The sequence below is a fragment of the Haemaphysalis longicornis genome, unplaced genomic scaffold (genome assembly GCF_048455015.1).
Source record: "Haemaphysalis longicornis isolate Haplotype H1 unplaced genomic scaffold, Haemaphysalis longicornis Haplotype H1 scaffold_9, whole genome shotgun sequence".
Classification (NCBI taxonomy): Eukaryota; Metazoa; Arthropoda; class Arachnida; order Ixodida; family Ixodidae; genus Haemaphysalis; species Haemaphysalis longicornis.
In genome coordinates, this window is record NW_027526460.1 from 106107469 (window position 1) to 106251647 (window position 144179).

A 144179-nucleotide genomic window follows, 5' to 3' on the forward strand; every position below is an offset into this window, starting at 1 on the left:
GATGTCTTAAACTGAACACTCCTTTCTTCCGCTGTCTATGTGTTCCTTTCACGCACCACTTTGAAGCCCTTGGTCCCGTTTATCTCATGCCAGACACGTAGGGAGCGGTACATGTCGTCGCAACATTTTTTTGCGTTCGCTAACAGGCACAGAATACACAGGCGCTGCATAGGCATGAACACGCACACCGACCCGTCATCAACCTCTGCTGCAAAGTTTCGCACGCCTTGCCACGAGCAAACAACGCTATGACATGCAGGGATTATGCCGACCGAGACGTAATAAACGAGCCTGCTCAGTCCTCAGCGTGCCCATGAATACGTAACTACGGGCCCTCGTTAGAGCGGCCTCGGCAACAATGAGGGAATAGAGAAAAAAAAATGGCCACAAACAGTTTTTAGCGCAAGCAAGGGATTGGCTTCATATTCGCTATCGCTGTCTGTGAAGGAATTTTCGGAGAGAGAGTTATTAGTACAGGCAGAAGTAAAATAAATCCATCGAATAGATCAGGTTCTCAATTGTAGTCTCGGGTCTTCGCCCATCTCTTTGGGAGCTTTATAGAGACAGATACAATAACTTTTATCAAAACCATTAAATATTTAGAGGCCTTCAATGTGAGTAGTTCCGTAATTGTAGTAATAGGCACAAGTAGTAATTAAAGGGGCCCTGAAAGGCGTTTTGAGCACACTAAATTGACTAGCGCAATCGTTAGATTGGGTCGTCAACATCATCTGTGCCAAGTATTACTCTTTTACGCGCAGCGGAAAGCTCACACTGTTGTTGCAAAGTTGGTCGCTTTTTTCTCACCCTTTCCTTCGTGTTTTTGGACGCCGCCATCTTCACATGTCTACATCATCGATTCCCAGATGTTCGTCATGAGCTAGACATCCTGCTATTGGGCGGCTTTTTCACGCACTTTCGGCAAAGAGATGAGTCGTCTGCTCAGCGTCGGCTCGCCGGCTGATCTGCCAGCGGAGTGCCGGAGTGCTTGGACATTTTACGACAAACGAAACAAGTGTAAGCAAACGCTTAACCGTTTGTATTGAATGCGACAGGGCCATAACACGACATGAATATTCTCTTACTTGAGTACGTTCCATAAAGAAAGCGTTGAAGCCCCGTGGCACTTCTTTCTTGCAATCGCAGAGAACGCCCTGAGCCGAATGCCCGGGTTTGACGCATACATTTTATTCAACTTCCAAACAATCCAGAGATGCGTTTCGAACGAACACAACGTCACAACATGCGTTGCAAGTCCGAACCGCGATTGACAGACGATGGGTTGCCTCCTCCTGCCCCTCGTAAATTCGGCACTCACCTCGCGCGCGGTTTGCGGGGACGAACAGCAAGTCACTTAACTCCGGCGCGCAAGCCGAGATGGCTTTTAGCCACGCACACTGCACATACCCCATGCGAGGTTGAGTCGTACGCCGCTTGAGAAAGATAATCCAGACCATGGGAAGCACTATCCACCCGCAGAAGCACAACGTCGCATTTCATCGCGAAACAAAGGCGTCCACAACACACACACCATTGCCTCCTGTAATGCCAAACGCATCTCGCACTTCCAAATGGGAGTGAGTAGTATGCCTGCAGTGCCCATATGCCGCGAGGTGGAGCCCCAAGCTGAACCGGGATCACGCAACGGTAACTGACTTCTAGAGCGGTTTGTGCCTTGTTGCCAGGGCAACCGATGTTTGATATTGTCAAAGAAATGGTGCTCGCTCCAGCGCGAGCATGGAGGAAAGAAAAGGTTAGGAGAGGCCCTGACGTCACATTTGTGAAGCCGAGTCCCACCATGACTTGAGCCCACTGAGACCAGCACTCTATCCCATCATCCTTTGCTATTTCCGGTTTGATTTGGCTAACATGGCGTCGCCCTGCCCCCCCCCCCCGCTTCGCAGCGAAAACAGCCTCGTCGCTAATTCCTCGGCGCGATGTCATGTTCTAAGCTGTTGATTTCGCCTTCAATTTGCCCATTCTAACCCTCACCCAAAGTTTCAATCGAAAAACGGCCTTCGTTTTTTAGATATAAGGACGATTTTTCAGCTGTTAAGCCTGGCAAAGTAGCGTTTGTCGTCGTCATAGCAACAGGCTCGCGGGATGGCGAACGCAGACGACGGGAGCATTGTTGAGGTCGTACAGCACTGCGGTCTTTGCGCGCTGCGTCTCAGCAGCGATAAATTTCACTTCACTTCACAACGAAGAAACACAAAGTGAGCAAAGAACGAACCGTGGCTCTCGCCAACGCTGAGCGAAGGGGATTTTGCCGGCAGGTCGCCGGCAGCGGCAGCGGCTTGCTCCGCCGATCTCGACGCGACGTAAGCGCCGCTGCGGCCGGGGTACGAGTTAAGGCCGTCTCCGACGGCGGAGTTTTCAACCTGGCCTAATCTAAAAACGTTTGTCGTAGCGACTGCGCTGGTTTGCAAGCGTAGCGAGGCAGCCACATACCAAGCGCCTTAAAAATTTGTCCGTTTTATTCGCCCAGATTTGGCCGCTGCAGTTTTAAACAAGTAAGCAACATTGTCCATGGGCTCAAGAAAAATGACGTCACTTCCTCCACATTTTTTGCAATGCATTGGGATGCTACGGGGCCTCTCCTGAGTATTCTTTCCTCCATGAGCGCGAGGAAGCTCAGAGCCGTGGAGGAGCATGTTTTGCCAACGTTGCCGCTCTCCACCACGCGTCGCCCCAAGCTGAACTGGCGTTTTGTGCTCGGGTTCAGTATCGGTTCAAAATGTCTTTTTCACATGCCGCCGGCAGGAATTACCACCGCCACAAAATAAGACCCGGCACCAGCGGGGCCACATCTGATACGGCGCTTTTTGGATAAACAGTGCGCTGTGCATCCAAGGGAGCGAGCGCAGGTTCCTCCCCGTGCGGCTGCGAGTTCGCCGCCGATAAAAAGTCGCGTGCCGCCGATAGCAAAGTTCTGGAGCAACGTACACGGCGAAAGGGCAAGGCCAGGCCGCCGCACACATGGGGCCAGATTTTTCGTTCGCTTTTCCAGCCTTGAGCGGAGTGCGGAATTCATGGTGTCAACAAAGCTTGCCCGTAGCAGACGGCTGTGGGAGCAGCGCAATAACGGAAGTACGTCACCGCCGAGGAGCGCAGCATCATGGGAGGGAAGGCTCGCTCGCCGTCAACAGCGGAGAGTAAGTTGAAAGGAGGAGGAAACGCGGCGCGACGATAATGCGCGTTTTTTTATTTACGATTTCTCAGCTAATACTCATCGCTTCAACAAAATTCTTGCTGGAGGAGATTGCTAATACATTGCTTTATTTGGTTACATGTACATCCACGCATCGGCGGAAGGTATTTCAGGACCCCTTTAAGTGTCACAAATAGGATTCCTGCGTAACCTACGACTACCTGCTGTTTGTCAATGTGACCTACGTGGAACGGTAAGGAAGCAATAGGATGTAAAAATTCTCATATGAGGTCCGTTCTTACCAATGTACGTCACAGCATCGAATAAAGCCATGTTTTACGTGAAGAAATTAAGAATGAAAACGTAACCCAAATAGGTTTTATTTTTAACCGGGTCAGTGAAATCTTACTATAGTACGCTTCAAAGAATGGCTCATTTAATGAATATTTGTGCGTTGTGTTATTTCCCGCCCATAAATGCTTAGCAAAGCTGCCATTTACACCTGTGTACAAGAATAAATAGATCTCATGGTTTACATAGATTTAGATGCATAAACATCGTCATCGTAGTCAAGAACGGTGCATGAAGAATGGTGCATCAACAACGCCTGTTCATCAAAGCTTGCTTCTCAGCAACTCTTTCTGATAAACTTTTTTATTGCACTCTTTTTTGTCCTCGTTTGCAAACTATGACTGCGAGGTTGTTCCATTCTAGCGGTCATTCATACTGAATAATTTAGTGCGGAGGCGACCAGCAAACCCTGATTTTAGGGGTGAAGCTCCTCTTGCTCGGGCCCTGTCCCGGCCGTACGCGGCACATTGTACACGGTACATTGATGATGATTGTGGCAGGATCCCCCTAGGGATTGGCCAACCAAAGATTGGCCGAAGAGGTCATAACGTTCAACGCGTTCGTTGCTACCCAACAACGAGGAGAGGAATTAGAAGAGGTTGTCGTTCGTCGCCTGCGAGCTCAAGACTCTTGCTCGGGCCCTGTCCCGTCCCTCGTTGCTGCCATACATGGCGGAATGATGATGATTGTGGCAACATCCCCCTAGGGATTGGCCAAGCAAAGATTTGCCGACGAGGTCAAAACGTTCACCGCCTTCGTTGCTACCCAACAAGGAGGAGAGGAAGAAGAAAAGGTCGTCGTTCGTCGCCTGCGAGCTGAAGGCACGTACCGGGGGTACGCGACACAAGACGCTCTGCAGAAGGCGACGGCCAAAGTGGCTAAAATGTCACACACCGAATTCGCCAACTTACCCATGGAAATTCTCATCGTCACAAACAAGCCCTACATAATCACCACAAACATCAACGTCGTCGACTAGCTTGTCAACGGAGCGGTGGAAAGCCTGACGTGTCGAGTCTTCATAAGATGTGTGGGCGAATGTTTCACGGTTTTATAGATAAGCATTTTAGCTCCGCCCCTTACATCATCATTCACTTCGTGGAGATGGCGGGATTTTTTTTGAGCCTTTTAACTAAAGTTTTACGATGAACTGTGCAGAAGTAGACAAACAACGAAGCAGGGTTCAACGAGTTCTTGCACCGCTCTTTCGGTTTCGCATAGCCCTGTCATCTACATTTATAGGATAAATGATATCCGCAAACTCAGTAAACACTTTTCTGCCAAGAAAGAGTGACATTGCAAGACGTATGTGAAGAACAGCTTCTGGAGATCGTAGGTGGTGGTCCGGTGTTTGCTTTCCCCTCGCTATCCTCGTCCCCAACGCCGCCTTCTTTTTGGTGATGCAGCTGTAATGCGGCCAAAGGAACATTGTCCGCTATACGGCTAAAGCTTTTTCTCTGCCGAGAATATTAAAGGTTTACTGAGAAGACAAGCGCTGGTTTTCATTCAAGCCTCGTGTGCGAACAGCGTGTGCTTGTCAGTGTCTTTTTAATATGGCTTTGGCTTCTTTATTAAATGCGTTTCACGGTTTTGCGATCAGCAAGGCTGAACATTTCAAAGGTCCATATTGTAATGTGCAACATTTCAAACTTTACTAAATATTTGCAAACAAAGTTTAGCTAATGCGCGCGCAATATTTCTACGAGAGTAGTATTGTAAATATCATCACGTGCAATTTTTTTAGTCGATTCAGTTGCACTTCCCGTAATCTTCGCCAAAAATATTCCGGAATCTATCAACATCTTTTAGATTCAAGAAACGCACTCTATTACGCCTCAACCAAATCAGTATTTTTCCTGCGTCTTTCACATGCTAGACAAGCCACCTTTATCCACATCGGGACGGGCGACATTTGAAAAATTTATCATTACTGTTTCATGAATCGTATTCAGACCCTTCTCCTCACGTTTTTTGCTTCAACAACAAACTGGTTGAAATTAGTAGGTGACGTCTAAGTTATTCTTTCTACAGCAAACTGTTCTTTCACTTCCCACTAATTTATCCATCTGCGGTGATGGCCCATCCCCCTCATTTGTTGAAAGAACAAAAAATTGACGCATCTCCACAAAGTGAATCATGACGAGTGGGCGAAGCACTGGCGATCGTTCTTACCGAAAATCACCCGTGGCATTGCCCACTCGCGCATGCAAATGAGTGACAACGCGTTTGTACAGTATATACAATTCCAATCTAATCCAATCTGACACAAATAAATCTAACCCAATTCAATCCAATAAAATACAATACAATGCTTTTCGCGCATGCGGAACACTGTGTGCACGCACGCCAACGGACAAGCCACGGACCTGAGGTACTTCGCGCCTAAAAAGAAGAATACTTGGGGGACACGTAAAAACCAGGGTATTTCCCGTATGCCACCAGAAGCCAGCTGATGTCATCCGTAATGCTCTCGCGAAGCATAGCATGAGAGATAGAGATAGAGAGAGAGACAGAGATAGAGAGGGAGAGATAGAGAGAGAGAGAGAGAGTAAACATGTTTATTGCGAAAAGCAATGGGGAGAAGTCCTCAGTTCAATATCCCTCAACAGCCGTCAACACAAGCAGACGCTGGTCATTCAGGTCGCAGTTGGTCAGAGCTCTCGCCCAAAGCTCGTAGGAAGAAATGGAGGGATTTCGCGAATGTTGTTGGGCTCGGCCCAGCCCCTTACTATACGGAAGACCGTCCCGCAGGCTTCACAGAAGCGGCATAGCGGGGAGTGTATGGTGGGGTGCAATATATGGCATTTAGTGGGATGGGGAAAAGTATTCGTCTGGAGTGCACCGAGCTCCCGTTACTCCTCTGACGTTAAGTGTTTATGCGGTGCTGGGTAGGGGATACGTCCCAACTTATACTGCTGTGTTATCTCATGATGCGTGATCAGTGGGAATGGCCTCTCCTGTTCGCTTCCCGGGCCCGGCGAGAAACTCTCGGGCCAACAGTGGGCGGTTATCCTGCCCGTGACGGCAGAGTGGGTGGGTGCCTATATGACCTTGATGGATTGGTCTGGTGGACGCTGGCAGATAACTTGGTGTGTTGTGCGGTGAATTCGCCCACACAAGAAGTTACGGCACGCTTGCTGCGAATCTGTGGTGATTACTCTGGCTTTAGTTTGCGTTATGGCGAGAGTGATGGCAGCTTCTTCCGCTTGTAAGGGGTTGTATCCGAGTAAGGGTTAGGCTGCGGTCGGGTGATAAGAGTGGAAAATAAAATCATGGAGATTATTGGGAAGCCGCATTGTGCCTCTGGGACCCTGAGGACCAGGGACAGTTGGTGGACTGGGCACGCAGGACAGCAGCCGCCGCAAGAGACCTGGACTGAGGGTTCCACCCGCTTTAGAGTGCAAAATTCCTCGCACTCGAAATAAACGATTCACCACCGCCACCACCATTGACCATAAGCGGGTTTGATTTGCGGTAGAGGCAGAGAATAATAGCCAAAGCAGCGAGGATCTGGGTGGCACGTGACGTTGAAAGAGAGTTCAGGGCAGTATGAAATGGTAATAAAGTAGGTGTGAAGCAAGATGAGAAACAAGTTAACTGTTGCTATTTTCTGAACTGATGCGGAACCCCATCAAAATCTGTGTAAATCTAATCGGTCGCCTTCTTCAAACTTGCTGCGCCACAAAACAGAGGCGTATATACCCTTACTGGCCACGCGCTGCCCGTGATACGAACCGGTCTACACCAATAGGAATTTAGATCTATTTTTAGGACTTCCACATTCCTTCCGAGACTTGCTAGGCCGGCTGCGTTGTGCAGCGAAACGAGCTCAGAGTGCAAACCGTAGGACAAATTCCGTGCACGAAAGGGAAAACTCTCCAACAGCAAAAATGCTACTCATATTTAACTGCATCCTAGTTAAATCCTGCAGAACAAATGGCCGAAAGATTAGTCCCGATGCCGTGCTCTAAATTTGAAAGGGGGAAATTATCAGAAAACTTGTACTAGACAATCACGATCTGGTCCAGGGCACAAAAATTCGTCGCAACTCTTATTACGACGAGCGGCCATCTTCAGCCTAACACTTCTTGTTTTGCAGTTTTCTAAATTGACAAAAGCGTGGCAGCAGATTATTCTTCTCGAGAGCAACCAGCATTCAACGTCTGAATAGAAACGGTGCTGCGCCTCTTCAGGGTTCATTTTATTCACATGTGATTGTCACACTCTATTTAGAAAATTCATTGACAAAAAAATGGCAGCATTGTGTACAAGTCGCTTCAGCGTCCTTTCCAAATACTAGACACAGAATAAAGGAGACTAAAGGTAACTTGATGCATATTTGTTCCAAAGCGTTTAAAAAGCAAAATGCCCGTGTGTTCGAGATTTCCGCGCACGTAAAAGATCCCCAGGTGCTCAAAATTAATCCGGAGCGCTCCCCTGCGCCGCGCCTCATCGCCTGCGTTGCGTCCGCACGTTAAACCCTACACTACAGAGGGTTTAAGCCATGTTGAGCATTATTCTTTGCAAAAAAATTAAATTGTAGCAGAGTATTACCCTAAGCAGATTTTTTCCGAAAGAGTAAACGCCCTGTGCACTAGTATTCAACTGAAGGCGGGCAGGGTGCTGTTAAGCCGCTGAACCACAGAGCAAAAAACAGGCAAGGGAATACGAGTCAGCAATACTGACACCAACTTTTTTGAAATACCCATCAGCTACTGCGTTAAAAACTACTTGGTATGCGCATAAATTTGCTCGTCAGTGCCTGTAGGGGAGCTTTACATTTTACCACCGCATTACACGCCACTAGACTAAATGCGGCTGACGATTACAATACTCCATAATGCGATAATTTGGCGGAGCTGTTTAATTATTTCAACTTCGCAAATTATGTTTAGGCGAATAATTTCACACGGACATATATGTATGAACGGCGACGGTAAGCCTCTGTGTCGGTGGTGGGAACTCGACGTTCTTGTCAGCGACGGCGGATATCTGTTCTTTTAGCAGCACGCACCTCTGGATTCGGGCGTCAGGGCCGCTGAGCCTCTACTCGAGCAGCTGGTTTAGCTACAGCGGCTGTTGCAGTATTTGGTTCGTCTCTGGAAGTGATGACGTCATCGCTACTCTGGCGTCATATAGCAGCACATCGCCACCGCAGTGTCCCGCGCGGCCTCGGCATACCACCCTTCTGCTCACACTTTCGCCATAATTTCCTCCTCTGCTTTCCTGTTCCCTCTATCTTGTCTATCTTCGGTGTTCTCTTCGTTCGCTTGGTTACGGTGGGGATGACGGCGACGCGAAACCAGCGCTGCGCTGTAAGAAAACGGTCCAGTCGGGATTTTGCAAATGACAGCAGTTATTCTATTTAGTGTTCATTTGGCTACATAGTATTGTTAAAATGTGAAGTCAAGTCGCTCACATCGTGTCCGAGGGTTATGGAGAATCGTGCTTTAATGAAAAAAATTACTGGGACACTCAAGTCTGCTTAAGTGCTTCGAAGGTGAAACCCTCAACATATATACTTAATAATAACTTGTTTACTGCTGCAAAGTAATTGCAGCGATTTCTCCGTTCTCTTTTGGATGAAATTACTTCAACCAGCTTCTTTTTTCGCTACATTATGTATGCCGCCCTTCGCTTTCATTTTTCCATCTCACGCGGGAATAACATCGGCAAGAAGACCGGCACACGCTGTAGCTTCAGTAGGGTCGGGATTCTACATGGTTTACGGGCACCTATTCTACTCACGGCCCATCGCGTTCAGTTGTCGCGTGTCTCACACTATTCTACAACTTCGACGTTTGCAATTTCTTTGTTTTGGTAACTGTTGTGAGGCGGGAACATTGCCCCCCAGAGCTCCTCATTCCCGGCCAATCACCCAAGTGTGTGCGCGCCTCGAGGAGAGGAATAACAATAACGTCAGGAATATTTGTTCTACACTGTCAAGGTGTGGGGATGACATTGTGTTTGTTGGTTTGTACAGTCTGTGGCGACGTCGCCTATATAATAGGCAATGGGCGAGCCACCAAGATCACCAAATACATATATCCGAGAAACTCTGGCTTTTGTACTTGGTATGTATATTTAATTGACTAACCACCTGACTGGTTTCCTCTTTTGAACGCGTGTGTGCGTATGCCTGATTTTTGATGCACTTGCACTTTTTCGTACGTTTCCTGTTTTCTTCCCTTTGCTTGACTATGTAGTTTTCTCGTATTGTCATATTTTATAATTCATATTTGATCATTCCGGTTCTTCAACCGGGCATCTTTCCCACGTCAATCCGGCGACGTTGACCGCGTCCGGACTTTCGACAAATTTCCCGAAAAACACAAAGGCCAAAGGTCATATATTTTTAATTATTTCTGCAATTTGTATAAAACCTTCCACGACAAGGTAGTCATCTGTCATAGAGAAATAAAGGACAACGGGGCTGTCTAGTTTTCCTCTACTTCTTGACACAAACACAGTGTTTGCATCACAAACGTATTCGATGGGTCATGAGCCATTGAAAGCGCGTACAAGCGGTGACCTGAAGCACGAGACTCATCAAAAGGGCGCGCGATGGGCGCTTCACTTCAGGAAGGTGGTGAGACGTGCTGCGACTGCATGTGTCAGCGCAATTTCAGCAGCGGTTCGAGGAAAGCACCCCCCAGCAAAGTGCTCTCTTGTTCCCTGTTTTGGTTCTTTGCTGATGTCATTCTTCTTCTTTGCTGATGTCGTCTGTCCACTGCTCAGGCCATTAAAAGCCATTACCCCAAACTTCTTTCTGAATGATATATCCCCTAGTTGCCTGAACTTTTTTTGACCTGGCTAGCGTCAAGATCAATCAATCCGTTGTGCCCCTCGTATACCTGGTAAAAATTAAAGCTTGTATTTGTTAATTTTGTCTTATTTGATTTATTCTATATCGCTTAGATTTATTATATTCTTTTCAAACGTTTTTTTGTTCTAACCGACTTCTATAGAAGCAACACATACAAGGTTTGCGTATTCTAGCGCAAATCTTCTGGAGGCCACAAGAGGTACTTGCTGTGTAACAGCAGCAGATACTTTGGAATATTTTTATGTAAAAACCTTACATAGAAAGAGTGTTTAGTTTGCGCAACCTACACCGTCACCAAGATTTGAATTTTAATATTGACCTAAGAAAATTAACATTAATGTTTCCTTAGCGACAAACCTGTTGCAGCTTGGCCTCGTACTAAAACCATCTCAGGTGCAGCCCTTAGAGCCAACTTGCTTGCCCCTGACGGGGCAGGAACGTCAGTGCCTCGTTTAGCTAAACAAAACTGCCATCGTGAAAGTGAGTCAAAACTTCCTATCCCTGTTCTGTGAAAGAACCGTCAAGAGATCAACATGAAACGATTTCTAATATGTGATATGGAGAGGAGGCAACCAGTAGAACAACACCGAACTGAAACAACAAAGCATGAGTGATCAACTATGGAAATGTGTCGGGCAGAGCTGTGAGACACGTCAGTATGTGAAATTATAATATCAAGCCTACTTCAACATCAAGCCCCTGGTAGAATAACTTCCCACTAGACCACTGCAAGTTTTCCCACTGTGCAGTCATTTATGACGAGTAAGTGGATCTGAACAGAGGCATACTTGAACGTATTCTGGCTTCTGAGACTGAAATATAAACAAGGGCAGTGCGGACGCATCAAATATACGTGTTTGAATCCACTAGTGGCAAAACCAATCCTTCATATCTCTGTCTAGCGTCCAGATGCTGCCCAAGCAGATGCTGGCTTCGCCCTGTGTAGCCTCCAAGCAAGCTGCGGCGTTTTCCGCGTGCGGTAAGAGCACCGAGTCCAACAGAATGGGTGTGTCTGCAGAAATAAAACAAATACACAAAACTTAATAACAGCTCGGTGAGACATCTAAGCCATTATATGAACAAAACACCCCAAAACAGCGTGGCCAGGGCTACACTTCCACGGAACGCCGCAACCACGGCAGCATGCGAGAATAACGTCGTATGAGTAATGTGAAGTGCCATCTAGAGGCAGGTTAACGGCAACGACGTTACCAGGATGACGCCACTGTCTATCAAGCTGTAGCAAAAGCTCTGCTCGGTGCCATAGGATCTTGCGAATAACTGACCTAGCCACCTATTTTTTTCTGAGTGGTTGTGCAAAGAAAATGCAACCACAACATGAAGAACTCGCCAATCGGCACGAACCAAATAGTAAGTGTTAAAAGACGGTGTGCAGGTATTCTCAACATGTAAGTGTTGCCCCGGCCTTGCCCTTTTTTCTGGTACATTCTCGCGCGGCGTAACCATGCAGCGAAGCAGGGCAGGGCTCCAGCAGAACAGGCCTGATGATGGAAGAGAACATTAACGCTTCCCAACCCCACTCATCCCTGTCGTTTTAAGATAGTGAATGTAACGGGCTTTCAAAGCCAGTTTTAGGGGCGAAGCCCCTTTGGAACTCGGGCTGGCGGCGTCTTCTGTAATCGTCGTCTGATGTAGTCACGCTACTAAAACACCGAGACACTCGTTTGCCAATGCCTCACGCCAGAATTTAATGCGTACTAAAAAGTTGCGAATGGATAAAACCAGTTCAATTAAACTAACATGATTTAGGGATTTGCAGCACGCTCTCCGTCCGCTGCAGCAATCGTCAAGCACAAGCGGAAGCTGTTTGTAGACGGGTTATATTTATTTTACACTCAAGTATCCGGCGGCTGTCGACGCTAGGCCTGATCAAGTTGGATGGTCGGTCGAAGCACGAAAAGGCGTACTTACGTCGTACTAAGGCCTCGTTGATCACCGAGGACGAGCTCCCAGCGAGAGAAAGAGAAGTAACATTTATTTAAAGAGCTCCCGTTATGGGGCGGTGGCAGCCGCAGTGACCTGGAGACTTCGGGAGGTGACTAGCGCGTGGTCCGAAACCCCGGAGCTCCGCATGGCCAGCTCCCAGTCCTGGGGGCTGGAGAGGGGTAGGTAGGGATTCTTGGGACACTGGCAGAGGAAATGAAAGTGCGTGTCCAGTGCACTACAGTGCGGGCAGCGGGGTGAGGGAAACAGGTAGGGGTGGGAGTGGTGTAGGATCGTGGGTGAGGGAAGGTGGGCACTTGTGTGGGGTGAGGGAAACAGGTGGGGGTGGGAGTGCTGTAAGATCGTGGCCTGAAGGAAGGTGGGCGCTTGGGGGGGGGGGTGGAGAGAGGCGGGCGGGAGGGTCCGACGGTTTTGTCTGTGGTGCAGTGTAATATCGGTGTATATGTACAGGGGGGTTGGGATGTTATGGTTAGGAGCATACGAAGCACAAGCCGAGTTACGAGTTCTCGAGCATGGGAATGTACTGCCTCATTGCTTCCTAAGCCAGTGTGTGCCAGAATCCACAGCAGCTCCACAGGATCCAGGGGATGGTGTCGGAGGGTGATACGTAGAGAGGCGTGAGCATGGCGCTCGGGTCGAACCCTGCCAGTACCCCAAGCTGGGGAGATGGGGCATGCAAATTGCTTAAATCTGGTCTGGAGAGGGCGCCACCGCCTCACCAAGCGCAAGAATGCTCCTCCCGCTGGCGCTTCTCTAGCGCTCAGTCAGCGCGCGCTGTGTGGCAAGAGAGAGAGGCTTACAAGCTTTGAATGCACTTATACATTGCACACTTCGCACTTCCCAAGCTTTCACATTAGTGGAGGTGGGTCAAGTTTTTTCCTCGACCACTTTTCTCGCATGTAGAGTTGCTTCCGTGGAACTTATTTAGAACCCAGGGTAAATTTTCGGACGAACGCTGCACTAATGGCGGAGAAGAGGAGAAATATAACAGTAATTCTAGCCGCATAATAGGTAGTGCCCTCTAAATGCAGAACTTTTCTTTATATTTTTATCGACGTTTTACAACGCGGTGGCATTGCACGTTGACGACGTGGCCGGTATTATCACCGACAGGAGCACATAGAGCAGGTAAGCAAGCAGAAGCCATTCTTTTACCTTATACCACGTAAAATTTAGGTGAATAGTCATGCGTATAAAAGCTTTGGTCTAATTTCTGCTTTTTTGCCCAGCTCGCTTTAGTTTTTCCAGGTGACAATCGATATTTAAGCCAAGTATATCTAGGACATCTTGTCCAAGAAAAACACGTTCCAGCGTTAACGCAATTTGTAGGACAGAGGCAGAAATGTGAAATTAGTCGCACGTAAAGCTGTGCAGTCGTTGATAGGACAGGATATAATGAAGGAGAGCAAAATAAATACTGGTCGCGCATTTCATGTGCGGGACCACCTAGGTGAGCGTTAATAATTTTGCTGATTAATTGGATGAGTGGTTCATTACACAGCTTTCTTCTTGTCATCATGGATTCATGGCTGATTCGCAGTTCCACCTACTGAAACGGGCAAGCTGAGTTCTGCGGCTTTTGACGTCATTTATTTTCCAATTTACGGCGGCTTTTCAGGTATTTTTGGTGTCGCTATAGCTCTTGAAGTTTGTAATATTTCTTAATTTTTACATTTCTAAACCCCTACCTAGTTTCCACCACAAACACAACTACAGATATTGCATGAACACGGCTAAGCCACAGTTATTTGGAGCAGATTGAGGCTATATATTCCTTCCAAAAATTACTAAATGCTACCGCCTTCTTTTGCTGTTTTCATATTTTATAGATTTTTTGTCTTACATCAAAGCTGGGTGTTTCACAATCATCTAACTTCTGTTATAATCACTCCTGCTGGCTTTACACTTCCCCTCAAGCAGTCCTTCTTATTGTATTATATTTAGCTATTTTCAGCCCCCTCGTCTGACAAATATTTCTGCGCCGAAGACTGCTCTTAATACGGAGAACTGGTAAGCTTCCATGCAAATATTTTCTTTTTATTAAACGCGTCAATTGGAGTATAGGAAGCCTTAAACAACCATTCGCACCACTCTCACATCAGCTGTTTTCATTTGGGTAACTGCGGGGGAAGCAGTAACCGAAGTCTAGCGACGCCGTCGGTGTCTGGTTGTTTCATGAATTTAAAAGTTGTCTATAGGAAGACGTAAGACGTGACACTGTGATTTCCTTTTCTTGCCAGTTCTGCACACTGTAACTTCTCTCGTCTGTTACATACCACCCACTAACACCGCGCTGCCGCCAATCACAACCCTCTGTGCTTTCGTCATCTGAAATTCAGAGCAGGAACGTAAGCCTTTCCGAACGAATGCTTATACGCGAAAGCCGCACCACCGCTCGCTTGGTTCGTACCAACATAACGTGGGGAGGTAGGTAAGGCGAAATATTTCCCGTCAGCGTGAGCTCCTCTTCAGGTTCCTTTCTTTCTGTCTTCCTTTCTATGTTTTAGTTTCTCTTCCTCTGTCTTTGAGGCCTACGTGTGCCTGCTACGAAACACGCGCATAGAAGACCACGAAGATAACGACCACGACGGGTATTACGCTCTGTCGCCCGGAAGCCAACCTTCTACACCTCTCTCTAGCTTACTGGCTCGCTCGCTGGCTTAGATGCAAATGGTTTAAGTAACGAAGCGTATGACATAAGCTCGCGGCCACGCGGAGCTTTTGCCGGCTCGTCGCCATTTTATTACGTTTTTTTTTTGCAGCCAACGGCGGAGGAAAGGTGTACTGTGGATAAGCAAAAAACGCGGTCAAAGAGACGCGGACAGAGGGCTAGAGAGAGAGGGAGAAAAAAAGAGCTAGAGATAGAGATAGAGAGAAATAGAGAGAGAGAGAGGAGAGAGAGAAAGACAGAGAGGGACAGAGACAGACAGACAGACACTATGAGAGATGGGGAGAAGAGTGAAGTAAAATTGTCTTCAAGTCAAGCGCGAAATAAGTGTCAATGACCGTAGCTCTGCCTCAAATATCTTTGTGGGGGTCTTCGTCTAGCACTATCACCACGTTTTGGGACCCGATCGATCATCCGGGCTTCGATCATCCAATGTAGTTACGATTCAATTGACGCGAACATTATTTCTTTGGCCGATTCAGAGTAACCAGGCTTCAAACAGGGTTGAGAGAACAACAATAACGGTAAATCGCAACCAGCTATATTTCCTAATGTCTGCTTAGTTTTTTGCCTAGTCCGAAGCACTTTTGTAACCATCATTCTCATTACAAGTAGCACAAGCAACATTGTAATTATGTCCTGCTTTTCGATACTCTTCCGCACCAAAATTCATACTTTGTTTCCTAAATGCTGAGGCATTTCCCTAATGTGTTGAAGCGGCTTTTCTTCCTCCGTGAAGCCCAACGATGAAGTGGAATTAGCTTTTACCCCAAAGAAACCTATATCTGATGTGTCAGAGAATCTCAAAAGGAAGGTTTATTCGCAGCAGACGGAAGTTATGTACAGGAGGGTGAACCCTGCGACCGCCCTCTGGGGCAAACAGGAGTGTACCAAAACCACTATAACGAAGGCATTGTTTTTGCACATCCGTTTTTCCTTGTGTACATGCTCGCTACCTCCGTACGACCCGTCACTGAGATGCGGGGACAAAAGCCACAAAAGCTAACGAAAAGCCACGCCCGCAAAGCGCAAAAAATGGGCATGCTCGCGAGAACCACCCACCGACATGTCTAACCCGACCACTCTATATTATTACTATAAAAACTAGCTATGTATAGAAGGCTGTGTGTATGTATGTACAAGCTGTGCGCATGTATCAAAATCAAGCAATACATGGGTCGACCGCCGCAATCTAAGGGAAAAGTAGAGCCAACGTGTGATGTATGGCATTACTGATCTATGATATGGTCGTTGGGTTGACCGCCGTAAGCGGATGGTCCTGTCTTGTCAACATAGAAAGGCAGTAACCAAGTTAAATGACCAAGGAGCTCCAATATCGTTTACTTCTATTCTCCACGATGTTACTGAAAAAGCGTATTCAATAAATTAAAATACCAGCAACGGTTTTTTTGCGCGAGTGCGTATTTTTCAACAAAGCAACACCTACTTTACTACCTTTCGATCAAATATTCCAAGCCTGCGATACGTAAAGGTAGCGAAGAGATAGAGCCCAGCTTTCGCAACGGTTCACCTTAAGTAGGTATAACGCAGTAATGGTCCCACCTTTTTTTGTCACAGTCACAAACTTCTACACTCCCTCCTTTCGTGCGTCGAAGGCGCAACTGTTCTCCTTGTATAGGGCAAGCGTCCGCAGGCATACCATCCACTCCCCTCAAGCAGACGGCATACACCCCTGCGTCATTAGCTGTATAGCAGAGGCTAGCTGTAGGGCAGAGAAACTTTCAAACACAGGAAATTGCGCCGCGCTCGACGCCACTCAGTGTTTCACAGTATCTCACATGCCGTGTCTCTAAGGACAGGCAGTGGGTGGTACCTTTTCACGCGACCGAACATTTACCTTGGTTTTATTAAACCTGCGCGATGGCCTATGCGTACCGGAAAGGCGTTGTGAGCTTTAATTTACAACGAAGCCTTCTTTGGCTCTTCTACCTGTTTCCCGAGTGCCACTGCTGCTGCTTTTGCATCCTTGCTGGGTGCACCACTCCCGAAGACGCGCATGGAAGCTCCACCAGATCCCACTGGTCTTCCTTTACCGCGCTCAAGACTAAAAGAAACGATTTGCAAGGGATGGGGAGCACCCGAGGAAGCCCTAGTTCGTGCCTGTAGCATGTTTTTTGCGCTTGTAACAGGCGACGTCTTTGCCGGAGAGTTTCAGAAGTTCAGCGTTTTTTGAACGCGGTGAAATTGAATTGACTAGAGAAAACCTCAAGCTTCCAGAAACAGGTGGATGGACGTTCTAGAGAACATTATTTTACTGGGCGCGAAGACGTTGCTGATGGTGATGATGATAATCAGGGTAAAAGAGCGGTGTAAAAAGAACCACAGGGGAACAAATAGAAAGGATAGTCAGACCAAGATGGTGGAGTCTGATGCCATCACTACTATCGCACAGAATACTACAAAAAAGTAATAAATATTTCGTATTCACCGCCGTTCATTACGTGTGACGCTTTGACTGGTCTGGCGAAAAAAAAGCTGTGAGCCCGTTTCCAGTGATGGCCGCCGATGTCATTCTAGAGGACATCATGTATTATTAAAATTGCGGTCCCTTAGGTATTCTGCATTTCTGCTACGTGTATGCATGTTACGACATTCATCTGTATCTCTTTTCTCTGAATATTACAGAGTTTGTGAGTTATGAATACCCGCACTGCCCGAGGCTTCTTAAAATGAGCTTAAATATAGTTTCACAAAATTCGAATCCCAATGGGCTACACCCCCGTGTAAGGCCGACGGGTGGCGCAGGCGGGAAATTCATTGTTTTTGCGTTTTATGTTTGACATTTTGTAGAACCATGAACAACCAAATGTTTAGAACCAAGAGATTTTTTTTTGTATCGCGGTAAATAAAAAAGACAATTCCATGGCAAGCTATCACTAGGCTTGAAAACATTTAACGTAAGGTCATTATTTCCATAAATTAACCATTGAACTATCTCTAGAGATCACAGATGCGGAATACGGAATGTACGGCGGGTGAGATGCTCGTTGATATTTTGTTTCTAGAACGCACGATTTTGAAAGTAATTATGAAGCGTTCAAGCGTTCTTGGCGCAGCACGTACAAAAAGAAAGATCGACACACCCAATATGCGGTTTGCAGCTTGTGGTCGTCCGTAACTGCACAAACACTATATTAAGAATGCCATTTTCTGACAATACGTCGGTTCCTCATCTGTAACGTGCCTGTTCTGGTCTACATTTATATTCGTGAATTTGGGATTCGTGCAAGATGAACGCGCATTTAGTGAGTAGATCAAAATATTAGCATTTGTTTCTTTCCCGCTATGTACTTACAAAAAAAGTTCATTACGTCAAATATATTGCTATTCCTTCGCGGCCCATGATTTCAGGAGGAGCACAGAATGCGTTGTTCTAATTCTTTATATGTTCTGCTATACTAGTTTCGGGATTAACGCGATAAAATTGGTTGTACACCAGGTATATTATTTGGGCAATTTTTGGCTGGTTACTGCTCACTTGAGGCCAACAAGCTAACCTTCGCATAACTTTGAAGAACCAAGACAAATAAAACTTTGAGTTGCCAAATAACTAGTCTTCCTAATAAGGGCATTTTACGTTTTTACCAGCTACAAACCAAAGTAACAAATAAAACTCCCTAGCGCTGGGGTAACGATTTCAGTGCACTTCAATCAATTGAATGAAAAAGGGACGGTGAAAATGAAATTGATATCACTTAGCGAATTTTGAAGAAAAGTGAGCCTCTCGCTCCTTCCATTGTTCAACAGTTTTGGCGTGCATTCCCTGTCGGGCACTGTCCATATTGCCTCCACGTTTGTTCGCCCTGCAGCGGCTGCACACTGCAGTTCACAGTATATGTCAGTGTTTGACAGATGGCACGGAACGCGCAAACATATATGCTAGAAAGCCACCACCTTGATCTGGGCCTCACGTTATGTCAAGCAGCGCAGCTTCTGTGACCACACAAGAGAGGCCTAGTTCAGCCGCTCATCTGCGGTGCTGTACGCTCCGATGTAGCTAATGGCCAAGCACATGGAAAAGATAGCGAGTAGGAAAGGGCAAGAAAGTGCAATAGGAGACGCATTTTGGCGGTAGTCCCTTTGGCGATGTCGCCCCTTTCACATTTCGAGGGCACCTTTGCCCATGCGTTCCCTCCACTGCAATTTCGTTCCGAGCTTTTCTGTCGCCCCCTCTATTTGCGGAGAGAAAGGCTCTGCTGACGGAGCGACCGGGAAAGTTTTGTCGACATAACCTATCTTTGCTCACACACTTAAAGAAGTAACTTCATTGCAGGGGCTTCCACGCAGGCTTTGCAAGGGGGTTTTCTTGGCCGAAGATCATGATGACGACGAGGGGTTATTGTCAAAAATGGCAGCAGGCGTCAAAGATGGAAGTACCAAGGTGAAGTGAACAGCCACTTTAATTGGCCTTGCCCTATCAAGGCCATGACACATTCGCTATACCTACATAACTTCCGTTAGGTCAATATGACACCAGCGCATAAAAATATAGCACTTAGGCATATTTATGCCGCCTAATGTCTAGCACCACCCTTAATGCACGTATTCGTATAATATGAGGGCTAACCATGCGCTTATTCAATGCATAATCATCGCGATGGCAACGACACTGATAAATAAAGGTTGAATTCATTAACAAGCGATATAATTGGAGCACAGGTTGAAGAAGAAGTTTGGACAATAAAGTCTGACTCATAATTTTTCAACATCCTAAAAAAACACCCCCGCAACACAGCACGTTCCGTTAACGCTCCCGCGGCTACATCTCTCCGCTCCTACGTGCACAAAAATTCCGACTTTTTATCAGCGAGCTGTGTAAGATTTTAGTTCCGCCGTGAAGCATTGCCTGAAAACTATGATCGTCGGCGGATTGGTGAATAGGAAATGCTAGGCCAAGAAGTCTGGAGGAAAGTGGCGAGGAGGTCCACGAGCAGGTGTTCGGAGTGCGAACCTAAAAAAAAATGTTGTTAGGAAGGTCCATGGAATCGAACCCGCGACCTTTACGCCATCAAACTGGCAACCTAACCACTATGCCGCGCCGAAAGCCCGAGGGGCACCAGGTTTGCAGAGGCGGGGACCAATTACATGTGCCGCCAAATGGAAAGAAAACAAAAAGCTCGTGTTGGCCCGCAGTGCGCAACACATACAAGAAAAAGAGTCCAGATAGGAATATTGAAAAGTATTCAAACCAAATGGGTTAATTTCGAAGCGAAAGAAATATACCAAACAACGAATTTAGACGCCCCTATCGTGAAACGCCACTGCATATTGCCTTCTCAGGCCGCCTCATTACATGACTGTAAGGCAATTTCACACGTCAGCTTTCAGGCTGAGAAAACATAATAGAAGAATTAAAAAAAGCGATAACCTAAACCCCAGAATTGGCAACAAAATACAATACAAGAGGGCCAATGCCTGAAACACAAAAAACAAACATGGTGAAAAACACTTCCCGGGTCAGAATCTAGCCTGTGTGCCTTGCGTTATGACATTGGCTTCAATGAGATTGCGTTTCTTGGAGTGATCATTCGCGTGCTGTTATCTCCACCAGTTCACGTGCATTCGAGCCTGAAATGGGGAGCAAGGACGCCGAGTTCGCGCTACAGACGCCGAATTTCCGAACACGTGGGTACTGGCGCGTGCTGATGCGGTTTCCTTTGGGAGAAAGGTTAAAGCCTGCGCACAAACCCATCTGGGCCTGCCAGTCGCGGAGAACTTTCAGCGGCAATTTCTTAAACCCATGCGATGCAAAACAGCCTGGTCTCCGACGAAGGCAGAGGAGCCGCCAGCTCTACTATTTCTCCATCGTTGCAACAATAGTGCAAGCCGCCCCAATTTGTTTTATTGAGTGAGCCCCCGAATCTCACAAGGAAGAATTTTTTACTACAGAAAACGGCAGTGTGACTCAGGGCCGCTTTAGACCACGGATTTTGTGATTTCCCTTGTAGGAACAGTTTACGGGGTGCAGATGATCTTTATTTTTCCGGCTCTACAACAAGTAACCGAGCTACACGTCATCCCTGTACCATGCAGGTCCAGTGCTTCAACAGGGTTAAAAAAAGCGACGTGAGAAAAGAAACTGTGGCACAAAATGTATCGCGTGCCTTGGTGACAAGACCTCGGGATAATGAATCACCGCAAGCCCTGAATACGTGTTCTTCTAAGGCCCGTGTCTTATATCCGGGCTCGAGTATTTTCTTACGTAAGCAAACCTCGCATGCCCGCACCACAAACGCTAATTAATAATTAACGCTCGCGGCGCACTACAGCAAGGTGCTTCCGAGTCACGTTTCGCGCTTATGCAACTCAATGCAGGAAATAGGACTTCGTGCGGGGAAGAAACCTTTAGTACTAAAGAGCACGTTATACTTGGGGTTGTTTGTTTTCGGGTTTTACATTTTAAAACGGAAGTGTTTTATGACGGTAGACACCAAGATTTGACTGACGTCATATTCATCACAGAAATGACGCAAGTATACCTTTCCCGAAGCGATCCGCCAGCAGGACATCGCCTTCCAAGCACACCCACACCGACCCGGGAATAACGCTCAGCCGCAGATGTCGGTGCACATTTCACTTTCATGTTTTACCGATTCTTATGACAGAGGAATCAACCACAGTTTTTTGTTCTGTTCGAGCAATAATTTTCAACTCTGACATAACAATTATATGTTGAACTGCGCCAAGTTGCTGTTCTCGCTTTTTATTTTTGCTTTATGGCGTGATGGCAGCTGGTTATAGATACCTGGGTGATTTCAAAAGCGCTTCTGATATTTCTAGTTGAGGCATGTTTGAGCTATTATCTTTCGTCAATTATTACACATTTGCGCTAATATTTTGATTGAACAAACTTCGGGAAATACGCATATTTTACGCAGGTGCAACGCAACATACCAATTTAGTTTGGGTTCTTCAGCATGCTCTGTAGACAATTCTTACGAATTTAAAATAATTGATTTTGTTAGTAGCCACAGTTAAAAGTATTAAAGCGGGGTAAAGGCCCAAATACAACGCTTTTGTTTAGATAGTTGCTGCACGCATTTAGAGTGTTACAGCATGTCTTGTTGGACGCAAACAAATGTGACATGGTATTGATCGAACTAGCGCAATTAACGTAGACGTAGCTACATATGGATTCAAGTGCATAGACAAAAGGATTTATGAAGTAGCTCGTTAACAAAAAAAAATCTTTCGGAGGCCTTTCGTCACCTGAATCACAGGGCTTTGTTTACAATCATTGGCTTAAAACAGTCCTCATACACAGTACTAAGTATTCTTAAAAGCCCCAAACATAAATCTCAACATCTGCTATTATACTCTGTAAATATTTTATACCCCCCTTTTTTTACTGTGCGGTGTGAATGCCTTCTTTTTGTGTTCTTTTTCGTGTTCAAGTAAAAATTGCAGTGAGTGAATAGGTATTTAAAATGTATGCATACAAGGACGCAGTTGTAGCTGTCAAGGGGTGCCTACCTGTGATGTCGCATTTTTCTGTGTGAACAAGCCTTGCGTTGCAGTGGTCGAGCGTATATTGTAGACGACCGGCCGGATAACTTGATTACGAGTAAAATCCTTCATTCCATTTAGGCATTATATAAATAAGTAAATTTAGGTAAAGCCGTAGCTGCTGATATATTTTCTCGTTTCATCCCTCACGTGCTTTGAATATTGCACTATTCACAGAAGAAAATTTCCCATAAAACTTTTTCGCTTGCGATTATTAACGAGGGTTGCGGCAAAGCCACAGTTCCTTTGATCTTCAGTTATTTGGAAAGCGAGATCCGCAAAATTTATACCAGGGCTCTCACACATCATCGCGGCTCCGTGCGGGAGTTTAACACCAGTTTAGCATTAGCCTTTCGGTTATTGCGAGTTATCTCTAGAAGAAACAAATTACCATACTATCGTATTTAACCTTTTTTTATGCATATAAAGTTTGTTCCGCTTCAATAAAAAGACTGGTCGGCGTCTTTGTCTGACGTCGAATATTTCAATTATCATGTAACTTGTGAAGATGTATTTTAGCGCCGCCAGTCTGACATTTTTTTTTTATCTCCAGATACACCTTTAGGTGTAGTCAAAGAACTTTTTATTTATTCGTGAAATATATGAATTCAAAAAAAAAATATATTTCAGTTTCTAATACAACTTTACCTCGTTCACGCACAAAAAATAGATACTTACCACCATTCGCTACCTATAAGAATTTTCTTTCCCACATTTTTGATGATCTTGCTACTGATGGCAGCGTTTCCCGTGTTTTCACCAGCGAAGTTGACTATGGTGGTCATGCGTTCCGAGAGACTTCTTCAAGAAGCTTACGAGGATCATAAGGTCTAATAAACTTTTAGTTCAACGCATCACGACAATTGCTTTTGCGAAAAAGCAGAAACAATATGACGATAGTGCTTATATTAACTGGTGTCATGCAGTTAGAAGAGGTATTCCATACATGTTCTTCCGCATTCACTGATATGGCGAAGTTACCAATGTGATAAGATAGAAGGTGCATCTTGCGATTGTATCCCGCCCCACTTAAATTGCTATTACGTTCACAACTCGCCTCCACTTCCACGGTGCCATGCTTCCGCCGGAAAGAGCTAAAAACGATCGTTTTTTCAGGAGGCCTAGCCTCCTGGTACACTAATTATAGCCTGTCCTCACGCCACTACTCTTCCAAAACAGTCTCACGAGGGACATTTTCTGACAATGCATGTGAATGAGCCATGCTTGCCTATATTTTAGTGTCAGCCCGCACTAATTAGTTTGTTGAGTAGCATTCAGCGGACCTGCTGTTACGGAAAACAACGTGACCCTGGTTGTTGCCATGTTTTTTATAACATTGTCTGTGAATCAAGCTTGATGCGTTTGTTGTGTCACGGACACGTAAAGGTATTGTACAGAGAATTGATAGGTCCTTAACTGTAGGGAGGGCTGAATTATTGATACACCACTTTCCCGTCAACGGCACGATTCGTGCGTGCCTGGCAATGGTGGCGCAGCCTATCAGAGTGTACGATGGCTGCTATATTGACGGCACAGGCGCCCTATTTACAGACCATTACAAGGACGTGAAGACATCTTTTTTTGTCTGTTTCGCATGCTTTCTGCCTGTTATTCGAATAGCGTGTCTCAATTTCTGTTTCTTTTATTACAGCTACAGCGGTCCCCCGTTTCAACTTGTATGGCACTCGTGGTTAGTAGTAAAATGTGACTGGCAAGCCGAATAAATACGAAGTAATCTAAGAGAGGTTGTGATAGACGTTGGTTACTGTACGCCTTACAAACCAGTGAACAATCGAACAGATAGTGCACGGCTTCTCCACGCAATCTCCTTTTCGGTCGCGAAGAAATCTTAAGAGAAACAAAAGGGCCAGAAGAAGTGCACTTAACAAGGAAAGCGCAGTAATGCGGGCATTTGAACGGCTACTATGGGTCAACACTTTATCAATAGTGCAAGGAAAATATGTTGTTCTCAAACTTAAAATTAGACATGTGGTAGGAACACCTGTAGGCATCCCAGTGAGACGTCTACAAATGGAACCAAAACGACAAAGACAAAAAGAATCTGATATTATACTTGAGAAAACGTTACTTGTCAGCGTTGTCTGCACACAAGAAGCAAACACGCGTCTCACAATCCCCAAAGTATTTCTATCTTTGTTCGGCTTTTTAATTCGAGGTAACTGAATACTCATAACCGTTGTGGGCGTTTATTTGGGGAGGCAATATATTTATGACCCGTTTACCAATAATATGGTCAGCTTTCCTTTTCCTGCTTCATCTACTTCGCAATGAACTTTCTTTGATGCAGACAGGTTGTCTGATTTAAAACTCTTGTTCACAAACCAAAATAAAAGTGGTTCACTCGCAAGCGTAAGCATCTCTTGATCTATTTTGCGACACTACAATTGGCAGCTTAGCCCCTGAGCCATTTAAGAATGAATGTTGCCTATTTTTATTTTGGCGTATCAACTATTTATACAATTATCTATAATCAGCAGAGAAACCAGCATTGTTTGCTCGAAAGCCATAGGCACCGGTTATACTTATGCGTGAGCCGCCCAATGTAATAATACAGATGGAAGAGGTAACTGCATCTGTCCAATGGTGATTCGAACTGAGTTAGCAAGATAAAAAATGTATAAACATTTTATCAATATTTTTAGCACTTTGCGAACAATTAATCGCATTTTAAAGAGCAGAATTGATAGTAGCATTTTGTGAGAAATGTTTTCAGGAGATTTTGAATTGGGCTGCGACAAAAATAAAACATGCAGTACAAAATATCCCAGCCAGATACTAGACGAATGCTCACCACGTGATTTCGTAAATATACTCTGAAAAGTATTCGTTGCTTCGTCTACTTTTTTTTCAACTGGCACGTTTTCTTGAGTATACTGAAACTGCTTCGTAAAAAGCTATTTCTTGTATTGCTAAATGCTACAGTGTACACGTGGTAGGTGCAGGATGCAGAAGATCTTGGAGCTCAAAATGAACACAGCTCTAAAGGTAAAGTATCAGTGAGTGGGGCTGCTCTCAGCTACCTCATGTTTCCTACTTCGGAGATAGCCTAAGGGAGAGACATGGGGAGATTTGGCGGCTTCAGGGCCAAAGGGGAATTCCAGTTACTCCATAGACAGAAGAAATAAGGAATTTTAGAGGGAAAGAATGGAATCGAGCGGCGCGACACAGCAGCTGAAGGTCGATGGGCGAGGCCTTCGTCCTGCAATGCACCTAGTGGGCTGTTGATGATGACGATAGAATAAGCCTTGAAGCTTTGGTCATCCATTCGTTTTAGAATGTGCTTCATCCCGCACATAACATCGAGTGTCACATATCGTAGTTTAATGCTCGCACGCTCTAAAGAGTTGCTTGCGTTTGGTATGACTTGCAACATTTGTCCCTTTGCGGTGCGCGAGAACCCGGGAGTGTTGAAAAACGATCTAATGAGCCCCTACTAAAAGTGCCTATGTGGCGCGAGAATAAATCGGAGAGATATAAAAAAAAATGTACAGCTGCTTTTCGTAATTCGCAGCTGCCGCCTTACAGGGAACGACTAAATTGTTCTGAATGATGATCATTTCTACATCAAAGCAACAGCCCTTAAACGGGACAAATGTTGTTCAAATGTTCAGTATGTGCAAACAAGCCGGCACTACCACACGTTTTCTACATCGGCCCTTCGCAGATGGTCTGAAACCTGACGCACAGTCCTGTCAACCGAAAAGTTCTATATCATTTAGTTTTCCTGGAAACATTCAGTGTTTCTCAGCGCTAAAACCGCCTAAGCACAAATTAATAGTGTGAATGCGTTTAGATGAATAATGCTTCATTTTTCTAACATATGACACTCCTCTTATTCTTTCTTCGATGTTCAGAAATCTTTTATGGCAAATACTTTGTATCTTAGTCGTACCTTTAGGGCCCTTTTTGTTTACCACGTTACCAGTGTGGCCGCACCGGGTTCCTTGGAATCAATTTGCTTTTCTAAATTGTCCCCATTTTACCAGGTCTTCCTGCGGGCAAATGCTCTCTGGTCCAGAAAAAACTTCGATTAGGCGGACAGTTCAGTTTCCCGAATGAACGAATGACTAATCTTCTCAGCCGAGGTGGCCAGTAAGCACCACTGGATGGGCAACGATTTTCATGTTTATTTTACTTTCTAAAGCACCTTGTAATGACGCCTTATAATTTTGATCAATGCATAAAGGCACGAGAAACTTTTGCAGCGGTGAGGAAACCAACTGCGCTTAGTGGCACCAGTTATTCGTGGGTGTATCACACCTATTTTCGGAAGTGATATCCCGGATCTGGTAGTGTGAAACACTGGCCTAGAGATCTGAACTGTTCCACGTAATGATGCCTGGTTAAGTAAAGCAGGATAGCATGTTGGTATTTTGGAATGTTTGGCCAGCTGCAAAGATAGTTCTCAAATATTTTTTTTACAGATTTCGAAGCAATTGAACAGTTGCTCTATATGACATTACTGCAACTGGTACTCTCTTGAAACAGAATACCACAGTATTGGGCAACAAGTGTCACTTCCCTTGTTTTTGTTGTTCACCAGACTGGTCAATAAATCGGCTTCCTCATCTCTCGCGTCGCCGTGTGAGCGATGTCATCGAACCAGCAGTCTGACATTCTTCATGAGCGTAACCAATAGCAAAAGCTTGACGTTCCCTACCTGGGACTGAGCGCGTATTCATAAAAAAGTCATGTACGCTCAGCTCATCGATACGTTAAGACAATTCAAAGTTTTGATGTAACGACCGAAACTGCAGCATGGTCAGTTTAGAGGCAAGCCCCTAAGGGGCTGGGGCTGTTCGCGCTTCGCGGTCGTAGTTGTCGTCCTCGTCGTCGTCATAATCACTGTTCGTCTCATGTAGTCATGGTACTAAAACACCGGGAAACTCGTTTATGCCTCGTGCTAGAACGTAACGCATACAGAAAAAAACACTGACACACATGTTTACACCTCGTGCTGGAGCGCTTCGGATCGCGTACTAAAAAAACACCCAGATACTAGTTTACGCCTCTGGCTGGAGGCCTTCGCGCTTCACTTCTCTTAATCCTTGCTACTTTTTCGGCACACCACACTTGGAGTGAGCGCAGATTACATTTACACCCGCATTTACACCAGATCCCACGCACCGGCTTGTTTAAATGGCGCTAATCTTTGATTTTAAGCGGGCATACCTATGACATAATACAAGAGAAAAAGTACGCACAAAATAACATTAATACTACCGAGCCCGTGTTATACGAGCCAAAGGGCCATGAATATATTGTGTGGTCGCTATTTTAGGTTCCCCGAGAAAACGTTTTTTCAATGGTATGATTTGCCTAAAAGCGTCAATACATATGGGTCACGGGCAATTAAACAATGGTGTGAAGATGCTTTCATGGCACAGGACAATAAGGATGGTGAAGACATGTAAGATGGCAGGTATTTTACGAGGCTCCATCCTTGAGTAGCAGAGTCACGGTGCATCTGAGAGCACTCTTTGTGGTGCACTCACTGCTGAACAAAGACTGAGAGCCCCTTCGATAAAGCAGCAGTGGTAAATTTAAATCTACAAACATAATAAGTGGCGCGAATACACAACACACAGAAAGAAGACACGGACAGGCGCTACACTTCCAACAGTTTAATAGCAACGACCGCAACGTACATATGTACACACATCCTGACATGCGCATTAGAGATGCCCACACCGTCAACACAAGAATTTATCTAAAAACCGCCCCTCGGCTTTGAACAATACCACTGAAGTGTCACTGACGCAGTCACTTCCCTTCAATCTGATACGATGCGCCTCGAGCAATTCTCGGGCCTTCTGATATCTGCTCTTTCCCAGTATCTTTCTCTCAGACAATCGTGGCTCACACTTTGTGCAGGAATCACAATGCGCTGTTAAATGTGCGCCATCCTGTCCTTATTTCTGCTCCGAGTAAGCTCAGCCAACTTTGCTTTCGCATTCCTACTACTAGCAAAAAGAGAGACTGCGAAAAACGACATGAGTAGCTGTTCGTTGATTGTGCTGTAAAGGTGGCTTACGAAATCCCCCTCACCTGTGGAAAGTCCCATATCAGCCAAACTGGGAGATGTTTGAACGAATTCCTAAGGGAGCATGCGCAAAATTTAAAATGTAATAATGGCACACATTCGCGAGCAAAGGCCTCCTCGTCTTGGAGGAAGCGGAATCCTCCACGGATTCCACAAAATCAGGAAACCGGAAGACGTATTGAATATAGCCGCGATGTATTTTTGGGGTGATGTTGTGGGGGCCAAGCCCCTTTAATGGGGCGAGGAGGCCCTTTAATGGGGGCGAGGAGGCGATAGCGACGTCCTCCTCCTTGGTGGGGCGAGGGCGATCCTCGCGCGCCTCCCTCCTCTCCCTACGAGGTGACGGGGGATGCCAACACCACCTAAACTATGCGCGCAGGAGACTCCCGGGGAGACCGCCCTTGGGACGCGCAGCCATCGCACGGTACGTAAATGCCCTTCGGCCACTTCTGGCCGTTTCTTGCATTGGCCGTTGTTTCCCACTTCCGTGGGTCACGGCACCCACCGTGTCGATTAGCGCATACCTCGATTTGCGTCAGTGCGTTTATCTAGGATGCCCGGCGAGTCTCCGCGGGCATATTCTACTTCTTGGTGGGTTGCCCCCGCGTCCGCGATGTGACGGCTTGCGCCGTCTGAGGTCAGCGGACGAGCGCCGATGCCACCCGATCGAGTCCAGCGGCTTGAAATGTGTAGCGGCCACAGAGAGCCCCCTTCCCCTACGTCAGCGAGCGTTGCGGCCGGCCAACGCCGGCGGACGCTAACTGCTGCCCGACTACGGGCTGGGCACACGCTGACGGCTGTATGCCCCAGGGGCTAGGTGCGTAGTGCAGTGTAGCGTTTGTATCGTGGTTTCCCGCGTAATAAACCCCTGTACTATGAAATATCTCGCTTCCCGGTGAAGTGATTGAAAACGTACACTCGCGGCGAGAGTCGTGGCTCGCTCTCGAACCCATTGTGGGCAGAGTCTCTCGGCAGGGCAGTTCGGTGCTGAGCGAGAGCAGTGAGAATAACGACGGCGCGTTATTCTATTATGTTCTATTATATTCCTTCATACTAATAGGATAGGATATGCCCACAATGTAGAACCCCAAAACACAAGTTACACAACTGCAAATGTAACATTTAATTGGAACAATGTTCATGGCGCAAATACCACTCCAATAAATCTTCAACACCGAGATGGCCATAGATGGCATGTGTAATTTGTTCAGCAAATATCTTCAGCAGCCTAAGCACCGCTTATAATATTAGTTTTAGCTGAGCTTAACATTCGCGATTTTCAGTGCAAAAGCAGTACTTTCCTACAAACTTTGCTTTTAGCTTTCTGTATATAAGCCACTGCTTAGCTAGTGAACAAAAAATTCATCCATTACCGGTGCTTAAAGGGACACTGAAGTAAATTTTTCAAGCTCCCGTTTTTGCTTGCACTGCGTAGGCTGGCTCAAATTAGCACACTTTTCATCGTTTATCCGGTTGACAAATCGGTAATTATTTTACAAAGCGCGAAAGAAGAAAAACTACCATGCGCGGTTTGCGGCGGCCGCACCAACTAAGGATGTGACGTTGGGAGGAGGGGCGCCGTGATTGGACGATGCCCAAGGTTAGCAATCACACAAGTTTCGGTTTCGGCTTCGGTTCTGTAAAACATAACCAATGGCTTTGTTGGATGGGCATTCTCAATATCTCAGTAATCATCGTACCGCGCTTCTGCCATGTTGTCGGCTATAAAATGCACAAGATAAGCCTCCCAGGACGGCTTGTAGTCGTAGCATTCACTAGCCGAGACCTACGCAGTGCATGAACGCCCTCTGCGTACCCGCAGACGCCCAAATGTCATGCGCTTTTCCCCAATATTTGGAGCTTGCCTCCCTCATGCCTGTATCGTAAAAAGCGTGTTCGCACCAGGCCAAGGGTCTGTTCATTCTGGCCTGTGCCCACTGCCTGCAAGCAGTCGGTGCTTATGGCAACAGCACGCCAACGAGAACTCGCTAGCGCGCCAGTGCCAGCCTGCGCGCGTTTTGTGAACTAGTTCGTGTAGCCATGAACGTTGCGGCCCAAAAAAAGGTGAACTCAACATAGAAAACCACGGCGGAAAACAAAAAAGTTAACTTGCAAAAAAAAAAAACCACGTACCCACGGGGATTCGAACTTGTGACTCGCAAAACATTTGCGGTGAATTCCTAGCGCCCCAGACCGCTAGGCCACGGAGCGGGACGCGAATGCCTTGCTAATATAGGGTATATATTGTACAACCGGTTTACACTTTTATTTAGTTTTGGCATTTCAAGCCGCTTAGGTGACTATTTGTTGTACTGCGGTCGTGCAGTAAGCGTCGCCCGAGTTTCCACAGTAGCTCACGTCTAGCAATTGCATTTCGTAGACGGAAAAGCGTTCGCAGATGCGTAGTGCTGCTGACCGCTGTGCTTGTTCGCCCAGCGCAAAAAAGTGCTTCCCGCGCCCTAGTTTTACGCTGTACGGTAAAAATATCAGTTGATTTTATTTGCTTAGTACCTATATTGACTTCGCTGACTCTTCTCCCGCCTTCAAGAGGCCTTATATTTTCCTACTGGCGTACCAGTCAGCGAAGCGTCGCATGTGCAGCGCTTGTGTTAAGCGACCTTGACTTGGAGCTAGATACAGTGTACAAACAAACCAAGCAAAGAAAGGCACAATATTCCATTCACAAACGTGTCCTGGCTTCGTTTCAACTAAGCGAACGAATTGCGACCAAGCAATTTTTTTTTAACCTCCTTGATTGCGACGACCCGCCGGCGGCCGGCGGACGAAACGCTGGGCCGACTGACTCTGTCGGCCGGGGAGCCGTGCAGTAGCGCAGCCGTGGCGCAGCCAATTGCCAGCTCATCCCCTCCTGACGTCACACGAAAACGCCACAAAAAATGGGCGAGCGTAAAGAGAGGAGGACAGCGTTTTCGAATTAGTTTTTCTACTAAATAAAATCGCGTAAACGCGCCTAGAGTGGTCGAAACATGGCCTGGGGACTCCGGACTACAATTTGCGCTAGTAATCCCGCAATGTTTACATATCACTTCAGTGTCCCTTTAACATGCGCCGTCTACGCTCCGTCGCCTATAGATAGCGGCAGTCAGATCGGCAGTAAGTTGAAAATAAAAAAAAAAGCGTGGCGAAAAATATTGGGTCAGAACGGGTTGCTATAGGTGACACAATGCGCAAGAGGGCATGTTTGAAGAAACAAAACAAAGTGATTCCAGGTCTTCGTTCGATATGACCGAATAACTGATCCGTTCTTCCACGAGTAATCAGCAACAGTGAGCACGGCAAACAAGTTGCACACCCACATAAGTGCTAAACTGTTAACAGAGTTATGCTTTAAAAATAATTTTAATAATACCCCAATACAGTTTAGCAAATTGTGAATATTGCGCATGCTGAAGGAGAGTTAAAAACTACAGATATTGGCCCGTACTCTACTTCTGTATTGATAAAATACAAAATATTTTACAGCATACGAGCTAGAAACATCAGCAACAAGAAATATGTGCTCGAACTATAAACGTTAAGCGCGTATTCAATGCATAGCACACTGCCCTCCCTGAACATATACTGGCCGGGGTGTACTAGACAACTTTACACAACAAAAATGTATGCTGTTTTCACAATAAATTGCTTGGTTGGGACAGGCAATACGTCAGTCAGTGTTGCGCACCGAGATTACACTTCACTAAAAGCTCAGTCACAGAAAAGAATGAAAAAATTCCGCAAATTCTACCCTAAAAACCCCATGCAGGCAAGTCCAGAGATGATTTTTGAATACCCGTTTGTCTTTTTCGAAAAGCTTAATCATTCTTTAGGAAGCTTCGGTTGATGTGAAAGTGAAAACAGCAGCGTTTCGTCCAGACAAGTCAAAATGATGGAAAGCAGTCTTCGCTAAAGTTTGGGTTTGGGCTAGTTGGTTCATATTTAAACTGGGAAACAGCGCTTTAAACGAGGACAGCGAAGAAGACACAGACACTAGCGCTGACAGCGCTAGTGTCTGTGTCTTTTTCTTCGCTGTACAGCGCTAGTGTCTGTGTCTTCTTCTTCGCTGTCCTCGTTTAAAGCGCTGTTTCCCAGTTTAAATAGTCTTCGCTACTACTGCCTGCTTTTTTCTGATCAAATATGATTGAGCAAGTTTTCACCCTACATCGTTTCCATTAAACTCGACCCCTAAATTTAAACATCGAGATATATTTTCTGTCAATTAAAACACTGAACTAACAGAATCTTTTGTAATGTTTTGAGTTTGCTTCAACTTTATAGGCATATTTACGAGTCAGAGAGCCAGGTTGCAGAAGGAGTGCGCAAAGCTGACGTCCTAACCAACCGCTGCCCAGTGGTAGGCACAATCGCAACCCGCAAACTTCGAACCCTCCGCCAGCCCTCAATTCCTAACGGCTTCTAAGCTTTGTATATCGCGCGCACTGGAAAATTAAAACACAAGAAGCAATTGGCAAGAGGTCAATTAGCATTGGTTGTTACGTGCTGTATAGTGCATGCGTGAAAAAAATTCCAACGAGCGTGCCATGCATCATAAATTTCAGCCAAAGCCTGCGTGAGCCTTCAGTTTTTTATAGGCGCTGCCGCAGAAGCACGATCAGTAGTGATTTTGCGGATGTTTTCTCCTCCTCATGCTCGATATGGACTGAAAACGTATCCCCGAACCCAGCGGTACACTTCCATGAACGCATCTTATAAGAATACGTAGGGATGTTTGGCAACTGTTACTATTCCATTGTAAATCAGTGATTTTCGCGTTGGCATGGTAATGTTTACGACGGTATGCGCCGTGTTATGGATAGCAAATCCGTTTGTCATTGTGATGGCGAGCCAAACGCAAGCCGATATAAACCAATAACTATGCTTGGAGCAAGAATGTGCCCACGCCAGAAGCCATCAAAAACACTACAAATTAGAGCGATGTCACTGCTGTATGCGCTTTGTAATCAATGAAAAGTACACGGCGATTTGTCTTCGTTGAAGCCGCAAGACGAAACGTACTCTACGCTTCCGATGAAAAAAATTAAAAGTGCCAGTTGTACATCCCAAGTCACCACCAAAAGTTTCATTAATTGTTTTTTTCCGATCCCGCAAATGAAGTCACCGCACAAAGGTTATCAGGACACTGTGAAAGAGCCAATAGGGGACTAAAAATTTTGTTGGGAGAAGGCATGTCGGAAATCCACCAGAGAAGGTTTTTTTACAGAGACCAAACCAAACGAACAGCGAGCACAATGGTACGAGTGGGTTGCGGAGTGCTTCATCTCTTCCATCCGTTAATCGCATTTTCGTGCGTCAGGGCCTACAGATAAGGAATTACAGCTACAGACATGCCGTGTTAGCCGATTACATTTCACTGCGTTTGAGCTGGGCTTTTCAGAGTGCGTAAATGACCGATAGCTTTACTTACTTCCAAAGTTAATACAAAAAAAGTATAAATCACACCGAAGAACAGAACGAACACAGGGAAGAGGGGAAAATGGCCAGCCTAATGAAGAGTAACGCATCCTAACCGAGGACACGCTCAGTCGGAAGAGAAAGAAAGCGAACGCCTCCATACCTTCTCTCTTCTTGTGTTTTCACTGATATTTGGGTGAATTTCGATAAAATGGCGTAGTTTACTTGAACAGAGCACTGTATTTTTGCGATGCAGGTTCTCTCGCATTAGTTTAGTCTCGCTTTGATCACCCTGGATATACAGGGTGATCAAAGTTAAGTCGACAGGTTTCTTAAAAATTAGGCGCTTAGATGTACGTGAAGACCACCTCTACAGTGATACTATTTGTCCAGGGGACACAAGAGAAAATTTGGATTTTTGTGGTCCAATTGTAACCTGTTCTAAAAGAAGCACTGTAGCTCCCTTCGGGATAATTTTGACAGCTTAGGGTTGGACATACGAACCACAGACAAGGCCGTCGAAGCTTTATTATTTCTTACAGATCGTCCACCTAATTCCTATGGCCGAGATAACACCGGTATTACGGCTGTTGTAGTTGACACCGGTTGGCAACTACTATCACCAAGGAAGAAAAATAGGACGTAACTGCTACATAGGTATGCTCAAAGATGACGCCTTCAAGTACTCATTATATTACGACATCTTTAAACTAAAGGGGGCAGCCAGGATAGCTTCTTTCTTACTGCTGAATACTTTGATCGCCCATTGAAATTGTTGAATGCGGGGCAAGGGCGTTACAGGTTTTCAGGCATCACACGTGTTCTTTTGTTTTAAGCTTCCCCGGCTGGAGCCCGATTAAATTACTACGTCGTACGCTGTTGCCGCCCCTCCCAGGTGGCGAGGTCTGTGGATATTGCACAACGCATATTGGCCTAATAAAAAGCAGTACCCTCCATCAAAATGATCACGCGAACCAGAAAGATAATATTCATATCGTAGAATCCCGGGTGCTCAAGTAATTGGCTTAGCGAGAAGGACGGTGCGCATGGAATAGGGCACCGTGCTACGTTGCACAGCCGCCCAGATCTCTACTACCTAAGCTTACGATTGGCAGCAGTTGGGCAACCTTGTAGTCGATATAAGTGAAAAAAACTTTTGGAAGGGTGAACCTGGGGAAAAGCTGGGATCGTAACTCAGACATCAGGACCACGCGCATTCTTTGTGTCTTTTCCCAGCGTACTGTGAAATAGGCTTGTTTCGAGCAGTAACTTGCCAGTTTTTTTTATTTGTGGGAACACAGTGTTCTGCGTTTGTCAAAACAAGTGATGCTAAAGCGCTGTAAAAACCGTTACTGACTACAGCAAGTTGCAAGCATTTCAAACACTGTCAAACGCTCTAGCGGTGAGTTTTGCTAATGAACTTCTAAGGAGAGTCGCCCCTCACGCGTCTTTGCACGACGTCGTATTCCTCAACGATCATTAGATCATAAGGAGAGAGATTTAACGCCTGGTCCTTCAGTTTTTAAAGGCCACAAGCCAAACTGACTCTTGGTGATTTCCAGTGCAGAGTTAAAAATGTTTTAAATGCTCGTTCTGAGGTGTGCTGGTACAGCCTACTTGCGGCGATTTCTTAGAGTTTAATTTCCCGTCGACCATTAAAAAAGTGTCATCCAAGATATTCGGTTTTAACAGAAGAAACTTAATATAAAAATATACGTGAGTAGATCTGACTGAATACTTTAACTCAGTTTTCAGTTTCATTGTGTGACCTCGGTTACACGGTATAGAAGAACACTTCTTAAACAATTATCTACAACTTTTTACCCGCCAATTCTCCGGCGAAATCACCTACGAAATGATTACCTGAATGTTACCATTCCTCGGCTAAAAAACTGCCGGAAAATACTCAGACCATCCTCATTCTTTTGCATGCTTCCAGGAACCATACGAGAGTGTACTTTTTTTTTGGGGGGGGTGTAATTTGTTGCTAAAACATTAGATTGTGCACTTCACTGACGTCTGAATGCTGTACTGTAGAACTAACCCAAAATATTCGCTATTTTGTTAACATACGGCTTGATTCTAGGTCTACATCATGTAGGCACCAACTGGTTCTCCACAAATGAAAAATACCAGGCCGGGGGGCATCTTTCATTTGGGGGCAGAGTCCTATAACGGGTCATAGTAGTACATCATATAACAGGTGAGAGTAGTACAACACGGATTACATAAGAAAGCAAGTTACCGTTACCATTTTGGGGTACCAGTCAAAAGAAATTTCTTGCGGATCAGTTGCTTTTATAGTTTCGTTGCGTCGCATTCACTTTGGTTTTCTTTTTTTTTCATCTTTTAACGTTAGGAAAATCTCAACGCGGCGATTTTTGTTTCCGCGCACGTAAAGGAAGCGATCCGCGTATGGCGGAGCAGGGTCTTTTCAAAATAATAAAGCCTTAAAACTTCACCGCCAAAGCCGAAGCTCAGCTGACAGTGCAGTGTACGTCAAAATGCTAACAACAATACAAAAATGCGGAGAGGAACACGCAATGGAGGCATTACGCCCCACAGAACTTGCACCGTGGTTCTGTTTCCTTTTAAGAACGTAGATGGGTTAATAATCTATAGAGCCATTATCAGGGCCACGTGCCCGAAAGGAAAGAACCGCCTGATGTGGCCTACAGACGCCTTCATTATTTGTGGACCAAAGAAACCTGACGCTCAAGATCCGCAGCGGCACTGCAAACATTTCCACCATTTCGGAGAGCCGCCAATAGCCGCAAGAGAGGAACAGGGTAATGCAGCGAAAACCCCGAGGGAGAAGCAGTCGAGACAGCCAACTCTCACTGCAACTCTGTGGAGGCGGCCTAGAAGTGGCTGGGCGCATTCACAGCATTCCCGGAACAACAAGAGTAACAAAAAAAAACACCCCAGAGTTCCGCCTTGCTTGGTCCGCCAAGAGGCGTAAGTTTCGACGGAGAGCTTGCGCATTTTTAATACTTTTCTGATGCTAACCCACATACGAACCTTTCGCGCTTTTGAAGAAAGATGAAGCTTCAGGAAAGAAATGCAGAAAAACTGTTGCGGTAGGGAGGAATTGCGATACATCGATCTTGACAGCAGGTGCTACAAGATTTTCAGTGACGGGCGTAAGTCTACTCTTGTTCTGAAGCTTCCGCTCGAGCTCATCTTGCAAAAAAAAAACTTGCAAAATGACAGGCCCACCTGTAACAATGAGTAGGAGTTAAGAACCTAAATTAAACGGAAGTTTGCGTTTGAACCCACCGCACTGATAGACACATTTTCGACTTCAAAAAGAAACTAAATAGGTACGAGCGACATTGAAACATTCGGTAAGTTGTCGACCGCATCCGGTGGCTTCTGCACCAACGCCCTCAAATGGAGCAGAGGCTTGTCGATAACAAAAGAATCACGTACGCTGAACAAATGGACCTCCGTTGTAGAATGCCGCTGATGAAATAAGTAGCGCGCACAACTTCTTAGGCAATAAATGAAGAAGAGAATATGAGAAGCGTCCCTAACAAGATTTGAGCTGGGCGGCCCCTAATAAGGAGGGCGCTTAGGTCGACTTAAAAAGAGACCCACTTGAGATAGGACGATATCGGGAAGTGTCCCGTTAACAATGTTTATCTGGGCTCAGGGGGGAAGGGGTGCTTTCTGATTCGCTTTTTTGCGGCCCAGAGACAAACAGCAGGCTTGGTGGGGGGCGGTACCTTATAATGTTATTTGAAGATTTAAAAAAAAATAGGAGCGCATCCTAATCAAGCAAGTCAATAACTGGACCTTCGAAATACAAATGCAAACCCGAAGATAGGGCTAAGAACAGCAGCGTATATTGGAAGCTTACAAAAAAGAGCTAGGCGTATGTGTGCATATGGTTAAGTATCTTTAGTTATCTCAAAAGCACTGGAGGTGTTATCATGAAGTTCGCGTAGATGACGCATCCGGGACCAATTTTATTTGAAAGTAGTGTAAGCGTTTGCGCCGATGCTTTTGTGAATGGGCAAAATTATTGGTTACGAGTTTCTGCATGCGCCGCAAAATGTTTGTGAGGATTACTTGGAGCCTAAAAAGTCTACATTTGCGCTCTTTGAAGGTGTTTTTTTCCCACATCCAAGCTGTTGTACGCCATTTATAACATAAAAAAAAGCATTTACATTTTGATTGCATTTGCATTTCACTGTGTCTATAGTTAATCTGACTTGACGGAATCTATGCGATAACACACAAGTTGTTTAGTGTAGAAAACGTCGTGCACAAAACACTGCTAATAATTTAAAAAATAATTATTCTCTAGAATATGCCCCTTTGTTTCTAGGAATTTTTTCTCTTGAGCAGGTAAATTTGTTCGTGCTCATATAAAGACAATGGATCATTTTCACCATGGTTATTACGTTCACTGTTCTGACTCATTCTCGTGTCATCGCAGTGCTAATGGCTGTCACACGTGATTCTGGTGTGAAAGACAACGGTCTTAGCAGTGAAGCTTTTGTACGGGATAATAGTGTGTAAGGGTCAGAATAAAGGCTTCTGGGTCATGTATAAATTGTGATGAATTTGATTACCGGCTAGGCTTGCGAACTTACACACATACGGGTGTAAACACGGGTGCTATCCTCTCAGCGGTACCGGGTTATTCGAAACGTGTACTTGAACGTGGGTACTGTTGCGACCGGGCGGGGGCACCCGATCCGAGCTCCGTGGCCTCCGACATACGAGTGGTAGCGTGTATGATGCGAGCGGCCAGCCGCTGTTGCAGCCGTGAAGAAGTCCAGAAGCCGTAGGCTAACGTAACTGTTTACTTCATAGCGAGAGGTGAGCCGAAGCCAAAGAACAATGCCCCGACGGGCGAGGTTACAATACAGGACTCGAGCAGAGCGACAACATCGATTCGCTGCTCTAGCAGGAATGAGTTACAACGCTTGGGCAGCTCTATTTATACCCAAAAGCGATAACGGTCAAACGCAACAAGTGGGAACACGCACAACACTCTTTCCAGAGTTCGTAAGCCGTTCATAGCCTCGGGCACGTTGAGTCCGAGAGAGGGGAGAGAGGAGGACTCCGTTGCGATTGACGGGGCCTCTGTGTCCTTGAAGAGCGTGGAGACGAGCCACGCCGCCAGCCGCCGAAGTTTTGCTGGGCTGAGAGCGAAGCGTCTGACGCGGCTTTGTCGCAACCTGTTGCCGACATGATTGCGCCTGTTTTCGAAGGAGCACGCAGGGGCTTCGCCGCACAGCCGAGGAGTGATGCGGGACAGTACGGCGGCGCTGGCCGATTCGTAACAGTACCAACAGGTACCTACTTCTTGCACGCGTTCTATGGCTTACCCGTATTATAGTTTTTGTTGCAGATAGTGTTCCTTGTACTGACAACCAACACACCGCAGAATATGACACAAGTAAATTTGAAATCTGCTTTTGGTCACAAGGACATTTTGTATAAGGATGGAAACCAGACCAGGACAGACAAACAGCAGCTTCAAATGATTCACTTGTAAAAATTTGAGGTCTTTCCTAAAGCAGTGTTGCGGTTATCTACGCTCCCTACGTTATTTTGCGCATGTTTAGCGACTCTTTCTATCAGTTCGTTACTGAATTTATGTTATGCATTTTTTAACGATGTCCACAAACTCACGATTTTTAGGTTTTCACCAACAGCTGTGGCTAGCTTATTATTTTGGTTATTTTGTGGCTCACAACAAAATAACCCAAATATATTACCTTTTTGATAAAAATTCAGTTGTTAGTGAGCAATCGAGTTGTTTATTCTACTTCAAACTGTAAAGTTTGCGTTGTGCTTTTATTGCGAGTGTATACCAACTGCCCTACTATAAACCCATTTGCACGTTAACCCAAACAACCTTTCGGAACATCCCTGGTACCGAGAGATGGGGATGGAACTTGAAGATCGTTGCGAATGTCATAAGGATCAACTCCCAGAACCCCTCTGGATGAAACAATTTCGTCAATTAACAGAATAGAATGAAAACACCGACAAAAACACTTTACATTATTAAAAAAATCTTCAGGGCTTCCACACGGAAGCCTTGTTCTAAATGAAGTAGTCAGTAAATGGGGGCATATTTTTGTACGTTCAAAAGTGTGACGTAGACAGCGCTAGCTGAGTGGAGACAGATTCTTCTAGGTCTTGTTTGACGTACACTCCGCTATCCGCATCATAAATAGTTGCACAAAAAAGAGCGGCGTCAGTTTCTTCTTTACTGCAAGTGTATGTGCTGTGACCCACTTCATCTCATGGCCAGAAATTTCTACAATCTCTCCTGCGTCGGCACGATTTTGCATTAATCGTGCGTCGGTAGGATTAACCCTACAATTAAACAAATCAATCCATTCTCGCATTGCGAAATGGTACTCAAACCTCGTGTGCGCAGTATGGTCAGCCAGGTAGAGGTCACACGAAAGCGTTCACAACACAGCTCTCCAAAGCATAAATGGGGTGCCATCAGCTTATTGGTAAGCATTACGTTTACCCTTTTTTTGGGCAACGACAGCAGTGACCTCATGCTTCGCGCGTCTAAAGCACTCGTCTACAGCTTTAAAAGCAACTGTGCAGTTCATTGTTTAAAAAAACACAAACATATAAGCATTGCACAAGTTGGACAACCTTTGAAGTACGCGAGGTTTCTCATAAGAGAGAGCGAGAAAGCTATTTATTGTGAACTTCAGTGAACTCAGCTTGCTGCTCAGATGAAGATAACTGGGGCGTGAGGTTTGAGCTTGCGATGGTCGTTTGAGATTGTGGCCACAGCGGTTAGAATGAAAATGGAACATTAAAGCACACATGCCTGGAGGGGTTCGTCGACTTACCAGCATTCTTACCTGCCCTCACTTATGCGGTTACCTCTTATTACGTTATCAATTTTTAAACGCTTTATTTGTTTTTGCTGTGCGATTTTAGACTCTACATCTTCATCTGTCATACATAACCACTGTTTTGGCGCTCTTTCCCTAGTAGGCCTCGCGCATGAACGTCTCACCTTCATCATCAATTTTTAAACACTGACGCCGAGCCTTTACCCAAAATTATTATTAAACGAAGTGCTAATATATTGACGCGTCGATGGCTAACAAATCCTAGGCCACGCTCGAGTTAAGCTGGCGCTTCACTCAAATTTTTGCTGAAAAGCATGAGCCATTTCACATGCAAACTAAGATGCCTGCATTATATACGCCCGAACGGCGATTCCGTGAACGCAGAATGAACGTTCCTCACTTTGTTTTCTCAGGGCCTCGAAGCGTGACCCTCATGTAACAAGTATGCTTTGGGATCAAAGATGTACTCAGTGCAACGAACGTAGCCATACGGTCTCTTGTTGCAAACACAGTGAGAAAATTTCACTCGTCTGCGAGGCCTACAAAGAAACTCAGCGCAGGGCTGTACCGCAGTGTTCCGACAAGGAACGAATTAGCAATACAAAAAGTGATACAAAAAACAGGTTGACCGTAAGCAGACATCACTAACACTGCTTTAATGCTGCCAGCCGGCCTTTAAGAATAACAAACCCGCTGGAGCGCGCGGCTGTGGCCACACGGCGCAATAAAAACAGCATCGTCCCGAGGTTTTGTTTAATCGCGTGTAGCCTTTTTTTTTTCATGAGCTTGCGGAGAAGTGTAGGCTAGGCAGGCGCCTCCGCCTCGTATGTTGATGCTCTGTTTATTATCACTTAAACTGGGACGCTTTTTTCGTGCGTTGCTGCCCCCGTTGGGGAAGTTGCTTCATGTGCCTGAAATTTTCTTTATTTCCTTGATATCCTTTATTTCAACGTAGGATGCGCCGCAGGTTTTTCTCTACTGGACTGCGTATTCTTGAATCATTCTTTTGCAAGAATGGCTGAACTGAACATACAAGCAGGGTGGCAGCGTGAACAGTTTAGGCTCAGTTTTCACACCGCTGGAAGCAGTTAGCATAGCCGCCAGTGCTATGCGCCAGGCGCCCGTCGTCATTTGTAAGAGTGTTATGCGTCCGTGTGTTTGTATCGGCGCTCGACCTTCGGGTTCTTTTGGTGAATACCGATACGTTGCTCTCCAGTTCTCATACTTAAAGAGCCGCTCCTTTATAATAACATCATATACGTCTTACTTCAAGTGCGAGCGAGTGTTCGTTGATTAAGGAACGTAAATAGTGCGTTCCCATTTTGGATATACTAAGTCAAACACCGGCCATTAGAGACTTCAGCAAACTTACATACATGTTCCTATAAATTGACCCGATAAAGTGCTTTTCATGAGTACGGAAATATTTTCACTCATTCGGGTACTTTTGCCTCTTCATGTGCTGGTGAAATTGTCGCCCTCTACGAGACACCACACGAGATTGTGACGGATGAACTGGGAGGTTATAATTGAGACGGGGCATATTCTGTTCGAGCCATAGCTTTCTGGTTAGAGGCTCTGATAGATCTGTTGTTAGCCATCGATTAAAGAGAGAGAGAGAGCAATCTTTAATGAGTCTGAGACACTGACGTGTTGTGTAAACATTGCGGGATTACTAGCGCAAATTGTAGTCCGGAGTTCATAGGCAATGTTTCGACCATTTTGAGATGATGATGAAGATGATGAAGTGATTGTTGGGGGGGGGGGGGGGGAGGGGGGACAAAGGCCGGTAACTGTCTGGCGTTACGCCGACACCTCAACCGGCCGCATTTTGAGCGCGTTTACGCGAAATTATTTGGTAGAAAAATCAATTCGAAAATGCTGTCCTTGTCTCTGCATCCTCGCCAATTTTATGTGGTGTTTTAATGTGACGTCAGGCGGAGGTGACTTGGCTTGACCGGTCTATTGCACGGCTCGCCGACCTTCCGGGGGTGTCACCAGCGTTAAGTCCACTGGGCGCCGACGGTTCGTCGCAATTCGTTCGCTCAGTTGAAACGAAGCCACGACACCTTCGGGAATGGAAGAATGTGCCCTTCTTTAGTTTGTTAATTCGTACACTGTATCTATCTGCAAGTCAAGTTCGCTCCACACAAGCGCTGCACAAGCGCACATGCGACGCTTCTCTGACTGGAACGCTAGTTCGAAAATCTAAGGCCACTTGAAGGCGGGAGAAGAGTCAGCGAAGTCTATATAGGTACTGAGGAAATAAAACCAACTGAAACTTTTACCGTACAGCCTAAAACTAGGGAGCACGAAGCCCTTTTTTGCGCTGGGAGAACAAGCACAGCGGTCAGCAGCATGACCACATGTCTGCGAATGCTTTTCCGTTTAAGAAATGCAATTGCAAGACCTAGGCCATTGTGGAAATTTGGGGCACGCTTACTGCGCGAGCGCCATACAACAAAGCTGCTAGTTACCTAAGCTGCTTGAAATGTTAAAAGTAAATGAAAGTGTAAACTGGTTATACATTACATACCTAATATTTCCAACGCTGACAGCGCTGTAATCTTTTGTTCGCGGCAAAGCTTTTGTTTGTTATGGAAGTGCTGCATTGTTCGCGTTTGAATGCCCAGAAGATACATCGGGTGTTTGCTGTTTTTTGTGGGGGGGTCCACGCGGTAGAGGAGCAGTAGGACGAATTTGTTTCGGGGAATCCGTGACGGCGGTTTAGAACTGACTCACCTGTTGGTACGGCAACTCGTAAACCAATTCTTGTTTCTACGCGATGTACAGGACACTTTTCTACGCACTGTATTGCAAGTTCGGTTAATGCCTGCTTTGCCAGAATTTGTGGTTTCTTCAAGTTGCATACCAGGTGGTGTTCATGGATATTTTAAAGAAATTGTTTTGTCATTCCAATTTTTAGCAATGCGTTTTTCAATGCAATATCTGGCCAATGTAACTAGGAAGAAATTATATAAGGATGTATGTGACGCAGTCTTTGCAGTTCCACTGCACAGAGCTCTGTACAGCGATGGTCCAGGACAAGATGTGTTAAAACGAGTGAAGCGAATGGAAGTGTCACCTGGAGCAAATACTTTCTTTTTAAATTGCACACTGGCACACTTTCAGTCGCCACTTGGATGAATGAAAGCGGGCTCTCAGCACCACGGGGAGCCGATGGTCGTATTTGCAAATAACCCGAAACTGTGGAGCATATTTTTTTTTTCATTATTGGCCACAGTGTTCCTTTCGGATTTCCTCCAAGGGTCACTCCAGAAAGATTTTCCACTTAGCCGCGCGGTATACGTTTTTGTGCATTGATAGAGAGGAAGCTGTGCCATTTGACAGTGACATATGGTTGGGTCTGCACAGCATTTGGCACTCGCGCTTGCCATGGCTGCATTGTGATGTAGACGCGCGACCAACGAGGACTATTTTAGGGAAAGAGTACCGGCAGTTTGTTGAAGTTCAGAGAGCGAAGAACTCTCCACCACAGTGATTGTCTCAAATTGAACCCCTAGCTACGCTTGGAGAATTTTAGTTGACAACACCGGCCCCGGGGGGCCATAGTGGCATTAACTGTGATTTTTCCTTCGTCATTGTACCTGGTACCCGGTGTTGGTGTCCGTGATGAGCAATAAAACAAAGGCCCATTTCCGAGGAGTCTGGAGCACTGGGTATGTTATTTTGCAAGGTGACAATTAGAATCCCCGACGGTATATTGTTTTTTTTTGTAAGTTGACTTTTTCGTTTTCGGCCGATGTTTTCTATACCGAGTTTACCATTTTTGGGCCCTAACGTTCTCTGTTCCACGAAATACTTCACAGAACGCGTAACTGACGCACTAGCGAGTTCTCTTTGCCGTGCTGTTGCCATAAGCACCGACTTCTTGCGGGCAGTGGGTACAGGCCAGAAGCAACAGAACATTGGACTGGAGCGAACACACGTTTTACGATACAGGCAGTAGTGAGACAAGCTGGAAATATGAGGAAAAGCGCATGGAATTTGAGCGTCTGCGGTGACGCGGAGGGCGTTCATCCACTGCATAGGCCTCGCCTAGTGATTGCTACGATTCCAGGTCATATTGGGAGGCTTATCTTAGGCATTTTACAGACGACAACATGGCAAAAGCGTGGTACGATGATTACTGGGATATCTATATTGCCCGTCCAACGATGATTTCGGATGTCAAGCATGTTGTTTTACAGAACCGATACCGAAATTTGTTTGAATGCTAACCTTAGACATCGTCCAATCAAGGTGCATCTGCTCCCATCGTCACAGCCTTTAGTTGGTGCGGCCGCTGCCAACAGCGCATGGTAGTTTTTCTGCTTTCGCGCTTTATAAAATAATTACCGACTTATCAAGCGGATAAGCGATGAAAAGTGGGTTAATTTGAGCCAGTCTACGCAGTGTAATTAAAACCCGGAGTTTGACAAATTCACTTCAGTGTCCCTTTAACATCGACTAATACAGGTCGTTTTAGATTTCCCAAATGCAGGTCGGAAAAAAGGAATTTGCAAAAGTCTGAGGGTAGTGTCACTGAACTGTAGCTCCGCGTACCCGTTTGCGGTGAAGTAAGCAGGGGGTAGCTAACTACGTAACTAAACGTTACCTAAATGCGCATTTCTAACAGTAAGAACCCTTATCAACCAATGGTAACAACATACGACTAAAACTGAATTTATTTATTAATTTTAGAAGTATTTTCAATTGTAACGTTTTTTTACTTGCTCATGCAAAGGACAACGGGACCCGAAACAAAACTAAAAAAAGTATCGATGACACAACCATTCCAAAACTTCTACACATTACATGGTTGGTAGGCGTATTTTTTTCGACTAATTTGCCGCTGCTACCAGAGTAAACTGTCCCGGCGGCCTTAAGAACGGCGTACAGATCTGATTGAGGCCATCTCCGCCACCTTTCGTGTCAATTTTGGGGTAGACACAGACGGGCTAATGGGACCCTGCAACACTTTCGATAAGCGCTTTCACTCTTTCCTTCGCGTCTGGAACCACTGCGAAAGCTATAATTATTGCCAGCACGGAGTCACACTGCGTGATTTGCGCGTCGCACCAGATACGCTTTCCATTTCTGCTTTGTTTTTGCGGCTTTTTTTTAAGTTGCTATCCAAAAGCGTTCATTGCTGCAGCTGAAGGAAAACTGGCCAACAGCCGGTACATGGACTTTGTGACGTAATTCTAGCCGTTGAAGAACGCCAACGCCTGCAAAGAAAAAAAATCGTTTAAGCAAGTTCACAAGTTATGTAATGGTTATAGAGAGGTAGGTCTTGACTCAGGTACTTTGCGACCTTGTAATCTAAGTACTTGGTGTGTTGGGTGACTAAGTTCTGCAAGCATTTAGGATTTAGGAAAAAAAAATTTAAAAATTGTTGCAGCGCCTCTTTAAGAGACGCAAAACATGACGTGGAATATACATCACGCCCTACGAACTGAACCACAGAATAGTGACGTCGATGGAGGATTTCAGCATTGTAGTCGCCACAGTACTTAATATCGAGTTGGGTGACTTCTGGAGCACACGGGTTTGCAATCATATTTTCCGCGTGTGCAACCAGTGACTATCGTTTGACGAATGACAACTTTGCGCAATACCTCTGAAAGAAAAATATAGCAAGCTTTATCTTCTAAAAAGCTGAGATTAGCGAGTTTGACTACAGTGTTGGTCCTAAAAGAGCCGGACAAAGCCAGTGTTTGTGCCGCGTAAATAGTATTTAGCTTTTGTATATTCTGAAAGGAATAAATTAGATATAAACCTACCGAAATTGCACAAATGCGGCCAAATGACTTAAAGCGGTGATGTTGCGCACGCCACGAGGCTCATGCTAAATGAAAGCTTCCACACAGCATTTCACGACGAAAATAGTCCGCTACGTTAATTAAAGTTCTGGAAGCAAGGATCATCAACCTTTCAACACACGCTGCGTCTACATAACTCGCTATAAAAAAACAGTTTCGTTTAAATTAACACAGTTCAGATTAAGACATAAAAGTTCCGCAGTGATTTCGTAAGCTGTTTTTTTTGCGTGGAAGAAAGCAATTGCGATATCTCTATACACAGTTATCTTTACACGTTGTTATGTATCGTCCAACTTATTTCGTAACTAAGGAAAGTCAGTTTCAGACAGCACCTTATTTTTATTGGGCTTGTGGAGGCCGTTAAAGATTGCAGGGAAAACAGCACCCCAGTAACGGAATGCAGAGATGAAGGCTTTTGCACCGGCCACGCTTTCCGAACGGCGTGTCGCTATGCGCCTCGTCGTCCGACACGTGCCCCGGCCGAAGTTAATTAACTGCCAGGCTCAGCTCGGAGGAGCTGCCTCTCGACAGCACGCAGCGGCTCGTATCTTCGGCTTGCTGTAGAGAAAACATAGGCCAAGCGGCAAAGTGTGGGATTAAGGCGGCACTGACATGCCGACGTCCTGCGTGTGCGCTCAGCTGGTAGGAACAGCATCAGGGACAACTAAATTGCTCAAAGTACTGGCGCACTTGATGTACGGTCAGCCGCAACCATAGTGCATCGGCGCTACCGCTGGCTCGAACTTCAAAGGTTTTGCTCTGCTTTCCATAAGAGTTTACCTTTAAGCGTTTGCTCGCGTTTTGAGAGTTTTGCTCGGCTCTGCGCCATCGCGTTGTTCCCAGCGTGCACGCGGTTCCCTACGGCTACCCGTTCGTAAGCAGGTGCTTCTGCGCGCTAATTTCTTGGTTCTCTTATACCACCTAAAACGGTGCATCGCAAAAAGAATGGGCACGCATGTGCTCTTTTCGTTGCAAATGTTGCCGAAATACGATAGTCTTGCGTCGACATTTGCCAAGTAAATGCCTCCCTTCGCTTTCCCGCTCACCCCTAAAGCTGTTTCTCTCCCGTTGCACTCACCCCACAGTAAATACGCTGGAGGTTTGCTCAAGTTCATTTAAAATTACCGCGTTCCACTGCTATAGGCCAGCTGCCTCGTGCCAGCGCTTCTGTACGGTGGAGACGGGCGTGGATCGAGGAGCCCAACTTCAACGTTTATAATACTGCCGCCAGAAGCTATGGTGGCGCCAGTGACAGCAGGCGACAGAGTAAATGTTTTTTTTTTAAGCAAAGCTTTGCTACTTTCGCCCACCGATATCGCGGAGGATGCACAAGGTGACATTTTGACCGGAGACACACCCCCGGCAACCCACCTCTCGAAGCGCATCGCGTATTCGTGAGGCCCGCTGTCGGCGCTGCGCACACGGCCACGTTTTCAGTCGTTCTCGGTCACCGCCGCCGCTGCGGCCGAGGCAGCCCCGGCCCCCTCCTCCTCTTCTGCCTCCCATGCATGCGGCGCTGGGTCGTCTCGGGGAACGTGACTCGTCTCGCGCCCAGCGAAGAGGAACGGTGCGTTCGCCGTGAATGAACACCGCGGTCGCCGCGTTCGCCTGCCCTCCTTCTGTGAGCGTTGCACTGAACCAAACGGCTTTGAGACGTGTTCGAAAATACTGCTAAATCAAAGGTTAACCAAGCGAAACCAAGACTCAACCAGACTAAGCGAAGGTCTTGCCGTGCATACCCAAGGTTAGCGGAGCTAAGCCGCCGCCATTTTACTGCAGTGACTGTAGGATTTCATTTGCTATCACAAAAATCAAGCATTCATATATTTTTCTCTGAAGGAACATTGCAAATATCACTTACGTATAGATTTTCTGCCTCACATTTGCTTAATGTTGTGTTTTTCTTCAACAATGCTGACAAGTATGAACACTGCCGCTGCACCTAAACGTCTCGACGTGGCTGTGGGTATATAAATAGATTGTGTACCTTCTGGTTCACTTTGGCCGGATGACTGAATTGAGTTACAGACAGACAGACAGAGAGACAGACAGACAGGAAGACAGACAGACAGACAGACAGACAGACAGACAGACAGACAGACAGACAGACAGACAGACAGACAGACAGACAGACAGGCCAGAATTTTTACGTTTAAGTAGGCCAAGGAAGACCATTGCTATAAAAAAAATTCAACAATAGGGCACTCCGTACAGAACACTAACCAGCGAAGGTGTGGCATGAAGCCGGTGTTTTACGTATTACAATTGGCCTACCCATTTCGAAGTAACCTGCGCCCGGTGTTTGCCATTCCGACTTTCGCGCTGTTCCGCCTACGCCCTTCATCATTATCGCTTGAGCTGTGATTCACGCAGTATCTTGCTGCGCGCGTGCACCGGTGCGATAAATACAGCGAATTCCTCTCCTTACTTTCAACACCTCCAAAACGTGTTTTTATTTTTCGCGCATGCTTATCAGGCTACGCCGGATAAATTTTCTGCGTCCATGAGCCTGCTTGATTTCCCTTCCGAGTATGTATCTAACGCGTCGCTTTAAAGAATAGCGCACACGAAGACAAGAGCTCGTAATGATGCGATGGGAGCGGCTTTTGTTGCCGTCGAGCCTCCAATATGCGGCATCTGTGCGCACTAATAGGTATTTTAGGCCTAACGATTGACTAAGAAAAACCAACTCTGTTTTTAACGTTACCAAAATGTGTCGAGCGCTACAGCAGTCTATTATGCTTGATTTAGGAACCTTTGGAGTGTTTTAGTGTAGCCCCTTCGTGTTCTCTCGACTTTTGTGCTCTACATTGAACTAATGTATGCCTGTCTGCGTTCGCATGACGTGCACTGCACCCTAGCCTATATTGCTAATGCTATTTCTGTTGATTGTATTTCTGTAACACTATTAATATTTATAATAATGATAAGTAATATTCCTGTTAATAAGCCGTTTTTTCTTCTCTAGTTCTAACGAACTATTTCTCGCGCGCATCTCGAGCATGGGACCATAAACTGAAATAGCACGTGTCAAACAAACGGGACGCTTAAGGAATGGATCCAGAAGGGATATCTACGTGTACTCATCACTTCAGCGCTTGCAATACTTTTCATCATCTCTGCTGGCGCCCCCAACCTTAACTCCCAGGAGGCAGAATGATGCAGATTCTCTTTAACTCGTTTAGTCCTGGAATATTTATTTCAAGCGAAAAAGTTTTTTTCTGCGTGTTTTCTTTAACTTTAGCTTACTATTAGGTTACAAGCGTAAAATTGAGCGTGTAGTGCCACTAACGAGCGATTTGCAGCATGACAGCTGGTCAGATCTTTAGGTAATAAAAATTTTGAATTGAAGCAGAAAAAAGCTTTCCGTGCTTTTTCCCAATTTTTTTTAAACACTGATCCCACACAATAAATAAAGCTGGTAGGGCAAGCCTTTTTTTTTATTTACAGCCGTGTCGTGAAACTAGAACTTCGGTAATTAGTGTCACCCCGACGTCAGCTTGGTCTTCATGGCACCCCCTTCGTCTTTCTATCGTTCAAGTTTTTTTTAAAAAAGACGGACAATTATTATATCTATCGCGAAAGGCAGCCTTGAATAACTAATACCGAGATAATTAGCTGCTTCGTTTTGTCCTAGATGTGCTAGGGAAATTTCTCGGAATGTCGTCAATGAAGGACATGGGGCCGAAAGTGTTCAAGCTATTCAATGCACACATTCTTGCCCTGAGCTAGTAGAACATCTTCCTCTCCACGTGCCGCGAAAGTAAACCAAAGGCTCTACATTTTGTAACCCGGAAATGTCTGTGTGATTTATTCCTTCTGTTACTTTTCTTTGTTACTATTGCTTCTGTTGCTATTCCTTTTATTCCTTTTCTGCAGACGTGTGACCCCTACTCGGAATACGTCGTTATATTTACTAATTCAATATTTATTGATTGCCATGTATTTATTGATTGTCATATTGGCATGAATGTCCCCATTTTTTAACCTTGCTTTTATGATCCACGATGGGCTCCCATGCTGTCACTTCATCATAAAAGATCGCCAGAGCTATCCTTTCATTTTTCTTTACTCAGCTTTGATAATTGCCTTGTCCCCTTCTCCCCCACCAAGGTGTTCATACTCTTTTCGCACTGCTTGTCAATGAGTCCGCCATCCTATATTATTCCGCTTCTAGACAGCTTTTTTTCTTATACTTGTATATTTCTCCTCGCGCATTTGCAAATACTCTGGTTTTTAGAGAAATTATTACTCGAGTTCCATATGCCACATTCCATTATACTGCATATACATTATCCTTGCATGTATGTGTGTACTTATAGGTTGGTGCTTGTATCTATATTTGCATTTCGGAATATTTGCTTTGTTTACATTATATCACTTCATTAAATTCCGTTGTGACGTAAGTACATCGTGTCTAGGGCGTTTGTTTTCGCGTGCAGCAAAACAAAGGCCCTCAAGCTATTTTCGGGCCAGATAATAAACGATTAATGTTACGTTATTATAGTACTATTGCTATTGTTATTAATTAAGTAGTATATTAGGCACGTGGTATTGCAACGCTGGCTTCCTCTCTAACCACCTCAGCCTGACATCTCTCGGGATATCTATAATATTGCTTACATACCGCCTAGTACTACGCTGCAATTTCGCGAATAAAACTGGGCCCGCTTGCACGAACACACGTTCTTATTGGCAGTCTTATTCACAGTCTAGTCTTATTCACGGACTTCAATAAGATCGCGAATAAGATTCGGACTAGTGCGCTTGCTCGAAAGCACTCGGGTCAGTCTGCAGAGCGGTCTTATTGAAGGCTATAGGGACAGCGGGTACCTAGATGAGCATGATAGAGGCCCCTAGGGAAAAGCGGGGAATACACCGCAAAACTGCTTGTTGCCGTCGCCGGCGTTGGGCAAGCGTTTATTTTCAACCATGATTGGATAAATTCAAGAAATGCTGACCATCAGACGCCGTATTTGGTCCTTGTGGCACATGCGTTACAATGATCCGCCATCCTTGGTACGCCAACTCACGCGGCCGGGCCTCGGTCGCCCGGCCGCGTAAAACAAAGATCGTCTGCTCGAAGCGTGGGCCCGAGAAACCCACTGGGCTGACGCAAAAAGCAGCGGCGTTGTCTGACGTTGCCGCAACACGAGTCGTGCGTTTCATCTCATCGTAAATTAGAAAGTTGCGAATTGGCTTCAGGTTCATCGTCGTAAACTCGGATGCAACGAGTACTCCAGCGGCTCACGCCGCCTGGAACGGCGACACGTCACACGATCGCAACAACCCGCTGCCTAGCCGGCAGCACGTTAGCGAGGGCTGCCGATGTAAACAATCGCGCCGAATGTTGGTATTATGCATGCTGCTTTTACGTGTCGCCTCCGGATCCCATTTGCTCAAGCAGAATGCGCTTCGTAACCGCCACTGTACCGCCACTTTCGAAGAGAAGGATAGAAAGACGCGCGTTTGCGCAGCTTCTCGTTGAAAACGTGATTTTATTTGACGCTCACGGGCAGAGGTACTACAGGCTGCTAGCGTTTTGATGTTGTGTGTAATTTTGTTGTCACATTGTAGTCCTATTGTGAACGCCTATTTGTTGTTCCTGGGTTAATGGGCATGATTTTATAAAACAATACATTTGTTGCGTCCTTTCCGTGCCACCTTTTCGTAGCTACTGTGGTGACAGCCGACATAGCAGACGATCGCACATTCACACCGCGCGCTTGGCTGCCCGATGTCTGCTCGGGACTAATATCAGGCCGCAGACTATCACTCGTGTCCATCTTTGTTTGACCTGAGGGAGGAAAAAAGCCGCGCTACCCGGGAAAAACAAGCACACGCCCATAGCGCACAGCGAAATTTGAAAACGGTGGTTGGCTGCAGCCATCGGTCCCACTTCAAAGTGGGTAGGCCTTGCGGCTTCCGGCGCCTGCGTTGTCTGTCGCTTTCCACCCTCTCTCCCAACGGCGTTTCCAACGGCGTCGATCTCCTCGGAACAGGCATTTATTGGTTCCAAGCAGACGGTCGAACGGCCGCCGCTTGGTATCGTTCGCCACTTGTACGGCTACTGCACTCGTCTTTCACGGTATGGAGGTCGATCTTTTATGATGAAACGACCGACCACGTCAGCATAAGACTGTGAATAAGACTGCTCGGAGCAGGCTTATTCACAGTCTTATTGCGTTCTTATTTAGTCTTATTCGCTGTCTTATAAGTTTCCAGAAAGCGTCTTGTAGCCTAGGGAACATAAGACCCCGAATAAGACTGCCAATAAGATTAGATTGCGAATAAGACTGTCTTATTTGGCTTCGAGCAAGCTGGCCCTGGTTTTTACAGCCCTGGTTGTCTTAATTCTCGCTACAGTTATTTATATACAATATAGGGTAAAATATTAAAGCACTACACGAGCATTCATATTCTCAACATAAGCAATACACTCGTATATGGTTGGCTTATTGCGGACAAGAAAATGAAATGTTCAATTTGTCAAAAGTGTGTAATATTCTAACGGACAAAGTCGCCATTGTCAGAAGTCGTTATTCAATTCAGGACAAAGTTATGCTCCATGTGCTGGCTCCTTGAAGAGCTCCTTCATTCTGGTTTGCGTTTATTCCACATCGAATGGTTGTAAAGCGGAAAGACTCGCTCACTGCAACCTGGGTTATGCCAACGTAAACATTGCCGCATTTTACGAGTAGCCGAAAATATTACAGTTATTATTTTCCTGCCTCCAAACTGATCACCTGGAGCGCGGCAGTCTTCGGTGCCTGCTTCAAACTGAGGAGCGGAATCACTGTAAACAAAGCGTTTCCTAGGGAATAAAAGCGAGAGCTGGTAAGCACAAACCTACAAAAACGTAAGAGTCACGAGAAGAAGTGAACAACAACAAAAAAAGCGCGTTTAGAGAAGTTACGGCCACCACCGGTTTTGCTTTGAAAGCTTACCCCGTTCGTGCACATTTTGTGTTACGATCGGTAGTTGGGTGCCCAGTAATATAAATAAGAATTTCCGGATTCAGGACACCATCCGAAACAACGTGCCTAGAATGATTGAGGCACCCGGCTGATATGTGTGTTTGCGCTTTGATAAATTCAATTCTTCTGAATAGTCTGATCGTGTAGAACTGTTCACCAGATTTTTATTTCTGGAGAACAAAGACGTACGTGTGACGCCCTACAGATGTGCAACTTAAGGTACCACGTGCGGGCTTTGGTTTTGGCTTCATCGATAAGAGGAATTTTTGAACAACATCACGAATGCAGGTTAAAAAAACCGCATTGCAACCGTTTTATTCTATCAATATTCCTTACTCTGTTCCTTCGCTGCGTCACACGTTCTGGCGGGGGAAATTAGGGCTGCGTTGCGTCAGAGCGTTTCAGAAATGAAGAAATTTTACTCTCTAAGAACAGTGAGACACACTTGTAAACGTGTGCTCGCAATAACATTTTCTCCTTCCCTACGTTGCAAAGATAGATGAGCTGGTTGAATTGTTTGAGAAGTGCCACCTATAGTTCTCTAAAAGAAAAAGCAGTGTACATGGGAAGCATCGGTATTGCAGGACAAACCTGGGGCCTGAATATGTCCCGAGCACATCTTTTACAAAGTGCCAAGAGTGTCAACTGCTGCAAAACACTACGAGGGTTTTAAGCTCCAATAAGGCGTCTGCAGACTTTCGCCGGGCTCCTGAGCAAGAGCGAGCAAATGCCGTGGAAAGAACGACAGTGCAGCAGTGGTAGAGAATAGCAGACGCATTTCAGCACACGCCGCGCCCCATGGAGCCATGGGGAGTATTGCTAGAGTTGTGGTCCATCGTTTGCCGTGCTTGTGTTTGTGTTTGCGCCGCTTCCGCGATCAGCAAAGGCGTGAGCGAAGAGCCGTCGCGCCAGTACATGCAAAAGGTGATATGCGCAAAAATAAAACATAACAGAGCAGCGGTAGTCAAGCCTAACAATTGCGTCAGAAGCGCTGAGTACAGTCAAACCCGGCTATAACGAACCCGGATAGAGCAAATTATGCTATATATCGAACAAAAATAATTCAGTTACGGAAATACATGGAAAACATATTCCTTATAACGAAGTTCACATCCGATATATCGAACTCGGGGTGCCTAGAATGGCCGCCGAAATGCGTGATCTCGGAGTGGCTATTGAGATGTGGATTGGCCGCGACGACGGACCAAGAGCCGCGACTGAGACATTGCGCCTCGCACGGGGCGACGTGACGCCCAATACTTTCCGGAACTGTTTCCGATGCGCGGGACTCGCGACGGAACCCGCCCAGTCAGTGAGTGCGGACCAAGACAGCAGCATCGGTGAACTGTGGGAAGAGCTGGCCGACGTTCCCGATGATGTGGCCAGTGAAATCCGTCCGACGCTTATAATGAAGCGCTTTCGGCAGTCGATGTGCTCCGCCAATGCTTCTTAGATTTTTGAGGACACGTACTCGTACTGGTGCAAACAATGTCTCGTGTAGAGAATGCTATGCTAGTTGAAGCCGCCAAAACGAAAGTGAAAACAAAAATTACAGTTTTTTTGCAACGTGGGCAGGTAAGGCGGAAAGTAGCTTTGATACTTGCAATAAATGGAATATTTTGGTCTGGTAATGGCTATTGTACTATGTTCATTTCTGCATACGCGGATGGCGGAGTTGGGGAGGGGAGGGGGGCTCCCGCGGATTGCGAACTCGTAACAATGAGCTCGTTATAGGCGGGTTAGGCTATATCGAACTATTGGATATATCAAACTAATCGCGGTGCATATTGCAGTTCGCTATAAACGGGTTTGACTGTACTTCTACGTCACCGTGGGTACTCGCTTGGCGGTAGAGCGCTGCCAAATTTAAACCTCAACTCAGAAAAGTGGTTGAGAGTTGCTGAAGGCCGCACGTTGCCAGGATGTAGATAATGGACTTTGTCTTTCTCGCAGACGGCTCACGCAACGTTGTTTTGTAATGACCAGATGAGTGGACTCGACTCGAAGGTCATTAATGTAGAATGAAATGTCAGACGTCTGCGGTACACAGAAGTCGCAACACAAGTGTGTAGTGGAAGCCCGTCTGGTTGCGATTCATCCACAAGATTGATAAGCCAGGCCGCCGACCACGGAAACAATAAGTAAAAAGGTCAACATTTTTCAGCTCCCTTACGGAAGCCCAAACGCAAACATCATGACAGGAGTCATTGCACTCACGGTTTTCGTTACAGACCCGAAGCGTTGACGTTTCTACGCGTTGACTTTATGTCGTCCTTCGGGCATTTTATCCTTGAACATATCATCGCAGGAAGTCCGCCATTACACAGAGCGGACTAAGAACTGCTGCCCTGTTGCCCACCATGTGCCCCAATTTGCGCTGCCCTTTCTCCAGCATTTGTAACCTCTGTGCAAGTTTTTCTGCAAGGTAATCAGGTAGCCATGCACATATACAGATGCTACTACCTTGCAGGTTTTCCTGCTTACCGAGGGGGTTAACGCGACAGCCTTGCCAAAAGATCGCTGGACAGAATGTTTCGAGAGGAAACAAGGGCTTCACTGAAGCAGAAGAAACAAAACACAAATGGCACAGGAGAGACTATGGCCACAGCACTTCAACGTCCGGAAGCTTACGGCAGGGGTACGGGACGAACGACTGTCTGTTTTCTGTCGTTGGGCTTCGTGAAGATGGCTGGCGGTGGCTGGTCTCCCCTGGCTGGCGGCACTCCCGCCTGGCGACTCCCTGGCTGACATGCGCCGCTGCGGTTACCTAGCGTGCACGAAACGTGCCACACCCCCCTTCATCGCATAGCCTTTCCACCGTGCGTTCATAGACGGCAGGAGAGGTGGCAGAGTGCGGCAGCTAAATCAGAATAACACGAGAACTCGCGGGGGAGAATACCTTCAATCTGTGGAATTTCCAACAGATCAGATCGCCTGACGCACGACGAAGCCAAGAGCTGCCCTCGTCTCGAGAACTGTACGAGTGCTGCCAAGGTCTGCCAGTCATACCTAACGCCACCCGTGCATGCATATGGTGGTAACCTATGTATAGAATAAAGAGTTTTCGAAAGAATCATCTTCTAATTATAACTAACACGAGTTGTGCAAGTAGACCTCTGAGGTTCTCACTAATTCATTCTCATCAAAACATTCAGTGCCCAAGACAGTGTAGCTGTCAATTTACCCTTGTTAACCAACACTTATAAACTATGCTATAAATGAATTCCTGATTTCACGCTTTAAAAATATGCACGTCACGCAAAATGAACAGAACCATTCAAAATCCACAAGCGGTCTACTGAGCATGTCAAGCATAATGTCATGAACGACTCTGCTTATGGACTTCTTAGCGTGCAAAAAAACGTTATTTAAGGAGGGCCAAGATAAAAAATACCGCAAAAGCATGGTAATTGCTTACTTCAACGGAACCGCGCCAGTTGGTTTAGATTCAGCAATAAAAATGACGGAAAATGCACAAGAAAAGAGAAGAGCAAAAAGACAAGTTGCGAGTTTGCCTCGTGTCGTCACGCCCCTTCTGTTGTTTTATTATGCCTTCAGCTTCTTCAGCTCTTTTTCAAAGCAAGAGAACTTTTCTGCTTCATAGTAGGAAGACACTGCAACATCTAACCAGACACTAAATAAGACGTCATTCAGAGAACTCTCTCCGGAAAGGAAAGGAGGTGGGCGCGGTAACCTTCCCAAAACCCCTTTGAAGTACCACTAAAAGCGGACAGTGTCTGCGGCCCCCCTTTTAATTCTTGCCCATGCTAAGATTTGGCTGCCCACTTCTTCCACCTTCCCCCTCAAAAAAGTCCCTATGTATTCCTTTGTTGCCACCATGGGTACATGCACGATTACCAAGCAGCATAAGTTAAAATGTTGCAATTGTATCATGGCGCGTCGCATTACCGCAAGGTGGGAAAGAAGGGAGTGATACATAAAGTATCGTCTAGGAAGTAGCCGGAGAGAGAAAAAGAAATAGACTAGAGACTGCCAACATGTGCGGTGTCTCTTTCACCACCACGGATCCATCGCGCCCTGTGGACCGAGACGGGTGGAGCGGAGATGGCCTCGAGCAGTGCGCTGGTCGATCGGCGCTGAGCGTCACTGAGAAGGATATTCAATTTCCCAAATTGTTGCTGTATGACCATCTTTTTGTGCGGCCCGTTATAGAGCCATAAAGATAGATAAAAAATCGGGAAGATGTATGCATCACACACGAACGAGCAAAGATATCAGTGAGCACTAAGAGAGGATGCAATGTATTGCGATGCCAGCAATGTATAGCAAGTTGCATGGTCTATTTACCGGGTCGGCCACACAACATCCTCGTGCCATTCCATGCTTTGTCTCCTGCGTAGCTGCAGAGCATCCTGTCGATGTACTTGAGTGTTACGAATCGTGATGAATAAGTACCAAATGCGCGCGACTGGCACTATTTACGCTCTTTCTGGTATTACACGAATGCAGGCGTCCAAACTTCATTATTTTCATCACAGTGCATTGACTTCTTAGACCGCATGTTTTGCAAGGAGTTATGCCGAACCATGCTAATGTTATTTTTTCTAACACGTGTCCCAGTGGGTAGATGGACGGGCAGATTGAAACCAGAATCCGAAACCATACGGCGACAATTGTTTTAACAATGTAAAATTTTATATTTTTCTGCAGAAGTGTAACCGTTATCATGAACGTTCACAGGCGAAAAATTTATCATTTGTATTTTGTAGTTATTGTTGCATGTTCAACTAAAAACGAGAAATAGAGGAATTTCTTCATTTATTCTTAAATCTGGCTTTGGTGCCTCGTTCCAACACAAATGGATGCCTATAACTTGTATGGCAACCAGTTCAGAACATGTACGCCAATTGCTTGCTCAACAAATTTGTTGCGTCTTCTTGTGTAAATGAAAAACCTGTTCAAAGGCACCAGCATAAAGGAACTCTGCAGTACTTACCATCGACTACAATGCATTTTGCAGCAAACTCTAGAATCCCTGAAACCTCCTCCCGCAAGATCTAAACTACGCGCGATGAGAAATCGTGCATACTAGTTCCCTCTCAATTCGACCGCGCACAACGCGACGAAAGCTGTGCGCTCTCTCCGAGAAGTCTAGTCACAGGAGGGCAGCTCATGGGTTTGTTTTTGGCCGCCATCGATATGTCATAGGCTCGGGAGTTTTATCCTTTTTTTCGCAACCTGGAGGGGTCTATTTCCAATGTGGTGCAACAAAAAGCAGGCGGGTGCTCATAAGCGGCCGCTCAGGCGGGTAGGGCGTTTTTGAAGCAATAAAGGTTTGTTTTTGAGTGGTATTGTTGAAAGGGAGGTATTTAGTTCATCCCTCAAACTCCACGCGCTCTCAAAACACAAACAAAACGCCAGAACTGATCTTACAGGTTCAAGCATAGAAGAGGTTGGTGCATGGTGCCGACGACGCCGAACATCACAGGAAATAGGACAGCCTCCGCAGAATTGACGTAATTTCGGCGGTGTGAGTGGTGCATAATGGGGAAAATTAAAGAGAGCTAGGTTTGTTTTACCGGGCCTTTCACGGCGATTTTTGTGCTCACCGCTTCACGTGCACGTGTAATATATTGGCTCATGTATTCCTGGCAGTGTAATCTATAGCTTGCGCAGGTTTATCCCCCATGCTCAAAGAGGGTTGCACGCCCCTTTAAGAAATTACCGTAATATATAATTAGCCAGCACTTGGCATACAGTCCTGCTCGAGAATTGCCTGCATTGAATCTACGCTACCCCATCATGCTCCAAACAATCGCCCCTCGGTGTGCTTGCTTTGGTGATGACTTGTTTGCACATGCCCGTTCAGAGGGTTTATCTACACTTGATATTCTATTCTTGGTGCCACAGGGAAATGCGCACTTGCTCTGTTTTTGTTATTTTTGCTTCTTGCATAATCAGTTTTATTTTTTCGGGTGTCTCCTGAAGTATACTCTAATGAAAAGCTTGGAGCAAGTGCGTCATTCTAAGTTGATTTGTTCGAAACAGTTGGCGCTTTGGTCTTTTTATGTAACTGTTAAAAACTCAACAGATGCGCTCCCTTAGACGTCTCTCTTTTCGGTGGACAATTTCAGTCCATCTGTTTCTTTAGGAACTGTTGCGTGTTGATCAGCACATATTGTGTTTAAAAAAGACTAAAAATGAACGACATTGCTCCTGAAAGTCATTTTATCTACAGTAATTTGAAGAAAGTGAAGGGCCATGCTGTCATCCTTTGGCAATAAGCTATCTACGTGATAGCTGAAAGTGGAAGCAGATTGCCGCTTTTGTTGTTTTTGCTCGCTGGACGTTTGTTCACTGTCTCCAGTATTGACGCAGAGGAACGCAGTCGGACGTCTCATTCGCCTCAAAGGCACAAGTGGATGGGTCCAGTCTCGTGGCAATGGAAACCTTTCTGGGAAGAGCGTGTCCTCGTTTTCGCGAGCAGTGCGTGACCTAACACAGAAAGCCTGTCGGCCCAACGCACCGGCAACATCAATCCGCTGCGATAACATCTCGAAAGAGCGGGCTGCGGACTCCGAAGAGGCGCTCGCAGGCACGCCAAGCCTTTCGCCGTGGCTGTTTTGTTTGCGCTTGCGTCTCTGCTTGCCTTCGTTCGCTAACCTGCTACATTGTTTGCCCTCGGAATGAAAGAGGTCGCGTCATGGTACGGACGGGTTGGCTCCTGCTTGTTGAGCTCAACTACGGAGCAGTGACTGTCATTTGTTATTGCCCCGCGAAAGAGCAAGCCTAGAGGCGGGTGCAACTAGATTTCGGAGGACTCAGCCATGCATCACGGCTAAAGTCGACATACCTGGGAGTCTCGAAATGGAGCTAATACAGTTTGAGGTACCTGCTTGGCGTGCGTTCAGCTGCTGCGGTCGCTGGGTGCGCTACCCTAATGACAGCCAGTATGTGATTCTATATTTGGACAGTTTTCTGTACTCACAAAACAAAATTTTACGTCCGTTGGTGATTCTTACTGCCAAGCAGTATATGTCTAACCCGCCCAGTTTTCATTCCGGTGTCATCAAATTACTCGGCGTGGCTCCGTGGCTCCTCTTAACCACCCCTGACACCTCTTTCACAACTATTTTCCCCTTTCCTCTACCGATGCCCCTTTGGCAATTGCGCAGTTGTCAGTTAACGGCGGTTGTGAGGTTATCAGGTGATTTAAAAAAAATTAACAGAAGCACGAATGGGCGTAAAAAAATGTACTGACGATTACTATTGGCACCGAGGACATACCATGGCGCCACCTACGAATGACGTCACGTGTTGGACGCCGGATCGAATTGTCGTCTGCTACAACCCATTTCCTGTGCGTATGCGGCCGCGTGTTTTTGTGTGTGGTGTGTCTGTGGCCACCGTACCCCCCCCCCCTCCTTGTGGATTTGATGCACATTACCCCAAAAGTCTGCAACCGAATAATCTGGGCGAGCAATCAACGACTCGCTTTTTCCCGGCGACACCACCGCGCCGCGCCCCACAGCTCGTACGCAGCCAGCTAACGCCAAGGACGATGCAACTGATTCCCATAAAAGTACACTGTAAATTCATTATGAAATACTTGCGACGTCACATGTACGCGACTGTGTGTGCAAGGAAACACCTTGTAACAGCGACGGAAGCGCGTCGCTCACCTGTGATCTCATCGCGCCTACTGCTCGCCTTGCCTGGTAAATGAATGACTACGTGAGAACTGTAATCGGATTGCTTCGCCGCGCATGCTTAAAAGTACTGCTATGATGCGCACTTTAGCTTAAGCAAGCAGTGCCTATTACCCTTACAATGTTTTTACAGTTATTCCCGGATTTGATTAACGATCACTGCCGTAGCCTGTACTCTGCACGGCTGATATGTTTACTTTTGGCGACAACTTGTCCGTAATGTATAAATGGCATACAAACGCGAGTTTTCAACGCCTGAGAGCGGGTTTGTACATGGCTATATTTATTTAGTTTTCATTGGGACTTCGGCGTGGGAATGTATAATTGTAACGGGGTCTCTTTTATGGTTACAGTGAGCCTGCCTTCCTCTAGAATCAATGAAACTAACCATTGCTCACAGAAGGCGAGGCGAAACCCGTCGTTAATAAATGAGGGTAATTGGGAGTTTTAAAATAGGAGAACCGAGCGTTGGGGCTTCCCAAAGTGATGGGGGACCCTAAACACAACACGTGCGCGCGACGAAAGGGTCTTCTCGAACCATTCGCCGCCGGCTTCGGATGTACGTAATCGAATGATGGGAACTTTAGCCTTAACGTCGCGGCAGATATTTCTTCGCCGCTATCGTTACCGTTGCGAATGAGAATCCCTAATACAACTTTTCACTTCACTGTCACCCTCCTTCTTGTGTGTGTAACTTTGTATCCACCTCCGTATAAGCGATTGATGATCAAGAACCGGTCATGGCCTCGGCCGTTGCTTGCGGGCAGGCACATATCCTTCGGCCGCTCGCCGCACCGCGCGTAAACGGGCCAGCGGTGCCGGGACCGACCTTCGGGGACGGTCGGCGTAGATCGCGGCAGATATTTGAGCATCGCTTTGAAAACCACAGCTGATGACACTACCTAGCACAATGTTTTACCTATCTAACATCCACATTCACCGCTGTCGAATTACTTTTCCGCAACTAGCGTGATTTTAAAAAGCGGCGACAAGTTGCTGCCGCGACCTGCGTCAGTTCGAGCTGCTCCATCGGTCGTGCGGGCAGGCACGGCGGTGTGTGCGCGGAGCGTTTCAGCGAACAGTAAACACTGCATGATTTCGTGCTTTACACATTTGTTGCAAACACGGGAAATCTAGAACCTTAGCTTGGCAATCATCGTAGTCTACACTGTTGATCGGTGAAACTAGCCGCAGCTTACGCTTCGGTCGCATCCGTGCGCCACCACGCTCAAGTTGTGTGCGGAGAATGTACCACAGTTGATACGGTTATAAAATCCCCATGCCGTCAAACTGCGCTTGACGCACTGAGAATTAACTTCAAACGACGAAAAATCACACGAAAATACTCTTAGAACGCGCGTCCTAAGCTACAAACTGTGCAACAAGGTAGGAACGGTGATCCTACAAGTGACGTCAAAACGATCGCAGCGCCAGCCTCTCCAGTGGTGGGCCTCGCGGCCAATACTGCGTAATATGAAATTTGCGCGCAGTGCGAGATCTCTGTCACGGCGCATTTCTGCTGCGCCTCAGGAAGTGTTCGCGTGATCAGTGAACGCACGGCGGCGTGCGCTACTCTGCTTCTACCTCGCAGCGTGCCGCCGCCGCCAGCCAGCATGTTTCTAATCGTGTTTGAACCTCTCCCGCAAATGTCACGTGGTTCGGATTACCCCTTCCCCCCCAAGGGAGCAGCGAGCGTGTTGTTGCAAATCGTGTTTGAACCTTCCGCGCTAATGTCACGTGGTTTCTGGATTAGCGGAGAATGAAACAGCATCCAGGGAAAGTGTCAGGGGGATGCCGCTCCTTGGTGGCGACGCATGAGACGTGTGACGGAAAGGCAGTGAGAGAGATGACGCCGTAGCCGCACGTGTCGTACTCCACCTCACCCTTCGCTAAACACTCCTCTCCGTTTTCTTTCTTTCGTCGCTGCTGCTTTTGCCAACTCGGTTGCGCTGACATAAACAGGCGCCGCTCCCGCGAAGCCCAGGTAACGGCTACCAAAGGGATGCCCCCTAAAACAACCGAAACCTACCACCACCGCTTTCGCTCAAATTCCACTCAAGTAGCTGAGAATCACTCCCGGTTGAAGAGTAATTTGCCCAATTGGAACGCTGACGTCAACCCATCTTGTTTTTCAGCTTAGAAGGCCTTCGGAGCGACATTTTGGCCGGTGTCTTTTCCGCCTAAGCATGCGCCATCACCGGTTGCCGGTTTATGCGTGCATGGATTGCGGGTTGAAAAAGGGGGAGGGGCAGGGCGTGCACGCACAGCTGGGCTTCATGCCGCTACCGATGAAATTCCAGTTGTGCTTGTGGGAGATTTAGATGTCAAAATTGCATGCTCCAATGCGCTTAGTCGGCTGTCCTCCTTAATCGAGGGGTTCGGTTGTGGATTGATGTGTTACACAGGCATCTTACAGACAGTAAGATGTCTATTAAGTGGAAGGGAAACGGATGGACACATGTTTGTTCGCAAGAATAGAGCTGAAGGGCTTCCAGGTTTTAATTCGTTATTGTACGGATGCATGCCGTTCGTTTGGAGGAAGAGCAAAAATTGCAGCGTTGGCCCGAACACAAGCGTGAATGGGCGCGCAAACAAATGAAAGCTGCTGGTGTCGCTGTTACCACCTCAAGTTTAGTTCGTCTGGTAGCGGCGAATCCCTCGTGAATGAACAGCAACTTTCCCGCTTGGAACGCCTGCGTGAACCAATATCACTTCTTCAGACGGCTCTCAGGGGATATTTTCGACCGCGTCTGTGACTTCTACGCACGCGTACATGACCGGTGGCCGCTTTATGCGTGCGCAGGTTTGTAGTGGAGAATAGTGCGAGAGAGGAGGGGGGCCTGCACGAGCATCTATAGGTTTCATGCCCGTATTGATGGATGGCATGTCCGTTGTGCTAGTGCGAGGTATAAACGTGGACGTTAAACGACGCAATGGGACCTGTCCGGAGTCCTAAGTTGTAGAGCGGATTGGGTTTGTGTGTTTCGCAAACTGCAAGATACTTACGACGTGGCAGGGATACAAGCAGTTCCATGTTTGCCTGGAAGAACAGAGCTGGGATCCTTCAGATTCAGCTAATTGGCTAGAAAGTATGCTCCATCGCAAATTACGACAAACGTGTTTTGTTCAATGCACTCCGTCGACTGCGCCCAGCTTTGCAGGCCATCCTTCTTCACAGTGTGGAGGGGCACTCATTTTTGTCATAAATATGTTGCAGACGGAATGAAATTCACGCAAAGTACCCTTACTGTTGAACTTTCGGTTTAACTTTGCTCCCGCGCCTGTCCTCTCTTCCGACATCACCGTTCGACGCACGCACGCACGTTCCGATGGCTCAACATCGCCAGGAGCTTCCCCTTCTTCCCCGTCGATAATTTCAACTCTCAGCGCTCCTGGTATTGTACGTGTAGCAGCGACCCTTTCCCTTCACAAGAGGGAAGTCGTCCTTCCTGAAACTCTCGCCCGGGGCTCTTGCTTCGCTGCGCGTACCAGGATTCGCTGTGCAATTTGATATGCCTCACAACAATTTTATGTGCCTGGCGCGTAACATAAAACATTAAGATGGAAGGTTAGCCCTTACAGGTGTTTGTTATACGATCACCCAGCCTTCTAGCCTTTGCTGAGAACTACAAGCAGTTCACTCGCCCCACTTATTCTTCGCACGCGTCACACGTTCTGCTCCCCTTTCGTGAATTTTATTCGAGTTTGGTTCAATGGCGGCCCTATTTAGCGCTTTTCGTGTTAAGAGTAATGACAATGGCTAAAAATTTTGCTGCTGGTTTTGTCGCACAGCCCATACAATGACGGCGCACTGTGCCGAAATAGATCACGGCATTGGTTATTGTTCTATTAGCTACGGCCTTTGAAGTTTAGGCAAATAACCAGCCGCGCTACTCGGGAGTCGTCGGCTTCAGGTCAACCGAACTGCATTTTGTATATGTCACCCAGAACTTCACTATTCCCCTTTTCTTCATAAGCCAAGAAAGCAGGTCATGCGAAACTCTAAATTCATGAAATGCAGAAATTTTTATTAGTTTAAAGGATCTTTTTCGTTATAAATACGCGGCTGCCATCCAGCCATTCACACTACCGCTGTTTTTGCTACCGGCCTTTATAAAATGCGGGACAGCCATCTGGCCCTTGAACGATCGAAGCTGGCGAAAGAGGAAAATCAATGGATCGAAAGCCACCTCTAGAGTCCCGCTTTTCATCGATGCGCCAGACACACCAGCTTTCGATTTCATCTTGTTGACGCAGGGCGGTTCTCACCTGACCTTGAAAAAGGCGCTAAAATTACTAATCGAAGGAGTGTTGCTTGGTGCCCGCATGGGCAGCTGCGCGTTTACGCTAATATTTCCAGCCTTCAGCTATAGGTGGAAACTCAACTGAAGTTCACAAAAGCTTTTATTTCTTTAATTGGTTGAGTATCTATTATAGGTCTTTTGCAGACGCCACAATGCTTTTTTCCCCTGTGGTGGGCCTAGGGCGGCGGGAACTTCGTCAAAACTATTAGGAACCTCTTGTTTTTGTCGGGTGTTTCCATTAAAGTGGTAATTGAATGCTCACAAAAAGAAAACCACTCCATTCAAAACGCATGATAGGAGAGAGATAGAGAAGAGAGAGATACTTTAATTTACACCTGGGATTTATGGGTGCTGGGATTTATTTATTTCACAACGGAGATTTAGCGCATAGGCTTCGGCGACCGCAACGGCCCGTGTGGTTAGAGTTCCCTGAACCGCCAGGTCCGAGCTCCCCAAGGCATGTTCTCAGTGGTGGGGCGTGAGGTAGGGAAACAATGAGTAGTGCGGGCACTCACAGAGCGAATTAAACTGGGTGTCACGTAGGTGGCAATGAGGGCAGTGGGGTGTTGGAAACTTGTGTGGGTGCGAGTGTGTGAGCGTGGTTCTGAGGGAGAAGCAGTTAGCGCAGGAGTCGGTAGTGCTGGGTGACTACTCGATATGTTAGAATTGCATACCGAGAAGCCGTTGGGACACCGCTGTTCGGCGGAAAAGAGCGGCCTGCTCGGGTGGTCAGTGCTCGAGCTTGATAGTGGGCCGCCTCATTACCGCCTATGCCGGTGTGGGCCGGGGCCCAAAGCAGGGACACTGGTGGGTTGGCTAGCTTCTTCCGCAAGATTTGCAGTGCTACTTTAGAGATGGTGCCCTTTGCAAAGTTGCGAAGTCCTTGCTGGGAATTGGTGAGAATTTTAATGGGGATGTAGAGGACCACTGCTGATTCCTACGCTGTCCATGGGGAGTTAGTAAGGATGGTTAAGCAATTGGTTGGTGCATCCGCCAGTGAGGTAAGCACTACTGCAGTGAAGGCTTCGTTGGAGCGTTACTGTGCTGCGTCCACGTACAGCGTGTACTCCGAGGGTGAGTATTGTGTGTTGTGGTGTCGTGCTCTAGCTTGTCGTCTGGGTGAATGGAAGGTTGGGTCCATGTTTCGATAAATTAGCGAGATCATGATAAGTTGACGTAGGTCGTTTGGAATGACCTGAGGTGGGTCGCACGATAGGAAGAACTCCCAGTCTCCTTGTAAACCACCAAACACGTCGTACAGCCTTACACTTTGCACACGGGCGTTTTGGCCAAGAAATCTAAAGGGGCCCGCGAGAGCCATAAACAAAGTTTCAACAGTGCCCTATTTCTTTCAAGCATTGTAAAATTTAAACATGGTTTGGTTCGCATGCACTGCACAAACATTTTTTCAATGAAGTGCAAAACATTATTATGTCATCTCCCAACTGTCCTCCGGCTTTATAATAGGAATACACCGCTAACATTGCCGGCACTTCAATTTCTGTACGTGCCTTTTGTTGTGCCAACGTAAACATTGCCGCATTTTACGAGTAGCCGAAAATATTAAATTTATTGTTTTCCTACCTCCAAACTGATCACCTGGAGCGCGGCAGTCTTCGCTGCCAGCTCCAAACTGAGGAGCGGAATCACTGTAAACAAAGCGTTCCCTAAGAAATAAAAGCGAGCGCTGGTAAGCACAGACATACAAAAACGTAAGTGTCACGAGAAGTAGTGAACAATAACAAAAAAAGCGCGTTTGGAGAAGTTACGGCCACCACCGGTTTTGGTTGGAAAGCTTACCCCGTTCGTGCACATTCTGTGTTACGATCGGTAGATGGGCGCCCAGTAATATAAATAAGAATATTCGGATTCAGGACACCATCCGAAACAACGTGCCTAAAATGATTGAGGAACTCGGCTGATATGTGTGTTTGCGCTTTGAAAAATTCAATTCTTCTGAATAGTCTGGACTTGTAGAACTGTTCGCCAGATTTTTATTTCTGGAGCACAAAGACGTACGTGCGACGCCCTGCAGATGTGTAATCTAAGGTGCTGCTTGCGGCCTTTGATTTTGGCTTCTTCGATAAGAGTGTAGCGCCCTTTTGTAAGCGCTCTTATCCGGCGCTAAGGTGGTGGCTCTTAAAGTCGACGACAATAAAGAGACGAGCTGCGCGTGCTGGGTGCATGAGCACGCACTGGCAGTTCGATTCCAAAAGCCTGCCACGCTGGTACTCTCTCTCTTGAGCTGCACTGCTACCCCACCGTTCCCGACAGTGGTGACTCTGGACTAAGACATGACCGACCCCAGCAACCTCGCGCCATCGGGCCCTCGTTTGCCTGACGCTTCCTCACGGCCGCCGGACGTCGCAGTCTTACAGCTCCGTCTACCCACTTTCGTGCGCAAGAACCCGCACGTTTGGTTCGCCCAGGTCGAAGCCGTCTTCGATCTGCACCGCGTCACCTCGGAGACTACTAGGTTTCGCCACTTGCTTTGCAACCTGCCTCCTGAGGTGGCTGATGAAGTGGCAGACGTCATAGGTGCACCTTTGAACGATGCTCCGTACCAGCGGCTCAAGCAGAGTATTCTGGACCGAACTACGGCGTCCGAGAGCGCGCGCCTCCGGCACCTGCTCACCCACGAAGAGCTTGAAGATCGCCGCCCTTCCCAACTACTTAACACCATGCGACTGCTCGTGGGCGCGGGCAACGTGGACTCGAACGGTGCGCTTTTAAAGGAGCTCTTTCTGCAGCGCTTGCCACAGTCCACTCGCATCGTTTTAGCTGCTGCAAGGGACTTGAGCCTCGACCTCGCCGCCGAGCTTGTTGATAGAGTTCACGACGCGACTTCTGCCTCCGTCGCCAGCCTCGCTTCGACAGCAGAGTTATCGGCCGTGTCACGCTTAGAGTCTCGGATCGATCAACTTGCCGCTTCCATTGAAACGCTTCGGACATCCCCTGATCGCCGATGCGGCTCCTCCCCACATCCTAGCCGTCGTTCGTCTTCCCCAGGCGGTTCTTTCTCGCGCAGCCCTCGAAGGTCGTCTATCTGCTGGTACCATCGCACTTTCCAGCACCGCGCCCGTCACTGCACTTCCCCATGCAGCTGGTCGGGAAACGCGACGCGAGATCACTGATGGCGGCATGTGACCTCGCCTTACAACCTGGCCGCCTTTTTCTGGTCACGGATCGCAGTTCTGGTTTGCGCTTCCTTGTGGACACGGGTGCTGAGGTCAGTGTATTACCAGCCACCAAGGATGATCGTACTTCTAAGCCACCTGGACCTACGCTTCGTGAAGCGAACTCTACTTATATCGCCACGTATGGTCTGCGGTCCCTCACCCTTGATCTCGGGTTGCGGCGCGCCTTCCGGTGGGTCTTCGTAGTAGCCGACGTCAATCAGCCCATCCTCGGCTCCGATTTCCTCACCCATTTTGACCTCGACGTCAGCATGCGTCACCATCGCCTGATAGACAGCAAGACACGCCTTTCCATCCTCGGCGTCCTGTCTACTGTCGCTCTAACTGGCATCCGCACGCTGCTTCCCTCATGCCCGTACGCAGGAATCCTCAAAGACTTCCCTGAGGTTACGAGACCTTGCAACTTAAAGCAGCCGCCCAAGCACAGCGTTACCCACCACATCGCCACGCGTGGTCCACCAGTCGCAGCTCGGCCGCGCCGCCTCTTCGGTGAGCGTCTGGCTACTGGTAAACGTGAATTCGAGCACATGCTGGAACTCGGTATTATCCGCCCATCGTCCAGCAACCACGCGTCTCCACTGCATATGGTTCCAAAGAAAAGTGGAGACTGGCGCCCGTGCGGCGATTACCGGGCGCTCACCGCTCAGACTGTCCACGACAGCTACCCCTTACCCCACATCCAGGATTTCACCAGCCACTTGGAAGGGTGCACAATATTTAGCAAAGTGGACCTTGCCAAGGCGTATCACCAAATCCTCGTCGAGCCTGCCAATATACCGAAGACGGCCATCACTACACCTTTCGGCTTGTTTGAGTATGTGCGCATGCCCTTTGGGCTACGCAACGCAGCTCAAACATTTCAAAGGTTCATTGCCGAGGTCACGCGCGGCCTTCCGGCTGTATTTGCGTACATTGACGACATCCTCGTCGCGAGTCGCACTCCCCAAGACCAGGAGCGTCACCTCCGAGAACTCTTTGAACGCCTCCAACAATTTGGCCTGGTTGTCAACGCCCAGAAATGCGTCTTCGGGGCTTCCGAGCTCGAGTTCTTGGGCCATCTCATCTCGGCGCAAGGAATTCGCCCTTTACCCTCTCACGTTCAAGCCGTGAAGGACTTTCCCGAACCTACCAGCCTCCGCCAGCTTCGTGAGTTCCTGGGCCTGGTGAAATTTTCGCTACGCTTTATACCCCACTGTGCCGAACTTCTCCATCCACTGAATGAGCTTCTGCGCACAACCAAGAGCTCCTCATCCGCGATTTCCTGGTCTCCCGAAGCTCAGTCGGCTTTCAACGCTGCTAAACAAGCCGTCGCCGATTCGGTGCTTCTCATCCACCCTAGAATCGACGTCCCCACTCGCATCATGGTGGATGCTTCCAGCGTTGCAATTGGCGCTGTTCTCCAGCAGAGAATCGACTCCGAGTGGCACCCGCTGGGTTTCTTCTCTCGGAAGCTCCAACCTGCCGAGACGCGCTACAGTGTTTTTGGTCGTGAGCTGCTCGCCATTTACGCCACCATCCAGCACTTCCGGCACTTTTTTTGGAAGACCAGCCCTTTCACGTTCTCACGAACCATAAGCCTCTGGCGTACGTTTTCCGTACGAACTCCTCCAAATACGTCGCACGGGAGCTCCGTGAGCTCGACTATATTTCCGAATTCACGACGGACATTCGGCACATCAAAGGTACCAACAACGAGGCTGCTGACGCACTTTCACGCATTACCTCAACCGGCAGTGCTGCATCTGCTGTGGACTTGGAACGCCTAGCTCAGGCGCAAATTGAAGACCCTGAGCTGAAAGCACTCCTGGACCACCCGGGTTCCCTCCGTCTACAACTTTTGCCTCATCCGTTCGTTCCTGGCTCACTGTGGTGTGACATGTCAGCGGCGGCGCCTCGACCCTTCGTTCCGGCTGCCTTTCGTCGTGCTGTTTTTCACTCGCTCCACGACATCTGCCACCCCAGCATCCGAGCCACGCAGCGCCTCGTTACACAGCGGTACATCTGGCCGAGCATCAATGCGGATGTCCGCCAGTGGGCCCGTTCGTGCCTCGCTTGTCAGACAGCCAAGGTGACCCGCCACACGAAGACTCCCGCGCAGCCTTTTTTGCCACCTAGCTGTCGCTTTGACCACGTGCATCTGGATTTGGTCGGGCCATTTTCTCCCTCTCGTGATTGCCGCTACATTCTGACAATGATTGACCGCTTCACCCGTTGGCCCGAAGCCGTACCGATTCCGGACATCACGGCAGAAACGGTCGCAAAAGCCTTCGTTTTGGCATGGGTTTGCCTTTTCGGATGCCCCGGCATTGTTAGCACGGATCGAGGCAGGCAGTTTTAATGTACTCTGTTTACTTCCCTCAGTCGCTTGCTTGGCACAAAACACTGCCATACCACGACGTACCATCCATGTGCCAACGGCATCGTTGAGCGGCTCCATCGCCAGCTGAAAAGTGCTCTCACTGCACGTCTGGTTCGACAACACTGGGTCGATCACCTTCCCGTAGTGCTTCTTGGCCTGCGTGCCGTCCTTCGTCGCGACCTCGGCTGTTCAACTGCTGAACTTGCTACGGCGCACCTCTGCGGCTTCCTGGGGACTTGTTCGTCCCTTCGGCCTCCTCGCCCCAGCCGCTTGAGTACCTCCATCGCCTACAGGACTGCATGCAGCACCTGCGACCGGTCCCGCCTCGGTCTTCTGACCGCCGCATCTTTGTGCATCCCGACTTGGCGCCTTCGACACACGTTTTCCTCAGGCGAGACGCTGTAATGGCGCCTCTTACTCCCTCCTATGACGGGCCGTACCATGTTCTTAACAAGACCCAGAAGTCCGACACCATACTGTTGAATGGCCGAGAAGAAGTCGTCTTGTTGGACCGCCTCAAACTGGCTACCTCGAGACGCCACCCAACGAACTCCGCTCAGACATCACAGGCATAGACACTAAACTCCTCGCCCCGAAATCCAACGCTCATCTGCCTCGCTGTCACGTGAGGTTCCACATTCCGTCTGGGCGGGGGGCCCTGTAGCGCCCTTTTGTCAGCGCTCTTATCCGGCGCTAAGGTGCTGGCTCTTACAGTCGACGACAATAAAGAGACGAGCTGCGCGTGCTGGGTGCATGAGCACGCACTGGCAGTTCGATTCCAAAAGCCTGCCACGCTGGTACTCTCTCTCTTGCGCTGCACTGCTACCCCGCGGTTCCCGACAAGAGCATTAATAGAACAGCATCACGAATGCAGTGTAAAAAAACTGTATTGCAACCGTTTTATTCTATCAAGATTCCTTACTCTGTTCCGTCGCTGCGTCAGACGTTCTGGCGGGCGAAATTAGGGCTGCGTTGAATCAGAGTGTTTCAGAAATGAAGAAATTTTACTCTCTAAGAAGAGTGAGGCAAAAATGTAAACGTGTGCTCGCAATAAAATTTTCTCCTTCCCTACGTTGCAAAGATAGGTAAGCTGGTTGAACTGCTTGAGAAGTGCCACCTATAGTTCTCTAAAAGAATGGGCAAAAAAGTAGTGTACACGAGAAGCATCGATCTTGCAGGAGAAACCTTGGGCCTTTGTCCCGAGCACCTCTTTTACAAAGTGCAAGTGTTTAAACTTCAGCAAAACACTGCGATGGTTTTAAGCTCAATAAGGCGTCTGAAGACTTTCGCCGGGCTCCTGAACAAGAGCGATCAAATGCCGTTGAAAGAACTACAGTGCAGCTGTAGTACAGAATAGCAGACGCATTGTAGCACACGCCACGCCCCAGCCGTGGGGAGTATGGTAGAGTTCTGGTGCATCGTTTGCCGTGCTGGTGTTTGTGCCGCTACCACAATCAACAAAGGCGCGAACGAAGAATCGTCGTGCCAGTACATGCAAATGGTGATAAGCGTAAAAATAAAACAGAACAGAGCAGCGGTAGTCAAGCATTACAATTGCTTCAGAAGCGCTGAGTCACCTGAGTGCTCGCTTGGCGATAAGGCGCTGCCAAATTTAAACCTCAACTCAGTAAGTGGTTGATAGTTGCTGAAGGCCGCGCGTTTCCAGGATGTAGGCAGTCGACTTTGTCTTTTTCGCGGACGGCTCACGCAACGTTGTTTTGTAACGACCAGATGAGTGGACTCGAAGGTCATTAGGGAAGAATGAAATGTCAGACGTCTGCGGTGCACAGAAGTCGCAACACAAGTGTGTAGTGGAAGCCCGTCAGGTTGCGATTCATTTCCAAGATTGAGAATCCAGGCCGCCGACCACGGAGACATTAAGTAAAAAGGTCAACATTTTCGAAGCCGAAACGCAAACATCACGACAGGAGTCATTGTGCTCAAGGTTTTCCTGGCAGATCCGAAGCGTTGACGTTTGTACGCATTGACTTTATGCGTCATCCGGGCGTTTTATCCTTGAACATTTCACTGCAGCAAGTCCGCCGTTATACAGAGTGGACTAAGAACTGCTGCCTTGTAGCCCACCATGTGCCCCAATTTGCGCTGCCCTTTCTCCAGCATGTGTAACCTACTCGCAAGTTTTTCTGCAAGTTAACCAGGTAGCCATGAACATATACAGATCCTACTACCTTGCAGGTTTTCCTGCAAACCGAAGGGATTCACGCAACAGCCTTGCCAAAAGATCGCTGCACAGAATTTTTAAAGAAGAAACAGGGGCTTCACTGAACAGCAGAAACAAAACATAAATGGCACAGGAGATACATTGGCCACAGCACTTCAACGTCCGGAAGCTTACGGCAGGGCGGTACGAACCACTGTCCGTTTTCGGTGGTTTGGCTTCTTGAAGATGGCTGGCGGTGGCTGGTCTACCCTGGCTGCCGGCACTCCCGCCTGGCGACTCCCCCGGCTGACATGCGCCGCTGCGGTTACCTAGCGTGACGAAATGTGGCACACCCCCCTCCATCGCATAGAATTTCCACCGTGCGTTCATAGATGGCAGGAGAGGGGGCAGCGTGCGGCAGCTAAAGCAGACTAACACGAGAATTCGCGGGGGAGAATACCTACAATCTGTGGAATTTCCCACAGATCAGATCGCCTCACGCACCACGAAGCGAAGAGCTGCCCTCGTCTCAAGAACTGTACCGGTGCTGCCAAAGTCGGCCAGTCATACCTAACGCCACCCGTGCATGCATATGGTGGTAACCTATGTATAGAATAAAGAGTTTTCGAAAGTATCATCTTCTAATTATAACTAACACGAGTTGTGCAAATAGACCTCTGAGGTTCTCACTAATTCATTCTCATCAAAACATTCAGTGCCCAAGACAGTGTAGCTGTCAATTTACCCTTGTTAACCAAAAGTTATAAACTATGCTATAAATGAATTCCTGATTTCACGCTTTAAAAATATGCACGTCACCCAAAATTAGCAGAGCCATTCAAAATTCACTGAGCATGTCAAGCATAATGTCATGATCTGCCCTGCTTACTGACTTCTTAGCGCGCCAAAAAACGTTATTTAAGAACGGCAAACATACAAAATACTCCAAAAGCATGATAATTGCTTACTTGAATGGCACCGCGCCAGTTGGTTTAGATACAGCAAGAACAATTGCGAAAAATGCACAAGAAAAGAGAAAAAAGACAAGTTGCGAGTTTGCCTCGTGTCGTCACGCCCCTTCTGTTGTTTTAGTATGGCTTCAGCATCTTCAGCCCTTTGTCAAAGCAAGAGACCTTTCTGCTTCATAGTAGGAAGACACTGCAACATCTAACGAGACGCTAAATAAGACGTCATTCGGAGAACTCCCTCCGGAAAGGAAACATGGTGGGCGCGGTCACCTTCTCAAAGCCCCTTGAAGTGCCACTCAAAGCGTACAGTGCCTGCTGCCCCCCCCCCCCCCCCTTTAATTCTTGCCTATGCTAAGAGTTGCCTGCCCAGTTTTGCCACCCTCCACCTCTAAAAGTCACGATGTATTCCTTTGTTGCCACCATGGTTACATGCAGGCTTACCAAGCAGCATAAGTTAAAATGTTGCAGTTCCATCATGGCGCGTCGCATTACCGCAAGGTGGTAAAGAATCGAGTGATACACAAAGTAGGGGCTAGCAAGAAGCCGGAGAGAAAAAAGAAATAGACTAGAGACTGCCAACATGTGCGGTGTCTCTTTCACCACCACGGATCCATTGCGCCCTGTGGACCGAGACGGGCGGAGCGGGGATGGCCTCGAGCAGTGCGATGGTCGATCGGCGCCGGGCGTCACTGAGAAGGATATTCAATTTCCCAAATTGTTGCTGTATGGCCGTCTTTTTGTGCTGCCCGTTATAGAGCCATAAAGATACATAAAAAATCGGCAAGACGTATGCACCACACACGAACGAGCAAAGATATCAGTGAGCACCAAGAGGCGATGCAATATTTTGCGATGCCAGCAATGTGTAGCAAGTTGCATGGTCTATTTACCGGGTCGGCCACACAGCATCCCCGTGGCCTTGCAAGCTTTGTCTCCTTCGTAGCTGCAGAGCATCCTGTCGATGCACTTGAGTGTTACGAATCGTGATGAATGAGTATCAAATGCGCGCTACTGGTACTATTTACGCTCTTTCTGGTATTACGCGGATGCAGGCGTCCAAACTTTAATATTTTCTGCACAGTGCATTGACTTCTTAGCCAGTATGTTTTGCAAGGAGTTATGCCGAACCATGCTAATTTTATTTTTTCCTACACGTGTCCCCGTGGGTAGATGGACGGGCAGATTGAAACCAGAATCCGAAACCATACGGCGACAATTGTTTTGACGATGTAAAATTTTATAGTTTTATGTAGAAGTGTAACCGTTATCAGGAACGTTCACCGGCGAAAAATTTATAATTTGTATTTTGTAGTTATTGTTGCATGTTCAACTAAAAACGTGAAAGAGAGGAATTTCTTCACAATTAATCTTAGATCTGGCTTTGGTGCCTTGTTCCAACACAAATGCATGGCTATAACTTGTACGGCAAGCAGTTCAGAACATGCACGCCAATTGTTTGCTCAACAAATTTGTTGCGTCTTTTTGTGTAAATGAAAAACCTGTTCAAAGGCACCAGGATAAAAGAACTCTGCAGTACTTACCATCGACTACAATGTATTTTGTGGCAGACTCTAGAATCCCTGCAACCTCCTCCCGCAGGATCTAAACTACCCGCGATGAGAAATCGCGCATACTAGTTCCCTCTCCATTCGACCGCGCTCAACGCGACGAAAGCTGCGCTCTCTCTCCGAGAAGGCTGGGCGCCGGAGGGCAGCTCGTGGGTTTGTTTTTGGCCGCCTTCGATATGCCATAGGCTCGGGAGGTTTCTCCTTTTTTTCGCAACCTGGAGAGGTCTATTTCCGATCTGGTGCAACAAAAAAGCAGGGGGACACTCACAAGCACCCGCTCAGGTGGGTACGGTGTTTTTGAAGCAATAAAGGTTTGTTTTTGAGTGGTATTGTTGAAAGGGAGGTATTGAGTTCATCACTCAAACTCCACGCGCTCTCAAAACACACAAAAAACGCCAGAACGTATCGTACAGGTTCAAGCGTGGAAGAGGTTGGTGCACCGTGCCTACGATGGCGCACATCACAGGAAATAGGACAGCCACCGCAGAATTGACGTAATTTCTGCGGAGTGAGTTGTGCATAATGGGGAAAATTGAAGAGAGCGAGGTTTGTTTCACCGTGCCTTTCACAGCGATTTTTGTGCTCACCACTTCACGTGCACTTGTAATATATTGGCTCATGTATTCCTGGCACTGTAATCTAAACGTCGCAAAGGTTTATCCCCACTGCTCAAAGAGGGTTGCAAGGTCCCTTTAAGAAGTAAGCGTAATATGTTGTATGCCAGCACTTGGCATACAATCCTACTCGATAATTGCCTGCATTGAACCTACGCCATGCCACCATACTCCAAACAATCGCTCCTCGGTGTGCTTGCTTTGGTGCTGACTTTTTTGCACATGCTCGTTCATATGGTTCATCTACACTTGATATTCTATTTTCGGCGGCCCCAGGAAAATGCGCACTTGCTCTATCTTTGTTGATTTTTGCTCCTTGCATAATCATTTTTATATTTTCGGGTGTCTCCTGAAGTATAGTCTAATAAAAAGCTGGTAGCAAGCGTTTCATCCTAAGTTAATTTGTTCGAAACAGTTGGCGCTTTGGTCTGTTTATGTAGCTGTTAAAAACTCAACAGATGCGCTCCCTCAGACGTTTTTTTTTTCGGCGGACAATTTCAGTCCATCTGGTACTTTCGGTACTGCTGCGTCTTTATCAGCACGTATTGTGTTTAAAAAAGATTAAAAATGAACAACATTGCTCCTGAAAGTCATTTTATCTACAGTAATTTGAAGAAAGTGAAGGGCCATGCTCTCAACCTTTGGCGATAAGCTATCTACGGGATAGCTGTAAGTGGAAGCAGATTGCCGCTTTTGTTGTTTTTGTTCGCTTTACATTTGTTTACTGTTTCCAGTATTGACGCAGAGGGACGCAGTAGGACGTCTCATTCCCGTCAAAGGCACAAGTGGATGGGTTCAGTCCCGTTGCAATGGAAACCTTTCCGGGTAGAGTGTGTCCTCGTTTTCCCGAGCAGCGCGTGACCTAACACAGAAAGCCTGTCGGTACAACGCAGCGGCAACATCAATCCGCGACGATAACATCTCGAAAGAGCGCGCTGCGGACTCCGAAGAGGCGCTCGCAGGCACGCCAAGCCTTTCGCCGTCGCTGTTTTGTTGGTGCCTGTGACTCTGCTTGCCGTCGTTAGCTTACCTGCTAGATTGTTTGCCCTCGGAATGAAAGAGGTCGCGTCATGGTACGGACGGGTTGGTTCCTGCTTGTTGTGCTCGACTACGGAGCAGTGACTGTCATTTGTTATTGTCCCGCGAAAGGGCAAGCCTAGAGGCGGGTGCAACTAGATTTCGGAGGGCTCAGCCGTGCATCACGGCTTAAGTCGAGATGCCCGGGAGGCTCGAAATGAAGCTAATACGGTGTGAGGTAGCTGCTTGGCGCGTGGTAGGCTGCTGCGGTGGCTGGGTGCGCTACCGTAATGACAGCCAGTATGTGATTCCATAATTGTGCAGTTTTCTGTACGCATAAAACAAAACTTTTACGTCCATTGGCGAGTTTCTTTGCCAAGCAGTATATGTCTAACCCGCCCAGTTTTCATTGCGGTGTCATCGATTTACTCGGCGGCGCTCAGTATCTCCTCCTCACCACCCCTTGACACCTCTTTCAGAACTATTTTTTCCCTCTCCTCCACCGATGCCCCTTTGGCAATTGCGCAATCATCGGATAAAGGCGGTAATGACGTTATCAGGTGATTTCTAAAAATAAACAGAAGCACGGATGGGCGTAACAAAATGTACTGATGATTACTACACACCGTAATATGAAATTTGCGCACAGCGTGAGTTGCACTCATCTCGGTCACGACGCATTTCTGCGGCGCCTCGGGAAGTGTTCGCGTGATCACTAAACGCACGGCGACGTGCGCTACTCTGCTGCTACCTCGCAGCGTGCCGTCACCGGCAAGCATTTTGCAAATCGTGTTTGAACCTTCCCGCAGATGTTACGTGGTTCGGATTACCCCCCACTTGGAAGCAGCGCGCATATTGTTGCAAATCGTGTTTGAACCTTCCGCGCGAATGTCACGTAGTTTTTGGATTAGCGTAGAATCGAACAGCATCTAGGGAAAGTGTCAGGGGGATGGCGCTCCTTGGTGGCGACGCATGAAAGGTGTGAGGGAAAGGCAGTGAGAGAGATGACGCCGTTGCCGCACGTGTCGTACTCCACCTCACCTTTTTCTAAAAACTCCTCTCCGTTTTCTTTCTTTCGTTGCTGCTGCATTCGGCAACTCGGTTACGCGGACATAAAGTGACGCGGCTCCCGCAAAACCCATTTAACAGCTACCAAAGAGCTGCCCCCTAAAACAACCGAAACCTAACGCCGCTGTTTTCGTTCAAATTGCACTCAAGTAGCTGAGAATCCCTTCCGGTTGAAGAGTAACTTGTTCAATTGGAACGCTGACGTGAACCCATCTTCTTTTTCAGCTTAGAAGGCCTTCCGAGTGACATTTTCGCCGGTGTCTTTCCCGCCTAGGCATGCGCCATCACCGGTTGTCGGTTTATGCGAGCATGGTTAGCGGGAGGAAAGAGGGGGGGGGGGGGGGCGTGCACGCACAGGTGGGCTTCATGCTGATACCTGTTAAATTCCGGTTGTGCTTGTGGAAGATTTAGATGTCGAAATTACATGGCCCAATGCGCTTAGTCGGCTGTCCTCCTTATTCGAGTGGTTCGGGTGGGTATTGATGTGTTACATGGGCATCTTACGAAGAGAGTAAGATGCCTACCGGGGGGAAGGAAAACGGAGGGCCACATGTCTGTACGTGAGAATAGAGCTCAAGCGCTTCCAGGTTTTAATTCGTTATGGTACGGATGCATAACGTTCGTTTGGAGGAAGAAGAGCAAGAATTGCAGCGTTGGCTCGAACACAAGCGCGAACGGGCGCGCAAAGAAATGAACGCTGCTGGTGTCGCCGTTACCGCATCAATGTTCAATTCGTCTAGTAGCGGCGAATCCCTCCTGAATGAAGAGCAACTTTCCCGCTTGGAACACCGGCGTGAACCAATATCACTTCTTCAGTGGGCTCTCAGGGGATATTTTCGACCGCGTCTGTCACTTCTAAGCACGCGCACATGACCAGTTGCCGCTTTATGCGTGCGCAGGTTTGTAGTGGAGAATAGTGGGAGGGAGAAGTGGAGGCGTGCACGAGCATCTATAGGTTTCATGCCGTACTGATGGCTGGCATGTCCGTTGTGCTAGTGGGAGGTATAAACGCGGTCGTTAAACGGCGCAATGGGACCTGTCCAGAGTCCTTAGTGTAGAGCGGATTACGTTTGGGTGTTACACAAACAGCATGATGCTTACGACGCGGGAGGGATACAGGCAGCTCCATGTTTGCCTGGAAGAACAAAGCTGGCATCCTTCAGGTTCAGCTAATTTGCTAGAAAGTATGCTCCATCGCAAATTACAACAAACGGGTTTTGTTTAATGCACGCCGTGGACTGCGTCCAGCTTTGCAGGCCATCCTTTTTCACAGAGTGGAGGGGCTATAATTTTTGTCATAATTATGTTGCAGACGGAATGAAAGTCATACAAAGCACCCTTTCTGCTGAACGTTCTGTTGAACTTTGCTCCCGCGCCTGTCCCCTCTTCCGACATCACCGTTAGACGCACGTGCGCACGTACCGATGGCTCACCATCGCCAGGAGCATCCCCTGCTTTCCCGTCGATAATTCCAGCTGTCAGAGCTACTGGTATTGCAAGTGTAGCAGCGACCCTTTCCCTTCACAAGCGCTAAGTCGTCCTTGGTGAAACTCTTCTTCGAGGCTCTTGCTTCGCTGTGCGTACCAGGATTCCCTGTGCAATTCTTTATGCCTCACAACAATTTTCTGAACTTCACGCGTAACGTAAAACATTGCGATGGAAGGTTTCCCCTTAAAGGTGTTTCGTATGCGATCACCCAGCCTTCTAGCTTTTTCTGAGAACTGCAAGCAATTCACTAGCGCCACGTATTCTTCGCACGCGTCACACGTTCTGCTCCCATTTCGTGAATTTTATTCGAGTTTGGTTCAATGGCGGCCATATTTAACGCTTTTCGTGGTAAGACCAATGACAATGGCTTCAAATTCTGTTGCTGGTTTTGTCGCACAGCCCATACAATGACGACGCACTTTGCCGAAAGATATTACGTGTTTGGTTACTGTTCTAGGTTACTGTTTGGTTACTGTTCTAGGCCTTTGAAGTTTAGACAAATAACCAGCGGCGCTACGCAGGAGTCCTGGGGTTCAGGTTAACCGAAGTGCATTTTGTATTTGTGGCCCCGAACTTCACTATTCGTCTCTTCCTCATAAGTCAGGAAAGCAGGGCATGCGAAACTCTAAATTCATGAAATGTAGAAATTTTTAAATCGTTAAAAGATGCTTTCCGGAATAAATATGCGGCTGCCACCCAGCCATTCACACTACCGCTCTTTTTGCTACCGGCCTCTATAAAAATCAGGACAGCTGTCTGGCGCTTGAACGATCGAAGCTTGCGAAAGAGGAAAATCAATAGATCGAAAGCCACCTAGAGAGTCCCGCTTTTCATCTTCGCGCGAGACCAACCAGCTTTCGATTTCTTCCTGTTGGAACGAGGCAGTGCCCACCTGACCTTGAAAGGCGCTAAAATTACTCATCGAAGGGAATGCTGCTTGGTGCCCATCAGGGAAACTGCGCCTTTACCTATAATATTCCCATCCTTCTGCTATTGTTGAGACTCAACTGGAGTTGACAAAAGCTCTTTTTTCTTCCATTCGTGGAATATTCATTATGTAGCATTTATCTGACGCCACATTGCTCTTTTCCCATGTGGTGGGCCTAGTGCGGCGGGTACTTCGTCAAAACTATGAGGAACCTCCTTGCAACGTCGTTCACTACCCCATCACATTTCCCCCTGGGAGGCCTGAGTTGCCCACCTCGGCAATACGACCTCTTCGTGGACAACTCTCATTCAGTACCTGCTCACCATCAGGGGGAGGTTGTTTTATCTCAACCTTATAGAGCGCGCACCCGGACCTGGGTCGTATAATTACACGTTCACCCTCTCTCTCCATCCTTGTTTTAAATGCATAGCATTTTAGTAACTCACAATGTCACGCGGCGTTGGCGTGCCTTGTCGTAGTCCGCAGCCAGGCCACTACACTATAAAAGAAATAACAGTTTCCGGCGCCCGGTTTCGAACCCATGACGCCGCGGGCGGAACGCAAGGTGCCCGGCGCACTACCGACTGAGCCACGAAACCGACAAAGATTTCGATGCACCGAACGCGCCTTATATCCTTCACTCATTTCTGGTTTGTTTCGAAAGCGCCACAAGTTGTCCCGCGCCTCCGAAAGATGGCGACACGGGTCCCGCGATCGAGAGATACGACTTGCCGGCGCACCCCCTCGCAAAAGCTGTGCATTTGATCGTGCCCCTCGCGAGGGGGATGTCTTTTTTCTGGGAATGAAAAATTTGTGCACAGCCTTCATTCCCTTACCTTCATATTTTTCGTCCCGCAGTAATTACACTCACAAAGTAGGTGTTATGACTTGCCTAACTAACACGTGCTTTCAATCATTCATTCTTCGCACATCGAACGAATAGAACCACCTTCCTGGACCAATTGCTGGCATCCAAGACAGCGAACGTTTCCGCACTGCTGTATCAAAATAAATTGTAGCAGCGACAACAACACTACAGGTTCAATGACACCTTGCATCACATTTTTGATGCAGCAGTGCGGAAACGTTCGCTGTCTTGGATGCCAGCAATTGGTCCGGGAAGGTGGTTCTATTCGTTCGATGTGCGAAGAATGAATGATTGAAAGCACGTGTTAGTTAGGCAAGTCATAACACCTACTTTGTGAGCGTAATTACTGCGGGACGAAACATATGAAGGTAAGGGAATGAAGGCTGCGCACAAATTTTTTGTTTAGTAGTTCCATTAAGGCGGTACTTGCATGCATGCAAAAAAGAACTCCATTCAAAAAGCATGATTGGAGAGAAAGAGATAGTGAGAGAGAGAGAGAGAGAGAGAGAGAGAGAGAGAGAGAGAGAGAGAGAGAGAGAGAGAGAGAGAGAGAGAGAGAGAGAGATACTTTATTTTACAACTGGGATTTAAGGGGGAGGGATGGGTGAAGCCCATACGGCTTCGGCGACCGCGAAGGCCCGTGCAGTTAGAGTTTCCTGAACCGCTAAGTTCATGAGTTCCCCAAGGCCTCTTCCCAGTGGTGACGCATGGGGTAGGAGGAAAATGATTCGTGTGGGCACTCACAGCGTATGAAAGTGGGTGTCACTTTGGTGGCAATGAGGGAAGTGTGGTGTTGGAAACTTGTGTGGCTGCGTGTGTGTGAGCGTGGTTCTCTGGGGGGAAGCAGGCAGTTTGTAGGATGCGCCACATGTTGTTGGCAGCGTGGTTTATGCGACTGGTGTGGTGGGGGATAGTGCCTGCGGAGGAGCCGGTATTGCTGGGCGACTTGTATCGACATGTTAGAAGTGCATACCGAGAAGCCGTTGGGACAACGTTGTTTGGCGAAAAATAGGGACCTGCTCGGGACATCAGGGCTCGACCTTGGTGGTGAGCCGCCTCATTACCGCGTATGCCGGTGTGAGTGGAGGTCCACAGCAGCGACACGGGTTGGGTGGGGGCTTCTTCCTCAAGATTTGCAGTGCTACTTTAGAGATAACGCCCTTGGAAAAGTTGCGAAGTGCTTGTTGGGAATTGGTGAGAATTTTCATGAGGGGGCGGCGGGGGGGTTCGTGTGAGGGCGAGGACCACTACCGATTCCTCCTCCGCCACCGGGAGCTAGTGAGAATGGCTAAGCAAATGGTTTGTACAACCGCGGGTGAGTTAAGCAACACTGCAGAGAAGGCTTCTTTGGAGTGGTACTGTGCTGCGCCCAGGTACAGTGCGTACTTCGAGGGTGGGTGGTGTGTGTCCTCGTGTCGTGCTCGGGCTTGTCGTCTGGCCGAATGGAAGGTTGGTTGCATGTTTCCTCAAATTGGCCTGACCGTGTTAAGTCCACGTAGGTTGTTTAAGATGACCTATGGTGGGTCGCACGATAGGAAGAACTCTGAGTCTCCACGTAAACTATCTACACAACGTAAAGCCTTACGCATTGCACACGTATGTTCTGGTCAAGAAACCTTAAAGGGCCCGCGAGAGTCATAAACAAAGTTTCTGGAGTGTCCTATTTCTTTCAAAGATAGCGAAATATAAACATTATTTGGTTCGCACGCACTGCACGAAATTCTATATGAAGTGCAAAACATTATTATCTCATCTACCACCTCTCTTGTGGCCTTATAATATAAAAGAAACGGAAACATTGCCGGCACTTCAATTCATTTATATGCCTTAAAGTGAAATTATTATACCTTCCCCTAGTGACACATATAATTTATCGAATCATGTTTTACTGGCACATGGAATGTGCGTCTCTTTCTTCGCTGGCTTTCGTTCTTCTTTTGGTGTGAATTGCTTCGGCAGGCAGACTGACGACACAGGCCACAGTTTCCCCAGAATAGGAGACCTCCGCAGCTATGTTCGACCTGTTCTACTCAGGCACCGTAACCTCCACCCGTCCCGCAATTCGACAACATCACTGCACGCACCAGACAATTTTTTCTTCGACAACTCTCAACGTGCAAAAAGTAGCGCGTCTGCACCGTACTTGGCTCCAGCTGTGGAAACCAATTTCAAACCCGTGTTCAATTCCGATAAGCTAAGACGTTTTTAGATGCAACGCATCTCATGATCGCCCCTCTGTCCTTCCTGCGTCTGTGCGGCGTTGTCCGCACAGCTGCGCCTCTCCTTCTCTCCTCTCTCCGATAGCGGACACTGTCTCCCAAACCGCTGCGGGTTGGAGCAGCGCGCTCTCACTCCGTTGCTAGGCGCCGGTGGGCGGCGCTGCGCTCGGCGCTTTTCCCGCTGCGCATGTGCAGTACTCTCTCTCTCCGCGCTCTCCTCTCGTTCGGGCGCTGTGAATATAAAGCGGCATGCCGCGCTCCGGCGGTCTCAGTCGGCGGCCGTCCACCCACCTCCCCTTCGTGTGAGAATCCCTGCTATAAGCGTAATCAAAACGATGGAAAACGCCAATGTAACCCCCATAATATGCGTTGCATCACACCAGGGTTCCCGCGAGGGGAGGTGGGCTTAAGTTTTTAATTTTCTCTTTTCAGCGGGTGGTATTCTCTCTAAAAACAAACAACGCGGGTTATTAAAACAGTACGAACTTCCACGTCATTCCATAAAATATAACCTGTTCTTGATTTTGGTAGTACTTGGAAGCTTGCCATTTTCTGTTAACGCAATATTGCTGAAGGTTTTTATTCTATAAAGATAAACCTTTAGTGGGATAAAATATACGGTGTTGCTTGGTCGGGGGAGAAAAGTGGGAGTTACCGGCATGAAAATTTGTCATGGGGGATCTGACGAAACAGCCGCGTTTTCGTGTCATTTCACGGGACAAGCTTGTCAACACAGACTATTGCCGCAACCTTTTTGGTTTCATTTTCACTTTTCAACAAACTTGCATTCCTACTGGGACGAAAGGTATTGAATATAGGAGGCTTCTACAAAGTCAGTTTTTGGACCTCTTGAAGGAAAATCACCGTTGCGACTCGTACGAGGCCACCATAACGAATTACTGAGTTAAGGCTGGGTAAACAGGTCTTCAGCGATTGTAAAAATGGTTCAGTAAAAGAGGATCATTGTATTCATTATTTTATATGTACCGTTCAGTATTGAGTACCCGGGTCGTTCATTATACCTAAAATACGACTACGTAGGCAGCATACATGCCTTTGGTCCAGTGGCTCCTTCAGCCATATTCCCTTCGTGATTCCAGCAATAATTCCTCTCGAAACGTGAAATAAAAATAAATATTTTAGTACAGCTCAAACCATGCTTTGGAAAATACAATTTCGAAAACATCCTGTTTTGCAAAACGAACTGTCTGTCTTGGTATTAAACAATTTTTTAGTTCATCGTGTCTGCGAACACAATCTTATGGTCTATACTTTCACTACCGAATGCTCCCTATCGGATGCCTGCTACTATTGGAAAGAAAATTGAACTACTTCGGTCACGTACGTTCAATTAAACGAGAAGCACAATCCCCCCACAAAAACTTACAGCCACAGCCTTCGAAGACAGCTGGAATTTCATTCACGCAACATCCTAGAACGCCGACAATGCGAGGACACGGGGCATTGCTAACAACAGAGTAAAAAGTTCATAAAGCATTAGTTTGCAAGTCATACCTCAGGAAAACGTCCGAGATTTCACAAAAGATGTATTCCTTGTTAAAGGAGACTGACCTGATCACGTTTTTAAGGATCTTAATAATTCATGACCCACGGGCGTGGTTACACCTGAGTCAATAGTCGTAAGCCCTTCCCGAAGGTATAGTCATCTTACTCGCCATGACACGTAGACACTGTGGAACTCTGATGGCTAATTTGGTTGAGTATTCCCAAAAGCTGGAACTCCTACACGATTTGTATTATGCCTCATTTAATTTGAACAGCGTGCCGAGTCTGCGTGCTGCGAATGTTAGGCAACGCCCTGTTTCTTTTCCCGAAACCTAACACACTCAAACAGACGCTCACCCAATGGCGTTACTGCTTCTGAAGTATTTCAAGGTCAAACGGAATAAATGACCGGCCCCAAAGTGCAATACTTCAGCCTTTCGTAACTCGAGTCTGGCTTCCGCTCAGTACACGTTTGGTGCCAAATGTTGGTGAAGTTGTCCTTATCGATTACATTTTTTTGTTTGAGTTCCATGAGAGATGCAGAGTTAAAAACTTTCCATAAACCGCCTACTGAAATAACGGGAAGTAAAACTATTTCTGAAAACAAACTAGACAGGCCTAAATAACCCAAGAATTTGGTAAGCTCTAGAACGATAGCAGAGATCACAGACAGGTCCTTTACGAAAGGGAAAGATAAAATTTTAACGCTGTAGTAACAACTTTATCGAAGGTATTCTAGCAGGCTAGACAGAAGCAAGAATCGTGAAAAGGTATACAAGACGATATTCGCGCAATAGGTTGCGCAACATGCCTATTCATTTCAAGTGTATATAACATTTACTGTCTCTGAGTACCCACGAATATGCACAACAGAATTGTTTGAAGAATCATGAAGAATCATGAAGATGAATGGCTACGTGATGTATATAGTACATCTCAGGAATTCGCTAAAACACTTTCGTGTGGGTTCAATACACTGCGTTAAATGTGTAGTGTTAAATGTGCAGCAATCCTCGCCATCAGAAACAACACGGGTGTGTGGGGGCGCTGTCAAAACAGCACACGACGAAAGGGCACGCGACAGAAGAGCACCGACATAACAGCACGGCGTCAAAAGGGCACCCGACAAAACAGCACGCGACAAAACAGCACGGCGTCAAAAGCGCACGCGACGGAACAGCACGTTGACAAAACAGCACAGCGTCAAAACAGCACAGCGACAGAACGGCACGATTTTATGGAACGCCTAAATGGGCAAATATTTTGATTTTAACGTGGATAAAAACACTTTAGTGGGCGCAAACTGCTCTCTCCGAGGTTCTCTTCACGTTTCGTTACTCTTTCTCGGACGACATTTGGTAAATCTTTTGTTCCTTTTTAGGTAGCCCTACAATTTTTATGATAATAATAATAATAATATTAATAATAATAATAATAATAAGAAGAAGAAGAAGAATAACTTTATTGCGATACTATTGTTCCTAATTGCTTCGTCACTTCTGTACTTCATCTGTACAGCACTCTGAAGCCTGTGTTTCCGGTGCTCCCGCGCCTTAAGATGGAGGGAAAGCCAGGGATGCCTTATCAGTGAACTTTGATCGCCCCCGCCGCGAGCTCGACATGTAGGTGGCGACAGCGTCGCGCTGCTAGTGTGGATGCTCCGCTGAGCGGCCCGTAAGAATGCACACTATGGGCGCGCTTCGTGCCTTTTTCTTGCCGTATGTGCGCACGACAGGTGAAAACAAGAGTGGCATGCTGTGGTTCGGTTACTCAACGTTCAATGTATAGCATGGAAGCGGCAGTCAGTTTTAATTATTACGCCAAAAAACGCGACGACCCATCGGGAATCTCAGAATGGCCGTAATTGTGACAATAAACTTGTACGCTGTGGCTCGTAGCAAGCTCGATCTTTCCAGACTATGGCTTTGAGCCTTTAATAAAAGCATAAATAGAAACAAATCAGGAAGCCTCGATCTCTGAAATTCAGTTTTCAACGGCAATCTCAATCGCTTTCACTGGTAGCATGACGCATTCTTGCATTTGTGGGATGCTCTGAAATGGTAACACTACTTAACTGCCCCGAAATTCCTTCTAAGAGCTTACGATATTTTTTGTGTGTTCAAAAGGCAACATAAAATTACTGAATTTTGATCAGCGCAGAGATATAAATGTAAGCGCTCTAACGGGTCTTTTAAATGAAATTTTAGCGACTCTGAAGGAAGGTTTCATGAATAACGGTTTCGGATCACCTATTTACGGCTTTCGTCGCAAGTGAACTTGGGAATTGAATTGTCAACGCACGCAGTACAATCAACATCTCATGTTTAGCTAGGTTTTCGCAAAGTGACAAGCAGGCTTACAGTGTGCAAACCAAGCTTCTGGGACCTCACAGTGAGCACAAATTTTCTGTGACGGCTGCTCTGTTGAAGATTTGCGTTCTTTTAGAATCTAACAGGTGCCTGCAACAGCGAGATGTGTTTGCATTCTTGCGTATAAGGTCGCTTACGAACCCTAAAGACGGCAATAAATGAAGTGGCGCTGTTGCAGATGTAGTAAAACATTTACTTTTTATTTATCGTTGCAAATCAGCGTAACGGGTTCCCGGTAACTACTTTGTTTTGTAAACTGAATATCGCCTTTGTCTTGGCATTTAATTCTTGAGGATTGGTAAAAAATTAAATTCTGCGCATTTCATTTTTTTTCGGGAAGGGGGAGGGGGGGGGGGGGTCCTGCCAACGTTGCAAGAGCAGCGAGAAGATAACGCATGTAACGCGCGCGAAAAGCCAAACTATGGTTATCAGTATTATTTACAATCGAAACTACACTAGGCGTCGTGTTCTGTAGCGGTGAAAAAGCAGTACACGTATTTTCCAAAATGTATAACCCCCCTTTGGTCCGAGATTGTCCAGAAATTGTGGGATGCCTTTTTCAAAATTGTATTGAAAGCAAGCATTGTGGGAAAAATGAAAAAAAAAAAAAAAAACAGAGAGTCATGGCACACACCCCCACACACACGTGGGCAACAACGTGCATTATATATTACGCGTTTTCTCCTGTTTCTTTAAACTTAGGTCTACCTTAAGACGTTAAGACGTGACCAAATTAGGCATTTGGTTATGCTGAGTGAGACACGTTTCTGGACAAGGTGATTCATGCCGGATTTGAAAATGATATATATGAAAATGACACACAAAAGGCCACATGACTGACGCAAACTCACAACTGCTTAATTTTACCTAAACATTCCCCCTAAATACTCTTGCGCATCCATAGAAACGTATTTTAAATAATACGTAAAATTAGCAACTCGATACAGTTGAATAAGTGTTTATTCCTCCTCCTGAGTATAACCAAGGACGGTCCAAAAATGGTATTTATTTTAGAAAAGGTACGGGAAGGACACGATCACACAGACGCTTGCGGGTGTAAAATACGTGTCCGGTAATGTATGGGCGATAGCGCACGGGTCGTGTATAGTGTAAATGTTTTTGTTTGTTTCTTCTTTCTATAAGGACACAGCGCAATTTTACAAGGGTGTGGAATTTGCACACGTATGCACAGGTCTTGTCGCTTCTTACCCGTTTCGCGTACTAAACTTTTATCCTTTAAATAATCGCCACGCCACCTTCAAAAAGCACCCTTCGACGTTCCCGAAACGGCAGACGACTGCACTCAACAATAAGAAAAGTGCAATGTGTGGAAGCAATGTTTATAACACGTTTGGCACTCAAGCGGTGACCACAACGAAGATGTTTCGTGGAATTAAACCAGCGCATTAACCCGCAACGGCCGCTGATTATTGCGTTTCTAGAGGAAACGAGCACGCAGAGGTTACTATGTCATTGCTTACTGCCAAACGATCACACATATTGGTTGTTTTGTCGTGTGCAGCACGCGCCTTGCGCCGCACGCAACGTGAAAAAGCAGACGACGCGAGAGCGCCGTCCACACTAGGAGCGGTTCGTACCGCCGCCGCCAGGGGCCGACTGTGTTCGCGCTCGGGGCGAAGCATTGTACGTCTCCGCGTGCGCATTGTACGCTCTGCGTTCCACAGCAGCCACTGCCCCTTTGTTCGTTTTGGCGGCAACAAAAGCCGACCCAACCCTCGTTTTCGCTGAGGAGAGGGAGGAGGTCGAGGGGAAACGAGAGGGGGCAGTTGCTAACATGCGCATTGAGTGGAGGGATTTTGAACACGAGCCAGTTTATTTTGAGAGCGGGACTTGGAAACAAGCAAAACGCGTTCGGGTTGTTTCGTGGTCCACCCTTCTTGCATCAATCGTTGCATCAATCGTTGGCTTTTCATTGTACCATGACAAGTGACAGTCTTTGATTCTCGCAATTTCTGGGAAAGTAAAGCCGTCAGAAAGATGCACACGAACATGTTTATGTATTTTAGCGAATGAACTGCATATGTTTCTGCACAAATGCGGTTCCCAACAACAGAGTTTGTTGTTTATGGTGGGTGGCCTGTTTTTATGAGCTCACCTGCTGCCGTCAGCAATTGTTAGGCTGCCGCAACACGCCGGCAAATTGAACAAAGCATGTTAGCCAGCAGTCTTCTAAGCCTTGCAGCAAGATAATAGGCGTCATAGATAATAGCTATATGTCATATTTTCGGGGAAAATCAAAAGTATCGAAGCTGCAAGCTGCAAAAGTATCAAGGTCCAAAACCTTAGTGCCGCTTCGCTTGATTCTAACTGCAGATATCGACGCATTTCAGATGAAGAGCACAGTATCGCAGCTTAGGTAACGCAATAAACCATTCATCGGGTAAAGTTCGTTTTTTTTAAATAGCGAGAAATCGGCGAGCGTGATCGCTAGTACAGGTTTATGTTGTCTGATATTCAGTGGTGCCGGCCCACTCCCATTTTCGATACATCATGTAACCTAAATAATATTGTGCCTGTAAAAGCGCTCACTGCACAGCCTGAATCGTGATACTCGCTTCTCAAGCGTTAATAAACGAAAGGATACAAGCAATGGAAGCACGGGAGAACATACTCGTACGACGACAAATTCGCATGCAGCATTTATTTCAAATAATTTCAGCCTTAGCAAATATATTATGTACGGACCGATGCAAATACATTGTGCACAAATACAAACATGTAAAGACAAATAAACTGACCCCCTTCATAGGTGAAGTAGTGGTGGGACATTTTTTTCCTACTTTGAAGTTGGGACATGTTTTCCGGCACCATTTGTTCCGGAACTATCAGTTCCGGGGCCAGTAGCTCCGGGACCATTTGTGCCGGGACCATATCGCCCGCACATCGTGCGTATGGTCTTCTGCTTAGCAGTTACACAGGAAAAAAACAAACACGCCTCAAGCTTAACGTACACTGCGATGACGTACACTGCAAACACCCCACGAGATTAGCGTTGCACATCCTATAGCAGTTTTTTTCGCAATAAGGCGGGTGTTCGCGAACCACTTCCGTGCGGCCGGAGCCATGCACAGCGGATTGCGTATAACGCGGCTCTTTTTACGACGCACCAGGCACCCTGAGACAAATTTAACGTTCTCTCGCATTTAGCAACATATGCCTGCGTTTATCTTTAATAAAGTAATTGTTTCTAGTAGAGCTACGGGCTTTTGGGCCTCTATTGATGCTGGCGCGCATGTTGGTATGAAGGCCGGATCACAGTCTGGTACGCCATGATGATTAAGATGATGATTATGATGATGATGATTAGAAGCCCTCCATCTGTATCGGGACGTCCGTTGCCACCAACCAACTTGCCTGTCTTATTATACTCATTAAACTTACCCTTTATTACCCTAACGGGTTAGCCCTCCGCCTACCGGTTTTAAACTCGCTTCTCCTATTGCCGTTTTCCGCAGCGCCACCTGTAGGGGCTGGAAAGAGCGGATAGCGTTGAGCCGCTGAGCCAAAGAAAGCGAGTTAGATGCCCGCAATGGTGGTTGCATTTCAAATGAAGGAGAAGAGCGAACACGCCGGAGTCTCGCCGTTTAAATGCACGCGAAGAAGTGTGAAGTCCTTCACTGCGGAGCATCCCATATTCCAAATTTAGCGTTCTGGTTGTGAAGCCTAAAAAAGCTGAGAGAAATGAAAGCTTTTGTGTGCTTCTTTTATTGAGTCCGCACTGCGAATACGAAAAAAACGGCATCAAGGCAAGAAAAGACCTTAACCCGGTACCGAGGCATGCTTTGCAGCGGCCGTGATCTTTCGGCTCCCACAAGAAGATCTTCTCTTGCTGCTGTTTTCTTTTTCTGCTGTTTTATCGAAAGTGTAAAAAAAGAACAAGTGCCAGTTGCAATAGGCATGCCTCAGGTTATCATGAGCCGCTGCAACCCAAATCACCTGGAATATGATGGAAGCAAAAAGCCGAAGTGTAATCCTTAAGCGCTACTATTCTGACAGATAATTTGCTTCTTACTTAAGTCCTACACCACTTAATTCTAATTTATACATGGGGGTTTAATTTGTTTAACAGCACAGAGGAGCACTTAGTGGGTAAGAAATATTTCCGCAACAATATTGCGCGTCAAAGCAGCGTCCGCGAATATGAGCTACTGTGGATCGTGGCTCATTGGTGACCCGGCAGCTCACATTCTTCACTTTAGTGAAAAAGACCGTCACTATACATCGAAGTTTTCAAAAGAATGGCGTCAATGAGCAAATGAATAATTCAAACAACATTTATAAGAAAAGTAATTAAATAATAGAGGATCCAGGAACAATCCTCAGTAAATTAACACAGGAAAAAGTGTTCACGAAATATGCAGATTCATGGCTCTGCGTTAAATTACCACCAAAAGGGCACAGATGCCGTCTTCATAAAAATAGATCCCCGAATTCATGACCAAAAACCAATCAATACAACGGGATCGAGGAACCACCTTTAATAGGCAATTACTGGAGTAGTCGTTTCATAGAAATAATTGCACATATAACCATGCGTGAAAAAGAAAGTAATACGAACAAGTAAAATCTGTAATTGATATCAACGGCTCACTATGTTGTGTTGTTTCAGCCTATCACAGGCACACCTAAATCTCTTCCTGTACCGAAATCGCCCTCCACTGGAATATGCGGGTGCCTAAATGTCCATGTACTGATATGTTCCTGCACAGATAAGTCTTGTAAAAATAAGTTCAAATGAATGTGCTTTTCTATTCCTTACTTGCCGCAGAATTTGGATTCCGTTCCGGCGAGTGCACTATGCCATACCACCTAGCAACGCCACCGCACCCAACTTTTACAGTGCTCATCTCTTGCAGTGTGCTGTTTTGTCGCGTGCTGTTTCGTCGCCGTGCTGTTTTGTCGCCGTGCTCTTCTGTCGCGTGCTGTATTGACGCCGTGCTGTTTTGGCGCCGTGCTCTTCTGTCGTGTGCGGTTTTGTCGCTGTGCGCTCTTGTCGCTGTGCTGTTTTGACGCGTGCTGTTTTGACGCGTGCCCTTTTGACGCCGCGCTGTTATGTCGGTGCTATTCTGTCGCGTGCCGTTTCGTCGCGTGCTGTTCTGTCGGTATACCGGGTGTGTGCTACACTTATCACTTTTTTGCGGCTAGAACGTTAAAGTATATACCACGAATACTGCGGAAATCTGCTTGAAAACTAGTTTGAGGTTAGTTTATCGATGCCGACAATGTTGGGCAGTAGGTGACGGCAAACCCTCACTTCGTTGTAAAGCGCTTCTACATATGTGACCTATGTTTTACCCACCAGTGGCTGAATCCCACTTTTGCTTACCGCTAATGATGGGACTATACCATATTTCAAGCATGCTCCGTCTGTTTATTAGCTGTGTATTGTCAAGCTTGGGTCATTATCCCATTACGAAGAGGGAAAAGAAACCCGGAACAAAATTTCCTGAGCAACAACACCGGCCCTTTTACCTTATCACGCACCGTGCGAAAAACTGCCCGCTAAGCCACAAAAAAGTAACGCGAGAAGAAAAATAACGACGTACTGAAAACCAAAGAGAAGCAAGAAAACACATCTCTAAAGTACTCACAGGGGGAACAGTGGGCCTCTAAAAGAAGTGAACACCATCAAAGCAAGGGAGTGTGCTCGGGCACTATCCCGAGGCAGAAACAGCCAGGGGATATAGCGCACCTGTTTTACGTTGGACGAGCCTTTCGTGCGGACCTCTCCTCTCCATCTATTTCCCTTGCTTTAGGCTTGTTTGCTGCTTATGCGTACCGGGCTCCCATAGAAAACCGCGCCGGGGAGCCAAACGCCAAACGCAAACACTGTCCTGAGGGCTCGTGCGATCCATCGGCAGAACCCTTATAACAAGGACGCCCATGCAAGAAGAGAAAACGCAGAGGTGCACCGGAGAGTGTCAGAAGCCAGGAAGGAAACCTTCACCAGCATCGATAGAGGTATAAAAACCGGCAAAACAACCTGTGTAGGGTAGGGAATACGCAAAAAAGAACGCATTCTTCGCGAGATCGGTGCACATTGGATGCCACGCTCCGGACATCTACAAAACTTTCACGTCTCTCTCGATCTGGTCGTAAGGCACGCAAAGAGCATAACGAAACAAGTGCAGCCTAGTATATAAGAAAACACTACAGCATAGCGGCGATGTGCGCGGCCAATCCTTCTCAGCTGGTGTTCCGTACAAGTTAGCATGCCCATGCTGAGGTGAAAGAGACGGTTGGAAATGGGAACACTGTGTTGCTACTACACGTAAGGTCGTCGCACAAAAATGTTTTTTTCTGGGGAACCCAAGGCAACTGAGACTGCAACGAGCAGTCGTGCCGACCTTCCTTTTCCGGCTTCTTATTTCTTCCTTTTACCTATTCAGCTTAGCTGCAAGGTGAAGCGAATCACTCCGAAAGGAACCAAGCGCAGCCTGGTGCCTAACTGCTTCGAGCAAGATCCGCATTGCGTGCCCCTTTCGCATAACATAAAACAGTGACTTTTCTCCGGTTCGATGCAGCAGAAATGGTGGGTTGTGAAACCGGCGTTCAATCATTCACGCTGCTTCACTCGCGAATAGGAGAGAAAGAGTGAAAGTTCTGAAGGCAGGGCTGAAGGTTCACCAGAGTGACCACTCCTCGGCGTTGGTCTGAAGTGAGCGTCCTTGATAAGCCGTAACACTATGAAGCGCTGAGGACACAATTTATTGAGATTGGGCGGGGCGGAAATATAAGGCCCCAGTTTTCGTTTTCACATACTGTGTGATTAAACACAAGGTGTCTTTAGCTGTGCCAGCTACACCAATAATCTTCAAATTTCTTTTGGGTGTCATTGAATGGTTTTAGAAGAGATTTGAAACACAAAACATCTCATTATATATATTATATATTCATGTCCACTGGGCCAAAATTCTTTTCCTAAATAATAAAGGAAATTATATTAACAATAGAATATGCACTAAAATATAAATATTATATTCATCTAAAATAATTTTTAAAAATTATAGATTTATTTAAAATAATTTTATTTAAACTATGTAAATTTAAACAAAATATAAATAATAAATAAATACAGGTGTTCCAAACATATTTGTACTGTGCACAATATAGGTGTGCCCACTTCGCCAAAAACGAAGAAATGCACTAGCATGAACATCATGACAACAGACAGGGTATACAAGGGAGATCAGTGAAAAATGGCAGAACTTTGTATGAGGAAGAAACAAATTAAACTTTGTTTTCCGTGAAATTATTTTGTTTCTACTGCCGTTTTACATGGCAGTAGAAGACACGAATCTTGTACGTGATTCAAATGCTTGAGATCCCTAGTATTTTGCGAATTCTCCAAAGGCCGTTTTGTTGATTTTCTTTTGGAGAGCCCCCGTTGTGACTGTACTCTTAACACGAGTGGCCTCAACCGCACCACTAAGGATAATGCCCTACTTGACTGCCAATTTGACCATGTACGCTCTCACTACTAACGTCCTCAAACACGGGTGCTCTTATCCGCGTCGCCAAATTTTCCTTTAGCCGCCGTCAACTAAGGCCCAACCATAAGCAAGGACACACGTAGCATGCATTGGGTTCACAAACAGCGGGGTTCGCAAACAACATAAAACGCGGCTTGTTGTTTTGTATGAAACATGCTACAAATGGGAGTTATGATCGGCTGAAAGGGCCCTGCAATTTCTGAAGTCCATTCAAGCTACAGAAAAAAAAGATAAACGCGATGACGATGACAGTTTCCGAATCATTTTCTATTCCTAAAGTAACAATGACAGCAACGTCCGGCTACCCTTTCACACATGCGCTTTCACAACTCAGCTGGAAGGATCTCCATGCATTCTCGAAATATACAGTAAGGAATGGGTGCCCATGTAACTTTTTTTAAGGGAATGCTTGCTAAAAGGATGCCCGCACACTGTCCCATTATAAGGTAAGAAATGGGTGCCCACGTGACTTTCATTGAGAGAATGCTTCATGAAGTGCCGATCATGCGGCATTGCGCAATAATGCGCGCTTTCATTAGGCTTGCTACATAAGGAACGCGGTGCGCCACAATTTCAGCACTAAGCTGCACTTAATTGGGATGGGGAACATCCTCTGCCGTCTCAGGCATATGTGATACGGTTAACAACGACATGAAATCAGCGACAATAAAAGAGAGACAGTCGTCGACCCTCCAGTTTTGTTCTGTTTCGCCTCTGCTTGGGCAGTGCGGCGTGACCGAAGCTATTTACGAGAAGTACACCTCGTAGGATGGCACCTAATGTCGCTATTCTTTAAATCCATAGGCCATGTCATTTCTTCACTGTAATGTTGGCGAAGATGACCAAATGCGCTTGTGACGCCACCCTTCTCGTCGCCCCGACATGTCACGTGGCGAGAAGAGAATATTTAATGAGCAGGCTGTTGCCTGCTCATTAAATATTCATTTTCGCTTCCTACAAGGGCCACGTCCTAGAGACCTTAATGACAGCATTTCTGTGGGTCTCGCCAAGCCGATGAAAAAAGGCTTATGGGCTCTCCCGAGAGCCGCATCTGCACCTCACGCTGGTTTATTGTTTCACTTTTGCCTAGTTCATCTCTCGCTAAAAAAATGAACGAGTGAGTCGTGCTCTGGATTTCTGGCGATGCATCGTGCACGACCGGATCTGGAAATGCACCCCCTTACAGGTGCAACTGGTGATTCTGGGTAGCATCACCACTCTGATGAGCCATACCGATGTAATATACCTCGTCCATTTTATAATGAGTGTAAATACGCGTCTTCCACTCGTTTGGCCGTACCTAAACAAGTGAAGGTATGAAGTGTTCAGTTCCGGCGCCTTCCAGCACCACACAATTTTTTTTCCTATTCAATATCACAATCAAATTGTCAAACTACCGTAATTTATTAACGGAGACCGCCTCACGCAACTATTATGGTTGGTAACAAAGATCCCCAGAATGTCCCCGGAATGTTTGACCAGGACGTTCGGGGAGGCAAAATCTACCGCAAGCCAGCGCCTAGGAGCGGACAGCAGAAATTTGCTTCTTTTTAACTAACAGACACTAAACTAACAACTTCGACATGAGGATACACCGCCAGGCCACCGATTAGCAGGACCGCAGTCCCCTAAGTATGAGGTGCACATTTAGGAGGAGTGATTGCTATCCCGCAACTTACTAATATCATGCCTTCTGTGCTGTTAAGGCGAGGAGGGTTAACTTCACATTAACAATGGATACGACGGGGGCAGAAAGATATTTCAACAGCGACGCTGGTTAGCAAATCATAATTTTTCCTGACCGCAGTTAAAAATACGAAGAACTTGCCGAGCGTGCTCACATGACCGCGGGACTAGCGGCGACCGACTGACGGTTAATAAAACCAAGAAAATGCGTGCGTTCGTGCCTCGCTGCTTCCGCCCATTGTCCCCTGCACATGTTTGTCAAGCCATGCATACCCACGTAGGATGATTGGCCAAGATTGCGGCGACCGGTGGGAAGTTAACAGAAAACAGGAAAATTCCGAGCGCAACAGTGTGCGTGCCTCCCCGCGACTCCACAGCGCTTAGGGTGCACGTATGTCAAACCAAGCATACCCACTTTTAAGAAGATTGGCCAAAATTGCGGCGACCGCCTCGCAGCTAGCAAAACCAAGAAAATCCCGAGCACTCGTGCGTACGTGCTTCATGAAGACCGCCAGCGTAACCTGTGGATGTTTGCCAAGCCAAGCTTACCACTTCGGGAGATTCGGCGAAATTGTGGCGACCGCCTGGAAGTTAAAATAACCCAAGAAAATTCCGAGTACTCGTGTGTGTGGGTGTGCCTCGCGGCTACCGCCAAGCTTCCCTGGCCCACGTGTGTGAAGCCAATCATACCCACTCAGAGGGAGTGGCCAAGATTGGCCCAAAAACAAGCTCCACCATTCGCCTTAATCGCGGATACATGCGCTGCAAACTCTCGTTCCGAGCGGAACTCTTGTACTGGCGAGCGTTCACCGTAATGGTGGCAACACGTGCTTCGAACGACAAAGACACGTCATAGTGTACGCCCCTGCGAGGTGATTTCCAATGATTAGCACTTAAAAAAATGGAAGAATCTCACACTTATTAGCAACAACGGTGGAGTGAAGGTTGTTTCGGCAGCGAAGAAGTAAATCGGCTGTTATCGCGAAATAAATCGCAGACACATGCACGATTACAGCATGCTATTGGCATGCGACTGATTGTTACGACGGTCGCCACGACTAGGCGTACGCCTGAATTTGAGACAATTTCTCCAAAGTGTGCGTGCGATGCGTCGTCAGCGTCGTTTGGCCCACTGTTTTCGCTCCATGCTAAGCCTTCTCGAAGCGGTTAGCTACAGCAACACATTTCAACTACATATCTCCTAAACAACAATACACTGAACTGGTTTCCAGGCACGAGTACCTTGGAGTGCATTTTAAAGCATATTTACATGGCCTAACCATATTAATCAAACGCTCGCATCTGCCAATCGTACACTAGGCCTAATAAAACAACTTAAAGCACGCACCATCACACATTAGAAAACGTGCCTACCTCCCTCTCATCATCCCTTAAATTGAATACGCATGTACCATCTGGGATCGAAGTCAGGAATACTTAATACGTGATATCGAATCCCTGCAAAACCGCGCTGTTTGTATTATTTTTTCGGTTTATTGACCCTCCGCAAGCATCACAGCGTTGAAAAATCGGGCCGATTTGGTTTCATTAACACTTCCCCACCGACATGATCACTTCCCTACCACTTAACACTTTTTTCATAAATTGTACCACCATGAGCGCCTTCAGGACGACTTCTTTCACTCACCCGCTGTTACATTTTCACGGCGCGATTATTCTTGTAAAGTTAAGCGCATCAGTTCCCATTCGTTTGCGTTCGCGCACTCATTTATTCCACGCACAATAATAGACTGGAATAACCTACCACAGCACATTGCCACAGAAGCTGGCATAACAAAATTTCAACACGTTTTAAAAAATGAAGCGACCTAATTCTGTGCTTGCTTGCGTATGTTGACCTTTTTATTATCAGTATTTCATTTTTTCTGGTTATGTTCTTGCATTGTAGTAACATGTTTTGGAGTTATGTGATTGAAAAAACTTCTTATTGGTTGTATTTTTAATAAGTTTCTAATTTGTGATGCTGCTAGCACCCATTCATGTTATATTTGATGTATGCGCATGCTCCCCCCTATGTTATACCCTCTTTAGGGGTACATGAATGAATATTTAAATAAATAAATAAATAAATAAATAAATAAATAAATAAATAAATAAATAAATTAATAAATAAATAACTGTTTGCCTCTATGTTTAGGCCACTCCGGCCGATTTAGATATGTGCAAGAGAAATTAGAGCAGAAAAATGAAAACATTTATCAACCTCAAGTAAATATGAATAGTGATATTAGGATATACATTGCCCTCTATATGTTAGTAAATCAGTGCGGGTATGTTTAGCAACTACGATTTCGCTCGTCCATGCTGTTCGTACCACCGGCAATATGTGTCTACCAGAAGTCTGTATTGGTATCGGACAGTGCGAGGGTCGGCGGAGACCGTGAATGCACGCATCGCGCTGCTCCCTTTAAAATGTTCGAAACTACCACTAGCGCCTCGTCGAGTCTTCGAAAGAAACTTTCACGGTGACGTTATTATGACGGTACCTTCGGGCTCTGGTTTGCTGCGACCGCACGATGATTGCATCGACCGTATGATTGCATCTGGCTCGCAAGTGGAAAGTCGGGAGCCTCCTCCGACGAGTGTGCGACACCAAAACCGGTCGTAATAATCAGTCGTAACGATCCGTCGCATGCCAATCGCATGCCCTAGTCCTGCATGTGTCTCGAGCGTGATGTATTCGTGATGGTCGTAAAGGTTGCATACAGCTTCGCTACCTTGGAGTTTTACGGATTAGTGTGAGCATTCTTCATTCTTTTCAAACGCGCTATCACGAGCTTCACTGTAAACTACACCCTACTAGCTCCATTTGTCACAGCAACAGCACTGGCTGATAGATAAGCAAAAATATCTGCGCTGCAATTCCACCACTCCAAGATGCGGCCGCAAACCAGGTCGTAGATAGTGTAGATACAGATTGTTATCCTTAGTTTGCCTGAAGGCACCTTTCGAGTAAGCAATTAAGCTGCTGCATGTAAACCCTGCCAAAACTAATCTCACTGTAGATCCTTACTACTACATATGATGTGTATTAGTGTGTATTAAAATTACGGGCAAATGTTTCATGATCCTCATCTTTGAAGAATCAGGGAGGAAGATGTTTGTGTTTTTTTTCTTTTTGGTATGCCTTGTTGTTTCTCGGTTTATCAACGTTTAAATTGTCTAAAGCAGTCTAGCTTTAGACAATTTTATACCGTTCGCATCACGACACGCACGAAAGGTTTCGAGTTTGTTCTTATGCGAGAAATGAGCATGCTCCGCCAAGCTTGTGAGGTCCCATGTGACGCCCACAAACTATGACCTGTAACAGCAAAGTTTGTGGTATTTGTGTAGGTGTGCGAACCTGCAAAACCATAAGAGCTTCCCGATTTTCGATCGGCTCAGAAGCAATGCTTTTGCTGATTATTTTTATTGTTACGTGGCGGCAGGACACAGGAAATGAACAATGGAAGATGCGAGTGATGTATTTACACTATTTACACGATGTCAGCCATGAGGGAGCCCGCCGAGCTGGGTCTTCTTTTTCTTCAGAGGTTGGGCCGATAGCTCTCGTCGTCTTCTTCCCGTGACACATCCCTCTCGTCGAAAGCGACCGTCCCGGTCGAGGCCTTCGTAAATATACAGATGCGGTGACGATGCGCGATGAGAGGAAAAAGGCAGTCCTCGCCGCCACGGATGAGGTTGATTCGTCGTGGTGAGCACTGGCCCAAAAAGAGCAATGTCCGCCGACGCAGTAGACCGACGTCCAAAGGCCCCGGAGGCGCGCCGGAGTTCAGGGCAGGGGAACGGTGTCGTCTTCTGTTCAGGTCGCGGCTGGTCACGTCGTTTGGTCTCGGCAAGTCACAGGCTGGGGACACGGGGCTGGGGAATGGTGCGTCCGTGGCTCACCGGGGCTGGGGCGGGCCGACGCGATCCAAGAACCTTTGAGCGATGTTCAGCAGCGGAGGCGAAGTGGAGCTGCGACCAGGATGGGGATGACATCCGCAACCTCCACCAAAACATGTTACGTGGCGGCAGGACACAGGAAATGAACAATGGAAGATGCGAGTGATGTATTTACACTATTTACACGATGTCAGCCATGAGGGAGCCCGCCGAGCTGGGTCTTCTTTTTCTTCAGAGGTTGGGCCTATAGCTCTCGTCGTCTTCTTCCCGTGACAATATCGACTGAGTAAGCTGGTAGACATACTACATGCAACCGCTGACCAAGTGCATGATTTGCGTGCTGTTTTATTTCCATCTGCGTGTATCGGACTGCCTATGAATTCCTTTTCAGGGGAAGGCATCACTAATAAATGTGTACGGGGCATTAGTGGTTAATCCCTGCGCTTATGCCGGCGTAATACGTGTTCCCTCAATTGCAAAAAAATGTTTGGAGTGTTTAACGTCAACATGGTGGCGCCGATGTTTCCTCGAGGGCCGCTCATACTATCACACATTTGATGCCGACCAAACCGATTGTAGTTTCAATATTGGGGGTGGCGCATCGTTGCTTTGTGTGTACGCAAGCGCCTTCTACTACACGGAATTGTACAAAAGAATTCGGTATTTTTGAGACCGTAATCCACCGCAAACGCTGAAGAAACGTTGACCATTCATAGGAATAGAAAAGGCGCAGCCTATCTATGTGGCTTGAATGGATTGGGAAGTGTGTTCAGGATCAGAAGGGTTATATGTTCGTACCCCCGACGGCTTAACCATTTGCCCTCAATTTCACTAGTTATGCCATAGTTATTGGGTGTCCTCGGGTTTTACACTTCGTAGTGTTCGGTTGTAGCAGATATGTGTGGCACATTTCAAATGCCCTCTACGCAATACAATATGAATTGAGCTCATAAATAGCTATTACGTATGTTTGTTTCCTCTAAAAAATTGCCGCAGCGGGGCTTTTCAATATAAAGCACAACGACCAATCAGCGATAAAAATGTGAAAATTGGCCAGTGACGAGTCCCCGCATGCGGTTAGAGCAAAACAAAATTTATGCGCTCAGACAACTGCGCGAGGTGTGCGTGCGGGCGGCTCTCCCAGCGCAGTCTACTATTTACTATAATCACAAGCTCGTCTCGTCCTTTGCCAAATTTGCCCATTTCGTCACGCACATTTGTCGTTCTTGGGCATTGTGTTGATGCCCACTAGCGGCTATTCCTCGTCCTGTTGTTTTGCATCGCTTCGCGACTGCCACTTTCCAAGAGCAACGTTTAACTTTCAACCGAATCTTGTCCCATGGCCTTCAGCAGCGCAAGGCCTACATCAACGCTGCTGTCCCAGCGCACATGCTATGCGTTTTCACTAATTGCAGGCTGGGCGTCGTGAGTCACCAAATTTGCACATTTGGTCACGATGATTGTTCGCTCTGAAGAGTTGTGAGGAAGCCCACCAGCGGCAATTTTCAAGAGTGTAGCTGATGTACCCTGTACAGTTTTCGAGAAATTAAAAAGAAAGTAATCCGAAAATGGGGTGTACGAAAAAATGCGGTGACTGATTGTGCCAGGCGGCTGTCCCAAGAGGGAGAAACTCGTGTGACGAGTGCTTTCCGGCCTAAGCGAGCGTTTCGGCGTCAGACCACTTCTTCATTTTGTACATTATCATCATCTTTGTGTGATCTGGGGTGTACGACCCGTTCCTCGATTAGAAGGCCGTCCCTAAACGTTGGCTTTAAAGTTACGTTTCGTGGCGGAATGTTACCTGGCCCAAGAACACGCGACATAAACCATGCAGCGGCGAAACGATGTATTGACATGAAGAGACGAACTGTTCACAAGCGGCCATAACGGAACCCTTTAATTTTACTGCATAAACTGGCTGCGGAATCAGGGTAGCGTCCACGCGCCTATTGTGCCCGTCCGCTGATGATCAAACTAAGGGTTCTTTTGCGATCATTGTTGTCACCAGAAAACTCCCGGGAACAAATAAAAGAATTTACTGGCACCGCCAGGAATACGGCATAACGCCTGACGAGTCTGCGTTAGCGGCACCTGGAGGAGAAGCGGCTTCCGAAGGTGCGGAAAATGCATGTCGCCTGCTGAACACAGTCGAGCAGAAAGCCTGCAGTCATTAGATTGCCACACTGCCCCAGATAAACGTCTCTGAAAACTTGCAAACCCTCAGTGAACACGCGGGTGCGCGGCTATCATCGCTCAGAATCGCCAATACTACTATCACCATTGTCACCTGTCCACACGGCTGGTATGTGCACAATGCCTGAAGTCAAACCTTACCACTAGGTAGACACCACGCACTGTTATTTCGCGATGTGCGATAGCTATTCAATAAACAACCACGCTCTTATACCCTTTGTTAAAGCTAAGTCGCTGCAACCCCAGACAAACACAGAGGAAATTTTGACGAAACAACTTTAGCTTATAGCTTGCTGGCAAAGACGATAGATGCTTTGCGTCGCACTTCTCAGCCAACGATTTTAGTTACCGGACCCTGGACATGCAGCACAACTCTCGTCCAGGTCCATAATACAAGTACCTACAAAAACACATCGAGCGCGATTTATTTTGATGTGATTTAGGGCTTCGCGTATGATCGGGATCACTGACGCCCACCCAGCCGATCCCCAATGTGGTTTCCTTTACCATATTATTGATTAGCAGGGTTGCCAGTTCTGGTGATTTGTTGCTAAACTAGCGAGTTTTTTAAACTTATGAAGACGGAAATTTCAGTGTGGTGACTTGGCTAGTTTGTCGCTCCTTTGCTGATTGGTGATTTCAATTATTCCGGGCTCATCCGGCGCCCCCTATTAAAACGAGAAGGGTCATATCTGACCTTTCAGTGCATTTCAGCTGTCGCAACAACAGAACGAACAGAACAAAACGAAATTTTATGCTTACGACGGTGGTCCGGCAAAGTCTTTAATAGGTCCAAAGAAATCAGTCATTCAAACACACAACCGTACAGCGCTACTCGCTGGTGCAAATCAGAATTGGCCTTGGTCTTTATACTGTCGGCCACCTGGTGTCGTATGATTAGCGTCAAGCCCTCCAAACAACGCCGTTGGTTTAAGGTGGGATGCTTCAGCAGTTTACGGGAACTTGAGATATTCCGCGAACCATGAATTTTGCCTTTTTATGCTTTGTTTTTGCCGAGCGGCTGCGCCGGGTGGTAAAGCGAATTCAAGTGAAGCGCGTGTTCTATTCCTAATTTCTTATGCCGCATGTGTTATCTGCTTTGGTGGGTAGAGCGTTTCGCACTAACTTTACCTGAGTAGAATAATCTTATTTGATCGGCAGTGGTCTGGATGTAATTCGACTGTTCGAGAAACACTCGCGCAAAGACATATATGCCCACAGAGCAGACGCCGCGGAATTCGATTCGCCGACACTGGCCTGTGCACGTCACTTTGTTCACTGCTACTTCGCCGCCTGTGTATTCTTTGAGTTGTTAGGAGAGCACAGGTTCGGTTCAATAAACTTGTTTTTTAAAGCAAAACTTTGTACCTCTACCCCCAAGGGTTCTTCCGCGACCGTTGTTGTCAACAGAAAACTCCCGGGAACAAATAAAAGAATTTACTGGCACCGCCAGGAATCGAACCAGGAACGAATAAAATAACAAAACGAGATCCCATTGTCCTACACATTTAGCTACGAGCCAACGCGGAGACGGGGAAGACAGGTGGTGCACTCACCAAGCACTTCTACGGGTTTACCCGCTGCATTCTCGCTGAATGCCACACGATAGCGTCAAGCGACCCCTCTCACCGCTGTGCGTTCCGCCAACAGCTCGTCTAGCGGCCCGGTGCGGTACTTGCGCATGTGCTAGGAGTTACAAAAATTAAAGGAAGCACACATGACATCTCATTTCTAGTACGCTAATGCGATAAAGCCAGTGGCCTCCAGTATTCACGTGACAGATTACAGCTCCTTGTCGTCCGCCCTCACGCCAAACGACACATCAAGGAACACATTCAAATACTTCTTGATGGCGAGGCTATCACTCCAAGCCCTGCATCAAGATCCTGGGCATACATTTCCAGGCAAACACCAAGAGTGACGTATCATTGCAGCGCCTCAAACACAGCACCAATCAAATTATACACATGATCAAGCGAGTTGCCACCAAAAAGAGAGGCCTCAAGGAATCAAATACCTTTAGAATAATTCAAGCTTTTGTCTTCTCAAGAATCACTGGCGGCAATCCCATCTCGTCTCGGGAAGAAGGACATAAAGATGCTTTATATAATGATTAGAAAGGCGGTTAAGCAGGCCGTTGGTCTTCCCATGAGTGTGTCCACAGAGAGACTGCTTAGCACGGGGATCCACAACACGGTGGAAGAACTGATAGAGGGCCATCTTTCTAACCAGAAGCTCCCATTGAGCAGAACTGGGGCTGGCCACCGCATTCTTCACAAGATCGGCTGGGCAGCACAAAATTTCACTCCGCTTGATGTACTTCCAGACTCTTGGCGACATGAAATAAAAATGCTCCGTTTGCTTAGAAATATGAGACCCTCACACGACGAGGGTCGCCGACAAGCACGGGCTCAACCCTCAACACAACCCTCAGTCGGAATCATGCAGTTATCTACACAGACGCATTTCAACATCGATTATAGCGGTACGCTATCATTGTGGCTACCACCAAAACCAACACCAACCTCATTGCATGCCTCACTCAAGACACAAGACATGGCCGCACCACATGAGCCTGCCATCGCCTTGGCTCTAACTCAACCAAGCGTTCCAAAGGCAGTCACTGATTCCGAAATAACCTACCGTAATTGCCAGCCGGGGTGGGTGTCCCAAGGAGCACTGCGTGTGTTAAACGGTCACTCACTATTCGGTTCCATCCTGCAGCTCATCTGGACGCCCGCGTACGCTTCCATGTAGGGCAACCAATGCGCCCACCAAGAAGCCTGCATTTTCACCCCCCATGATATGGAGCGGCACGGGGACACTCATAACCCAGCATTATCACCTTCAGAGACCGACCCTACCTTCGCTGTGCCCTGACCTTTCCAGTAAACAATAAACTACTGTATGGATTGTTCCCACACCCGACGCGTCTTCACTTATTACACCCGAAACGCTACGACGCTGATTGTAAATTTTGCTCAGAAGTAGGAACGCTCCCCCATTTAATCACGGTGTGCGACTTTAGCCCTAAGCAGCCGCCTCTCTTTTCGCCAACTAGCCAACAAGAGCAATGGGAGATGCTGCTGCTAACCCCGTGTAAGGTCCACTTATGAGATTAGCGGCCAGGCACCCGGGCTGCGCGTGAGAACCCGCCGCTCTGTCTAGCGACGTAGCACTGCCGACACTGCGCTGCAGTCGACGCCAATTGGTCACGGCGTGCGCGGGAGACGGATTGTCTGGCCCACCGCATTCCTCAAGGATAATCCCCCATTGAGAAAGCAGACACCGCCGCCGGATTCCAGGAACGCCTGCCCGACCCGCGGAGGTGGTGGGATTACCGGCGTGTCTCTATTATTGTCGCGCCCTGGTCAGCATCACGCACGGTCACCGTCTTGTTACTCTTTCACCCCGCGGGGTCGCACGAAACTGCTCGTCTGTGGGCGTGCCGTTGACCCGAATGTGGCGGCGCCTCAATGAATATTCCGTGGCATGCTGAGTGACAGCTGTCTACGTGAATTCGGGCACTCCCATACGCGTGTACGAACGCTACAGGGGCGTTTCCGAGAGAGGGTGACCTCGAGGTTATATGATGCCGAACTTGGCCGTTAGAAATCGTTCTGGTCTGAGCGCTGAGCTGGCAGTCCCCGGCGAGACAAGGAGTCTCGACCGTTAACGCTAGGTTGGGAGTTGTGAGCCCCCTAGTCGAGGTTAAGATCGCGTCGGAGGTTTAGGGTGCAGCGCCGCACCGGGCCACTAGACGGATCTTGCGGCGAGACAGGGTCTCGGCCGTTGTTTCTCGAGCGGTTTGTGTACGCTCCGAGAATAGGAGAGTTAGACGAAGTTAAGGAGCTCGAGTGATTTGTGCGCACTCGGAGCTAGCGTCTAGCTGCAGTTTGAAGTCTTTTTTCTTTTTATTTCTCATGTACACAGTTTTTGTACTGTAAATAGCTGTATAAAACCTCTTCGTTTCATTTAATCAACCGCAACGCCTTGAGTTCGTCAATTCGACCGCCGTCTTCCAGAACTTCAACACCATAGCCCAGCCAGCCTCCTGCCAGATCAACCGGAGCCCGGGCGATTGGGTTCCCGATCGACACCGGACTTTGGGAGAAACGATCTTTACTGGCGCAGCCCGACAGGATTTGGCAGAAGAAACCACCAGGCCACAACCAGGGGCAGCAAGCAGACGCAAGCCCGCCTTCATCGACGGCGGCTGAGCTCCGCGCGGAGTGGAGCGGCAGAGCCAACCAGCGCACGGGGCCAACGACGCGGCAGCCAACCACCGGAGGTGCGGGTGAGTGGGATTTCTTGCGCTTCGTTGTGGCGCTGTAGGCTGAGTCTGGGGTTGCATGGTAGTCCCACGGAGAATGCAGACGAACATGGCGGAAGGAGACGAAAATTGTCAGACAGACGAGGCGCCACCTCAAGGAGGCTAGGCAGCAGGAGGATCTCCCCAGGTGGAATCCGAGGCGATAATCAATAAACGAATGGAGCTGGAGTTTCAAGAGCGGGAGAGAAAAGCAGAGCGCGAGGCCGCGCAGCGAGAGAGAAAAGCAGAGCGCGAAGCGGCGGATCGAAAAGAGGAAAGGGCGCCAGAATCAGAAGAACGCATACTAAAAGTGAAGCTCGAATCTGAAGAGCGGTTGCGAAAGTTGGAGCTGGAGAAGAGGGCTGGCACGCAAACTCCTACGGGCTCGGACTCAGACGAGGGTAGGCGGCCGGGCTTAAACCCGGTCACCCAGTGCGCAAAGGTCCTGAAGGGACTTAAGCTGCCGTGCGATGCTGACAGTCCGTTGTGGTTCGACGAAGTTGAAAGGTTGTTTGTGACGTACGGTGTGCCGGAGTCGAGTCTGGTTTATTTAGTTGTACCGGCGTTGTCCGAACGGGTGAGGTACATGTTACGTGGACTCGGGGACAGTCAGTGCAATGACTACGAAGCGGTAAAAAAGGCCGTGCTGCAGCAGCTTAGGTTAAGCCCCGCAGAATACCTCGACCGGTTTGCAAAGGCAGCGAAACGTAACGACGAAACCTGGTCGCAATTTGCCTCCCGCGTTGGCACCCAGTTTGACTACTACCTGAAATCGAGGAAGGTCGAAACAAAAGAAGAGGTAGTGGCCCTCATGGTGGCCGATAGAATTAAGAACAGTTTGAGCGCTGAGGGACTGGAGTACTTTCGCCTGCGCGAAGCAGAGACGTGGCTGAAGCCGCCAGAGATAGCTAACGTGCTGCAAACCTTCGAGCAGGCCAAGGGAAGAGGCTCCGCTGTTGGGCGTAAAGATCAAGTACCTCCGCGCAATACCAACAGTGGCAAGCGAATGTGGACATGTAGCGTCTGTAAGGTAAAGGGTCAACATTTCCGGCTGTGCCCGAAAATTGCTGAGAAGCCAGGAAACCCAGGGCGCAGCGCGCACGTGCAGAGAGTGATAGTAGAGGACGCAAGTGCAGTACAGGCTCAGGATGCCGGCCTGACGAGTGGGGGCAACGAATTCTCGTGGCCGAGGTAAATGCGCTCGGAAGCATGATGAGCTGAGAAAGTCTAGACTACAGTACGTGGAACTCGACTGTGCAGGCAAGACAGTTACCGCGACGGTCGACCCGGGAAGTGAAGTTACGGTGGTACGAGAAAGCCTAGTCCCACAGGACGCTATGCAGCCATCGGGCACCATCAGGCTAGTTCCGGCATTTGGCGAGTCGGTTAGCGCGAGAGTGGTCAGCCTGCCTGTGAGTTTGAGGCAGGCCGTGTCGGTGGTCGGGAGCCCCAAGGTGCAGCTAATCTGTGCTGTCATCAACAACCTCGCCGAGGGACTAGACTGTTTGCTTTCAAGAGAGGATTGGGAGCTGCTAACGAAATGTCACCCCAACCGGGAGGCGAACAGCACGGCTGAAACTTTCGCCTCCTCAAGTGGGGACCGCGAGGTCGGCACCGGGGCGATCTCGGAACCGGCGGCTGCCGTGTGTGAGATTACGGGAGAGACGGCACCCGAAGCTCCGGCCGAGGAGATTGATGAGTCAGTCGAAGTTGAGGGCCCACGGGCAAGGCTGCTGGTGTCTCAGCTGGCTGATGACCGCCTAAAGAAAGCTTGGGCCGACGCGAAAAGAGGGAAAGCCGGCATGTTTGTCTCTGACGGGTTGCTGTTTCATAGGGACACTATAGCCGGCGCCAAGGTAACGCAACTTGTACTGCCCTCAGAGAGACGCGAGGAGGTACTCTTGCTGGCCTACCAGTCACTATGGGGAGGCCATTTAGGCCCCGAAAAGACGAAGGCTAGAATAAAATATAGCTTTTTCTGGCCCGGCCTAGAGGCAGACGTATCCAATCACTGCCAAACATGTCATGGCTACCAAATCCGGGCAGATAGACGGCTCAGCGACCGGGTCCCTATTGTTCTCCTAACAAGGCCCGGCCACCCATTCCAGGTAGTAAACGTGGACATCATCGGTCCCCTGGACGTACCGTCGGGTCGGGGCCACAAGTATGCGCTTTGTCTGGTGGACCTCTGCACACGCTGGCCCGAAGTCGTGTACCTGCGGTCACTTACGGCGAAAGCAACTTGCGAGGCTCTCCTGACAATATTCAGCAGAACTGGCATCTCTGAGTTAATATGCTCTGACCAGGGTACTAACTTCACGTCCCAACTGACACAAAGCTTTTTGGAAAGGTTGGGCTGCGCGCCACGCTTCTCGACACCGGAACACCCGGAGAGCAATGGTACGGTGGAGCGTTGGAATAGGGTACTTAAGAACATGCTGTTTCACGTCATCGAGAAGGATCCAAGGAACTGGGATAGACTAGTACCGTTCGTGTTGTGGGCCTACCGAGAGGTTCCGCATGACACAACCGGAGTCGCCCCGTTTCGCATGCTATATGGCAGGAACCCCACAGGACCGCTGGCGATCCTCCAGCACAGTTGGACAGGGGAACTGCCCGTACCGGGCACATTAAAAGAGGAGCCAGCGAAATACCTACGGCAGCTGCGCGAGCAGCTAGAGGTAGCGGCGGAAGTGGCGGGGCTCACGGCGAGCGCGCGCCAGGGCAGCTACGCGCACGCGTACAATAGAACCGCGCGCAACAAAACGTTCAGCGTGGGTAAACAGGTCCTTTTTTTCGACACGGAGGGTAAACGTAAGACGGCCCCAAGATCGTTGGGCCCATTCACGGTTGTTGCACAGGAGAGGCCGCATTCATACCGACTCGACATGGGGGAAAAGAGAACTTCGGTGGTGCACGCGAACCGCCTGCGGCCTTACTACTCTCGCGTCAGTCACGTGGGGGTAGTGTTCGATGAAGATAGCGAGTTTGGGGACGTAGAATGCGCCCCGCGCTTTATGCCGCCGTGTCTAAGTACCCTCCCCCTCCCAATCGAGAAGTTGTCAGACTTAAGTGAGCCAGAGGGCTCTGAAATTGCAAGCGTAGTTGCAAAACACGCCGACCTGTTCGATGGAACGCCGGGACTCGCCGCGGTGGGGCAACACCGAATCGAGCTGCAGGGAAGTTATGAGTCAAAGAGGGCTTTTCCTTACCGTGTTCCGGAGCTGCTAAGGAAAGAAGCCACCCACCAGGTAGACGAACTGTTAGAATTGGGCCTCATTTCCCCAGTGGAAAGTGAGCATGCTCACCCGGTCGTTTGCGTCGGAAAGAAAGATGGGTCGTGGAGAATGTGTATTGCCTACCGCAGACTAAATGCCGTGACTCGCACCGATGCATTTCCTATGACTCCACCGCAGGAGCTGATCCTGAAAGTGGGTCACTCGAGGTTTATCACGGTCATAGACTTGCGGAGCGGCTACTGGCAGGTGCCGGTAGCGCCGGAGAGCCAGCACCTAACCGCCTTCGTCACGCACGACGGGCAGTACGCGTGGCGCGTCATGCCGTTTGGTCTCAGAAATGCGGCAGCAACATTTCAGAGGATGATGAACACGTTGCTCGCCAAACACCGGTCCTACGCCACGGCTTATCTGGATGACATTGCCGTCTTCTCCTCTTCATGGAAGGAACACCTTACGCACGTGGACACTATCCTCGGCTTGTTGACGGACGCAAGGTTAAAGGCGAGCGTTGAGAATTGCCAGGTGGCTCAGGGCCACATTAAGTACCTCGGCCACGTAGTGGGCAGCGGAACGCACGGTCCCGATCCGGAAAAGCTGGCCGCAATCAGAGGTCTCGTACAACCAAAGACTAAGAGGGAGCTTCGAAGCCTCCTTGGCCTTTGCGGGTATTACCCAGAGTACGTCAACAACTACGCGGAGGTAGCTGAGCCGCTTACGTCCCTGACAAAGCGGGGTGTACCGAACCCCATTCCTTGGAGTAGCGAGGCCGAGCGGGCGTTCGAGCAGCTAAAGGAGTCCCTTTGCTCAGCCGCGGCGCTAAACACCCCTGACCCGCACCAGCCTTATTGGCTGTTTACTGACGCGTCTGAGGTGGGAGCCGGGGCATGTCTGGCGCAGATGGGGAAAGAGGGCCGCGAAAAACCAATCGCTTTTGCCAGCCATCGTTTCACTCCAACCCAAACTCGCTGGTCAACCATCGAGCGCGAGGCGTTTGCCATCATTTGGGCATTGAAAAAGTTTGATTATTGGGTTTTTGGGGCAGGAGTCAATGTCGTGTCTGACCATAACCCTCTGTCTTACCTGACGACCTGTACGCCTCATGGGGCGAAATTGTCAAGGTGGGCATTAGCTTAGCAACGCTACAATGTTGTGGTTTCTCACAGGAAGGGAGCAAACAATGCGAACGCGGACGCACTGTCGCGCCTTCACAATGTTGCTTGGGGGGGCCACCATTGAATTGCCTCCCAGCCTTAACACCGCCACGACGGACGTGAACGTTCCCGTTCACCCGTCCTTTTTCGTTCGTGGTGTGTGTGTGTGTGCCGCGGTTGGGCTCCACGAGTTGCCTTGAGTGCTCGATCCGTGCACCGAATTGATCGATCCGCGCACTGAACTGAACTTTCTGTGCACCGCAAGTGAGCGAAAGCACAGCCGAACATCTTGAAGGGACGTTATCAGGCTACGCCGTCAAGGAGGACATTTGCGCGCGTGCGCATAGTGGCAATGCAAACTTTCTTAACGTTTTATTTTTGTTGACTGCAAAATTGCCCGTGTTCTTTGCCAGTCCTTATTCTTTTTGTTCTTGTTGTCGAAGTGCCGGAATGATTGTGCGTGTTTGCAGTTATAGCGCGCGTCAGTGTTATAAGTTGAGTTGTCTCGTTGTTCGGGCCGTTTACGCGCTCCGGATACACGACCCGATTTCTTTTTACCCGCACTTAGTGTTTTTAGCATTTTTTTGTGTGTTTCCGGTTTGCTAGAGTATTCCGTCCCTGTTGACGGCTTGTGAATAGGTTGTGTTTGTAGCTTAGGTGACAGAGTTCGGATCAGCTGAACTGCAGAAATAGCAGGGGGCTCATTTGTGGTTATACCTAGCTCCTTCCACGTGTTTTTGTTTGTTTGTTTATGCCGCTGTTATTGCGGAAGGAGAGATGAAACGAGTGGCCCTTTTAAATTCTTTTCGGATTGACGGAACCAAGAGGTCCAGTAGCCCTCTTAAAGGGGGGAGTTGTAAGGTCCACTTATGAGATTAGCGGCCAGGCGCCCGGGCTGCGCGTGGGAACCCGCCGCTCTGTCTAGCGACGTAGCACTGCCGACAATGCGCTGCAGTCGACGCCAATTGGTCACGGCGTGCGCGGGAGACGGATTGTCTGGCCCACCGCATTCCTCAAGGATAATCCCCCATTGAGAAAGCAGACACCGCCGCCGGATTCCAGGAACGCCTGCCCGACCCATGGAGGTGGTGGGATTACCGGCGTGTCTATATTATTGTCGCGCCCTGGTCAGCATGACGCACGGTCGCCGTCTTTTTTCTCTTTCACCCCGCGGGGTCGCACGAAACTGCTCGTCTGTGGGCGTGCCGTTGACCCGATTGTGGTGGCGCCTCAATGAATATTCCGTGGCATGATGTCACGGGCGAGACCGTGACGGGTCTCGCCCGTCTCGACAGCTGTCTACGTGAATTCGGGCACTCCCATACGCGTGTACGAACGCTACAGGGGCGTTCCCGAGAGAGGGTGACCTCGAGGTTATATGAGGCCGAACTTGGCCGTTAGAAATCGTTCTGGTCTGAGCGCTGAGCTGGCAGTCCCCGGCGAGACAAGGAGTCTCGACCGTTAACGCTAGGTTGGGAGTTGTGAGCCCCCTAGTCGAGGTTAAGATCGCGTCGGAGGTTTAGGGTGCAGCGCCGCACCGGGCAACTAGACGGATCTTGCGGCGAGACAGGGTCTCGCCCGTTGTTTCTGGAGCGGTTTGTGTACGCTCCGAGAATAGGAGAGTTAGACGAAGTTGAGGAGCTCGAGTGATTTGTGCGCACTCGGAGCTAGCGTCTAGCTGCAGTTTGAAGCTTTTTTTATTTTTATTTCTCATGTACACAGTTTTCGTACTGTAAATAGCCGTATATAAACTCTTCGTTTCATTTAATCAACCCCAACGCCTTGAGTTCGTCAATTCGACCGCCGTCTTCGAGAACTTCAACACCATAGCCCAGCCAGCCTCCTGCCAAATCAATCGGAGACCGGGCGATTGTGTTCCTGATCGACACCGGACTTCGGGGGAAATGATCTTTACTCCCCCTCTCTGCCTACCCTGCTTCAGCTGGTGGACAGAGCACAGGCGGCGCGAACTGCACATGGGGTTCACTGAAGAAGGAACCACTCCTATGGGCCGCACTCTGAGCCCTTCAGAATTGTAAATGGAAGTATTTCCTGCACCTCCTCTTCTTCCTCCACTTTCTCCTTCTCTCCTGCTCCTCCACCTCCGTCTCTGCCTCCGATCTCGACGCCTCCATCCACGGCCGCAGAGGCGGGGAAGTGAGATTGTCTAACACCTGGTTTGAGCTTCCTTTGTTTTATAAAAAAAGAGTTTCCACTGATCTGCTAAACCAATACAAGTCAACCAACCACCGCCAATGCATCATGCATTGCATTGCATAGTGTGTATGATGACGTATAATAAGCACGGGAATGTAAAGAGGTTGCGAAAGTGTTAAAAAATGTGATGCGGCGAAGGCCTGTTTTAAGCCATTCACAATTCTTGAATGCGTTACCCAAACCAGCATATTTTAGATATTTTGTGTAAATAAACTGATGTCGCTATCCCGCACCACTGCAAATAAATATTATTTGTCGCATGGTATTCTACTTCTCGTAATTTATGCACTTTTTTCCGCGAATGTATTCAGAAAGTACTTAATAGCGTCGTCTTACTGAAAATGGTGACTTTTCTGGCTCCTTTTCGAATGTTCCCTTAACGCGATGACTGTTTTGGCCATTTTCGGCACTTTCCGGCCACTTTTTCTTCTGAGGACGTGGCAACCGTGTTGATAAGCGATGCCCTTAACTGAATGACCATTTTTCCTACTTGTTTTTTTTTCTGGAGGTTCGTCTGTGAAGGAGTGTGTTGCCTATAACAAAGTGTTACGCTATCGCGTTGTATTAATGATCAATCTCAGAGGGTATAATTTTGTTGGAGAGGCAAATAATCGGCCGCGATCATTCTTTTGTGTGGACACTGTGCTGGGGCTTTGGCACGAAGGTACTGTCACGGAAGCTACCGCGATGTCACGACCCAGAGACCTAGACAGAGCGACCCGTGCTTCTTTATTAGCTGGCATCGAACCACAACACCTCATGATTATTGTGGCGCGTGCTCATGCCCCCTTCGTCGTCTTCTTTCATTTATACAGGTACAGCAGCGTCCTACCCACTGGCTTAGTTTTGCAGTGAGTGGAGGCTCCTAGTACTTCAAAAAGACAGTGCAACACTTTTTTTACTTTTGGTATATCCATAATTCTTAGACAACGTTGTCAACAATTGTCAACAAACACACTCAGAACTCACAATATGGGTCCCAATGTACCTCAGCTAAAAGTACCTGCTCCGTGCCTATCATCATCATCGTCTTCATCATCATCACTAGCCTATCTACGCCCACTGCAGGGCAATGGCCACTCCCATTATTTTCCCATTATCCCGGTCCTGTACCCAATGCGACCAATTTATCCCAGCAAACTTCTGGATCTGATCTGCCCATCAACTTTGTGCCGCCGCCTGCCACGCTTGCCTTCTCTAGGGATCCACTCTGTTGCCCTTAATGGACAACGGTTATCTTGCCTTCGCATTATATGCCCTTCCCAGGTCCATTTCTTCTTCAGAATTTCTACTAATATGCCCTTAACACGCCTTTGTTCCCTGGCCCACCCAGCTCTCTTCTTGTCCCTTATTGTTACACCTATCATCTTCCGTACCATTGCGCGCTGCGTCGTCCTCAATTTAAGTTGAACCCTCTTAGTGAACCTCCAAGTTTGTGCCCCGTAGTTGAGTACCAGTAAGATGCAGCTGTCACACACTTTCTGCTTGAGGGACAATGGCAGGCTCCTATTCATTATCTCAGAATGCCAGCAGAATGCACTACACCCCATTCTTATTCTTTCAATTATCTCTGCCTCATGGTTGGAATCCGGGGTCACAACTTGGCCTCAGTAGATATATTCGCTTACCACTTCCACTGCCTCGCCACCTATCTCAAAACGCTGTTCTTTCCCAAGGTTATTGATCATTAATTTAGTTGTCCTCATATTAATTTTCAGGCCGATTGTTCCACTCTGTTTGTCCAGTGAGGTAAGCATGCTTTGCAATTCGTCCCCCGAGTTACTAAACAAAGCAACGTCATTAGCAAATCTGAGGTTACTGAGGTATTCTCCATTAACCCTTACTCCCACCAGTTCCCAATGCAATGTTCTGAATATGTCGTGTAAACATGCTGTGAATAACATCAGAGAGTGTGTCTCCTTGTCTGATGCCTTTCTTTATAGGTATTTTTCTGGTATCCTTTATGGAGGATGATGATATCTTTGGACCCACTGTAAATATGCTCTAGTATTCTACTAATGCTCGTCTACACCCCGGTTTCGTTATGCCTGAATGACTGTCAAAGTTTCGACCCAGTCAAATGTTTTCTCATAATCTATGAAGGCTATATATAGGGGTTCAGTACACTCTGCGCACTTCGCTATAACCTGACTGATCGTGTGAATATGATCCATTGTTGAATATCCTTCCGAAACCCTGCTTGTTCTCTAGGTTGACTGAAAACTAAGATTACAGATATTCTGTTAGCGATTGCCTTGGTAACTGCCTTGTAGACGACTGACAGTAAGCTTATCGGCCTGTAATGCTTCCAGTCCTTCATGTCACCTTTCTTATGGATTAGGATGATGTTCACGTTCTTAAAGATTCCGGTACGCCCGCAGTCATTAGGCATTGCGTGTACAGGTTTGCCAGCGTTACAAGTACAATTTGCCCGCCATCCTTCAAGAGGTTTGCTGTTATCTGATCTTCACCAGGTGCTTTGCAACCTTTCATTTCTTTCAAAGCCTTCTTTACTTCTTCTGTCGTTACTGGTGGGATGTGTATCTCCTGTGAACTAGTACATTCTGAGGCATTGCGCTGCTGAGAACGAGGTCGCGGGTTCGATTGCCGGCCGCGGCGGCCGCTTTTCTGATGGAGGAGAAACGCAAGAGCGCCTGTGTGTACGAAATTTCGGCGCGCGGTTAAGATCCTCAGGTGGTCAAAATTAATCCGGAGCCCTCCACTACGGCGCGCCTCATCGGCTGCGTTGCGTCGGCGCATTAAACCCAACAATCAATCAAACAATACTGTACTTTATCTTTCGGCATTAGCCTGGATGTCCCGGCTACTATACAGATTGCTATAAACTTTACGGTTTTTATGATATACTATCCATATTTGCTATGACATTGCCTTACTTGTCTTTACGTGCATACATCCGATTTCTCCCCACGCCTAGGCGCCTCTTCACTGATTTCAGGCTACCTCCGTTCTTTACAGCGTATTCGAACCTCTCCACATTATACTTCCGTATGTCAGCTGTCTTACGCTTATTGATTAACTTCAAAAGCTCCGCTAGTTCTATTCTGTCAGCTGGGGTTGAGATTGTCATGCTTTGCCGTTTCCTAATTAGATCTTTCGTCTACTGGTAAAGTTCATCAGTATCCTATCTAACCATCGTGCCCCCGCCTTCTACTGCACACTCTGTGATAATGCGTGTAAGGTTGTCGCTGGCTTCCTGTGTCGTAAACTCTGCTTCCTTGGTAAGAGCTGAATATCGGTTCGGCAGCACGATCCTGAATTCTTCTACTTTACGTCTTACTGTTAACTGATTAATCGGCTTCTTTCGTACTAGCTTGTTACGGTCCCTCCTCAAATCTATCCTAATTCGAGACCTTACCATAAGGTTGCCACTACATCTTACCCTTCCGAGCACTTCCACATCCTTCACGACGCCAGGGTTATCGCATAATATGAAGTTTAATTCATTTTTATGCTCCCCAGTCGGGCTCCTCCACGTCCACTTCCGGCTTTGCCGTTCGCAGAAGGCATTCACGATGCGTCGATTATTCTGTTCTGCGAAGTCCACTATAATATCCACTCCGTGCCCAATAAAAATTGGCTCAAAAGAATTTTCTCTCTTTCTCGGGATTGGCGTACGTCGAGTGCTTACGTACGTCACTGCAGTGGTGTAGCAGCTATTGGCCGGCTTTCCTGGAGTTTCAGCTGTGAACGAATTGAAGAGCCACTTTAAAGAGAAAACCACAAAAGCAAACCAGAAACGGAAGGCGCACCCGCTGTTACCAGCAAATCAACGCAGTGCGGTTCCGGGCTGGCGATAAGTAGCTTTAGCAGTGCTTCCAGACGCGAAGGCGTTAATTGGCAGTGTTACACAATCTCCTTAGGAAGGCGCTCGTTGAAACGAACCCGTTCAACTAGGCGGCTAAATATGGTCGATGTATCAATCTGAAAGTGTTCAGCTATTTAGATACGCAAACTGCAGGATTTTAACATGTTAATGCTTTTTTTACTATTCTAGCAGTGAATGGGCTTTGCTATAGTGCGAGGCACCCATCCGTGCTTGCACCCGTGCAGAGACCGCACTCGAACACAGCAGCTTCTTCGCATATTGCGCGTGCCCAACTAACAAGCCTCCTTCACAAGAGACCCACATAGCAATCTCCTGTTTATCGTGTACATCTCGTTCACGACTACCTTCCTGTATACTCCCCTCCTGCGTAACTCCGATCATGTATGTATAGTTCCTATCTCGTATAACTACCATGCTTCCTTACCTCAGGAGCCTATAGAATCCTGCGGTGCGAGAGTGCTGCCTGTATAGATGCAATAGAGAATACCTCCTAATAACATATTTTATTATGTTTAAAGTTGTTCCTCATACATCGCCCTGGTTTAGGCAGCCTTACAATCGAACGACCTCTCAAGAATCGAGATAGAAAAAGCTGGTGAGTTGAGCGCCTACTCAGTCCTCCTTCACATAAGGTCATCCCTTTAAAAACGGTCATTTGCCCGTTAGTATACTTTAGGCGCACACATAAAGCAGAAGTCTTAACATCCGGGCAATGTCAATACTACGAAAAATAGCTAAAGTGCGGTCGGCCTGAAATTGGTTCAAGCGAAAAAGCCGAAAAACACACAACCCGATAACTATCTACACCAGTCTCAAGAACATTTTTTTCGCCAATATTCTCGAAGCTTACTCGGCTTTTTTAGCGAATGTTTTTGCGAGTTTCTCGCGACAGACGGGATTTTAAATATGCCCGAGCATCCCGGAATGACAGCATCGTATCGTTTTGTTTCCAAGGTCGCACCAAGGCCTCTATTCCTTTTTTTATTCTAGAAGACGGAAGGGAGCTCTGCAGGGAAGGGAATATCACCGTTTTTCTTCTGAAAATACCCGTCTAGATGCGGGCAGCTCAAACCAGCGGCAAAAGCATTGCACAGGACAGAGCGTTCCCGTTTCGAAGAACTCCTCGCTAGGGAGGGACTGACGTGGGTTCTCTGCTCTGCATTGATTGCTGGCAGAAGAAAGCAATTTGTAGCAGATCTGTTTCGAATCGGCCGATGCCTTCACATTATCTTCTATAGCTCCTGTGACCTCGAGCGCTTTTTTTCCTTTTCCTTTCTTTTTTTTGTATATCGGCAGAGTGGCCACGGCCCCGCTCTGCAACGAAGCAGCATTCTCCGAAAAATAGCGTGCGTATTCGGGTGCTGTGTAGAGCGCTTGAACGGCAAACTTTGAGTGCAGAGATGAACTGATTGAGAAGGAGAAGGAGCGATTTGGAAAAAGTTTCAGCAACGTAGCCACCGGCGATATAAGCACTGAGAACTACAGTAATAAAAAAGACAATTTTGGAGGTCACACAAAATAAAGAAAAAGCCAGGAGGCTTCTTGAGATGTCCTCGCTGCGGAGAATGTATAAAAAACTACTTCCCGGAGCGGTTGTTTGCCGATGGAGGAAACCGCCCTTTCATCGTTTTGTCGCCGAAAAGTCGCACTGCTGAGCCAAGCACAATGACACGATCAATGCTTGGTTCAAGGCCGGGAGGCGAAGGCAGTTCGAGTTGGGGTATTTATTCCCAGAAAAGTATAACAGAAAGCGACGAAAAGCACTGAAACTAACGGGCTTGCATATAGCAAGTGAGCTCAGTTTTTTATGGAATAAAGGCAAAATACCACTTGAGTTTTGTATATACAATTTGAATATTTATATTATGTGTATGCTTTGAATTTATATATCATGGCTACATGGCACTCTAAGGCAGTCGCGTGGTTGAGATTTTCCACAATGCACTCTAGTAACCAAAGCATAGCCGTAACAAAGCAAGCTCGGCGAATGCAATTAACGTACATATCGTTCGACATAAAAAAATTTACGCGTCTCCACGAAGTGAATCATGATAAGTCGGGGAAGCACTGGGGATCGTTCTTACCGTAATAACCCCTGGCATTGCCCACTCGTGCATGTAAATGAGTGTCAACGCATGTGTACAGTATATACAATTCTATTCCCATCCAATCCGATACAATTCAATTTAGTCCCATCCATCCATTCCTATCCAAATCCAATCCAATCCAATTCAATTCAACGCTCCTCGCGCATGCGCAACACTGTGTACACGGATGTCAAGCCCCGGACAAAGCGAGGTCCTAAGGTGCTTCGCCCCTAAAATGCGACCTGCGCCTAACGCAGGACGTTACGCTTGGATTGCGTAATGCCTGAGCACCGACCAAACTTATGAGTCAAATCGTGTGCTTTAACATTATCATTTACCGAAATTTTGCTGTTGACTTTACTGATTAGCTAATAGAGTGCGTAGCGGTGAAGCTGAGGGAAAGTATCGCCTTAGTGCCCGCGTAAAAATGTGAGTTCGGAGCACTTTAGGCGCTCGCTTTGACGTCGTAGCTCATTCGCTGGACCCAAGTAGAGTCACATGGTGGTCAGTCGTCACGGCGTACCACCGATGCTTCGAAAGCCAGGCGGTTTACACAGCTATAAGCGTTCGAAACTTGTGAACCGCTGGAGCTTCTCATACACATCCCAGTTGTTTAGAAAAAAAACTGCAGGTACATTTGAGGCAAAATATGCGTAATTAACCGGCAGCGACCGCGTTTACTTAGTTAAGAACGCTCGCTCGGTTGGTTTTGCGATAGTAACCGAAACAAATTGTCAGTGCAAGCCGGCACGTGCGGCAGGAAAAGCGAGCACAAAAATAAACAGCACCCCTGCTGGCGCAGTTTCAGGCAGTTGGCGCGTGAGCACTGAGAAGGCGGGAAATTTGAAATGCGTTGGACAAACTTTAATTGAATTCATCAGGATAGGAATGAGACAGGGCTGTGAAAAGCGTGATGAGTGGTAAATATTAGCGGTAAAAGAGTCGAAAGTTGGGCGAGTTGGTATTGACGCATCTTAAAAATCAAACTGCGCGCAAATTAACGAGGACGTGAACACACTGAAGACACCACAAGCGCAGACTCACAACTGGTTTATTGTTACAAAATTCGAACATTAAATACCCAGGCGCCCCACATACGTCACATTCTCAGCACTATCGGCTGCACACACAAATAAAACTCAGAAGCACACGAATGACAGATAATTCCGCGACGATAACACCATCACACATGAAATATCCTCCCCCTCTTCACCACGCATGCCCTGAAGAGGCTTCAAATTCATGTTTAGTGCCCATCTATGTAGGCGACTTCGCGACTAAGCAAGGCAATAGATGGGTGACTAATACAATCTGAACCAGCTTTTAAAATGTGTCTGGCCTCGACAATTTCTCTTGTCTGCTGATTCTTATGCCTAAATAAAATGGTTGTGCGCTCAAACACAGGGGTACATTCAGGGGTACATTCAGGAACGCATGCGCGGCAATGGGAAGACATGTGGCTGAGGTCCCGTTTTTCTTTCGAATAGGTATGTTCCTTAAGTCTTGTATTTAAACAACGCCCGGTTTGGCCAATGTATACCTTGCCGCATACAAGTGGTATGGAATAAACAACCCCCGTGGCACATTGGACGAACTTCTTTTTGTGATTAATACCACATGCTCCTTGACGTTTTCCTGCCCTTTTGTTCACTTTTGGGCAGATCTTACTTAACTTATTAGGAGCTGAAAACACTATTTTTACGTCATACCGCCCGGCCACTCGTTTTATACCGTGTGACATCTTGTGAACATAGGGCACCACGGCAAAGTTTTTCGGCTTTTCTTTTGGTGGTATGGCCTCCCTATCCGACTTTACCCACTTTACCAGTTTTTCACTTGCTCTAGAAATAACATGATCAGGGTACCCGGATTTTTTTAGCTTCTCCACCTGCTGTAAGACACTTTCGGGCATTGAATGCTCACACGATTTTGAAATGGCCGACTTCAAGCAGGAGAGTGCAATACCCTGCTTCACCACTTTCGAGTGCGCCGACTCAAAGCTTAAAAGGGCTTTTACAGACCTGGGAGCGTACGCGTAGCACATGTGCCCTTCTCCGAAAGTCATCCTTAAATCCAAAAACTGGAGCACTCTATCTCTAGGTAATTCGAAGGTAAATCGAAGACCCTGACCGCACTCTTTGAAAACCTTTAGTACGTCGGGGCAAATTCTGCAGGAGGGCCTGTCTACCACCACCAGAAAATCATCCACATACCGGAACACTTTTACAACAAGCCCCTCAAGCTTCTCATTCAGACACCTATCCACACCTCCCAAAAAGATATTACTGAGAACAGGGGCCACTCGGGACCCTATGCACACGCCACTCCTCTGAATAAATGCTCCTCCTTCCCACTCGACCACAGTGGAGGCCAGGTAGAAGGACAACAGTTTCTTCAAGGACCATCCAGATTCTTCAAGGACCATCTGCGTGTGATGTGCCGGGCAGAGAATGGATCCTTCGACAGCAGGGAGTTCCGTGGATGGTGCAAAACGGCAGACCAGGCGACGGAAGCCCTTTGGAGCTTTTCCCGCCACTCGCTACCCTTCAAAAAGAAGACTCATGCTGAGGAAGGGCGGCTTGACGTTCTCGGTGGTGCTGTAATCCCAGAGGAACACCAGCGGGTGCTGCGGCTCGGACCGAAGTTTGGCCTTGAGCCCGCCCTGGCCCCAGCTGAAAAACTTGCAACGGTGAGGAAAGTTGCGAGCCTGGTGCCTGAGGATGTTCTTGCGCGGTGCATCGCGGAGGGCGTGGACGTCCTGGAAAGGGGAGGAGCCAGGCAACGGAAGTCGACCAATGTTCAAAAAACTGTGGACTACCTGGTGTCGTCGCAGCTAAAGGTGACTGTGGCTGACAAAGAAGGCCATTTCGTAGTTATGCCTGAAGGTGTTTATAACGAGAAAGCCAGCGCTGCTGTAGCAAAGAACTTTGTTTCTACTTCCGTTAAGGTAGAACGACTGAAGGAACGTGCTATCGCGCTTTTGCGTAGTAATAATCTAGAGCGTCTGGCGTCTTCCGTTAAAGCACAAAAGGGAACTAAGCTTGACATTTTCTTCAATGCGAAGACGCATAAACCGGGCATTCCATTTAGAGCAATTGTCTCCGAACGCGGAACATGGCAGCGGGCTGTGTCAGGGTTTCTTATGAAACTCCTAGACACTTTACATATCAATGACCCGTACATGGTCCCCAACTCAGCAGAGGTCGTCAAGAGTATGGGGAAACTTGACAATGGAAGCCTTGATGCGTTCAGCATTGATGTAGAGGATCTTTATTACTCTATGCCGCATGACGCATTAATGAGCAGTGTAAAGAAATGCATAACACAGGACAACGACGAGTGCGCATTCATTGGTAGGTGCGGGATGTCGCTTAATTCCTTTTTAGAACTGTTGTCCTTCTACCTGGCCTCCACTGTGGTCGAGTGGGAAGGAGGAGCATTTATTCAGAGGAGTGGCGTGTGCATAGGGTCCCGAGTGGCCCCTGTTCTCAGTAATATCTTTTTGGGAGGTGTGGATAGGTGTCTGAATGAGAAGCTTGAGGGGCTTGTTGTAAAAGTGTTCCGGTATGTGGATGATTTTCTGGTGGTGGTAGACAGGCCCTCCTGCAGAATTTGCCCCGACGTACTAAAGGTTTTCAAAGAGTGCGGTCAGGGTCTTCGATTTACCTTCGAATTACCTAGAGATAGAGTGCTCCAGTTTTTGGATTTAAGGATGACTTTCGGAGAAGGGCACATGTGCTACGCGTACGCTCCCAGGTCTGTAAAAGCCCTTTTAAGCTTTGAGTCGGCGCACTCGAAAGTGGTGAAGCAGGGTATTGCACTCTCCTGCTTGAAGTCGGCCATTTCAAAATCGTGTGAGCATTCAATGCCCGAAAGTGTCTTACAGCAGGTGGAGAAGCTAAAAAAATCCGGGTACCCTGATCATGTTATTTCTAGAGCAAGTGAAAAACTGGTAAAGTGGGTAAAGTCGGATAGGGAGGCCATACCACCAAAAGAAAAGCCGAAAAACTTTGCCGTGGTGCCCTATGTTCACAAGATGTCACACGGTATAAAACGAGTGGCCGGGCGGTATGACGTAAAAATAGTGTTTTCAGCTCCTAATAAGTTAAGTAAGATCTGCCCAAAAGTGAACAAAAGGGCAGGAAAACGTCAAGGAGCATGTGGTATTAATCACAAAAAGAAGTTCGTCCAATGTGCCACGGGGGTTGTTTATTCCATACCACTTGTATGCGGCAAGGTATACATTGGCCAAACCGGGCGTTGTTTAAATACAAGACTTAAGGAACATAACTATTCGAAAGAAAAACGGGACCTCAGCCACATGTCTTCCCATTGCCGCGCATGCGTTCCTGAATGTACCCCTGAATGTACCCCTGTGTTTGAGCGCACAACCATTTTATTTAGGCATAAGAATCAGCAGACAAGAGAAATTGTCGAGGCCAGACACATTTTAAAAGCTGGTTCAGATTGTATTAGTCACCCATCCATTGCCTTGCTTAGTCACGAAGTCGCCTACATAGATGGGCACTAAACATGAATTTGAAGCCTCTTCAGGGCATGCGTGGTGAAGAGGGGGAGGATATTTCATGTGTGATGGTGTTATCGTCGCGGAATTATCTGTCATTCGTGTGCTTCTGAGTTTTATTTGTGTGTGCAGCCGATAGTGCTGAGAATGTGACGTATGTGGGGCGCCTGGGTATTTAATGTTCGAATTTTGTAACAATAAACCAGTTGTGAGTCTGCGCTTGTGGTGTCTTCAGTGTGTTCACGTCCTCGTTAATTTGCGCGCAGTTTGATTTTTTAAAATATTAGCGGATAACGGCGCCACTGCTACATTGTGGCGAATCACTGCGATGCACTTACGACAGCTTTCACATTGAGTGGAACGGCTTTAAATGTTTGCTTAATGTTTTGTATCACTCCAACCTAAATGCTTCTGATTGTTTTGCAATCCCCAGCCCCCAGTGACAGCCAATAACACATCCCACGGCCACTATCAAACCTGCGCCCTTGGGTTCAGCAGCGCAATGCCTTAGCCACTGCGCCACCGCGGTGGGTGATTATTGTTAGAGCCTTAAATGAGTGAGCATTGTAATTTAGACAGAAGAAAACTTGGTAGGCTAATAATTCGCATGCACTAGTCATGGAGACTCACGACTAACACTGGGTAAAAATTGCTTGATTGCGACGAGAAATACGGCGTCATGTCAGTGCCTTTAGGACCATCAAAACACCTCGCTGCTCTATCCTTATACTGGTATTAGGACGGGTGGTATCACTTTTCAACGACACCGCTTTCAAAAAACAAGGATGAAATATTATAATTCAATGTAGAAAAAAATTTAGCGGGAGGTGTCTGACGTGCTTGTCAGAGTCTTCAGGGCAGTGGGAATGTAAGGGGGCGTGTACATGCATGTTTTAATTGTTTTCAATTTCCTCCACTTTTGAATATGCCTTGTAGATATGTGTATCTTACCAAAACGAAGTCTTCAGTTTCATTTCCGGTCGAAACTTAGATGCTTTGATGATGCGATTGTCAACTAATGGAGAAGCCAAGGATCAAATGCAAGTCTGCATTATTCCTGAGGCTACAACTTGAGCCCTTGGTATAAGTCCAATGTCCAATGTCCTTTCAGAGGAAGAAACCGAAAATGTGATTTTATTATGCGTGTCTGCGTTACTAAGTAGAAGCAGAAGGATTACTTTTAAATCCAAAAATACCCCCCACCTGCCTCGGTTTGAATACTGACGAAGTGCAACTTCCTCTTTGCTCTGTGGTCCACAGTTGGTTATATTTTGCCTCATGTATATTTTCTTGTATGAAATGCGATAGGGAAACTCCATTTGTTTTTATGCCGATTAAAATGACCAGAATGCATGCCCTCAAACGTGAAGCTCCAGGGTACGAAATTGCGCAATCATTTCTCAGTTGCCGAGGCGTCGTGCGGTCGAGCTACGAGCTAATGTCATGCACTTAATTCGGAATAAAGTGCATCAAATGTTTACTCTATGCAGGCATGTTGTTTAATAAAGGCACAAATTGTTTGGTCACCAAGGTGGCCTGTACACCTGGCAGTCTATCTTTACATACACATCTCAGCATTAAAATCCCACCGTAAGCTTTGCCTGCAAACCTTAACCACGATGCACCGTCCTTACGTGTCATTGTGTTTTGTACATGAACCTCATATTAGACTTTTAAGAATATTAAACCTTACGGAAGCGGTTTAAACTGCCAGTTCCTATATTCCAAATGCAGATGTATGGGTATGCCGAGTGGAGGAGGAAACGTTTTAATCTACACAAAATGGTTACTTGATTTCCCTGTACCGCATTATCCCTCGTTGTATGCATGCCAAAGTGGCCAAAGTCCATTGGGGCCTATTCAGTTTTCCCGCTCTGGAAAAAATACACTGCGTCATGGCCAAAATTGCGTGCGACCACCCCTACTTGACAGACCCGGTATTAGTGTTTTATTCGAAAAAAATGGGAGATAGAGCTAGTTGACATTCGGTGACCAACACCTTGGGGACATGGCAGGGCATGGCAGGACGTGGCCGGGCAGGCAGGACATGGGATTCATAAATGTCTAGTTTTGAAAATAAAATTGCCTGAAAGTTAGCGCCTATCCGACTCCCTTATGCCCTAAGTGTGAAATTCTGCGTGCGTAAAGGTGTTGATCATACCATTTTCTAGAGAGGTGACTACTGACGCACTTCTTGCCCTGACCCCTAAAGCGGCCAGTTTTTCAGCTCTGAAATATGACTTTACGGTTACCCAAATCGTTTTGGGGTAAGTTTGGGCAAATTTTGCTCTATTTTATGTAAACAAAGGTTTTTCAATGATTTCCTCCTGAACTCTACTGCATAATCTGGCCGCTTTTACTGAACTACAATTATTTGTACCCATAATAAGGAGCTGCAAGGTTTAGATTATCCGACCTTTTTTGTTGATTGACAAGAGGCGTAAAAAGCACTAGGAATTCTTCGGTCGCGCACTGTAAAAATACAGTCACATATAAGGCAGGCAATCAACGCAAGGCGAGTAGTAATGCGTATACAAGGTGTGCAACACCTGCTGGAAGATACAGCATATAATACATATTTATATATGTATTATCCGCCATAACACACAAGTATTGCCAATAGGCAACGCCGCATTAAAAGCAGAAACAAGGAATCAAGATATGTGGTGTATTTAAAGGGGTTATATTTATAAGAACAGCCAAACAGGGCTGGAATTTTGAGCAATGAAACACCAAGAAATACGAGAAAACGTTTCTTACTGTCGTGCAGTGGTCGCTGTATTGGAGACACTTCTTTGTGACCACTAAATCAAAAAGATAGTGGAGATAAAGGCTCTTTCTTGATCGAATGCTCAATGGCTACAACTATCGCACTGTAATTTTGTTCGAACTTTTTCCCCCGAAGACAAAGAAGTGATGGCACATGATGGTAGAAGAGGACGATGAGAAACGATGGCGGCGATCAGACGTGTTCTGCTTGTGATGTAATAGATTTACAGTTTTTTCCCTTTACCGAAGGTATTGTAGTCGCGACATAGCGTTGCCGAAATCCCGCGGGATGAATGAACGACGGTATGTACTCAACGATTGTCACCAATGCCTGAAAGGAACTAATAGCGGCTTCATCATGACCGAGCCACGAACGGAGCCTACCGTGGATCAGCTATACCGAACACGAAGCTTCGACGCTCTACTATAACGACGCTGATCTCCCAAGCGAAGGCTGCCATTTTTAACGCGGACACAAAACTTGGAAAAATTTCCGCCATTATCGACCGCCTTGACTATGAGTCCGGACAACTACGGAACAGCGACCGCGACATCCAACCCTTTCTGACTGGCAACTACGCTGAGCAAAAGTGTATGGACACTTTTGAGTTTCGTGACGTCATCGTAACCAGGCAATCAATCTTAAGGCAAGTGATGCAGTTTCCACGAAGCGAACTTTATGATGCTTGTCTCCGACATGGCGATGTCGCGTCGCAGCTTCTCGCCCGTACCGACTCACGCAACTTCAATCGCCAGGGTAGCGCATCACGAACCAACATACCTCTTGAATACTTACGCAGCTCTGTGACTGTCTCTACCCGTATCGATGACTCCAGCAACGACACCGAGATACACGAAGCGGCACCGACATCTTCCGTTCAACTTGAACCGAAACCGCAAGGTGTGGGCGCTGAAAAAGGTGGATATCCCGACGGTCTACTTGACCTCGACGGACAAACCAACAGTAAACAGAATTCGCCAACGAGCGACACCCCAGCCGGAACTGTAGCCATTGCAGACACCCATGGGTCCCCAATGCAGGTGCGGCGTCTAGCTGAACTTAAAGTAGGCGCATTGAAGGAAGCCTTGCCAAAGAGAACGTGGTTGCATCAAATACGAAAAGACAAGTGGAAGCATAAAGTTGACATTGATGCCATCGCGAGATTTGCTTTTAAGTTCTCTCTGCACCGATACAGGAATGTGAACAAAATGCTTGTCGTTGCCAATGGCTTGCATGACAGTTATCGGGCTCATCGCCACGAGCACTTCCTCTCTCGAATGAAGAAGGGTGACGACAACGGAATGAAGGTTCCTCCTACTGTTTGGCATACCTGGAAATACATGCGCAAGAACCTTCAGCGGGGCTACCGTTTGCTCGAAACGACTGGAAACGGACCATACACGAAGCGACAGCGCTGGTCGAAGCAAAGACGGGGGGCTAGGACTATCCCCTACACATCATTTTTTTTTCGCCGCGGGTGGAGGTTGTTGGAACTTTTTCCCCCGAAGACAAAGAAGTAATGGAACATGATGGAAGAAGATGATGACGAGGAACGATAACGGCGACCGGACGGGTTCTGATTGTGATGTGATGTCAATACAGTTCTTTTCCCTTAACGAAGGCGTTGTGGTCGCGAGACATTTGTCGCCTATGAACGATAACTGTGTCGTGGACGATTAAAAAATGACGTAGAATTTCAACGTTTTTAAACGACATTCCTCCTGTGTGTAATACTTGCGCTGCACGGCCGTTTCAAAGGCCTTCCGGAGGCCTTTAAACCAATTGTCTTTAGAGTGCCTAATTGCCAATAAATAGAGCGCGCTTGAGGGTCAACGGTCAGTAAAAGGCACAGGGCAGATGCACGCCCTGCGCTGTTGTCGCAGTGCAGATACTATATTTTACTATAATAGCAAGCTTGGCCTCGCCATTCGCTAAATTCGCACATTTGGTCACACGGATTGGTCGTTCTGGAGCATTGTGGTGTAGACCAGATACGGCCAATTGTAACAGTGTAAGATAGTTCGCAATCATGGCTTGTGAGGAGCCCATATTTTCCAGGTTTGTTTGAAGGTTACCGTGATGTTTACAGTGAATTGTGCTAAAGGCCAACCGCAGAAAATATTTCCTCTCATGAGAAACGTCTAGATAAATTTAGTGCAGAACGAAGAATTTAACATTAGAACTCTCCCATCTACATGCGATGTGATAAATCTTCCTCGCGAATGCCGAGTGCCCGTCAGCCCTCGCTTGCTTAAAAAATGAAGCAACGCTAGAATATTGAAGCATTTGACCTTCATCTCTACAAAACCGTATCGGCATCCAATCCGTGCGACATCGTTGGTTCAAAATAAACTAAACGACAGAGTTGCCGGCTCTTAGGCAATCCCTTAATTAAGCGGAAAAAACGCAACTTCAACGAACATCATTCGTTTTTAGTTATTTTCCCGTTGCAAGTACCCTCCACGCATGCTCAGGAGCCGCCTGCTGGGCTAATAACTTATCCTCCTTCGTATGCTTCGGTAATTAACTACAGTGGCTGTTGGGCCAATTAGGCCTGCCCTGGCGGAAATCCACCTGTAGCTTAACTCTCCTCGTCATCTTGCTTTTACGCCGCCTGTTTAGATCTTTGCATTTGATTTTAACGCGTTTATTTTGGCAGAGTACGGTGGCTCAAATTCCTTGAAGCTTCATTGGAAACAGCAAGAAGCAAACAACAAAATGCAGCAGCTATGCTGACGCCCTGCGTTAAATCTCAATCTCGTCGGTGCTTCGGAGGGAGATTGAAGGGAAAGCAAGGGCGTGATAGCACTACCTAGGTGACAAGGCCTGACAGCATCATTTTCTTCCTTGTGTGTTTCGCCCCGTAGCAATAACGGTTACATCATATTCCTGCGCACGTTGAAAGTCTTAGGTAGTGTAGGTAAATATCTAACAAGTAAGAGCTTTTTATTCACTAAGGACTCGTCGCATGCTTGTGCTTTGAACTCCGGACCACAGTGATTGAAGCGAGGCTCTCTCTCGACCTCAACGCAACTCTTTGCGTACTTAGCTCAATTTATGCTCTCCCCTTTCTTTCCGTTCACAGCTTTGCAAGTAAAGAAAACTCTTCGGAACCAGCAGCGCCAGTAGAGGGAAAGAAGCGAAGAAGCTTGTTGCCTGTGGGTGGGCAGACCCACCAAATCAGTGTCGTTTCTGTTTTTCGGCTTCTTTAATCAGCACTTTCTCATGAACGAGATTCGTCTCTCCCGGTGCGGCTCTTTACAACGCACCTACATGGTGCACCGCTGCACTGTATAGCCGTGCCCCGTACTCTAGCGGCTACCGAAGCGCGGCTCGATGGCTTGTACGTGACGTGAGCCCAGAGCATGGGTATCCAAGCATACACGCCTGACCTGCGGGCAGTTACGTGGTGAGGCTTTCGCAATTGCAATGTTTTTGCTGCCTTTTTCTGATACCAGCGCTGAGAACTGCCCTCTTAACCAGTTCACGTCGGCGGTATTGGAAAATCCAAAGAACGTTAAGCAGCAGATAATGCTAAGACACAGAAAAACGCCACATGTATATTCTTCAAAGCTTGCATAATCTTTCATGGGCACGTCCTGTTTTGTAAAATTATGGCCCAATACCCGCATTCACCACGCTAATGCCCCCGTTTGGACGTTGGTGTCTTTACAAGGAACCTGTTACTGTAGAATGTGTAATTCCTGCTAGGATATCGGCCAGTGGAAGGTCGCCAGCTGCTTTTTTTTTATTAAGGAAGCACGCACCCCTGTTTTATTTTGATGCGGGTAGAACATATCACCACATACTATTCAAATGCACGGCAGACAAAAGCGAAACATCGCAACATTGAGTACGTGAGTTGATGCGATGGTGTGTGCGGTGACATATAATGAAAGCTGAAAAAAACGCTCCAAGGATATCTAAGAATCTCATTATGAGTTCCAATAGCCAAAGCATTCATGACCAATTGCAGAGGTAATTTATGTATTCCTACAGTGGGCACAAATATACCTGTGGGTCTGCGAGCGCTACGCATAGTAAGGGATAAAAATTCAATTACACAACGTATTCAATTCAATTAAACAAGCCCCAATGTGACGCTATGACCTCCAAAGTAGCCAACCGGTATGCGCAGCTAGACCTACACTAAGGTTGACGTTGATTGGCTCGTTGTTAGCTTGAACGATGGGGTACCAACCGTTAAACCTAAATACATGCCTAACAAAGGCTATTGGCGAATACTTGAAGTCGTAGTAACGGAACAAAAAACAAAAAATTAAGGCGGTTTCACTCAATGCGAAAGCTGTCGGAAGTGCAGAGCAGTGATTTCCCCTAATGGGCTGTACAGCCGTTATCCGCTTAAGCTACCAACCCATGCGATTCATAGTTCCCGCCGTCGCACTGCTCTCTCGCCCCCTGCTTGAAATTGCACCAGCGGTAGTTCTGTTCTCTTTGTGGTTTTCTCCCCGCACGTACCGGCATTGCACTACGACATTTTGCGTTCAATATCGTAAAAACCAACCCAACGGGCGTCCTCAACTAGAGGAGCGCGGGAGCTGCCGGTTAGGTACGTATATTTTCCCTCAAATTTACATATATTTTTTCTTTGCGCTGAACAACGGGAAGATGTATGACAAGCGCCAGAGTTTCACGAGTTTCGAACGTTTATGACTATATAAACCGCTTGGTTTTTGAAGCCTCGGGGGTACGCCGCGAATCACAGCGTTGCTTAAATTGGATTTGATTGGATTGACTACACTGCCCGAGGTGGACCAGTTTCGCATAGCTCCTGGAGAGCCGTGCTGCGTAAGCGCGTGGATTGGATTGGATTGGATTTGGATTGGATTGCATTGAATTTGATTGGAATATAAGCAGCAGTAAGCATGATAATCAGGTAATCCTAGACTACTATAAAAGCGAAGAATAACCAGCTGAACCTTAGCTCACGCTACGTATATCCTGGCATAGCCGCTTGGCTTTCCAAGCCTGGGTTACGCCTCGGCGAAGGGACCGTGACAGGCTACACCGTAACCCCGTGGTGATATGCTTGGCTCCAGCGAGCGAGCTAGGACGTCAAGGCGAGCGCCTAAAGTGCGCTGCACTTAAAACGCGAAGGGAGAAGAATGGAATGATGCTGAGGGGAAAGTGAAGTCAACAACCATGGCACCGGGCCTAGCACTATCGCCGCGGCCCCACCGATCGGCGCAGCATTCACCGATGAACCAGGTTCGTCGCCTGAGTGCACGGCGACGTCAGCAGTTGCGGCATAATCATTTGGGCATGGGATGTTAGCGCCTTCTTTTTCCGACTCAAGAGAATTGAATAGCTGCGATCGGTGTATTTGTTACTCCGAAACGCAAGGTAAATGAATTCGAGGCAGCTTTTTGCCCAGTCCCAGAAGCCAAATGTTATAACGTGAAATGTTCTCTCCAATTAGTTCAACGCAGGTGTTCGGCCCAGTCCCACAAGCCAAGTGCTAGCGAGAAATGTTTGCTCCGAGGTGTCTACCTACGGCCGATGTAAGCCTGGAGAAAAAAAATTGGCTGACGATTCAGACCATACTACCTAATGCAGAATCTGTGCGCACGGCGAACTGCAGTCTTCTGGGTGAAGCCGGCGCATACATGCTGCGCCTGACGAAGTGGTCGCCGTATCAGCGATCTCATGAAGGCGCGCCTTTTACTCTGGCGTTGTACTGTAGCCCATCGCCTCCAGAAAGAATAGCAAGTTGTAGCAGACCACAGATCTCGTCCCAGTACGGTACTCAATAGCCGACCGGTACCAGTGCGCGCGTGCAGTGGGGACGACACCTGTTGTGCCCATCCGCAAGTGCACCGACTTCGTGTTGGGGGCATTGAAGGGACCGGTTCTCCGCTCTGTTATAACTCACTACTGCCTCGCGCCGTCGCGGCATATCACCCTCCGCATCAAACTTTCGCCGTACTTCCCTCCTCCGCTCTCCTGCTCATTCTAGCTCGTTTGTCTTCGGTGTCCTCTTCGTTCTTTCGATTACAGCGAGGGAAGACGGCTCCATGAAACCACAAGAGCCGCTGCTTATGTGCTGCACACTAAAGATCACATACGTGGGGCTGCACATTGGATACCCAGTGGTCGGCGGTTGGGCAGATGCTGCGTGGGAACAAACTGTCTATGAAGAGGCGAAAATCTTGTTTGGGACTTCGCTCGGCGCAGTTTGGAACGCTGAATATAATCCTCTAGCAGGCTCCGGCTGACGTGAATTTACATTATGCACCCAAGTGGAATATCTTGAAGATCTCGAGTACGAGTGCAAAACAGAATTTAGCTGCGGCAACTTATGCATTGTTGCTGATATAAATATTATTTATTGAAACCGGAGCACTATAACACGTCCAGCTACCTTAACATACTTGATGACTTTGCTATTTAGATGCCCTTATATCTGAAGCTACCAGAGAAGAATTTATCATTGAGAAGCTTTCTAAGAGCTACATAGATCACGCAAATGTCCGCGCAAGCGACCTTTCATGTCTCGCGGCGACAGTCTTGCGAAGAAGTTTGCAGACCCCATTTTTTTTTCTGTGTTATCTAGCTAGAAATACTCCCGCTGCAGAATTAGGAACTCATATACCTGTCATATCATTTTTTGACAGAAAACGATTTCGCAGGAAAAGCGGCTCGGTTTATTCCGAACACTTTTATTCAGAACAGCTCTGAAACTGCCTACAACAAGTTCGTTTTGATAATAATAAGAAACCTAAAAGAAACATGCAAAAAGAAGTGTATACGTAAAAAAGCGAAAGCCCGCATTTGAATGGCTGACATCTAAAGTTTTGGCAGCTATTATTGAAAAGTACACACTTTCGTCGAGGCTCCCCCAGGCGACCCAAGAGCACTAATGCTAGCTCCCAATCTCGCACAGCAATAAACAGAGTTACCGTGATCATACGTGCGTGAAAGAGCTAGTTCTACGCAAAACATTTCGGAGAATGTCATTATAGTATCGCTAAATTTCAGTCAGTAGTTAATGAGCTACATGTAAATCTAAGAACATCTATTATGGGTACGATAACATGCCACTTTGGTGGTTTATCTTTGTCCTTGGATGATGAATTTAACCCCGCTTTTTCGTCGACTCTTCCGCTCTGCCTCCTGTTATGCCTTTCGGCGAAATATCTTTTCAAGAATTTTCCACTTTGGTTTGTAACAGAGCCAGTACTGGTTTTCATTGCCTCTAGCCTCAAACACAACAAAAGTGCAAGATTAGATTACATTCACATTAGCGAGGTCTCTCGGAACGTTGACGCGTTGAAACATGCACTGTTATGTATGCTGAATGGCCCCGTTGACTGTGGTGTGGTACCAAGTGCTTTAAAGCAGGTGGGTCGTTCCGTTCTCTGAAGTAGGATGTAAAAATAACACTTCCAGCTACCGTCCAATTCCTATCACTTCATGCATATCACCAATGTTAAAAGACTATCTACATGGTCTCATAAATTCGTTCTTGCTGAAGCACTATATATTAAGTAGACATCAGTACGTGTTTGTTTCGGGTAAGCAAGCACTTCTAAAAAACGTATCTGATCTATTCCACGATAAATTAAAAAAATGAAGTAGCCTTTGGACTCTCCCCTGATGAAGAAAAAGCTTTGAATACTGTGAATCATGAGATTTTGTCTGATGAATTCTAGAGTTACGGTTTACGGGGACCATTTTTATATATCCTACGCGACTACATGCGCAGACGTTCTCAAATTGTATATCTTTGGCGTGGTGGTCGTGGTGAAACATTTATACAAGTAAAAGAGGTTCACGCTTGAAAGCTGCAGAAGGCTTAAGTACAGGGCCCCTGCGGCGGCTATGGTCCTGCGTGCCGTGTCAACCAACTGCCGCTTGTTCTCAGGGTCCGAATTTCGCAGCGCGGCATCCCACTGCTCGAGGGTGGGGGTGCGAATAATGGAAGCTGCCGAGCAGAATGCAGAGCTTCATTTGTGGAACGGACTTCCCAGGGCTCTATTTTATTGCCACTTATCTTATCTTATCTTATTTTATCTTATGATATTGTTATCTTACACTTATCCTATATTGATATTGTTATATACACTTATCCTGTATGATATTGTTGACATGATTGTATACTCTGAAATATTTAAGTACGTAGGCGCTGCTACGTGGGTGCCTCGCAGCACCAATTACTACACGGCGCCTGTAGACCTTCAGATGGATGCTGCTAAGCGGACTGAGTCGCTCGGAGCAAATCTAAACAAAGGTAACCCTCAACAACGGGAACTGATATGATTTCGCAACCTCCTTAAGGTGCTAAGAAATATTGATTCTGTTTATCTGGACACGTCCAAATGCACAACTTTCTCTTGCGGCCATGTAACGTGGGTACTTTCAGTAAAATTTCACGGTGCAGTCATTGATGATGACACGCTCTGGAAAACACAGGCTGGATATATGTGTAAAAACGTACGAAGCGTGGCTTGTTTACTGTGGAATGCAAAGGTATTTCGGCCTTTTTAAATCAGGACGTTATTGGCGCAAGCTCTGGGCTACAGTATTCTCCGTTATGGTATGTTCTGTCTGTTTTTCAATTATTCTTCAACATAGAACAACAGGCTTAATGAAATTTTGAAAAGAAATTGCAAACACTCTTTTTTTTAATGTTACTTTACCTATTTCAATCAATGTCTATTAATTAGCCCGACTTCTTAGTTTTGACAACTTCTTTAACAATGCGTAAGTTTAAAATATTTTTAGAGTGATTGCAAGGTTTGTAAAACGAAATAATTACCTCTACTACGTGTCTCGTTATCTGACACCAAGAATTCAAACACACGACGGGAGGCCCATGCAATTATGATATGTCCAAACATATTTTATCAGCTTCCAAAGGATCTGTTTACGATAACTTCGCGAGGTAAACTAGGAGCGGCCACACTTTCTTTTCACGACGGCTGAGGTCAAGTGCTCGGCAATATTTCATTTTGTTGCCCCTTTGTTTTTGTTTTTTGTTCTTCCTGTGTTTTTGTATTTGTATTTCCGTAAACCTGCCTCCGGTATTGTTTTGTATTTTCTCTGATCCGTCTTAACGGCACGTTGTATGCAGTGACTCTGTGAAACCATCGCTGAGGCAGGGCATCGCCACAAAAACCTATTGAAGGCTTAGGCTCTCCCGCGACTGTATTTCTGTACATTGATGAATAAATAAATCAAATAAATTGTAGTTTATCTAAACCAACAAAACACAGTGATAACCTCTTCATACAGTCGCGTTTCGTCTCAAGTGAGAAGCTTGGGTTATCGTTAGGTGAAACAGGTCGCTGTTTCGGGCAATGTTTCAACGCACCGCAAGTAGTGCACATGTATGCACATATTCCCTGAAGATATCATTAAAACAATGCAAACGCGAAGCGCTGTTGTTCAGATAATTTTTTTCACCTGCAGGATTTATATTCAGATAAATCGGGTTCAAGAGGAACGTCAGAACATCCAACTCAAGATATTGACCAAAAGTGATGAAAGCCCCCCCCCCCTTCCCCCCGAAGAAAAAAAAAGAACACACGTGGGATTCGGCAAAATCTGCTTTCGGGTAAAACCAGGGACAACTACTTCGACAAATGGGGTAATCGGCCCGATGTAGAAACAGGTCTTGTTTTCAATGCTAAGGGCGCCCTCCTTATCCACCACCGTAAAAACAAAGATGGCCACACAAACTTTTCCACGAAGTAGCCCATGTAACAGGAGAAAATTCATTTCCGTTCCTTCGTTAGGCCCCACAGCCTGTAGGCAAGGCCTGCATCAAAGATAAAACTCGGAGTTCCGCTTGCAGGGCTCCGGGTGCCCGTGCAAAAAGTAGGCAGCTGAGGTGCCTGTCACCGACGGCTCTTCCGTCGGGAATGTGCTGCATCTATAATACATTAGGCAGGACGAAGGTCGAGACCACACGGGCAGGGAAGAAGAAAATAAAAACAGCGCCGATGACGACTACGAAAACAGGTACGAACAGAGCGGAAGGAACGCGCACCCTACCGGACCAGACACCTCGCTGAGCATGCCGGGTTACGAGCGGTCCACTGGATCTTTTAGCCCTTCCAGGCGTGACTGATGGTTCGTGTTCTCCCACAGGCCAAAGTGGAGATCCCATGAGGTGCACTCTGCACTCACTGCGACCAGAAATGTCACCTCGAAGATAAAACTCAAGCCCTCAGTCCACGTCTTGGAATCGAGAATTATACCAAACTGCTTTTATTGCATTGTTGAATGTATCTTTAGTGAAAACCTGCCCCTTGATGTCTTGAAATATTCAAACCCCTGACCAGAACTGTAGGAACTGTGGACCTAAGGCCTCGCATCAAAGTGAAGTGTGTGGGCCGCGTCATCCCGGTATTTATTTATTGCAAGCCTTAGCTCTCGACTAACTGTCGGGGGGCGCCAATATGTATAATTTTTAATTCGTTCGGCTGCAGCGTGTTACCGCAGGGAGAGACAAAATTCATGTGTACTTTAGACACCAACAGATGGAAGAACCTGATTTCAGGTGCATGCAAGAGCGGTGTCCGTCATTAAGGTTACCGTCTTCACTGTGGAGGAATGTTTCATGACGAAACATGAAGCCTAACAGCGATATATGTGCATGTATATGTATGTGTGTATGTATGTATGTATGCATGTATGTATGTATGTATGTATGTATGTATGTATGTATGTATGTATGTATGTATGTATGTATGTATGTATGTATGTATGTATGTATGTATGCATGCATGCATTGATGCATGTATGTATTTATGTATGTACGTGTGTATGTATGTATGTACGTACGTACGTACGTGTATGCGTATGGAATAAATATGCATATAAGATTCTCGCATCTCCTTAAAAGTAGTTTGCTTGAGAGTAGTCTTCAACGGGCGTGGTGGGGTCTTTACCACGGACCGGTAGGTGCACCGCTCAAATTGGATATTCAAATCAATATTGAATGTTCTCTCTTGATATACCTAGTAGAATAAAAGTATTTCTACACGTCACATGAAAACGCCGTGTAAGTGCGCATTTTCTCGCTTCACGAACAGTTAAACCCATTGAAAACTACAAAAAAACAGTAATTATGATTGCATTATGAATTCACAATGATGGAAGCAGTGATGAGAGCTTTGTCAGGGAAGTAATTAGAACTATTAGGGGCGACGAAACGATGCTTTTTGGGGCGACGAAACGAGAGGCGTCATTCGTTCGCCTCTCAACCTTCAGGGTAGCGAATATAGCTGGTTTATCAGCACACAGCCCATAAGTGCCGATGGCATGTTCTCCGACTCACAACCTGTCTTGAGGGAAATTATTATATCAGCATTTTTTGCGTACAATAGCTAAGCTAGGACAGCCTGTGTCGTGTCATAGGCACTGTAACCGCCTTGTCTACCCTGTACTAACTGTTGCTATAGTTGGATCAGAAATATCAGTGGTGCTTGGGACGTTTCTTCTCTCGCGTGACTAATGGTAAAAGCGCAATCAAGTAATAAAGAATGCTCAGAAGAGGCCCTGACGTTCTATTTGTGAAGCCGCTCCGGCCATGTGAGGATGTCCACACTGCCCACTACCCTTTCTCGTGCTTTTATGCTTCGCCGCGCCTTTCCTGCAGCTACTTCTGTTTAAAGAGTGGATGATCACGATAACGGCGAATAAAACTGCGGATGCCACGAAATTTGTTCGAAATCATCCGTATGTACGCGTCGCCTTTGCCGAATGGTCTATGCACAGCCCTTAGCCCCGTCAGAGCGCCGCTAGTATAGTGTAGACAGATGCAGCAAGCTTAGCAGCAAAAATCAAGCGACACTCTCGACGGACCTCCATAAAATGACGTAATATCCGGCAGATTTTGTAACCTGTTTGGGATACTTCGAGCCTCACCTCAGTCTTCTTTCCTCTATGCCGACACTAGTGCTGAGCTCTCCAATCAGTACCAACAGCTGATGCAGCTGATAGGAGCAAAATACATTTTGCCTCGCGTAGCGAAGTGATGTAAATAGCATTGAAGTGGTTCCGTGGTACCAACACGAATGCCACCGAGAATCACATTTTCGCAATGCCGACAGGTGTTTAGTGCTGCTAATTTTGTTGTAAAATCTAGGCAAGAATTTTGGAAATGAAAAAATGAGGGGGGCGCTGGATAGTTCGCAAGACATTCCAGTTTTTGTATGACATGGCGATCGCCTACCTTGGAGCTGTGATGAAATTTTCCTAGTATTAAGTTAGTCATACCGGCTAAACTTAGGATACCAGCAAATTTGAAGAGTACCCGACCAACTCATCATGATATTCTGCGATGGCTATCTGAGGAGTAGGGACCAAAGCCGTTTGGGCATCGTAGTTTCGCCTGCGTGGGGGGGGGAGGAGAATGAAAAGTCTTTCCACGATCCTAGCGCCCATTGTCTCATTTCTTTATGCGGCCACCCACCGCAGCATGCCACAGAGAGTTAGACGCACGGATGCGGGTGGACTGTAGAAAAAAATGCATCATCCTCTTTTATCATGAGGTTATTAAATAAATGATGTATGCTTCTACTAGAGCTGGAACGCAGCACTCTGAAATGACAATGGTAACTTCGTTAAGTGTTGTAGTCGGCCAGGCTGGTCTGGGATTTGATTCGGTATGGCAAGTTATCGTTTTTATGATCGATCGTTTTTAACTGGCATAGCCGTGTGCTTCCGCCCTTACAGACAGGTGCTCATTTACAAACATCTACAAATGTAATGAAAGATGTCCCAATTTTTTAAAATTTCACACCCACCCGCATATAAGACGCACTGGGGCTGGACGTAAAAACAAAAAGCCGTCGAGATAGGATTGCAAAAGGCCTCACAATGTGGTCTGTCTTGAATAAGACAGCTGTCCGTACACGCGAAATTAAACAAAGGAGAAGGTATTTATCACCCGCACGGTGTTCGCCTTTCGTCTGTGGAAAGGGCTACTCAATACGGAGACGCAAAGTCTACACGCGAGTAAAAGAAAACGTGCAAACAGCAAAGCCCACAAGCAATGCATATGTCGTGATCGTTATTAATATGCATATGTCGTAAAGACCACAACAAGTACACTTGATTATGGGGCCTTCGAACAGGCCACCCTGCCTTGCTAGGGCTATTTCATGGCGATTGAGGACCGTGGCATTAATGGCGTCCTCGAGGAAGCGTCGCGCGCAATAAATAGCGCGTCGGCGGGCTGCCCGGTGCGTGCGACGGGATCGTTCCTACGGAGGTGTGCGTGGCACGCGACACCGGTCACTCAGGCGAGCACAACCCACTGGGTGCAACGATCGATCTTTTCCCCTGCAACGCTTTCTCCTCTCTCTCTCTCAAAGGCCCGAGTACACGGGCGGGCCGTGATCCGTTTTGGGAAACGCCGGGCAGTTAACAACACCCGCTCACTTGTTCCCCCGCCCCATGTTGTCTGCACTGCTGTTATTTAATTATTTTGTTTGTTCAGGCAGCATCCCCCGTCTTGCGATTTAATGGTTTCCCTAATCGAAGGTTTTCATTAGCATCGTTTTCTCGCTGAGGTGGCGTGTGGCTGAGCGCATATATCCACCGTAGATACTATATGGTTTGCTGGATTGGTTTAGAAGCGAAAATTCAGCACGAAATGCCGCCGTAGGTTCGGGCGATCTTGCGAATAGAAACCGTCAGAAATGACAGGACTTTGATCTTAATCCAAACGTAGTCTATTAAACGTTCGATTTTTGGGGTGAATAATGCAATTACACAACTGTCATGGTGGTCTCTTAGGCTTACTGTTTTGTGTCAGCCGAATGGCGGCGAAGGTTTGAACGATTGGGATATCTTACCCTTAATTTCTTTCGTCTTCTTGATCATTGCTTTTTATAAATTCATTTCAAGGAGCTAAGTAGGCTGCCGAGATTTGCTCGAAGACAAGAAATATTTACAAAATCAAAGCCCCTTCCCAAACGCGAACCTTTCTCCCGTGAACCCTGAATGAAATTAAAAGTACAAAATCCAAACTCTTCGTTCATGTCGAAATGCGCAATCCCACAGACGTCGGTTTCAGAACGCGAGGGACCCAGGTTCGACTCCCACCCTGGGAAGCGCTTTTTCTTGAGGCCAGAAATGTGCCTTCGCGTACAATCATGACCTAAGTAACCATACCCTGATATGGGTGGTGGTATACGTTATGCGTGATAATTACTATGGAGCTATAAAACAGGGACGAAGAACAAACACGTACAACACACACAGTGCCGAATTTGGAATAAGATTTTATAGTAAAATGACGCAGCGTATACACACAAAAGCTAGAAACATTGCGACGTCCAAGTACAGCATAATTCTAAAAAGCCCACTTCTTTATCTCAAAGCGATATGGACGACGTACTAACGCGGTTTTCCCCCGCCTGCCTGATAAAATGAGATTCAAGCATTTTTCGCTCAAGCTCACCGCTTGCCTTCCTCAAAACCTTCGCGCAATCTAACAGGGTGGTCCACTTGCATTGTTTTTCAGTGCTCAGAAAGCCGTCACCAGCATTGTTGGCTGCCCTCCTGTTGTTCTTTCTCGCCCTCTCTATGAAACACCTTCCAGTTTTGCAGGTCAAACGAATTTCGCTCACAGCTCCCATGCTGCAGTCTGTGTAGCGAACAACGTGGTTTCTTGCGCAAGGTTCCGCTTTTTTCGTATTATTATTTTTCATCGAAGGACATAATTTTGACAGCTTAGTGGGGTAAAGAGTTTCGTGGTTGTGAATCAGGGAATAGGAGAGCAAGACGTCATAGTAAAAATGTAATTAACACCTTCAGTGAGTCGACATAAGCCCTCAAATTAAACGTGGCAGCTGCCAAGCAATATTGAACTGATTCCGGGATTTGCAGCTTACGTTTACAGTTAGAACACGTGCATGCTGGCAGTACAGTCCGTGGGCAAAAAAAAACAGCTTCTTCCCTTCAAGAGTGCGCACCCAAAACTAATGAAAAAGGGTGTTGCAATGACGTGTATTCAGGGAGCCTTGAATAAATCGTGCATCCACAAAGTGGGCTATAGTTTCTGCTGCAAGATTACCATGCTCATCCAAGCAGGATTCCCTTCTTTTCTGGTTTCCACCATGTGCGAAGCTCTCCTATAGAAGAATTATCGAAAAGAAAGCCTTGACGAACAAGCAAACTCGAAAAACAAAAAGACGGTGCACGTCATACCGTAAATACACAGTCTCGCACAACGTGATGAAAATGGCGCGATGGTAGGTTGTAAATGTGGTTTTCAGTTCCCCAGCCAAGCTGTCAATAATATCGGCTGTGAGGGAAGAGAATAAGAGGAAAAACCGGGACATTCTGCAAAAAAATTATGCTGTTCGCTACACAGACTGCAGCATGGAGGTAATGTAAGAAATTCCCCTGAGCTACAAACGTGTGCATAGGGCCAACAGGAAGGTCTTTCAATGAGAGGGTGAGGGAGCACAACTAAACAGTGGTAAACAATGTGGGCTGCCACCTTTGTGAGCACTGCAAAAAATGCAAGTGTACCCCTGGCTAAATCGCTGGAAGGATTGAGACGGGCAAGTGGTATGCTTGAGCGCTAAATTCTTGAAACTCATTTTATCAGGCAGGCGGGGTAGATTTGCGTTAGTACTCCGTCCATATCACTTTGAGATGAACAAGTAGCTAGCCTTTTCACAAATGTGATGTACTTTGACGCCGTAATGTACTCAGTTTTTGTGTATATAATGAGCGTCATTTTTCCGAGAAACCTTGTTGGAAGTTCAGCATTGTGTTTGTTGTGCGTGTTTCTTTTTCGTCCCTGTTCAATTGTGCCATAGTAATTATCAAACATCATCATCGCTATGAAAAACCCATTGTCCCAATAAGTAAAGTTGGCTTTCTTTCAGTGCGTATGGAGTGATATGGAATGTCATCAGAGAGGCGCAGAAATCATCGCTTTAAATGTTTCCGTGTCTCTTCTTCCACAATGCGAGCGAGGGAGGGACCGTAATCCTACGACAAGGCTTCGCCCACCACTTTGCTCGTTTCTAGGCAAGATTACAGAAAAAGAAAAAAAAACTTTGTAGAGAACCCCTCAAAATATACAGACTGTCCTGTTACAGCCCATGCTCATAAGGCGCTAAAATTCTGTCCCATGTACTCTTCCTCGTTTTGCAGAACTGCTAGGTGTTCTTCGCAAGAGGAAGCCGAAGCCATCCGGATTTGGTCGCTATGGTTGTGAGCTGTGCTCGGGCCCGTTTTGGTGCATTTGGGGTTTTTGAACAGCACTCTAAAAGTGCATGCAGCTCATCGTGGAATAGTCCACAATGCTGGTACACTAATTGTGTTTCTGTGTTGCCTTTTGTGAATAAGTGTAGTATAGATGGCATGCATGTGACTAGAAACACTGCAGCGAAAGTCAGGCACATAATCCCATTGCACGATAAGGGGACCCTAAAGCACGTGCGTCACTCTCTGGAATTTTCGGCAGTGTATATAACAACGTTCCCTATACACGACCGACGTACCTTGTGAAGACGTTAACTTGCGACGACCCTGGCTGCAGTACAACCTTCAGAGCCCTAGAAACCGCGTGGTGAGCCTTCAAATTCATTTATGTGTACATTCCTTCATTCGTAACACAAAGTGTTCGTACGTACGTTTTAACTCGAAACCAACCATCGTCATATTCCAGAGGCACACAGAGGCTATTTACTCTACTGAAACTTTACCAGTTATATTTTTTATAACAACGTTAACCCTTTATAATAGGACTTTGCGCTATTTATGGGGCTCATTGATCTATCATGCTTCTTATTTTACAATTGATGCGTTTATTCCAG

General features: G+C 47.1%; 2 protein-coding genes across 2 annotated transcripts; both read left to right on the plus strand.

The window, feature by feature from the left end:
- The first annotated feature begins 20012 nt into the window (after positions 1–20012).
- On the plus strand, positions 20013–108724 carry LOC144153343 (uncharacterized). Its single transcript, XM_077684993.1, has 3 exons — positions 20013–20042; positions 107657–107747; positions 107841–108724. The coding sequence occupies exons 1-3, from the start codon at positions 20013–20015 to the stop codon at positions 108722–108724; spliced, it is 1005 nt and encodes a 334-aa protein (XP_077541119.1).
- A 142-nt stretch (positions 108725–108866) lies between these two features.
- LOC144153344 (uncharacterized) lies at positions 108867–111902 on the plus strand. The gene is made up of 2 exons (XM_077684994.1): positions 108867–109934; positions 111363–111902. Exons 1-2 carry the CDS (start codon positions 108867–108869, stop codon positions 111900–111902), a joined length of 1608 nt encoding a protein of 535 aa, XP_077541120.1.
- Positions 111903–144179: the final 32277 nt, after the last annotated feature.

Excerpts from the sequence above, each read along its gene's own strand:
- LOC144153343 (XM_077684993.1), top strand. The coding sequence starts at position 20,013 with ATGCCGCGCCGAAAGCCCGAGGGGCACCAG. Across the intron at positions 20,043-107,656 it reads GAAAGCCCGAGGGGCACCAG|GCAGCAGGAGGATCTCCCCA; the intron begins GTTTGCAGAGGC and ends CAAGGAGGCTAG. Across the intron at positions 107,748-107,840 it reads GCGGGAGAGAAAAGCAGAGC|TGAAGCTCGAATCTGAAGAG; the intron begins GCGAGGCCGCGC and ends GCATACTAAAAG.
- LOC144153344 (XM_077684994.1), top strand. The coding sequence starts at position 108,867 with ATGCAGCCATCGGGCACCATCAGGCTAGTTCCGGCATTTGGCGAGTCG. Across the intron at positions 109,935-111,362 it reads ACCCGGAGAGCAATGGTACG|CTGGCCGCAATCAGAGGTCT; the intron begins GTGGAGCGTTGG and ends GATCCGGAAAAG.